This window comes from Astatotilapia calliptera, chromosome 7 (genome assembly GCF_900246225.1).
Source record: "Astatotilapia calliptera chromosome 7, fAstCal1.2, whole genome shotgun sequence".
NCBI lineage: Eukaryota > Metazoa > Chordata > Actinopteri > Cichliformes > Cichlidae > Astatotilapia > Astatotilapia calliptera.
This window is the reverse complement of record NC_039308.1, coordinates 12,615,767-12,725,517: the sequence shown is the minus strand read 5'-3', so window position 1 is coordinate 12,725,517 and position 109,751 is coordinate 12,615,767. Positions and strand designations below refer to the sequence as shown.

General features: G+C 38.6%; 5 protein-coding genes across 10 annotated transcripts; 3 read left to right on the top strand and 2 right to left on the bottom strand.

The window, feature by feature from the left end:
- The first annotated feature begins 2,705 nt into the window (after positions 1 to 2,705).
- otpa (orthopedia homeobox a) lies at positions 2,706 to 7,739 on the top strand. 5 transcript variants are annotated; one of them, XM_026176891.1, is made up of 3 exons: positions 2,706 to 3,029; positions 3,531 to 3,994; positions 6,269 to 7,739. In XM_026176891.1, the coding sequence occupies exons 1-3, from the start codon at positions 2,993 to 2,995 to the stop codon at positions 6,788 to 6,790; spliced, it is 1,023 nt and encodes a 340-aa protein (XP_026032676.1). In that variant the 5' UTR covers positions 2,706 to 2,992; the 3' UTR covers positions 6,791 to 7,739. The 5 variants fall into 5 exon arrangements, with proteins under 5 accessions (XP_026032676.1, XP_026032677.1, XP_026032678.1 ...); XM_026176892.1 differs by having other exon boundaries at positions 2,706 to 3,068; positions 3,579 to 3,994; XM_026176893.1 differs by having other exon boundaries at positions 2,707 to 3,029; positions 3,579 to 3,994.
- A 9,712-nt stretch (positions 7,740 to 17,451) lies between these two features.
- On the top strand, positions 17,452 to 27,766 carry wdr41 (WD repeat domain 41). The gene is made up of 13 exons (XM_026173153.1): positions 17,452 to 17,833; positions 19,887 to 20,002; positions 20,887 to 20,935; positions 21,044 to 21,172; positions 21,271 to 21,333; positions 21,830 to 21,941; positions 22,043 to 22,105; positions 22,192 to 22,296; positions 22,839 to 23,023; positions 23,122 to 23,243; positions 25,009 to 25,094; positions 25,512 to 25,645; positions 25,727 to 27,766. Exons 1-13 carry the CDS (start codon positions 17,786 to 17,788, stop codon positions 25,865 to 25,867), a joined length of 1,353 nt encoding a protein of 450 aa, XP_026028938.1. The 5' UTR covers positions 17,452 to 17,785; the 3' UTR covers positions 25,868 to 27,766.
- A 721-nt stretch (positions 27,767 to 28,487) lies between these two features.
- Positions 28,488 to 74,600, bottom strand: pde8b (phosphodiesterase 8B). Of its 2 annotated transcripts, none has more exons than XM_026173151.1 (22): positions 73,498 to 74,600; positions 61,052 to 61,108; positions 54,762 to 54,952; positions 53,216 to 53,275; positions 52,159 to 52,216; positions 51,786 to 51,874; positions 51,576 to 51,654; positions 51,001 to 51,141; positions 50,825 to 50,913; positions 50,690 to 50,744; positions 47,031 to 47,082; positions 45,916 to 45,993; positions 45,147 to 45,223; positions 44,386 to 44,550; positions 42,877 to 42,922; positions 42,022 to 42,151; positions 41,641 to 41,839; positions 40,740 to 40,957; positions 40,470 to 40,608; positions 39,654 to 39,821; positions 39,330 to 39,459; positions 28,488 to 32,383 (listed from the first exon to the last, which is right to left on the bottom strand). In XM_026173151.1, the coding sequence occupies exons 1-22, from the start codon at positions 73,777 to 73,779 to the stop codon at positions 32,274 to 32,276; spliced, it is 2,613 nt and encodes an 870-aa protein (XP_026028936.1). In that variant the 5' UTR covers positions 73,780 to 74,600; the 3' UTR covers positions 28,488 to 32,273. The 2 variants fall into 2 exon arrangements, with proteins under 2 accessions (XP_026028936.1, XP_026028937.1); XM_026173152.1 differs by lacking the exon at positions 73,498 to 74,600 and adding an exon at positions 61,200 to 61,642.
- A 15,348-nt stretch (positions 74,601 to 89,948) lies between these two features.
- On the top strand, positions 89,949 to 93,372 carry crhbp (corticotropin releasing hormone binding protein). Its single transcript, XM_026176889.1, has 7 exons — positions 89,949 to 90,086; positions 90,173 to 90,266; positions 90,676 to 90,833; positions 91,295 to 91,505; positions 92,111 to 92,256; positions 92,801 to 92,918; positions 93,005 to 93,372. The coding sequence occupies exons 1-7, from the start codon at positions 89,997 to 89,999 to the stop codon at positions 93,157 to 93,159; spliced, it is 972 nt and encodes a 323-aa protein (XP_026032674.1). The 5' UTR covers positions 89,949 to 89,996; the 3' UTR covers positions 93,160 to 93,372.
- Positions 93,373 to 100,618: 7,246 nt separating this feature from the next.
- s100z (S100 calcium binding protein Z) lies at positions 100,619 to 102,642 on the bottom strand. Its single transcript, XM_026176888.1, has 3 exons — positions 102,613 to 102,642; positions 102,334 to 102,509; positions 100,619 to 100,852 (listed from the first exon to the last, which is right to left on the bottom strand). Exons 2-3 carry the CDS (start codon positions 102,472 to 102,474, stop codon positions 100,697 to 100,699), a joined length of 297 nt encoding a protein of 98 aa, XP_026032673.1. The 5' UTR covers positions 102,475 to 102,509; positions 102,613 to 102,642; the 3' UTR covers positions 100,619 to 100,696.
- Between the last annotated feature and the right edge of the window lie 7,109 nt (positions 102,643 to 109,751).

Below are 109,751 nucleotides of genomic sequence, written 5' to 3'. Positions count from 1 at the left end.
GGTTGCAGCCGAGTTGCAGCATCAGCTGCAGCCGTTTCTCAGCTCCCTCGCCTCTGTATAACTTATTACTCCAAATACCCCAGACAGCCACCAAATCAGCTGCGTGAAACAAGAATCTCATTTGTTAAACCGGGAGCTCGTGCAGATGGAAGATCAATTGTTTTGCTCCTCAGAAATCTCGAACTGAGTGAATCCAGACTGCAAAGGCAAAGCAGGGGGAGCGAAAGAGAGAGAGAAGTTGCAAACAGTGGCCTGGGCCATGGTTTGGAGAGCCTGCACTGTGAACCAGAAGGTCACGGGTTCAAGTCTGGCCTGTTATCAAAAGTGCCTCCACCAGCAGCAATAACACATGGGTTTGACTACACCACATCGAGCAGTGTTACATTTTTATTTTCAGATATTTTTTTTTTACTCTCAGTTTTATTAAAAGTCCTCAGTTCTCATCTCCACAATGCGTGAAAATGTCTACTTTCCACTCAGATGCGCCGCATTAACTTTCGCGGGGGCGGGGGGATTTGTTTGTTTGTCTATTTTTATTTATATGACGGAAAAGATTGATGCGAGCATGTTAGAAGAATTTACAGGAGGATAAACGCAGTAATAGCTGTGCCTAGGTCATTTGCTTACCCTAATTAGCCAACAGCAGCAACACACACACATAAAATCTATTCACGCTGTAAGGTGAAAGGTTGCATTTAATGAAATACACTGTTATATAAAAGTAAACACTAACAGTAATAATATTAAGAAGGAATTCAAGATGTATGTCTGAGTCTCCATTGCACTGAAAACATGAAATATTTTTGATTTCATATTCTCGGTAATGGCTAAATCATTATATACAATCTAAAACAATTAAACCAGTTAAATAAACATGGGGGCCAATATTCCCAGCACTGATATTTAATAATAAATACATTAAAATAAACTTTGCATCCATAAAATAACTATCTCCTCTCCTTTATGTTTGTGCATAAAATTTTTAGGATTCGTTTTTTTTTTCCCTTTTCGTTTTGTATCTCAGGCCCACATTCAGCACAAATATCTCACGCTGCTTGACATGTCATCATCACCTCTCACGTTGTGTCGACCTGCCGCAACGAGAGGAGTCATTCGCTCGTGTTTGTACAGCTATAAAAGCGTGCAGCTCTGGACAAGTCGTAAAACGAAGCGCACGATCCATCATCGGGGATTGTGAGGATTTGAAATGATCCTCACAGCTTTGGGGGCGTCAGGAAAACTTCCTCAAACACGATGCCAGAGGAAGAATATATTTCACTTCTGCATTCGAGTATTAATGCGATCAGTAATGACATAGACCCTTTTTGGTTTGTAAAATTTGGATTTAAAACGGTTAGCTCCGGCTTAAAAAAAATCTTCACAGCTACCTCAAGTCCGGCTTTCAAATGGAGCCTTGGAGAGAAAAAAATAGAGACGAGAAATATCTCCAAGTCCCCCCCCTCCCCCCTTTGTTAAAAAATCTCCTCCACATCCCAAACAGACCCCCGAGCACGACTCCTCTCCGTCCGTCCATCCACCCATCCCTCCCAGTGTGTCACTTGTGCCACCAGATTGCATGCAAATAAAAGCTGCGCGGAGGCAACTGAAGCCCGGACGGACGAAGAAAAGAGACCCAATCGAGCCCCGGGTTCACGCTCGGACGCCTCCTTTGTGTCTCTATTTGTTCCCCCAGCACACAATAAATAAACCGGTTCTCTCAAAACGTTCCGACATCTGTCTTAAGTTTTTTTTCTTTTTAAATATATAATGTAGCAGACTGTTGTGTGCATGTGTGTGTAGGCTAGCAAAATAAAAATAAAAAAGCAGGCGTGCTAATTGAGTCTAATGGTGGTTTACTGACAAAGAGAGTTTTCAGTTAATTTTTAAAAGCTTTTTCTTGTTTCTTCAACATAATTTAGACAGATGATTTTTTTAAAAACAACTGATGCCTCCCCCCATCCCCACCTGAAAGTGTTGGAAACATGATTACGTGGTTGCCCGTGTTGTCAGACTATCTGTTCAGGTGTCAGACTTTCGGGTATATTAGGCTGACTGTGTCCCTTTATCAAAGGCGAGCATCCTCACTTTACTGTTCGCTGAATTAATTTGCTCACACATCATTTAGACCGAGTCCCTCCCTGCCTGACAGTTGGAACTATACAGGAGATCACATCCACTTTATACTGCTTTTATTTCAAAGTGCTCAGATATGACGAATCTTATATAAACCTGCTGGCCTTGAACATTAGCCTGGTCACAAATAAAGTTAGTTGATTCCAGTAACGGGAAAGAAAAAAAAAAAGAAAAAAAAGTCTGACCTCCAAGAGGTATTTAATGTCGTAAATAGGTGGATGATATCGTCAAGCTGACTAAAAAGGGAAAAAAAATGAACAAGAACAAGCAGTATTAAAAGATGCAGACTCGTAGCTGTCATGTGGTATCTCTTTATGTGGTTCTTCCTAATACGAGTAATAATAATTCTTGTCCGAGTGGCTTGCTGTAAAAGCACACGCAGAGCAGCGTGCGCAATTAAACAAATATTGTGGTGATCCAACATTTCTTGAGCGGGTCGAAGCTTTCGCTCAGATATTAAATCAGGTTATTTTATTGGATGTAATTTGGGGGGAGAAATCAAAGCCAATTACAGGAATGAGGAGGAATGAACTTGTGGATGGAGAGGATGGAGAAGGAGGAGGAGGAGCAGGTGGAGTGGGTGCTCGGGTCTCGGGCTAAAGCTGACATACCTCAGGCTTCAACTCTGATTGGTCCTCGTTTGGAGAAGCTCATGGGTTCATTCCGTTGTTAAGCGCCTCCCCATTTCGCTAAACTACATTATAATGCAACGAACCTCCCTTTTAACCACAAACCGAATTTGCTTTCATTTAGGCTATATATTTTTCTTAAATAGGTTAAAGTCATAGAGATTTTTTTCTTTTTTTCGTTTCCTTTTTTTTTTTTTTGGGAATAGCATTTCGCCCTGGAGCGGTGCGCAATGCTATCTCATGCCGACCTCCTGGATGCTCGCCTCGGTGAGTTAACATCACCAAACTCCGGTCTTCAACTCTACTGTAAGCTGGAGGAACTTCTAATCTTAAATCAAGCTCAGAAATGGTCAATTTGCTTCTTATGTGATCTTAATGGGGCTGAAGTGAGCTAAACTCGCTTAATTCATTGGAAAAGTAATTATTATTATTATATTACTGCGTAATTTGATTTAACAATTTTCCAAGATACCAGTGTGATCAAATTGAATGAAGAGTATTTAAGGAGCAGATTGCAATGTGCATGCTGTCTCTTGAAAATAGCTGCAGTGGCTGTTTCTGTTCTTTTTTTTTTTTTCTTTTTTTAAATGTCTGTATTTGTGTTGAGGCGTTTAAAGCATGCACAACAACTGCTTCATCCTCTACTGCAGCCTAAACAATGCTTCAGCGGCTCCTAAATTCGCCTTTTCGCATGTAAGGCATGCTTGTTGTGTGCACTTGAATATGTCACTGCATTTGCCTAACGTGTTCCTTTTCCTTCCTGTATAGACCAAGTGTTTAATGTGCAGCTCTCACCTGCTGCGGTTGTCTGTGCAGGGATGAAGGATGCCGCGGAGCTCCTGGGCCACAGGGAGGCTTTGAAATGCAGGCTCGGCGGTGGGGGACCTGACCCGGGACACTCCGGGGAGCTCGGCCCGGGCCCGGACGGCGTGGAAGGGACTACGATGCTCCCGGGTGACGATATCACCAGCGGCGGGGGATCCAACCCGGTGCAGGTGAACAGCAAAGAGCAGGACAAACAACAGCAGCAACAGCAGCAGAACAACAACAGCAACAACAACCCCAACCAGTCTGGAGGGCAGCAGCCCCAGAAACAGAAGCGACACCGGACCCGCTTCACGCCGGCGCAGCTCAACGAGCTGGAGAGGAGCTTCGCCAAAACACACTACCCTGACATCTTCATGCGGGAGGAACTGGCTCTGAGGATCGGCCTGACGGAGTCCAGAGTGCAGGTGGGAGGCGGCTGGGAGTGTGATGTTGATAAGAAATGAAAATGAAGAAAATGAACTTTTGAAAGCCCAGATTTGAAACATACAGGCGTTAAAAATAAAATCTCCCGGAGTACCGAAAATGCAACAAAAATAATACCTGCACATTAAAGTGATTAAATATTGAACTATTAAAAAAAAAGCCCAAATGCTTTCATTTGGAGCTCAATAGTTACTGCAACATAACACAATTAAGTTACTCTGCAGACGCTACAACGGCTCTTTAGAGGAAGCTTACCGAAACACTTTATTAGGATGCAAAACAAAAACAAAAAACAAAAAACAAAAAAAGCAGTCAGGGTTAAGATTTTAGATTCTTTTGTTTAATTTACTCTTTTATTTTTTCTCACAAAAACCAAATTCTAAGCTAGAGGAATGTGTTATATCAATTTGTGCAAATAATCAAGCTTATTGCTTGGTTGACATATCAAAAATATTGCCTAAGAAGGAATGCAAAAAACAAGTTTTAGTATTTCACAGAATTGTAGTCACTGTAAAAAATAAAATAAAATAAACGACGTTTTATGGCATCCGCCTATTATTAATATTATTAGGTTTTTATAGTTTAATTATTTTTAATGTTAAACACACACTGCGGTTTATCTTCGCATTGAACATAACGAGTGCAGGTGTTATTAAAAAAGCTTGATACTAACATGCCATTCTTTCGTTATAAAAAAAGGTGCATTAATTGGGTTGTTTGTAGTATTTTATTTGATTTTATTCAAACTTTATAAAATATCACTTTTCTTTTAAAAACCGAGGTTGCTTTATTTTAATGTTTACTTATTAAAATGGCCCAAATTCCAGTGTCTGCCGCATGTAATCCATCTACAGGGAACCAAATGCTGACGGCAGCTTTATTATACTCGATTAATCGCCTCGTATCAACCTTTTAACAGTCCTGAACTAACAGTGATGGTCAGTCTACAACTTCATCAGACTGCATTTCATTCTCGCTGTAATGCTGCCACTTCAGTGGCTCACTCTTGCGCCTTATTGGATGAGAACGGAAATTGCGCTTGGATCGCTCGCATGTGAAATAATACCCCATAATAATCATTACTATTATTGCAAGAGTCCATTCAGTCCCTCCGCCATTTACATAAAATCAAAATTAGCGAAATGACGCTCATCTGCTATTATGACAGCGCTGAAAATAAGAAGCAAGATCCAGATTCGATTTAGCGATGGGCCTGTCACCGCTGTCTGCGTCTTAATGCCGGACGCGCTGAAGATGCACCCTGTCTCATTTTTATTTCTGTTTTTTAAGGGGGGATGAGAAATTGCGTTTTCTTTCCTTTGAAGTGTAATGCATTTCAGGCCGGATTTCACGGCTGGGTTACTCCGGGGAAAGAGAGTGCGATTGTCCCGTTCTTATTACTGCGCCCCACTTTCTCAACCAAATCTTCACATTAATCATAGACGCCCGCTTACAGCCAGACCCACAGAAGCACGGGGACTCCGGGACTAACAGAGCAAACCACCGCTCTACAGCAGCAATAACATTGCCTTTTTTATCCCAGGCCGGATGTAGCACAGGAATCTGAAAAAATGTGGCTCAAACTATACGACCACTGCTACTACTACTGCTACAAATAATAATAATAATAATAATAATAATAATAATAATAATAATAATAATAATAATAATAATAATAATAATAATAATAATAAATAGCCCACAAAATAACTTTAAAGTAGAAAATATTTAACATAAAAATCTGGTTGAACCTTAAAAAAATAAATAGGTCTCTCTCTCTCTTTCTTAAAAGAAATTAAAAAAAATAAATAAAAATCGGCACCACGATGTCAACGGCAATGAATAATTAAAATAATATAAAAATAAAACCTGGTACTCTTTAGTGTCATTTCAACATTAATGTGAATGTTCACTCATTACTGCAAACAGCTGTTATTTGAGAATTTAACCAAAATTCATAAATCTGTGTATTTCTGCTGTGATTTATTGCTGGTGCATTTCCATGATCACACATTGATATCATGACCTTTTAAAAAAAAAAAAATATATATATATATATATATATATATATATATATATATATATATATATATATATATATATATATATATATATATATATATATATAATTATTATTATTATTATTATTATTATTATTATTATTATTATTATTGGTGCTCCCAGCGTTGGTAACGTGACCTGTCACTAAAGTCACTGACTCAGCTCCCCCTGACTCCTCCCGTCTTTGTCTGCAGGTCTGGTTCCAGAACCGACGGGCTAAGTGGAAGAAGCGCAAGAAGACCACCAACGTGTTCCGGGCTCCGGGGACTCTGCTGCCGACGCACCACGGTTTGCCTCAGTTCCCATCCGCAGCTGCGGCAGCAGCGGCTATGGGCGACAGCCTCTGCTCCTTCCACGCCAACGACACCCGCTGGGCCACGGCAGGTATGCCTGGCGTGTCTCAGCTGCAGCTCCCGCCCGCTCTGGGCCGCCAGCAGGCCATGGCGCAGTCCCTGTCTCAGTGCAGCCTTGGAGCCGGACCACCGCCCAACTCCATGGGTCTATCCAACATGTCGTCGAACGGCTCCGGGCTGCAGTCGCACCTCTACCAGCCCACTTTCCCCGGAATGGTCCCCGCGTCTCTATCTGGCCCGACGAACGTGACCGGGTCGCCTCAGCTGTGTAGCTCCCCGGACAGTGACGTCTGGAGAGGGACAAGCATCGCCTCTCTGCGCCGCAAAGCGCTGGAGCACACAGTATCCATGAGCTTCACCTAGTGACGACAGTCAGCGCAACGAGCTTTTCTTTCACCAACTACAGAGATCTTGTGCATTTTGTTCTTACCCACCCAGTCCACCCAAAGAGGCACAGTGGGACAAATACACCCGGGATATTTGTTCAGATAACATTTTTTCTTCTTCTTCTACCCAGTTCACGAGAAAGAGGGGGAGAACTGACATTATTCATTGGGCCCTTTGGCCTTTATTAACCATAGGACTGGTTCTGTTTTAGGCTATAATTTATTATTTCGCATGTAGCCTCGATCAGCTATTTATTTCTCTATTTAAACGAACCGATGCGTGAGTTCGGTATTTATTCACTTATTTATTTATTTATTGGGCACATCCAGCCCTGGCCATGATTGCCGCGGGGCACTCGGTTATATTTGCTCGGTGACTGAAGGTTTTTGAAGACAAATTCTGTGGATACTTTTAACTACAAAAACTAGATCACAGATTCAATCTCCCCCTTTCCCCCCCTCCTGCTGCACAGCATGCAACTCTATAAGACCAAAGGGATGCACACTGGCCACGCAAAAGCCACACACCTGGAGATTTAAAAGAAGGAAAACATGGACGATTCACCAGGAGGGAGACTGATTTGACAGGAACGGGGGTAAAAAAATAAATAAATTAAAGACTTGACTGCATGTGCTGTCCAAAGCAAAAATAAAAAGGGGGGAAATACTCTGAATTAAGACATTGAAAGTGACTTAACTATAATCTGTTATATAGGATGTTTTGTGTAGCGGAAGCACTCTTGTTCCCATTTGGTCAGTTTGTGATAACTTATGTTTCCAAAATTATGTCTGTGCTTATTCTCAGCTATGACTTTCTTAAATGTTTGAACCGTTTTGTTTCATGGACATGTTTATATCAATTCAGTGTAAATGATCAAATAAAAACCATTTTCAATTATGCCACAACACGAATTAACCCTCGTTTCTTTACAAGCTCAGTCCAAAAGGTATTTAGATTTTAAATGATTGTAGTGATGAATCTGAAATTTTTGTTTAGCGTTAACTGTATCAAATTCTCTATCTGGTATAAACTTATTTAAGTAAAAAAAAAAAAAAAAGAGGCAGCAATGAACATTGAAGTTAGGCTTAAGTAGCAAATAATTATTCTACAAAAAAGTAAGTTTGCGTTATTTGTGATGCTGTTAACTTCTTTGCCTTACATCCATCTATCTATCTATCTATCTATCTATCTACCTACCTACCTACCTACCTACCTACCTACCTACCTACCTATCTATCTATCTATCTATCTATCTATCTATCTATCTATCTATCTATCTATATATATATATATATATATATATATATATATATATATATATATATATATATGTACACACACACATAGATATATATATAGATATATATCTATATGAGCACTTCCACACTGAATGCTCAAAATCCAGAATCCACATTAGTAATTTAGGAGAGATCAAGCGTGTCAAACTCAATCTCAGTAAAGACCAAACTGACAAATTAGAGTCAAAGGTGTGTTTCTTCATTTTGTTATTTTTGTTATACAAATAGCACAAATAATGACCTCCAAAGCCCCAAACGTTATGGCTGCATCACAGAATGGCATTTACAAGCAACATGTAAGCATTTAATAAAATGTTTATGATACATTATGAATAATAAAGACACTTTTATTGGTGTACAGTATTTATCATCAATATAACATTTTCACATATTTTTATATGACTGCATTTTATTGACTAATCTCTCATTCTGCTTCTATGCCAGCCTCCAAATGTGAGTGCTTTAATACACTAATAAGCACTTCTGTCTGTTTCCAGCTAAATTATAGATTTAGTTGTAAGCAGACAGAATTAAATTACAGACTAAATTCAATTATATTTATTAGGTAAATTGATAATACTTATAAAACAGGCTTTATAAAGTAATACCCATCATTTATCTCACCTGGAACATCAATTAGACAAGGTTTATAAATCTCACGGACTCTTTCCAACTTGCTCCAGTGACCTAAATGTGACAACAGACCTGATGGCACTATCTAAAAGGTCTGCTTTCTGTAATAAAAGAATAAAACAGTGAGAAACAGGCTGAACTTGAATGCAGCATTTGTGCAACCAGCTGTGAGATCCTGCTTTTTGTATGGAGTCTATGCCGTACACATTTCAGTGCACTTCACAGTGTTGTATTAATTCATTACCGAATTCTACTTTTTAGGCCTGATCTAAGGCAGCTGGTTTTTTGTTGTCTTAAATTTTCTATCAGGAAGCAAATACACAGTGATAAGTTCAGGAATTTTGAAAACAAAACAAAGCGCTAGCTTAATTTAAAGCATCAGTTAGTAATGGCCTTTGAAATCCCTTAAACTACATATATACAGATATTTATATGTTCCAGTGTTTAGTTTCTCTGATTGTATTCCAGTGTGGAAACGAGACACGAAGCTGCCACTGAGGTGCATCACAAAATGTGTGTTGGAGTGTTTGTGCTCCACACAGCAAGTGCATCATTTTACTTTACGTTGTTAGGAATAACACATCATGTTTAAGTTTATTTATAATCAGTAAATAATGCACTGCCTCTGCAAGAAAAGGCTATGGTCAGAAAAAATTTAAATAAAATAAAAGTCATTTTGCCCACAGTTGGCAATTGAAGTCAATGTTTCTTGGTTGGCTTTAGAGCTTCTCCTGTGCAGCACCTGTTTGTGTAACAGTCAAGTTTAGGGAAAGCCTTTTTATTAATTTTATGTTAAAGCCTTTTATTAATATAGTTCCTTTGTAAACCATCCATCCATCTTGTGCTCACTCAGTTCAGATTTGCAGGCGGTTTGAATCTACCTGTGATGAGGTAGAACCACTGGACAGGTCACAAATTTTTACAGGGCTAACACAGAGAGACAGATAACCATCCACACTCCCATTCACACCTACGGCCAACTCAGAATCACCACTTCTTCACCATGTTGCTAGATGTAGGAGGAAGCTAATGTCCTCAGACTGAGCCCACGCAGTTACAGCGAGAACATGAAATCTCCAAACAGAGAGCCCCAACCAGCAGGCAGATTTGAATCCAGGACATTCCCAGAGTGAGGCGAGAGTCCTAACCATCACACCTCTATTCCACTTCTGAAATGTAATCTTCAAATGGAACATAGACATTAAAGGCGGACCTTTGAGTTGCAGTTCAGGTTTTAATCAAGGGAGCCTAGTGACGCAATGTTTGCTGATGAAGCTGCAAATCTCCAAACAAAGTGAGTGGAAAGTGCAGTGGAAAAGGCCCTTTAAGCACTCTAATGAGAGAATTAATCAATTACATTTAGAGTTCCCATGATTATAAAAAACTAGAGCAGTAACAGTAGATATCTCAAATGTGAGTGCCTGCCAGCGAGTATCTGATACAACTGTACTTTTAGATTAGACAAGCATTTTGGTCAGCATTTTGGCAACAGAGATTTCCAAGGTATCCATTCACCTTTAAACGAGGAGTATGGATGCACTCATGTCTGAAGTGCAAGCTGCTCTTACACTTTTTTTTTCATTACTGTGTTAGAGATACATTTATATTATATTGAAAACAATACAATATTTTCTCTATTGTGAAATCCAAGCTAAGTAATTCCTCTTCCCCGACATCATATTGGCAAGTCCCTAACCCATATTCTGGAGAAAGGCAAAATGATTATGTGAACAGATTTCTGTGTATGTCAGTCAGAACTTCCCTGAAAGCCAAGATTTTGGAAAAAAATATAATAATAATTTAAAAAAACATACAGAGGACTGTTTGTACATGGATTTAGGATTTATGGAAAATGGCCCTGCCAGTCTTCCGGATGTGTTATGCTAAATGTATTCTTTAACACTTTTATTTTATTTTACACAAGTCTGGATTCAAGTGTTCCTATACTTTTATAATCATACAGAAAGTTCATTCACCTACATGAAGAAAAAGTGTTAGCTATATTACATCCAATTACTGTTAATCACAGGCTAACTTTAGACAGCATGCTGTAATTAATGTATCCAGTTTTATACCATTCTCCTTTAGACAACTGAATACTTATGTCACCCCCGTGAAACAAACTCTCATCACCTAGAAATATAACACAGAACATAGCAGGTTATCATCTAAAGGATATCACAATACAGTGAGGCCTGCTGGGATGATTGACCCGTGTGTGTGTTTGATTGTATAATCATCAATGACTAAACCTCTACTTGCTTTATTGTGTATCAATTTTCACAGAAATGTTCTGACTTACTTCTTCTATTTGTAGAATACTACTACTTAATTAGCCAGCAGGTACTGTTCTATAAATTATTGTGAATCTTTTTATTTTGATGTAATTCCATGTCATAGACTTTGGCTTTCATTCGTGAGCCCCTCGGGATAAAGATTTTTGCAGTCTAGCAACAGATGTGAAATAATATTACATAAATGTAATAATTTGTTTCACTATCAGCCAGGTTAATTAGTTTGTGGAAATGGGTAACCTGTTTCTCATTGGGTAATTTGTCACACACTGACGCGGTAGCCAATCAGTGACCCTGCTGTTGGTGGGATCATTTCTCCCAGAATGCTGTGCAGCGAGGGTGTCGCAGAAAATGCGAGCGCGAGCCAATGTTTACCTCCTATTTATTCCACACAAATAAATGAAATCAGTCAATAAACCATCCAAGGGTGAATATGGCTCTCTCTATCCTGGATTATGAATGAGAGCTCATTAATTTTCTTGTGTGTGTGTGTGTGTGTGTGTGTGTGTGTGTGTGTGTGTGTGTGTGTGTGTGTGTGTGTGTGTGTGTGAGAGAGAGTTTAACAGTTTAAATGTGTGTGTTTGCATGCATTTTCAGGTATGCACGTGTGGTTATTTTCTTTCTGCACATATGTTTATGATGTGCACAAGAAGGATGTCAGAGGGACATTATGCACAAATACTAAAGAGCAATTAGAAATCAGAATGGTAACACACAAATATTCACACGTTTGTAATTATGTTTACAAAACAACAGCAGTAGACTGACATTTCAGTAATTCTGATATGATGATTAGCGGATCAATACAATACTCATACAAACTTGTCCACTGACAACAATGAAAACAGAGGGAAAGTGCTAACCTCTGAAGCTAGAAATTGGCCTATCAGTACCAATAAAGCTTAATAAATAGGTTTAATGTCTCTGTTTTTAATACTTCTTGGAATCTTTGTCAAAGCCACTCGGCCTAGTCATGAAACACAGAATAACTTCAAGTAGAAAAATAAAATAAGGTACAAATATTAAACTTCAGATGTGCACAAAAGTTCTTTTTTCATGCTATCTACACTAAGTTAATCTAAGTTAAACAGTATGTATGAGAGGTGTATCCATAATACACACAGATGCTAATGAGGTCAGAAAAATTATTGGCCTGACTGAAAAAAGCAGGTTCAGCTCCTCCCTCTTTATGCCAGCAATCTTACTGACAATAAGATGAAATTAGTCTGCTATCAGTCTGCCATTGGTTTGCTACTGAATGGGGTCAAGTCCTCTGATGCAAAGAGACCTGTCACAGATGTGTTGCATTCATCAGTGCAGACTGACTGTTTAAGGAATCTGTCTATATTTATTTATTAGACAGCAATTATTTGCAAACCTTCGCCAATATCTTTGAGAGTGATTGCAATCAGTCTGATTCCCATTGCTGCTGTCTGTAGACTGGTTACTTTGCGCCAGGTGATTGATGAAATCATCCAGAAACAAGCAGTTTTTACTATATTGTGACTGAGCGACACTGACTCTCTTCTTCTCCCTTGTATTGATCTCTCCTCGACTAATTGCATCCACTGAGGTTGACCTGTTCACCATGCTTGCAGTGCTGGTGTCTTTTGGGGGCATTTTTAATAGAATTATGAAAGGCTCCAGCCTTTCACCCAAATATGAATGTATCTATCAATGCGATCATATCAAATCAGACTTTATTTAACATGAGCATAATAAGTGCTCTTTGAAGTTTACATTGCTTAGTTATAGTCTAATATAGATATCAAGCTGACACTATCTACCATTAAAACCAATTGACCAATACTTAAATAGCAGTGTAAAAATTATATTAAAATTATAATGCAATATATCTCATAAAACAAGCTACAGAGAAAAAAGAAATTTATGTCTGAAGTCAGTTCAGGCCACACGTCCCAAAAATCTTATCCTCTTAGTTTTAAGGGGTACGGATACATTGGTGGCTTCAGATCCATGCTATGAATCCAAATTCATGGGAGCTTTAATGTTATTTGACAGGCAGAGTCTCGTAGTGTCTCGGTGATCGTTATTCCAGATGGTGGCAAGAAAATTCCATTTGAAGGTTTTATTAATTTTCGTTAAAATGGGGAGGTTCGCTGATGCTGTCTTTGCTCACTCGCTGACGAGGCTGACTGACATCTCGCTGCTCCCTCCATTTGTCTTTGTTTGAAAAGGTCTTAATTGTATTACATGCAAATGAAGAGATTTGATTTTTGTCCATTATCTATTCATAAGAGAAAATGAACAGAACATTAGAGGGTCACCAAATGAGGGAGGGGGGAGGAGGAGGGACGAGAGACTGAGACAGTGATGATCAGTTAGGCAGAGAGGAAGATAATACAGAATAAAGGAGAACTGGCAGCTTTATATTGTATTGGTGTAATATCTCCCAAGTTTTGGTGCTGTGTAAAAATAATCTTTCCACCCTCATGTGTAATCTGTACGTATGTAATACTGCAGGTCAAGGCTGATAATTAACCCATGATGACTGAAACACAGCAATTAGAGTCATGCTCATGTGACAAATCACAATGACAGATGCTTAAATGCATTCCTCCGTCCTGGTCAGCCCCAGACCACCATTACCTGCAATGTAGATTAAAGTCAAGTGCACATCCTGTTTCTGTTTAAATTAGGCGCAGGAGGAACCTACGAATTTAAAGGATCAGCACAGGATAACGAAGAAAAGACAATTTTGATGTCAAGAGAAAGCTCAAGATGCTGCTGACAGTCACTTCTGTGGGTTTTTAATCATGACAGCAGCAACACAAATAGACACAGACGTCTCAAACAGCTCCAAAGGTTACTTGTAATATGGAGAAATGTTAACAGTTACAAATAATTATGTGTTTCTAAGGTTTGACTGTGATTAGCTTATTTAATAAACCTAAACTTGTTAGCTAGAGCTATTTTGCTAACTTTCTTACTATGAGCCTGAACACATCTTACACAAAGGCCTAAATTGCTACTTGCACATCCACTGCATCTACAAGAAAGGAAGGGTACTCTGGGATCATCCTGAAGTAAAATTCATAATAATTCCAAAATAATTCCAAAGACCAATTGAGCATTCAGAGGTATGCATCAACATCAACGACTGGGTGACCATTTTTGATCACAAGACAATTGCACAACCTGTCTCCAAATTGCTATAGTGTTATATCACCGTCACCAAAGTCAGCCTGAAACTAGCAACTGACTGCAATGGTTGGCTACCTGACGCCTGACTTCAAAACAACCATTTCAAAGGCAACAAAATTGCATGTTCACTGCACATTGTGGCAAAATATTTGACAATGCTCTGATCTCCATCCACGACTTTACCAAGTGTGTCTGTTGCATATAAGAAGGAAGTAGACTCAAAGGTCTGTAAAGTAAATCAAAATGGGAAGTGCCTTAAACATGCTTATCTTCTAATAGCCAGTAAAGGGTGAATCTTCTGGTTTCAAAGGGAACTCTGTACATAGGTCTGTAAGAAAATTACCAAACCTTTCACCATACTCTTCTTTCTTAATTTATGATGGTAGTAAAAATCTTTCGATGAGTTTACAGTCTCAGTCATTTATTTATTTTTGGTGGTATTTAGGTCATTATACTCCCATTTAGAGTGAAATAATGCTAAATGTTACCTTGGTTACCTTTCTTTCGGACAAGTGACTACTATCACATTAAAATGGAGCATCCTCAGCATCCCCAAAAAGAAAAGACGAAACAAATAAACAATTTCAAAGATTTTTATGCAATGAATGTACATAAAGCTGAGTGTCCCCAAACAATTCAGAGAAGCAGAATATATTAATTAAAGTAGCTTTATAAAGAAATTTACAAAATAGGTTTATGTTACATTTTATTTATTGATTTATTGATTTATTTATTTTTTCAATTTTACGTGTGATTTTCTATTTGGCTCTGCAAAGAACTCTGTAATTATGTTTTGCCCTACAAATAAAAGAATATTATTATTATTATCATTAGCTGCGAACTTATAAAGGTGCTGCCCTGTGTGTTCAGGTCTAAGTGGAGCAGGTCCTCAGTAGATAAAGCAGAACACAGTGAACGCCTGATGAAGAGGGACAGTGAAGTGTGTTGGTCAGGAATGAGCCTATCTCTCTACAAGACCCCTCTGAACAGCAAGGGAGGGAGTGTGTTATTGAATACTGTTGTTGGCCCTTTGTTAAATTACTACTTAATTTCTTTTCCATCATCATAACCATTTGTTTTCCTTACAGGCTGGAGATAGGGGGTGAAATCAGGCACTATGGTGGAGAAAGAGGGAGCACACAGACTTCTTTTCTTTCTCACCCTGAATCTGTTGGTCTTTAGTGCTTCAGTGACAATCACATCAGGGCTTTCACATCTTAGATGATTTCTACCATTGGTCATATTTGACACCTCGTCCTCCTCGGCTACTGCACTCAACAAACCCTCTTTTCCACATTTCTTCCCACTGCGCACCTGAATCTGTTCTTTAACTTCTGTTCTCTCTATCAACCTTATTTCCTGTATTTTTCAAAAATCTTGGATTGTCTACATTGTTTACATAATAATATCTGCCACTTGATCCAATTCATTCAATCCTGAAACACTAACAAGTGCTACCATCATGGCCACATGTTCTTCTGATTTTTCTCATTCTCTGACTTTTCATCTAGCACAATTTATTCAGTAACAGTAGACTCTCAGTAACAGGATCACGAGTCACAACTTTTCTAATAATTATATATTGATTCAAAACAGTGCTCTGCAATCTAAATTTTTGACCCATCCATTCAGATATCTAACAGATACTGTAGTAAAACAAACATTCTCACATCTAAAACCCATTCACTCCACCTCAACCGATCCCTTGCCCTAACCCTCCTCCTTTCTCTAGCTGCCCTTGAGCTTTTCTATTACCGCATGGAAAGCACCTCGCAGCCCCTGACAAGCGCAGCGGATCGACACTAAATCAGAAATCAGTGCCAGCCACAGATCTGAGCCACCATGAAGGTCACAGGCCCTACACTGCGTGTCGTCTCAATTGGGGGAGCAGGAGCAGACTCAGCTAGGGGTGCGCGTGTGTGTGTGTGTATGTGTGTGTTAACAGGGAATACACTCAAAGAAAGAGATTGTAAAGCTGAGGAAGAAGGTTTGGTTGAAGAGAAGGTCAGCATTATTGCAGAAGTCGATGAAGGAAAAAAAAATAAACAAGAGGAAGAGAGGAAACTGTGGGCAGAAAATGCTGAACTGACCCATCTGTATATAAAAAAAAAGAATTACATCATAATTTTTTTATACAAAAGGAAACAACTGATTAAAAAAAAGGATTTTCCTCACTAGTAGAGTTTTGAGACTTCTTCTGATCTTGTGTTATTGTTACACACTGCCATCTAGTTGTACGAAGAGGAATGACGCTCATTTAAAGATCTGACCTGATTCCAAAATGTGTTTTAGCAATCTTGAATGTTTGAGCTTCATTGTGCAGACTGATGAATGTAAATAATTTGATAGTACTAGGCTGTTTTCATGTATATCTGCAGAATATTTCTTAAAGTGGAGCATAAAAAGCTTCATTTTTGAGTAATAACTGTTTAAAATATTAAAAAAAAATACATCCAGCTTTCCCAGATTAGACTGTTTCCCTCATTTTCTCAACAGCAAGTAATTTTTGCTGTGGATTTGCAGGCCTTGCATCTGACTCGCCTATGTACCAAAAAGGCAACCTGGGTTTTATTGGTTATATTTAACTAAATCTGCTTATATCGCTACTGAGCTTAAAAGTGCACTGAGACCCAGGTTTGGTGTGACCAACATAAAAAAGTGATTTCACTTTTGACTGAAATTCAACATGTGTTACCTTTGTAACAGGATTCATTGAGGTTGTTCCAAAGACTGACCTTGCTCAAGACCAGATTTCTGTCAGTCCCTGTTCGAGACGGAAATTCATAAATGAGAATCTCAAAGTAAAAAACAAAACAACAACAACAACAACAAAACAACCCCTCCGGATTAAGTTGTTTTTGGTTTCTACAGGTCCACTGCTATTTCTATCAAGATCTATGCTTTCAACGTGTGTAGCTTATTATTTTATCATTAATTGCATTTATGTCGTTATTTATTTATATCGCCCAATTGTTAATTCAGTATTTTTATTATTATTATTAATACATTTCAAGCTTTAATGTAACATTATGCTGAAAAGTAAAGCAATTTCGGAGTGCAGATTTATTAGTTTTAAATAGGCATGGGCAGATTATTTTAAGCAAAACACACAAACGAATACAAACACTGCCTGAGTGGATGCTGGGTTCAGTTTTCCAAGTGTCGCAAAAGTCCATGAAATCATTAAAATGCGCAGCGGTCTAAATATATTTACTTCCCAATTATCATTCGACTTCAGTGAATCGTGTCCATGCAAAGCTTCCGTAGTGCGAGTCACATGAATGGTTTGTTGTGGTCGTGACTGAAAACCTTTTGAAACATGTAGCTGAAAACTGCAGTATTAACGTGACTCTCTCAGTTCTGGCGAAATTAAATTATCTGTCCAACAAACCGAAGCGTTACCCGCCGAAGCTTCCTCACAGTGAAAACGGCGAGAGGCTGTTTCTGTGTGACGCTGGGGACTTTTCAGATAGAGAAGCTTGTAACGTTAGCTAGCTGCTTTGTTGTGCTTTGAGTTTTGGGTTCGTGTTCAGAGAAGCGTTTGTAAAAACTGGCTTTACTGTGTTTGACCGGCTGACGTCATGCTCCGGTGGATTCTCGGTGGTCGGGAAGCTCAGAGCTCAGCGGAGGTAAGCTGAGCCTGGGAGCTCGTGTTTGCAGCATACCTTGTTTGGAAATGTATGTGATGATTTTATGAGTCTACCTGTGTAACTTATGGAAATATGCTGTAATTTGTCCCATAAACGCTCCTCTCCTCCAAAGACTCATGTATTCCAAAGCAGATTGTACCTCCATGTTCAGGAAGCCTGTCTCAGTATGTGATATAAATATCCACTAAATACAGGCATAAACACTCACCGGTCACTTTGCTAGTTACACATTGCTAGTACTGGGTTGGACACCCTTTTACCTTTGTAGTGGTCACACACAGTTGCTGCCATCTTCCATTCCTTCACATCCCAATCCCATGGTAGACTGGGATTTGGTGACTGGAGACCATATGAGCACAGGAGCTCATTGTCATGTAAAAGAGACCATCTTAATGTGATCTGAGCTTTGTAACATGTTGTGTTCTGATGGAAGCAATCATCGGAAGATGTGTTCACTGGGGCCATGAAAAGATGGACATGGTCAGCAACAATACTCTGATAGGATTTGATGTTTAACTGTTGATCACTTGATACTGAGGAACCCAAAGTGTGCCAAAAAACTATCCCCGACACCGCATCTCTGTGAAGGTTCACAGTCATCCAGGTCATCCAGGCTCTTTTGACTATCCCCAGACCATTTTATCACCACCAGACAGAACTATTCCATGCTTTCAAGTTTTGTTTTGTTTTTTAACTCCCAAATTCTGACTTTACGATCCAAATTTTAAAGCAGAAATGGAGACTTATCAGACTGGGCAACATTTCATATCTGCTTCAAGGTTTGGTGTGTTGTGTCTTCAGAGGTGCTCTTCTACACGCCTTGGCTGTAATAAATGGTTGTTGGATTTGCTTTTATCCCCATTTTAGGTCAAAGCAGTCTGGCTGTTCTCCTTTGATCTCTGACTTTTTCACTGCTGTTCACTAGAAATTTTCTCATTGGACATTTCTCTGTAAACCCTAAAGATGGCTGTGCAGGAAAATCCCAGTAGATCAGCAGTTTCTGAAATAGTCAGACCAGCATGTCCGGCACTCCACGTTCACTCACTTAAATCACTTTTCTTCATCCTTCGCATGCTGAGTTCGAACTTCAGCAGGTTGTTTTTACCAAGTCCACCTGCTAATGAATGCACTGAACTGCTGCCATGTCAATGATTTATTCTGTATTTACTTTAACAATCCGTTAAAAAAGCAGTTAATAATAATAATAATAATAATAATAATAAAGTGATAAAGTGTTTTTTTGTTATTTTCAGTTTGATAAAAGACAGATAATTTCCTTGTTACTAAACTCAATGCTCAAAATATTTTATGCTGGCTTTATTCTCAAAGTAAGGCCAATATCAGAGATGTAGTATTTTAACATGGTGGTGTCAGACCATGCTTATACTTTGTGGACAGGACATAGACTGAAATGTATGATGGTTGCTGAGAAGCCCACTTACATTATGAAGTAGAACATGAATTACCTATATAATATGTATATCGCTAGCTATTCCAAAACAGTTTAGCCTATAAAACATAGGCCTTATCAGCTGTGTCAAAAAGGTATTTCAGGATAACAATGCAAAGTGCTTCCATAAGAAACCTGTAACAGGCACTAAATGTTAAGCACGTTCATGAGTAGTAACAATATCAGGGAAGTAATGAAACCCTCCACCCATCTTATTGTACATATGACAAAAAACTCCAACATATTGCCAGTTGGGATTTAAGTATGAGAAGCAAAACAACTCACTCTACAGAAAAAGTAACAATTGAACAGCTGGTATATTTGTCATGTTTTTGATATAAAATCAGAATGCAGCGATGGCTATTCTTTTTTTGTAAGATGGGTAAAGTAACAAAAACAAAAGTGAATAAAAATATAAATGCCAATTTGTATCCCTTAAAAATATATTTGCTTAGAAGTACAAGTTTGCTTTCCACTTCTTTCTTCCCGTACTCTTGTCTTCCCTATCTACTCTCAGCCTCAGGGCTGGGTGTACAGCACCGCGGCCTGTTTGTCTCACTGCTTTCCCTCTTGTGTCTGCAGAAAAGCCCTGTGCTGTGCATTGGAGAGGAACAGCCCAAAAACTGCTTCACTGAGCTGCAGGTGCTGAAAGGACATTTTGACATTGTTCGATTTCTGGTGCAGATTGATGACTTCAGGTAAGCCGACCGCAAACGGCCCCCTCTCCCCTTCCCCAACCCTCCCTCTCGCCTCTCCTGCCCTCTCTTATCTCTCTTTCCCTCTATAACCTCTCTCCTCTCTACCCTTGGCTGGCCTCCATCCCACTATGATTGACAGGAGATCCTCACCTACAACAAACTTACAGAGCATGACAGGAGCCCAATCATCACCACTATGTGATGGTGTGTGCATGGTACAGTATAACCAAAGCCTTTTAATACTGTCCGTACACACACACACACACACACACACACACATATAAAGGTTTGCACCTGCTCTCCTCGTTTGCGCTGTATTGTGGAAGCATGCTACACACTGGGATGGCAGAGTGGACCTGCATAAGTGTAAGATTGGGATTTATACCCGACCTAAGTGTGTGTGTATGTCAGGGTGGAGGGGGGGTTGCTTTACGCCTGGTCTCCTCCAGTAATCACCTCCTCCTTTGGGTCTCGTCCTCTCTGCTCACAGGTCCACAGTTGGGGGCAAAGGCCAGAAAATTCTCTCCAGATTGCTTTTGAAGTCTGAAAATGTATCCTCAACACTTCCTCTCTTCTCATTTTGTCTCTGTTTTATCCGCTCATCCTGTCTGTTGGTTTTGGGAACAGGCAGTTTGGATGGTTCAGGGTCAGAAAGCAAGTAACGCGATAAGCCCCAGGACAGATGTATTTTTTTTTTAACATTTCTCGGTGGAGATGAAGCTGCAGGAAATGATTCCTTGTATGAATAGGTTGTATCTGCAATTGACTAGTCGACCTGCTAAAGCAGAGTCCTGCCAGTCCTACAATTCTCAGCTGAGGGGCCAGTGTGACACAGGAGTCTAAATTCAAGAAATAACTCTTACCTTTCTTCTCATGTTACCCAGATGTGCCTCAGCAGGGGATGATGGCCTTGTTTTGGTGTGGAATGTTGAGGTAATATGCTGCCAGTTTTTTTTCTTTCTTTCTGCGTCTTGCGAAATTGCACACAGCACAGTGGGACTAATTGCTAATTGCTTTTATTTTTGCTTGTCCGATTGCTAGACTGGGGAGAGGCTGCAGGAGCTGAGAGGCCATTCTCAGCAGATAACAGCCATAACCACCATCACCTGCAAAAATGAAGTCACACTGAACACCTCGCTTATCACTGCCTCTTCAGACCGAAGCCTCAGTGTATCCTGAAACAATGCACACAAATGTACAGCAAGTGTTTCATGAGTAATTCATGACTTTGTGATTCAGGCTTGATTCTCCTTAATCCTGCATGTCAGCTGTGGGACCCTGATACAGGCAACAGGGTCCAGACCATTTCAGATCTTCATTCTTCTGTAAAGGTAGCAAAAAACACCTTTGAAATCCCTAAAAACACACACACACACACACATCTTGCATCTGTATTATCAGCTATTTATTTTTGGAAGTGAAAATGGAAAACTGTGTATACACAGTTTTAAAATGCGCTCCAATCCTGGATATACAAATAGTAAAATAATACCAAACTGCCCCACTGACATCTTCAACAGTGTTGTACAAATGTACTCATGATACAGCTTCAATTGCTGGATCAAACCATCCAATTGTCTCTGTCGCTGCCTTCTTGTGAGAATTGGATGAATCCAGAATCTCAGTTTCTTCCTTTTCTTCATTAGAAACGTCAGGATCTGCTCATCATCTCTTGATGTTGGCATTTTTTTCCTTAGTGCCTTTCTTAAGGATGAATTTTCCACCAAATTATTTTGGTGTATATAGAAATTAAAAATCTAAAACAATTAAAAAAAAAAAATCTAAAATGATATTTCACATCCTGATCCAGCTGTGTGTCTGTCTCAGTGTTTGCTGGTGCTCGAGCGACTGTGTGTGTGGCTCTCTGGTGGGGAAGAACTATGCGTGTGGAATAGAGACTTTCAGCTGCAGTGTCAGCGACCCAACCACAGTGATACTGGTGAGAAAAAAATGTCCGTCGCACAACCACATTTTTACTGTTACACCAACCGTGCTGGCCGCTGACGCTGATCAATGTTTTTGTGTTTTGACGTGTCGAAGGAATCACTGCTTTGATTGAACTGCCGAAGAACTACATAGCAGCTGCCATGGATAAAAAAATAAGTAAGAGCACAAAATATGGTGCGGATGAACAGATCAGTAGATTAAAAGTGTGTTATTTGAAACAAAATATTCCTTTGTCTTTGCAGTGATCTACAGCTTGACAGTTTCTGCTGATTCCTCTCTGTCAGTGGCTGAGATCCGCTGCCTCTCCGACCACCAGGATCAGATCCGAGCTCTTATCAACGTCAATGGTCAGTCTGAAACTCGGTGTGTCTGTTTGATTTTTAAGCTGCAAAGAGACTGCATTTTGAACCCACAGACCGTGTAAAAGGTGGATGTAGCTACTGAAGATCTGTTTCAAAGGCTTGAGATTAGCGTTTTCACCCTTTGTTATCTTGATTTAAAAACTAAAAAAACTAAAACGGGTCTGACAAAGATGTGCGTGTCTCACTGTTAAACTGCTTTCTCACTGGCTGTCGACTTTCCAATCACCAGCCGTTAGCTAATTAGTGGCCACAGATAATCCTCCTTGGTGAAACATAGTCCAAGATTTACAAAATAGACTTCACTTTTTATCCGAGATGGCCCAAAATGAGGAGCTGAGACCGTGAACTCATTTTTACAGAGTATTTAAATCGGTAAGCTCTTTTCCTGTAGAGTCTCTAGGACTGTTTGCAGCCACAGCCGCCATCACCTGGTCACCAGGTTTGATACATTTAGAAGCTATGTCAACACTTTATTCTCACTGTGTTTGTAGCCCTGGACTCATGCCTTTTCCTCTTGTGTTCTTCAGACGGGCTCTTCGCCAGCGGGTCCCATATGGGTGAGTTGATCTTATGGAATGCGACTGAGTGGAACCTCCTGGCCTATGAACACATTCTCTGGGAGGAGTCTCAAGACTACAATCAGACTGAAATACGAATGGGGGCTCCTAAACCCAGCGAGATGTCCATTCAGCACCTGACCACCAATGGAAATGTGAGGACAGGAAAGGGCAGGATGGGCTTGTATACTGGGAATACTCTGTTGTTTTATTGTCATTTAAAATGAGAACTTTCTGTTTGTGTGTTTTGTAGCTCATCCTTGCTGCTGTGGGCAGCGGTCTCTACGTCTACAGTGTTCAGACCAGAAGCGTGGTGGCCTACAGAAAGGTTGCCCACGACTCTAATGTGTTACACACCATGCTGCTGTCTGACTGGTAAGATCTTACACCTTTTCTAAGACTTCTTTTTTTTACCCTCTAGAACACACACGGGCAAAATACTTTCTGAAAGGAAAACTAAACAACCCACCTAAAAATCAATAGCTGTAGCTTGGGCAGTTTGCACATGCACTCCACGGTGATCTATGCTTACTTGAATACATTCATAAAAAAGAAACCCTCAGAGCTCACTCTCTGGTTAGTATTAACTTTTAAAGGAATACTTTTGTATTTTGTATGTATTCATTTGGTTTTTCTTTGTTCTTTTGAAAAGTACTTGAGCGGTTTGTAGTGTAGTAAAAATCAGATAAGGGTAGCATGATGGAGTTTCTTTCAACTTGAAAGAAAGGCAGATATGAAATGAGGTCAAATGTAAAAAATGAAAAATCTTTATGTGGTACTTCCTACATGCTGACCATAGACACTACAGTTGTAAGAATCATAGTGTCTAAGTTATACCTGCTGTTGGTTGTGGTTGGGGTGACCCTCCAACTCACAGCTCATCTTCATAACCGAACAACTGCAGATCAAGATGGTTGAGTTGGAGTTTGTCCAACTGAAGGATGAGAGTCTGGTGATTGCTATGACGGCAACGTGATTAGATTACTTGTGGGGAAACGTTAGACACAAAGGATCAGTGAAAGCTTAGTACAATTTACTCAACTTTCAAGAGGGAGTGAGACTGACTCTATAGTAACATGTTCATGTTAGAGTAACATGTTCATGAGCAGTGACTGTTAGCCAAATTAATTCAGAGAAGCAGGTCAGCACTGTAATGTTATTAAAGTCTGAGTTAGCCGCAAAATTAAAAACAGTCTCAGTCAGGTTCATAGGTCAGGACATATTTTACTTAATTCTTAAGAGCATGTACAGTACCAGTCAAAAGTTACTTTTATCTTACCAAAGTTTGCTGATTTTACTTCTTGTTTTTTGTCCATGGTTTTATACAGGGCACCAACCAATTCAATAAGTCTTATTGTATAAAGGATCTAAATGTGCAAAATAAGTAGTAACTACAACTTTGAAATAAATGCGGTGGAGTAAATCTCTGAAAGCTGCAGGTATGAAAGACTGGGCTTGTAGACAGTTTAAAAAGATATCTTCCAAATATAAAGATTATGGAAAACTAAACAAGCAGTCATACAGTCAGCTGATGTTTTATCTTGTTCTTAACATATTGTCTTGCTGTGTGAAACAAACTTGTGGTGGAGCTGAAATAATTGCTTTTCCTCTGAAGTTGTTGAACAGGTGTTTTGATAAAGGACACTTTAATGGAGTTACAGGTGCTCAAATCAACTCCAGGCTGAAATATTTTCTCTCTTTCACTGAGTCAACCCTCATGTAGTTCAGCTGTAGCGCCAATACTGCCTTCCTGCTGTTTTCATCCATAACACTAAGGGAAGCCTCATTATTCCTGGTTTATGTAATGTTGAACCCTCATAGACTGAATCTTAAGGCTTTGTTGGCTTCTGTGCCTTCTCTACTGTGAATCAAGCTTCTGTTTATTATCTAAACATTAGTAGATTTATGCCTACAAGACAAGACGGCCACATGATAAATATGTAGGGAGTCATATCTTTCACTGATAAAAGATTTTTTTGGACAGCCATGAACCAGTGCATTTTTAATCAAATTTAATAATTAATAGTTTTGTTTTCAATATAATTATCTAGCAGTAAATCAGCCTGCGACTATTATTCAAATAGCTGTTGCTATGCAGACAATCTGTGTGTGTATGTGTGTGACACTGCCTCTGTTTTAGTGAGCTGATGTCCTGCTCTGAAGATGGCAGTGTGAGGATGTGGGAGATCCAAGACTTGCCTTTGCCGGCTGAACCAGCTTCTTCAGGTGAGACACACACACACACACACACACACACACACACACACTGCTAAAACTAGATTCCCCATGATCTATTACTTACTTATGAATAATTATGACTGGAAACTTTAAAGACTGAGGAATGTGTGTGTGGAGGTGGGAGTGCTGTAATGTTGGCCAGACGTGGTATTGTGTATATGAAATAAAAGTGGTGTGTAGCAGGTTAGCACAAGTCAGTGTTCCTGTCACATCATTATTATGACATTTAGAGCAGACCTATTAGTTACTATTCTGACAGTCATGGTAATGCTGTTTTTAGCCTATCCTGTCATCTGTCATCTCTACCCGTAAACACAGAAAATACATTTTTAACAGCAATATCATCAGCAACAAGTACAGTTTCCTTGGGTATCCTGTAACAGTAATTTTCTGTCCACGCGACAGGGTTCTTTGGGATGTGGAGTTTTGGCCGTTCAAACAAACAATCTGGGCCTCCTTCAAAGAAGGTTATAGACATTCCCAACATTAGGATGCTAGAGTTGACTGGAGATCTGATTGGACACTCAGGAGCAGTCCAGGTACATAAGGCTTAAACTAAAGTTCTTTCTTATAATTATGTAATGCCAGGGCTGCAGTAATGTCTTTTGGACTTATTTCAGATGTTCGTAAGTTTCACGGAGAAAGGTTTGGTTACATGCTCGGCGGACCACCTGCTCATTCTGTGGAAGAACGGAGAAAGACAGTCTCGTCTCCGCAGCCTGGCCCTTTTCCAGAAATTGGAGGAGAGGGGAGGACTTTGACATTTATGTCACTCGCTTTAAAAAAAAGTTGGGAGGTTGATGCTTAATGGTGTTCACAAATGATTTAAATGTTAGTGTAATGGTTGGTGTTTACATTTATTCACTTTGCCTTTGGACTGAAGATGTGTATTACCTTAAATTCTATAAACTGTCTGTAAATACCTCATCTTCCAAATGTAACAGTACTTTTGTTTCCACACTGGAGTGTTTGAGCACTGTGATGCTGACATAAGTCATTTTGTACCAAACACAGTCTGTTATGGTTTTACATTAGTACAGCCCAATTCAATTCCTGCTCAGGCTTTACTGTAGATATACATTTGTGCCTCTTCATGTTGTGTAGGTCTGCTTCCATGTGCCAAGAAGCACTGTTGTGATCATCTAGCAGTGCAATGAGAGGAAGGTTCAGCAGCTTATACGTGTAATCATTTGCACTATTGCTGTTTTTGTGTGTTTGTTTGGTTTTTTAATATAGTTTGACAATATGCTTTGTGTTTTTGAGAGTTATGAGAATGACAGTGCTTTAGCAGTGGCATCATTCGATAATGCTTGTATTTTTCAAAAATATTTTCCACACTATACATTATCACTTTTTAATTATTGCCATGATTATACAGTGTGTCTGGAAAGTATTTGCAGAACAGGTTCCACATGTTTTTCCTGTTACAGCCTTATTCCAGAATAAATTGAATTAATTTTTACTTAAAATTCCACACATACTACCCCATAATGAGTGAAAAGAGTTGAAATTCTTGTGAATCTATGGAAACCAAAAAATGAAAATATAAGATTTATATAAGTATTCATGGCCTTTACCTCAGAAACTGGTATCGATGAAGAGATTGGGGGAAAAAAGAAACATATCTGCAGCATTAAAGGTCACAGTGAGCTCAGTGGCCTCCATCAACCATGAATGGAAGACATTTGGAACCACCAGAACTCTTCCAAGAGTTGGCTGCCTGGCCAGTCTCAGCAATAGTCAGGGAGTTCACCAACAACCCAATGGCCACTGACAGAAATCCAGCGTTGCTCTATGGAGAGAGGAAAACTTTCCGGAAGGACAAGTATTTTTGCTGCACTCTACCCAGGCCTGTATGATACAGTGACCAGTGGAAGTGATTGCTTAGTAAAAGCCACATGATAGTTCAGCTGGAGTTTGCCAAAAGGTACCTGAAGTGCTATCAGATGGGAGCCCTTCCTTTTTATCAGATGAGAAACAAAATTCTCCGGTCTGATGAAACACAGATTGCACTCTTTGGCCTGAATGCTAAGCATCATGTCTGGAGCATCAGGTCTTTTAGTTGCCCAACCAGAGTCCAGACCGGAACCCAAACATCTCTGGAGAGATCTGAAAATATCTGTGCGCCAACGCTCCCAACCAACATGATGGAGCTGCAGAGGTGCTGCAAAGAAGAAAAAAGAATGACAGAAACTTCCCCCAAAAAGGTGTGCCAAGCCTGTAAGGTCACACTCAGAAATACTTGTGGGTGTCAAAGACTTTTAAGCATTTTTTTCATTTGTCATTAAGGGGTGTTGTGTGTTAAATTATGTATGAAAATTAATATTATCCATGTTGGAATATGGCTGTTTCATGTGGAACAGATTAAGATGCTATTATTACTTTCCAGATGGACTGTAATATATATAAAATACAGAACTGGCACATTATTGCACTGATGGACTGATGGACATCAGTTTTATTGATGAGAGGAAAATTTGCAATTGATGAAGGATTTTCTTAAAATATAACAAGCTGTTATACAATCTGCTTCTGGCTCAGTAGATTCAAAGCAAAGTGTTCTGTCACTGGCTGTAGTCGAATGTAACTGAGCTCATCATATTCTGCTTCTTACTGCTCATGGAAAAGACTGTCTGACATTTAAATCTGAAATATTTAAATTGTCTGTGTGAATAGAAATCTTTATCGTATACTAGCAAAAATATCTTCTCATAGTCAGTGATAGCAGCTATGAAACATTCAGAGGTGGAACTGCTTTTCAAGTCACCTTGAAAAACAGCAGGAGCACATAACATCCACAATAACATCCACAATAAAAATGTATGAAAGCAAAATATGTAGAAAGCTAAAGCAAAAATAATATTGGCTTTAAAAATCTCGTAGTTGTACAAAACATAGGAAAAAGTCTTGGGAGCATCATCACCGACTCAGAACTGTAGCATAAAAGTGTGTATCACCTCTAGAACACCACTAGATGGAAGTCAAAACATAGAAATCCCCCCCACTGGAAAAAAGAGGCCAAATGTCTTCAGCGTGAATTTTGGTTGCAGAATTCAAGCCGAAGTAAAACTGCTTAATCAAAAACCACGAACGAGAGAGAGATGCTGACTCTGCAGCTCCTTCACACCTTTGTCAGCCCAATGTGGGCTTTATTTAATCAACACGTCAACTAAAGGACTTGATGCACTGCATCCTGATCACAACATGTTTTGTACAACATTATATTATATTATAAAAATACATCCCAGCTGTAGTTTATGTCAATTAATGTCTCACAGATCGGAGATGGTGGACAGTTTTAGTTAATTTTGGAATCTTTTCCAACAATTTTTAAAAAACATTAGTAAATACCTTTAAACAAAATACACATAACTTATTCAGTTAGATTTCAGGATGCTGGTAAGTGACTCCTTTTATTTTGTAAAGATGTATCGTTTAGATTTTGTCCTCCAACTTTTGGGAAGAAGGCAAACATTTCAGCTTGAAAGGATTCCTGTAAAACATCTTTGTGCCAAAAACGTAACAACTTTATATTGAAAGAACTTTTTAATTGTCTCTCACAATACAACTTTGTGTTTGACAGAAAACATCAAAATAAGACCAGAGAGAGCAAAATACATTAAACCTTTTCAACAAACATGGCGGCTCTTACGGAAAGCTTTTGTAACTACTATGCTTGAGGCAGTAACATCTTTGAAAACATCACAGTTCTCATGGCCAATGACCCTCATATTTTTCAAAAAATATTTTTCCGCACTCTATACTATCTATCAATCACTTTCTAATTATTGTCATGGTTGTAAATGATAGAAAAGATAGAACTGGCACGTTCTTGCAGTCACGGCCAACAGTTTTATTGATGAGAGGGAAATCGAAATCTTTGTAAGTGATGAAAGCTTCTCTTTATATAACAAGCTGTTATACAATCTGCTTCTGGCTCAGTAGATTCAAAGCAAAGCGTTATGTCACCAGCTGTAATCGAATGTAACTGAGCTCATCATATTCTGCTTTTTACTGCTCATGGAAAAGACTGTCTGACATTTAAATCTGAAGTATTGTCTGTGTGAATAGAAATCTTCATCGTATACTAGCAAAAATATCTTCTCATAGTCAACGATAGCAGCTATGAAACATTCAGAGGTGGAGCCGCTTTTCAAGTCACCCTAAAAAAACCCGAACAAACATAACTTTGGAAATTAACAGCAACACATAACATCCACAATAAAAAGGTATGAAAGCAAAATATGTAAAAAGCAAAGCGAAAATAATATTGGCCGAGTATTTACAAGAACAGCAGATACATTAGGTAGTTTACAGTGTATTGCAACAATAGCAGAGCTACACAGTGAGACGTAACAGGATTAAGGCGTTGATTAAGACCTTCATCGTCAGCATAATGACAACATCAGTGTGAATACATCGAACATGGAGGTGAACAAACAAGGAACGTGCGTTTTATCCAACTGCACCTGGTTCAGCTTCTGTCGTTAAAAATCTCGTAGTTGTACAAAATACATGGAAAAAGCTTCGGGGGCCGTCAACACTGACTAACTCAGAACTGTAGCACAGACCGTGATGCATCAGGCCAAATATCCTAGTTTTAAAAACATCTAAAACACATATGGCTTTTCTTCTTTTTGTGTTTTTTTTTAATTTTTAGTTTGTTTTTGTTTTTATGTCTAGAGGAGGAAATGTTTCAACAAAAATACTTGTGTTCTGTAAAGATGACCAAAGAATAAGGCACCCTAAAGAGCTCTCTGTGCCTTTGGTTAATACTGCTTGATGTGCGTCTCCTGGATTACCACGCACATACTTGCACATGTAGACCAGCAGCTGAGCTGGAGAGTTGGGACAAGAACTGGTAATCACAGAAGTTCACCACATTAGTAGCCTATAGATATCTGGATATCGCCATTTTGATTTTTTGAATTTGTAAAATAATTTATTATGAAAGTCTTTTAAAGATTCTGCTGCTGGCAGTAGTGGATTCCAGTGCTGTTTTCACCTTCTGATATTAAAGCTTAACAGAGGTGATCTTAAATATCCAAGTCTAGTGACTAGTATTATTATAGTAGTATTCCATCCTCAGTCATAGTAGGATGAAATATAATACTAAACCAATTCCAGTCCAGCCACCTACACCCTTTCACTTTGTTTGCACTTTGTGGAGGCCACATTAAGTGCTGTTCCAACAAGCATTATGTGGTGGTGGGCTCTAGAGTCCGCAAAACACCAAGTGTGCACCTGTGCTGACTTACTCGCTACATGGAGGAAACACACTTACAGATAAGAAGGACTGTTTGAAGACTATCTCAGTATGAAAAACACTTTTGTGGAAGTTTTCTACATTTGTACATGTTTTTAAAAGTGCATCTGAATTTATTTGTTCTTATTTTTGTTGCAACAAATTCTAATAACAGAGAGCAGTATGTAAAATCACCATAACGACCTGGAGCATGTTAAAAATACCTGAATCAAACTGAAACACAACACGGCGTATTTTCCAATATGTCATGGACATATTAATACATTCATCTCATAGCGGCGCACATCTCCAAAGGAGCTGTTTGGAAGTACCTGTTTTCACCTGAGAAAGGTGAGGGCATCCCAGACTTTTTCCGCTTTATTTCTGCCCTCCTTCATAATTAACAGACTCTTCCACACAGTGGAAGTGCCAGATTGAAATTGGGCCTTTGTGTTGGTTTGATTTGATTCACGGACAACATGACAAATTTAGAGTCTACCACCTGTAGATGGAAGCCATATCATTCAAATGACACCCACCCCACCGAAAAAGGGGCCAAATGTCTTCAGTGTGAATTTTGGTTGCAGGATTCAAGCCTAAGTAAAACTGCTTAAGCAAAAAACACAAACGAGAGAGAGATGCTGGCTTTGCAGCCGTGCTTTTACAATCTAAACACGGTTTAGCAGCTCCTTCATCTGTTTGTCAGGTCAATGTGGGCTTCATTTCATCACTAAAAACATGTCAACTACAAAACCTGACACACTGTACCCCGACCAATTGCCAAGCATAGGCTCAAATAGAAAGCCAGTAACTATGTTGTTCAAATACTCGCAAGTCAATCATTTTTGGGGGGAGTGAAAATGTCTACAGTTAGTGTCACAAAGCTATGAGTGTAACATCTGGTAACTAAATAGCTCTGATACAGTGCAATTCTGTTCCTCCATTTGTTCGGACATGCAGGTTTGACAAGGATCTTCATTATCCTCACTAGCTGCTTTCACAGTGCACGTAAGATGGTGATGTAGAAGAAATGACAGTAGGTTATCAGGTGGCATTTTACAAGGTATTCTGCAGCTATATGATCTCAGGATCCAGCATTTGTCACGAAAATAGCCCTACAATCGGCAATCTGTGGACTGCACCCTGGTACATAGGTAAGTACTCCTGGAAGTGCCCTTTCTTTTAGATTTTGTCTGAACTGGGCAAATGGACAGGGATTGAAGGGAATTTGGTCCCAGACACAAGTCTCTACGTTGTTTCACAGCTAATGCAAAGATTAATTCCAGCTAAGCACCTTTTACTAGCTGGAACTGTGAAAAAGGAAGTATGGAGATTTGCACTCGCTTGTACTAAAATGCATGCCCAGATCACTTCAGATTCTTGTTTTCAGTCAGTGCCTCTGGCAATTGTCACGTTTTACTTTCCATATTTCTTTTATAGCAGTATACAGATACAGAAAGAAAATATTTGCTTTAAAGAAAACTTCCAAAAGCAAAGTCAACAAAAAGGGAGTTCAAAATGTAAGATGTCATGATTAGCTAAAGTGCAGGTTTCTGTTGTATTACACTGTATGGTACAGATTGTCAGGTGACCTATCAGGTCCACACTGTACCATGGAGGTGCTATCAAGATATACTTTAGGGGGCCATAAAGTGGCAACAGGGAGACAGCCTCCAGTGACCACCTGTTCTCTACTGGTACCACCTCCAGCTAGAACCATACAAGAGGCTGTGATTTGAGATGGAAACGGCATATCTGTGTTCTTCCGATTATAAAATTTTCAGGCCGTATCCAGGAACCCCTGAGAGGTCACGGACTTCTGTCAAATCCCAGCTGAAAAGAGTAACTGTTCCACCGCAGGGCTTCATTCACTGTCCTACCCTGCTTGGAGTGATATATGTAAGGAGGGGATGTGGACTCGGTCACGAAGGAGGCGGAGGACGTAGACTCTTACAGTTCATCTCATCCAAGGTCTTCCAGTATTTGTAGTTCTCTGACAGGTGCTCCATTAAGCCAGGAAGAGTGGCAAAGGCTGCAAGGAGACACATTGAAGTTGGTAGAATTAAAAACAAACATGGCTACACAGATGTGTGTTGTTAGGCAGATTTCAGTCATAGTTAGTAACTAATTATAAATTCAAACCATTAAATCATTGAAATAATATTGCACAGATCCTCTTGGTTTCACCAAAATAGCTCAGACAAAAGACAGTGGACGATATCCTGTGATATCTGGCACCAAAGTGTGAAAGGCAGGAGATAAAACCGTCCATGGTTTGGACTTGATTTTCCATTACATCCCACAATTTCTCAATCAGAACATTTGTAGGCCAAATCATCATCTTGACTTCTTTGTAATCTTCCTCAAACCACTTTTGGACAGATTTGGTGTGTGTAATAGGTAATGTGCGCAGTGCCTTTTTCTCATAGTCCCATGGTTTTCCAGGTAAGCAGTTCATCTAGCTGTCCATGTGACGAAAAAGAAACATCACATTTCTCATACACGGCCATTACTTTATGATCCAGTTCGGACATTGATGGCATATTTGGTGATTGATTAGGTAAGCATGAGCACTCTGACTGGTCTGCACTTATATAGCCCCACACACATTACTCTGACACCTTTGTCATACAAGCAGAATTAAGAAATGACCAGACAGACCAGCCTTCACTCCCCACAAGCATGAGTTAGTGTTTGCCGCCAGTGACCACGTCACTGATTCACTGGTTTTTTGTCCATGGTTTGTTTTTTGGCACTGGGATCTAAACAATAAATACCAGGGACACAACAAAGGAACTGCTGTTTCGAAACCTTCTGCCTTCCAGCCTTCACAAATCAGCCCTTGTCACAGACTCTTGGATACTTCACACAAGCTGAGAGACTATTTATTGACACCCCTTCAAGATTCAAGATTTACTTTATTGTCATTCAGCACTACCTCAAAGACGCAATGCAGAATGAAATTACGTAGCACAAGCTTACATAAAGACATATAAAAATGTCAATAGAGTTAAAAAAAAAAGGCAAATTTAATAATTAAATAAATAAATACATATAAAGTCAGTGGTACATATTTAAAAAGCACAAATAAAAAAACAATTCAATTACTGCAAAAGAGAAATGCTGATTGTTGACCGATTGGTAGAGTATAATAATCTAGAGAACAGAAGCTGTTTTTGTGCTGTTCAGCAGTTCGATGGCTGGTGGAAAGCGCCTGAGGTGCGACCTGCACCTCAGGCTATGATACCGTCTGCCTGAGGGCAGAAGTGAGAACAGGCTGGGGTTGGGGCGGAAGGTGTCCCTGATGATGTTTTTTGCTCTGGATAAGGAGTGTTGTTTGGCTGGACCCTCAATAGATGGCAGTGTGACCCTAATAGTCCTCTCAGCTGATCTCACCACTCTTCTCAGGGCCTTTTTGTCTGAAGCACTGCTGTTCCTGTGCCAGAGAGAGATGCTGCTTGTCAACACACTCTCAATGGTGCCTCTGTAAAAGGTGGTGAGAACCCTGGCAACCTCCGGTCACTTAGGAAAAATGTCTACTCTCTGACTAGTTGGCAAATAGTTGTTGGAGGTTGTTGTCAGTTACTGGAAATGGACAACATCAGCCTTCAGCATTAAAAGCTTCAACCAAAGGTGCAAAGGGTGCAACTAGAAGGCATTCTGGTTGTCCTCAAAACTCTTTACAGTATGATTAGTGTCTTTGTAGTGTTTGCAGACAAATCCATGTCAATCAAAGCATTATCAGAGTGCTTTTTATAGCTATGTGCAATTTCTTGCTAGCACCTGGCAATAACCTTCAGCAGCCGGTTGTGGAATACGCACTTTTCCTAGCCATTTCTGGTTACCAGTGGGTCACTGAATGGTCTCTTGGCCTGCACAGCTGGGGCATTAGCAATCGCTTTCACAGCTACTGCCAGCAACCGCACGCAACTGGTCTCGGTATATGTTTTTTTTCCCCAAGTGACTGGCCTCTAGGCCCCTATCCCTGTGTGACTGAAGCCTAAGACTGCAACTAAAAAACTTACTGTTCCCGTTGACACTGTAGTTTTTATTCATTTCACCTGATAGTGGTTTTAAAAAATGTGAAACATATATGGTGACAGATGACAGCTGGCAAAAGATTAAAGGGACACCTGCAGACATAGCCTGGTTGGTCATATGTCTCATATCTATACAAGTAATTTTAATGTATCAAGTCTCAAAATATCAGATTATTCAAAGAACCATGAATAATCCCAGTAGAGAGAATGCAACAAACACATATGTAAATTATATTTTCAAAAAACAAAACAAAAAACAAAGTAACAAACAAACACACACACACAGACACACAAAAACAGGAAATCAGGGATAAACACCTACATTTGCCACTGACTTCCTGTTATCATTCCACACGGACTGTTAACATTTGTAAGCAGGCTATGTGCAGTCAGTTTGTGTACAGTTGCTAATGCTACATAGACTCTACAATGGTTCTCCCACATTAAAGGTCAGCTGGGGCTCAAAGGTCTCTCTGCCTCTCTCTCTCTCACACACACCCACAGCCTGAGGCACCACAGCTTCGGCTTGTGTTGTTTACATCCTTGTTTCCGGCCTTGTTGATGAGCCACACTGCATCTGTGGAACTAACAATGACCCCTGCCTTGTCCTGACAGTGACCCTGGTGAATTGAAAGAGGCTGCATGTGTGTTTTAGTGTTTATGTGCAAGTGAAGTTCTGCTCGGCTGCTTGTCGAGTGATTGTAGCCAACCCCTCCACCCTCATCCCTGCCACTATTTCCCTGACTTCCACTCCCCTGATACTCTTGTAATTTCTCCTGATCCCACTGGCGTTTGGAATCTTTCCGTGACATCAGAGCTGACAGTAAACAAGCTGCCTCTCGGGGAGACTATGCTAAGAGGGGAATTCAGTGGGAATGGGGAACTAGTACAAGCAGCATACTATCCCGTTCCACTCATCATCACTTTCTCTCACTATCTCTTTCCTGTCATTTTCTCTCTTGCAATCTACTAAGAAAAAAATCACTGACGGCAATAAAAGAGGCCAGGAGTCAAGATGGCACTGTCAGAGGTTTTGTTTTAGTTGGACTGAAATGCCTAATTGTTTCAATTATTGCATTTGAGTTATGGAACAAACTGGAAATGTGGGAAGTGATTCAGAGGTCTTAACCCAGACTGGTTTAATGTCCCCAAAGAAAGGTTACACTGAGCAGACACAACATTGCAGTAAGTAACATTAATCATGTTACAATGCAATTTCCTGTTGGGACAGGGTAGGTCCTGGCATTCATGCGGATGTTACTTATCCCCCTATCCAAAATCAAGTGGGATAATGCGCCCCACCACATGCACAAATACAGCTTGAGGAACATTAGAGCTGACCATAAGGCTGTAGCAGGAAGCAAGATTAATAGGTTAGTGAGCTACGACGAGCTTGGAGGTAGAGTCTTCTGTGTCATGAAAGTGGCTCCCTTTCTACCTGGCTAAATCACTATGGTAACTTATGCTGAACAGACAGCTGGAAGAGTCACGTTTTCATTAATGCTTTTATTTTCAGCATATTTTCTCTGGTAGGTGAATAAGTTTTACATGTGCAAGCTGTTAAGCTCTACCTTACTAATGCAACAAATGAAGCCCAGCTGTAAAGTTAGAGGAGAGCAAACTGTTCAGTGATGATAACAAACTGGAGCAAACTGCACTCATAGTAATGATTTTGTGCAGCAGAAGAGTTATATGTGAATGCGCTCAGATCCTGAAAACTAAAACCTGGCTTAACAGAGAAAGAAACCATTAATACATAAATCAGCAGCCATTTGAAGATATTAATGGAGGAGCTTCTTTAAACTGAAATCAAAGCAAGTAGGGATGGGTATCGTTTAGGTTTTATCCGATACCGGTGCCAAATCGGTACTTTTGAAACGGTGCCGGTGCTCAAACGGTGCTCGAACCGGTGCTTAAAGAATGGAGAACACAAACTTTGTCCAAAAACCTCTCATGTTCAGCTGGTTTTTTTTGTAAAAAGATAACAATGTTAGCCTTTTCTGCAGCTATGTGGCATATATGGCATCACTCTTGGCTGGAAGCAGTGCTTAAACAATGGAAAAAACACAAACTTTGTCCAAAAACCTCTCATGTTTAGCTGTTTTCCACTTTTTCTTTGGTCATTTTAGCCTTTTTGGCCAGGGTGAAGGGAGTATCTGCCATCAAACAAGAAGACAGCCGCATGTAGCTATGATGATGTTTGCTAGTTCACCTTACATGCATTAATGTAATAACGTGGTTAGCCTACTCAACGTAAATTACACACGAACAACATGAAGCTACTCATGCAGAGAAGAACGGCTGCTGCTGCCATCATCATCCGTCATCATTTCTGCTACACTGGCAGGGCTAGGGGCCAGGACTCTATTCTTCGGGTTTTTGGTGTTGCTCCGGGTCCGATAACTGGCAACCCACCCAACGTGCACGGTGTGAGGTCTCGCAGCAAGCTATCAAATACGGCGCATTTCTTGGCTTTTAAAAAAAACGCTATGCGTCGCCAGCTGTTTAATCGGATTCTTGGTGTTACCTCCTTTGACAGTATCACAGTATCAGCTTAAAGCACTTGTTGCAGGCTGCTGAGTTTGCATATTTTGCTGTGAAGTACAGCCAGACTTTTGACCCCTTCGACTTGGACATTTTTAATCTGTAGCTCTGCTCTAACAGAACATACGTACCTAGCCCCGCCTACTATCCTCGGAAACGTAAAATGATTGGCTAGAAGTGTATAACAGCTCAGGAAAAAAAAGCACCGAAATAAAGCACCGAAATGTGCGCTGCTTTTCGGTCTGGTTACTACCGTTTATGTCAGAACCGGTGCCATCATGGCACCGGACACCGGTACCCATCCCTAAAAGCAAGGTTTATGGTTCAAACAGAAATCATCATCTAGGCTGATGAGCCGAGCCACTGCAGTCTTGCTGTTTTGGAAAAGGATAACTGCAGGACCCTGCACACTCACTGGCTATCAATTTGTGATTGATCCGTTGTTAGCATAACCTGGATAATTCTCCTTTTTCTGATCCAGAAAAATTAAAATTTTCCTGTTTTAGAATCCTGAGCCACAGTATTTCCTAATAATAATCATATTTAAGAAAATGTATATGTTTTATTTCAACATGACCTGACACTTGTGACTGACCACACAAAGTTATTAGGAAAGTGTCTACTGAGATCACAGCACACGAGAGCAGAGGGCTGTTTTCCCATGGACCTCTATGTTACCAGAAGTTGTTTTGCGGAGGCGTTGCATCCTATTGACCACGGACCGGTTTATGTCCGACAGTATTTTCACGGACCGGCCTTTAAGGTGTCGCGGATAAATACAACAAAATAAAACCAGTACCGGTACAAAAAAAATAAGATTTATTCATAACACACGGGAAAAGACCCAGGGAAACCGAGTTAACGATAACGCTGTCAAGTCGAAGCCTTGCAGGCTCAAAGTTTTGTATTATTATTTGATTCATTCAAAGCACCTTCAGGCAACTGTTGTTGTGATTTATTGCAAGTTATTAGGGGCTTGGCTTTGAGTGACAGGTGGTTGCTGTTTTGTCTTGTTTGGTATATAAATTTACAGTTTAGGATTTTCAGTCGCCAAATTTAGTGTTCCAGTTAATATCAAGCTGATTTATGGATGCAGCTTTCTATTCTTTCACTCAAATCTGGCCTTTTCTGGCATCCCAAAAACGAACAAACAAAAGAAAAAAAACCCTTTTATGTCATGGTCTGGGTGTGTGGCTGTAAAATTCCTGAAGGTCTGGACCTCCCTGGTATCCACCCATGGGCAGGGCCTACAGCCTCCCTCACCTGAAGCTGATTGAGGCAATCAGGTTGGAGATTTAAGCTGCTTGCTGACACTGCTTCCTCACTAGTTCGTCAACTACCCTATTTACTCCAGGAAATTCCAGCACACTGAACCACTCATCTTGGAAATCTGGTTAACCCGCCTGCTTTCAGAATCATCTCCTTGCCTCACCTGCCTGCCCTCCTGCCCTTGCACCACCTCGGGACCTTCACCGCTCAGGACAGCTGCCACACACCACCAAACCCACCTGGACCGCACCACCTCTCCTTCAACGCTTCCATCTCCCACCTGCACATACGTACCTAATCACCAGCCAGCTGCTGTTGCTTTCTTGGACCTGTCCCCTTGCTTATCCCTCTCCCCTGACCAAGACCCTCACGCCCCATGTGTCAAGCCTTAAGTCAGGTACTATCGTAAATGTCATTTTTGTGCTAGTTGATAAACCTTTGTTAAACCCTTTCCTCAGCCTCCGCTTTGGGTTTTCTGCACGTGGGTTTGATTTTTGGTACTCGGCCTCCGGCTGTTTTGTGACATTTTAAATGGTGGTCTATGAACCAGTCAGCAACTGTCCAGCTTATATTACTAGTTTTTGACTTTGTCACAGTCTTTATTTTGCAATCTGAGCAAATCTCACCAGTTTCTGTTGATGACAGTGTTGTCGGGAATGCATTTTCTTTTTATCAATCTCACATCCACAGATGTATTTAGAAACAAGAGAACAAGACTGCTTGGACTAACAGAAGCAGGCTGGTAACTTTAGGACATTTAGTAAAGATTGCAGTCACATGTAGAATGTGAAACAATTATCACTTCAAGAGAAAAGATGTGAAAGATCATTTGGGAAATGGTCTGAGTGAAAGCATTAGAGGAATCCTTAGCAAGCAAATGGCTTCTTATAGAACAACAGTTACTTTTGTTCTGTGAAAGTAAACATTTAAACTTGTTAAGCAGCAAGTCCCAATCTATGATTTATGATCCTGACCTTTTAGCTGCACAGTCAGACTTAATATGTGTGTAAATATAATACTCCACTCTATTGAAATGGAAACAAAGAAGAAAATGACTAAGAAGACTGTGTGGAAAACCACCCCTGAGAGAGAAACACAGAACACAGTTGAATTTTTTGCTCTTACCATCCCAGGCGTCAAACATATCAGTGATGAAGTAGTCTATGAAGGAAATCTGAGATTTGGGGACACTGCAGGTGTTCCTGTCGAAAACGGGCATCACCACTGGCAGCCCTTGTCTCTTCTCCTCATCTGTCTGCAGGGAAACACACATAATTCAATAAACAGGGAGCTTAGACGGCAGGAGGCCATTTATCTAATAAAGTATGCAAAGTGATTAAGCAAAAACAAATAAAATTAAATGAACAGTTAACTATCTTCACAGTAATGATTCTGTTCTAAGCTTTAAACCCGCTATTAAACTAAGCTGTTTTACTGATGCTCCCACACCTGTGCAAAGTACTCCTCAGAGATCCGTCCAGCCCACTCGATGCAGAGCTCGAGTGGTCTGCAGGGGTTTGCCACATCTGCACACTTGATCAGCATCCTCTTTATCAGCAGACGATTCTCTGGAGAGTTTCTGATGTTGGCCTGACCCTCACAGTCACTGTTCACGCTCTGTGGGAAAGACACAGCAGATATAACCATCTGGGACATCCAGAAAAATGAAGGACATAAGACACACAAACACATATACTGAGACATATAGTCTCATCACATATCTGTTTTGTAACTCTGATTTCTAATAACTTCCTGGAACGTTTCCTGGAAAGAGCTAATGTGGAACCATTTGTATTGTTTGCAAAAAAAAAAAAGAAAAAGAAAAGTAAACCAAACAGGAAGTGTTGCTCTTTTTCTCCCCAGGCCTTCATCCTTCGGCAGACTAAGCAAACTACTGCTGAGCAGTTAATCAAATTTTAATCTCAGTCACAGTTTCCCCCTCCAGTATTCAATGCATGAGGTTTTGGGAGTTTTTGCAGCAAAAGAATGATACAAATTAAAACTAATCAAATTTAAAATTGATATTTCATTTCTTGTCCTTCAATAAACACTCCAGTTTCAAAGATTAGAACATTCTGGCTACAATGAGTTCATATTTCAGGCTTTATGGGGTTAACACATATATAATAGTCGAGATAAAACAATTAATTACAACAATTAATAATTCTTTCTTTTAAAAAGTTTATTACATTCAGTATTTTTCCAAAATGTATACACCTTATTATTTGCTCTTACTGAGTGTCTCTGAAGCTATCTGACACTTACACTCGTGCTGGTCTCCTCTATGGCAGCCATTGGCTTGTTGATACTATTCACAAATTTGCTGACGTGTTCAAAGTGTCTGGTCATCTCTGTGGCCAGCACCATGTCTATGATGGCCTGTCGCAGCGTTCGGAACTGAGTCCTGTATGCAAAGGGTAAAATAAAATCAGCATCTATTCACATTCTGCATTGTTGCTGCATGCTAATGTAAATCAGCTGTGACTAAGAAGAAAACAAAAAGAAAAAAAAAGCAGGTGTGCTGCTTCTACTGACCTGTCGATGTTCTTGAAAATGTTGCTCTTGCTGTCACGGACAGTGAGCTGGAAGGCGAGGGCTGCGTGGTGGCTCTCCAGAACGGCCGTGTCATTGTAGAGTATGGCCAGTTCACTACCTGCATTACACAAGAAGGAGTTGGTCCTGCCTGGGTGGTCCACATCGTGGACTGCTGCTGCTATCAGTGCTGCCACCTCATCCAGCTGGTCCAGACTGCTCTGAAGAAAACAGTGGAAACAAAAGGCCACATCAGTACTGGACTGCTCTGCATATATGGATGCAAGAACTTGCTGGAATAGGTCCTGGCATCTCTGTTTAGATTGCTCCCCTCGTGTTCCAAAGCCAGTAGCAGAAAATGATGGATGGATGGATTTTATTTAATCTTCATAATGAATACTATATCTGTATTGCACGATGCTATATGAGGCTTTTTTCAGTTGCAATTGCAAATAAAATAAAAAAGTGAATTTAAATCCATCCACCATCATTTTCTGCTGCTTATCTGGTTTTAGAACACAAGGGGTGCCGTGAACAGAGACGCCCAGTCCTATTCCAGTTAATCTGTATGTGTATCCCAGCTTTTTTGGAATTGGGATTGTACAATGAATCGTATTCAGATCTTTTGCTTGTGTTCCTTTTAATAAATGCTGGTATGCAAACATATCTAGAGTTTTTTTTTAAATAATCTGCACAAGCAAACAACATCTTCTATCAACAGTATCATTACATTTTTTTGTTATTAGCATAACATGTTTTTTTGGGTATATTTTTGGTATATTTTCCTTAATAAACCAAAATATACAATTCATTAAATGTGTATATATTATTTAGTATCTCCTGTTTTAGATTTATCATTCTCATGTTCCGCTCACTCAGTTTATATGTGTGCTTTTCTTCTAACCTTGACTCTCTCTTTGCGTAGGAAGTAGGCTGTAGCGTGCAGCACATCTGCAGCGTGTGTGGAATTGTGGTAGGAGTTAGAGGAGTGGTAGCTGGCCTCAATGAGCTGCAGCCAGGAGCGCAGTGTAGCCTCCGAGCAGTTTAAGAACTCACACACTCCAAAACTTGTGCAAATCTTCAGGCCTAGGTATGTCAGTGGTCTGCAGGGGATCACACAAAGGACTGGATGAATATGCGTGGAACAGGTTAAAGTAAGAAAAATGCAGCAAAACAGATCACTACTGGATAACGAAATGAATTGAAGCCAATAAGCATACGTAGCTTTTTCGAATCCAAGGAATTTGATATTGTTTGGACTCTCTGGATTAAATCATCTTTGTACCTTTTGTGTGTAGCTGCCTCCAGCTCCAGGATGTTGAATTCCCAGCACTCCTCATCATTCAGCATCTCAGCGATGTTTGGAGGAACATCATTCAAAGTGACTGGGATAGCCAGCTGGCTCTGACTCATGTCTAATAGACACACACACATAAAAATGTCACCATAAAAAGACCAACGAACTATTGTACCTGTGTTGGCTCTGTAATATTTATACCAATAGTTGTTCTGAAAATGTAAAGACTGTGGTAGCAATACAGTGTGCAATAAAATTATTTAGAGAAGTGAAGGAGCACCGGTGGTGTTGCAGTTACACTTACAAAGACACAGCTTTCAACATAATGACAAATTAGACCATATCTCAGAAAATTGACTCTTGCTTTGGGTCATCTCTCAGTTAAGTGCTCTTGTGACTGTAGTCATTATAATGGGGTTATGTAATAAACTGAGATGGAAAAATACACACTCTACAATGTTACAAGAACATTGCGACTCTTTCATCCTGCCAACAACAACTTCAAACTTAATATTTATTCAAGAGATTCCATCAAGACAACAGACCACATTCAACACCCAAAAGGCAACACCCAAACATATCTCTAGTCCCACATGTTTTTAACCTAATGCTTCATTAACAGCTAGCTACTATGAAGTTATTGCCCCGGTGTTGCCAATATATTTATACATACATTGAAATATTTACATAATGCACAGGATTATTGTGCAATATATATTGATTTTTCACCCCCTTGTTGTGGATATTCACTCATGAAAACACACCAGTGTGCAATAGTACCCACTGTATTCCTCTGTTTCTTTTTCTTTGTTGCCATTGATATTACAGTGCATTAAAACTTACTTTTGCAGAAAACATATTCATTCCCAGAGAGTCTGCGCAGCCCATCCTGGAGGGGAAAAAAATGAAGAAAATGATTTTTTGAAAATGATTTTGTTTCTTGAGACAGACAGTGAGCCTATTATTCTTAACATCTGACTATTCCATTAGAACCCCAAAACAAATAATGTGGCAGCCTTGCTCAATATTTCAACTTGCACACACAGTGCAACAAACTGGAGTGAAAGATGCATTTATTGGGGAGAGTTGGTGGATTAACTAAGCATCAAAATAAACCCAACATGGAAGACAAGAAAACTGCCGTTCTCTAACTGACCACTCGAGTCTGCTTCCAAAAGTGAGCCACTCCCCACAGAGATGGTGAAACAAGTAAAACTTCCAAGGAGAGAAAGCTTTTTAAAACTTTATTTTGCAGAGTTTCTTTTGTAGTTGTGCCTCTGTATACCATTAAAAGTGTGTTTCAATTATTGTAATTCAGTGCAGCGCTTTAACCAATGGAGTTTAAAAGTACTGCATTAACTGTTTAGTTTAGATATTTTTATATACAGTACCCCATCATCAGAAAGGCACTTTCTGAAGCTGATTTTGAGTGTTGAACTTGCATTTGGTGTCTTTGCACTGGAACTCTTAACTATAAGGTCCACAGAGATATTGATGCAAGTGAAGGAGGCCATAATTAAGCAGTGGAACTAAAATAAACCCATCAGAGAGATTTTGATGTGGCCAAATCAACAATCTGGTATATTTTTTAAAAGAATGAATGCACAGCAACACTGAAAGACAACTAAAGGGGATAATTAAAGAATTATGTTCTTGGTTAAGACAAACCTCTTGACAAGAAGACTTTTGTCAAGACTCAAAGTCTTTAAGCAAGAGACGCCTTCATAAACGGACATACAGTGTTTACAACAAGGTGCAAACCATTGGTTACTTTCAAGAACATGAAGGCCAGATAAGACTTTGTCAGAAAGAGCCTGTTTTGAAAAAACTTCTTTGGAGAGATGAATACAAGATGAGCCTGAAGGATGAGCCTGAACCATAACAATAGGAGGAGAAAAGTAGAGCTGGTATCTCCTTTACCATCACATTGTCACTGAATTGATGTACTTTTGGTAGTTACTAGAAAACACAGCAGATCTATACTGCGGAGAAAAATCATACATTAAACAATTTGACTGATAGACTGCATCAGCGGTCTATAATATTGCTGCTGGAACCTAAAACTTGCTTTCAAAACAGAAATGTATGCGTGCAGTGACTCACCTCATAGTTGGGCTTATTCAACAAATTCAAATTAAATAAAAACTGTTGGCAGTACAAAAACACAAGCGTGATTGCTGAAGGCAAACATTTCTCGGCTGAATGAAAATACCTTTTTATATTTTATATGCATGAGGTAACAGTTTTACACTGTGATTAAAAACAGCCTGTTTCTTATGTCTCCTTATAAAGTGTTTCAGGCATCTCAACTTACGAACCAATGTTTAAGTACGTATACTAACTAATTCTTACACTCATAAGCCCGCCAACCAGGTCGCTTGTGTGTGGGTCATCTTCTTTGGAGGCAAGCTGAGGGGAGTAGAGCTCAGTGGTCCTCAGGATCTCCAACACACGGTCCAGAGCTTCGGCTACCGTTACTGGACTGCTCTCCTGAGCTGCATTGATGATGTTTATTACCTGGGAATGAGGGAAAAGAGTAGCCAGTTAGCAGTTAGCACTTCCTGTTATTGCTGTGAAAGGTGGTCCCTCAAGCTACTAAATGCTTGATATGTTAGATATTATAAATGTGTCCAAACACTTCCAGTTTGTTCCTGAGTTACTTGGACAACAGCCACAACAGTGAAAAACATTATGAAGTCACAATAAAGCTGACTTTGGAAATAAAATGCCACTATTTTACTTTTTCACAAATGGATGTTTCATTTTATTTGTGTACAATGCTGTCATCAAAAGAGTATGAAATTTAAAGAGTTATAACCAAGAAAAAAAAGTGTTTTCGGAGCTTCAGTGACCTTTAACAGGTTAATTCTTCTAAGTTCTTTGTTGAGTCATTGTGACTTCTTGTAATGAAAAAAAAAAAAACCCAAAACAGATGGATGAACGTACATGCTGAGGGCTGGACAGACAACCCACAAACATATTGTCTCTGGCATCGAAGGATAAAAACACAGTGCAAGTTGTGACTTCTGGTCATTTTTACATAGCATTTGCTTTGGTACATTTAAGGTTTATTTTACTGTAAATGATTAACTCCACTGCTTAAAGCAGCATACCTTTGTTATTGGAGCCTCAATGGTCATAGAATGAATCCTGGCCACAGAAGAGTATCTTCGATTTTGTAAACTGGGAGCTGCAATGTAGAAAACATTATGGTATTGGTATTGTGATCACTATATTATGGCTTGTGGATTATCAGTAATAATAACACGATTTTGGCTTTCATCAAAATGCTCATGAATGAAAGACATAAAAAAAGAGCAAGAGAAAATATTTTGAGGGTGAGCAGAGGAGAAGCAGCATGCAGCTGAGATAACTTAAAATAGCAGCTGCGTCAAAGTGAGTGGAAGAGGGAGGTATGCATGTTATCAGCCCTCAACATCTCTCTGTACGATCTCTTTAGTTCAAGCACCTACCATAACACAGTCTGACTCACTCTCTCATTCGCTATCTCCAATCATTCCTTCATTCTTTCTTTACCCACTCCTATTTTGTGTTCTCCTTTGCTTTATTCACATTTTTTTTATTATGTTCAATCTACTACGGTTGTTTTGTGTTCAAACATCTTCTTCAGATATTTAGCTGTAGACCATGGCTCCCGTTACATTGTGTTGTTTAGTTAGCGCTCCACACTTGCCGTACATCAGGATTGGGGCCTGTTTTGTTTATCTTCTCCTCATTATAATCTTAACTGTTATCAGCTTTAGCCAAGCCAATTGAAAATATGTTTAGATGTCTGGTTGTGCTTTTGGAGTGGCGCAAACTAGAGTTGTACCAATTTAAACAGAGGCTCAAAAACGTAAAACACATTTTAAATATCCTTACCGTCACTACTACGGGAGCTCACCGATCGGTCGTCCATCGAATCTTTTCTTCTGTCTCGGTGTCGTAGAGAATAGCACTCTGCGGATGGAAGTAATGCATGTAATACGATCAAGTAATTTCATCTTTGAGAATAATAACAAACGTGGACTTGTTTACTTTGGTGACCCCCTTACAATATCCACTGACATTTAAAGAGAGCATGGATAGGACAGCGGAATTTAACAAAGTAGATTTACTCAAGGACTTAGCTCGAGTACAGTTTTAATGTACTTGTAGCTTGTTTAAAGTTCACTGTTATTCAGCATTCTGCTTCAACTCCATTGCATTTACAGTGTTTTACTTTATACTCCATCACATTTATTTTAAAGCTAAAGCTACGTAACAGTCTGCAGTCTTAAATACTGGAAATAAGGTTACCCAGCAGTTAATAAGTCATCTACATGTGCAACATTAAAATGAAATACACATTAATGAACCAAAAATTATTAAACCAACAGTGTCATTTATATATTCTGCATAGATAATACTTTTGCTTTAGCTGCTTGATTTGATTTAATTTAATTTAATACACTTAACAGCCACTTTACTAGATACACTTTACTAGTACTGGGTAGGATCCCCTTTTTCCTTCAGAACTGCTTTAATTCTTTGTGACAAAGATTCGACAAGGTGCAGAAAACAGTCCTCAAAAATTCTGCTCCACATGCATTTGCTTTATGTTTGTTGGCTACACATCCATGATGTAAAACGGTTGGTTACAGAACACCTTTGGGATGCGGTGAAACGGGAGTTCTCTATCATATCGAGACTATCTCTCCACTCAGAATATGTGACATTCTCTCACTCAGAGAACCAAGGTTACAATGCCTTATGCATTTGAGTACAGCCCGCTGTCATATTCAAGAAACCAGTTTGAGATGATCCATCCTATTTTCTCATTGTCAGACCATTGTGGATGAACTCTATAATTTACCTTCTCCAAATGGAGCCTATCCGAAAATAATTCCATATCATTCTATATTTATCTATTAGTTCTACTTGCGAGAACCATAAAATACACCTCTGCAATTAAGAGATAAAGGAACTGTGAAAGAAAAAAAAATGTTGTAAGATACCTGAGTGAGAATTTTCCCCGCTGTATCTCTCCTCCTTGTTGAACTTGTGGAGCTGGTGGACAGAGAGCAAGAGATGATTAAAATTTAGGTGTGCACTGTGGATATGCATTTACTGTGATGGATATAATCAGACGCATTTGGGGCTAAAGCAAAATGCTGGATTTATTTTAACATTCTGTATATTTTAAGAATTTGTTCCAATCTTATTTCAGCCTTCTGTATCATTGTTAAGATATAGCAGTCTATAAAAATGATTGATTTAGGCAAAGGAACTGCAAGGAATATACAGGTTTGTATTACTATAACAGAGCATTGTGAATACAACCTATGTATGACTGGAGAATTCAGTATGACTATGAATACAGTATTAAAGTCGTTAAGTAAGTAAAGTGGATAGCCTGCAAAGTGATCCAGTGTGTTACCAACGTGTTTGATCAGAATGGATTTATGTAGTATAAAAATGGCATATCATAAAATGTATGTCTGCAGGACAAGATCTTAATAAATATAAACCCACCCTGTCTCTGTATCAGTGCCATAGCACTTCTTAATTCAAAGACTAAAAACTAGTAACTACTTAGCATGTTAACACACACTATAGGCTCAAGCGCAGTGACACCAGCAGTATGCTAATTGCGTTTGATTCTTTATATAGTGATATTTATACAATTCTTATGAGTCAAGCTAATGGTAACATACATTTCAATGCACTAAATCATAGATTCATTTATTTTTTAAAAAGTTAAGAAATTTGTGTTTGGTGGATTATGTCTTTATTGTAAGAGTGCTTCTTGGGAATAAATTTTATTTCCTTGTAAGTAAAACACATCTGTGGGTGGAGCAACAGAGTTGATTACGTGGGTTGTGCCCATTAAGAACTTGCAAAATGTCCTCTGCCAATGCTAAGCAGCTTATTCTGTTATTTTCTTTTTTGTGCTAAGGTCACGTGTGGGAGTTCCCTGCTCATGCCCTGAAGCTCTTGGTACACGGTTTTCATGCTGATGTTAAAGGAGTCTGAAGTCTGCACACCGATGGAAAACTTTTTTTCGCTGTGCACTTCTTTGCACTCAGCAACTTTACATGGTCTGCTACTTTGTGGCTCAGGTGCTGTGGTTCCCAAATGTTTCCACTTTGCAATAATGTCTCTTAAGGTTGATTATGGAATATCTAGGAAGGAAGGAATTTCAAGAACTGACCCAGTACCATTGTCACATTCTATTACAGTAACTACTACACGTGATTCAGTGAACCTTTTAGAATGCCCCATTCTTTCACAAATGTTTGGAAAGGCAGAACTCATGGCTATGAGCTTTTGTGTATTTTAAACTTGTTTGCTGTGTCTGCCTCTCTCTCAATATATATGTGTGTTTGCATGCATATATTTAATACAGCATATTTATATAGGTAACAATTTGCATGGTACATCCTGTTAGTCACACTCAGGTTCTTCGGATGGGTAGAGCCTCTAATCAGGTTAAGAAGATTTTCCTTACCCAGTGACTCACTGCACCTATGCAACTTGCTGACAGCGCAACCTGCATGTTTATGCAATCATTTATGCATGTATACAAACACTGTCTATAACTGTAAATCATTTTTACATATTTAGGAACGTGTAATTTCGCTATGGAGCAATGAAAACTATCCCTTGAACACTTCAGCTACATGTCATTTTTAAAATCCATTTCAATCTCATAGAATTGGCTAGTTGGTCTTTCTTTATACCCCCTTTGCTTAAAACTTTAAGCAAAGGGGGTATAAAGTATTAGGCATTGAGTGTGTCTCATACTGAGTAAATAGGATTAAGACAGTGTAAACATGTCTAATGACATGCAAAGTTTCCAGATTTAACTGGCTACAATTTAATGTTCTTCTTGGGCTGCAAAGCACAAGCAGACATCTAAACATCTTTTAAATTGGCTTGGCTAAAGCTTGTAATAGTTGAGATTATAATGAGGGGAAAGACAAACAAAACTGACCCAAAACCTGCTGTAAGTCTGGAGTGCTAACTAAACAACACAATGAAACGGAAACCATGGTCTACAGCCAAACATCTGGGTGGGAAAAGATGAGGAGTAATGTGGGGCTTTAAGTGCTCAGAGGAAAAGATCTTAAGCGGGTATCCAATGTCACATAAATGGTATCCTGAAATGGCCTTTGTGGCCTTGGGTTGTCAAATAGATAATCTCAGTGAAGATGTACTACATGCCTCGGGTCATGATTTAGTTCTAGAGAGCCATCAAATGCTAAAACTTTGTTGCTTCTTTGCATCAATTCTCTATGGTAATTTGTGGTAAAAAATGAATAAAATCTAGAAATGACACTGTGATAATACCATCCAGTTTGACACTGCACATCTTAGGTTGTGGGGGATGACTAGAATCGGATCAGTCGCTGCCATGCCTAAGGATTCCCAGCCCCGACAAGCAGGAATGAGTGCCATTTGGCTTTGGCAGTCAAATGTCAGTGGCTGACTCACCTTATGCACACACGATGAAAGAGAGCAATGAGCTAAACCTAGTGCCTGTGCAGCTTTGCCCAGGGTATAAATAGTCTTGGTGCCTGGCTGCTCGCCTTCCTTAGGCCTTAGTGGGAGATCCTGGTGCTTAGCTGTAGCTTAGCATAGTATGACGTTATTGGCTGGGAACCCAGCTGAGCGTAGCGGCACCTGCTTCAGAGTAGCTGTGCATGGTGCTCAATAGTGCTGGAAGCCTGTGAGCCCACATGTTTTGTTGAGGTATTGAAGTAAATCTGACACTTTAGCCTACAGATCATTTGACGCATTTATATAGATGTAACTGCCAGCAGAGTTTGCAATCAGTGACTAAGTGCAGTTTGGACTCAGTGGTATATTTCATCACCAGACTTGATTGGGCCAAAAAGCACTGCAGCATTAGCGCTGCTGATAGTTTGACATTTGTTTAAGCTCCACAACACAAATAATATTTTGTAGCTGCCCGTTTTCTTCTTCTTCTTCTTCTTCTTCTTCTTCTTTTTTCAACTACAAGCACCTGCACGTAGGAGCTGAATATTTTTCATTTAGGGATGGGTAATAACCAAACACAAGAATATGATTTTTTTTTTTCAACAATATGACTTTGTTGTTGAAATTGTTCTTGTCTCCTCACCCCCAACTTGGTTGCGGCAGATAGCTGCCGCTTTCTGAGTCTGGTTCTGTTGGGAGGTTTCTTCCTGTTACAAGGGAGTTTTTCTTCCCACTGTTGCCAATTGCTTGCTCATAGGTGGTTGTTATTGTGATTTGGCACTACATAAATATATTAGAACCGAATCATTTAAAGATGTGGCTATAGCAAAACCCAACCAAAACCCCAAGTAAGCAAAGAAAGAGAGTCCCACATTAGAATCCTTAAGTACCTGAATGAGTAAATATTTGATTAAAACCTTTAACTTCTAGTTGTTATTGCCGAAGCTCCTGTTTCACTCCTTGTATAATGACCTCTCCTTTGCCAAGGTTTGTACAATTAGCTTCTACACTAGGTACAGTATTATTAAAGAATTAGCCATGCCTCACTCATACTAAAATTCAGATTGGTATTTCTTTTTTGCAGTGTTAGTGACAAACTGATGGAAATGATTGTCCCTCCCTTGGGTGGAAGGAAACTTTTCAGAGTAAACGATCAGATGATCATTTCACCAACCTGATTGTTGTTGTCAATATGCGGTCTCTTGATGGCTACAAAATGTCGAATTTTCCTGTGGGAAGAGGACAGGAATCAGAGATTTCTTTCTAGGAGCTGTACACTAACAACGTTCGCTTGTTTAACTTGGCTTACCCTCCTTGGCCGATGACTGGTGTTATCCTCACATGCTGTTGTATACTGTCCCCTGATTTCTTTCTGGCATAATAAATGCCCTGCCATTCCTTCAGAGACGACAGGCCAGTCAGGGTATGAAATGCTGTCAGATCTCACAGATAGGTTGGATGGAGATGAATGGGTACAGGACTGACCTTTCCTTTTTTGATACAGTTGTTGATGGTGTCCAGCAGATCAGCTCTGTTCTTGTCACTCTTGGGAAGTTCAGTCAGTTCTTTCCCGATCAATTCCCCTTTGTGATAGCCCATCATCCGTTCAAATGCTGGATTCACGTACTGTGAAATAACCACAAAACTATTAGATTAAAGGAAAAAGTTGTATATTTTTCTTATTGTCCTCTTATGTCTAAATTTCCCTGATCACCTCTTCCCCATACAGAGGGGGAAAGGATAATCTGTCTATAAGGAGGTACATGCTGTTTTGCGGTGACTCGACTTCGACTTTTTTATGTAGCACATTGTTGTTAATGTATGTAAAATCTGTAAATGTGATGCTTTGTTGTGTTTCTATTTATTTCACAATTGCCGCGACCAAGACAAAAACTAAGAGAGACACAGTTTATATGTAAAGGTATTAAAGTCATACACAGTTTTTTTGGATTAACTACTTGAGGATGAAAGCCACAGATATTACACAAATACTGACTATCACTAGCTTTGTGATTTAAAGAAAAGCTTTTGCTGCGTTGGAAGGTGTGTAATATGTTTACCTGTATTATGTGGTCCTCACTGGTGATCTCCACAGCTTCTTGGCAGTGCTCCAAGGCAGTGAAGATGGAATTACAAGCCCTGTGGATGAATAAAGCCACCAGACTAAGAATTAGGAAAGTCAGTACCAAAGAACACTTACACAGTATATGTCTGTGCATGTTCACATAATTGCATGATATGATCTATGTGTCTTTGCCCTCCACTTGTACCTGAGTTTGAACTGGCAGCGCACCTCTCCATGCTCCATCTGTATGAGCTCATTATAGCATGCTGACACACTGTTGTTCTCCACAAACCTCTGGAGGCCAAACAAGGTTAAGTGACATTTGAAGGAGAGAAAGGGGGTGGAAAGATTGAATGAGTCAGTAGCAAATCGTATTGAAACCTCCAACGTCATTTTCACACCATTAAAAAACATGGACAATAAGTGCCTCTTTCAAAACTGGCAACACGCTGCTGTTTAAGTGTTTAAAACCTTTAGATGATCAATGAAACGCCTCAAGGAGAAACAAGCATAACACATTGAGGGCTGCATCTGATATAAACAAAGTCACAAGCACAGGCAAAAGTTGTTGGACGTACTCTGCTAAATCCAGCGCAGAGGAGAGGAAGAACAGATGGCTCTTCTTGGTCAGACGGTCTATACAGTGACAGAAAAGAATGATTACCATCTGCAACCACAATCATTTTTCAAAATCATGCTTGGAGTGGTCTGCTCAAACAATGAATGGAAAACTGTGCAGTTTAAACTCTCAAAAGTCAGTCAACTTTTTTTTAATATGAGTGATTGCATCCAAAATGAACAGCACCAATTGAAAATAACAATTGTTTCAATGGAGTTTGCAATGTAAGGTAAAGACTCTACAATAATATAGAGAAAATCCCCAAAATCTGACAACCCCCTATGAGCAAGCACTTGGCAACAGTGGTAAAAAAAACTCCCTTTTAACAGGAAGAAGCCTCCGGCTGAACCAGGCTCAGGGGGGCGGAGCCATCTGCCGTGACTGGGTTGAGGGTGAGGAGACAAGAAGATTTTCAACAGCAAAGTCATATTATTGAAAAAAAAAAAGTTCTTGCATTTGGTTGATACCCATCCTTTTTTAATAGACATTTCTTCTATTTTGAACAAACAATCTTAAAATCAAAAAGTAATACTAAATTATAACATCATCTCGCAACTGAAAATTTGTCTGTTTACCATGTGACTAAAATAAAATCCACCATCCAACCATAACCGTAGACAGGTTGCTGTTGACCTTGCAGATTTTAAGAGAATTATATAAAAATATATGAAAATATTTTGAGGAATAACTTTTTTTTTGGAAAGTGTTGGAATAATCGGTTGATGTGCTGATTTTCAAATTAAAAGTCTAGTTAAAAAATGAACCTGATAGAGTTCATGGTTGCTTAATATGGTTAAAAAAAAGTGTAATGCTGTACATGAACCCAACATAGTAAGATAAAATGCCTTTGAAAGACTACCCCATTCAAAGGCATCCATACTAATGGGATACTGTAAACATCTGAAGTTTGTTTTGAAGTTGAGCCTTAAAGACCTTAAAGTCTTATGTGAATAATTTTCTAATTAATTATTAACACAGAATATTAAAATTTACAAAGAAGATTAACTCAGACTTACTTTTGTGGCACAACAGCTAGAATAACTGTGTTTTCAGAGGGCTTTGTGGCACGGATCATCCTGAAAATAACACAAATACAGATACAAAGTCAGCAGGAGTTCAGGAAAAGTGGCTTGGACTCATGTACAGGACAAACATGTGGACAGATTTGGGGGTTGATGTCATTGCCTCAAAAGGAGGACAGAACATTTCTGCGTTTTACACAGAAACACCAAACCAAACATGTACCTCAGAGGATTGGCCACAAAGCCACAAGGCCACTGGCAAAGCGTAAGGGAAAGGGGCCAGGAGGTGGAGGAGGAATGAGTATGCAGTGTTAGAGAATGAAAGCAGGAACAGAAGGAATGGATTATGGAAGAGATCCTCATGGTGGATAAGGACGGGAGGTGGAAAAGGCAAAAAAAAAAAAAAAAAAACACATTGAGGAAAGGAGCGAAGGAGGAAACAGGGAGGAGTTGCCAAACTGTGGTATTCTGGAGACAGGGGAGATAAATGGATCTGTTCCCTTACTTGAGGAAATAACGAAGCACTTAAAATAAATCACAAGAAAATATATGGGCACAGTTTTTTACTATAGGCCAATAACTAAAAGGTCTGGAGGAAAACTAAATCAAACACATAAGTAGTAGTCACTTGTCTTGGCTAAAAATAATATGGAATAAAGTTTTTCTTTAAATAGATGCCAAAAAATCGAAGGAACATCCAGCTTCGATTTATTTATTAAAACAAAGAATAAGCTGACTTGAAAACCTGAAAGTCATGTTATTTATGTATCCAGAACACAGGACTACAGGTCGTTCTCAGTAAATAAATAAGTAAATGAATAAACAAATGCACACAACTCTATGAGCAGTAAGGATTTAACATCTGGCACAGGACTGGGAGTGAACGGGATCATTTCGCAGGCGCATATACTTTTGAAAAGCTGCCAGCACAGCCACGGCCACTTTGGACAAATGGGCAAAAAAAGCTTTTTCAGGCTTTTGGCTGATTTCATGTCAGCAAAGTGCAGACTCACTTTAGTGCCTGCTCAACTATGGCTTCCTATAACTTGGGAAGTCAAATATCTTGTACTTCCTTTTGGAGAAAAACTGAATAAAGAAATCTGTAAATATAACTTGGAGCATCAGGTTTCAAGTTGTAGACTTCTGTGTTGCTTTCAGTGAACACCAGATGGCACCAACCAGTTCTTCACAACAGAGTCCCAAAGCTATAGGAGCTTCAGTACTCACTGCTCCTTGCTATAACTTTTGACTGATGTAGTTTGATCTATATATTGCACATGATTACGTGCAAAAAGATATGGATTTGGTTAAATCATTTCTTTGCTAGTATTTTTTTCTTTTTCAGTTTAAGGAGATGGTTTCCAAACATTAAAGAAGTATCAATATACTCTTAAATATGTAATACAACACCAAATTACTTCCTAAAATGTCTTCTCCCAGCTGCTGGGAGGAAACACTCTCAAAACATTCACTGAAGTGAAAATAGAGAAATTACAGAAAATATAGAACCAGTGACTCTGGTCAGAAAGACTTCACTCACCGGCAAACAGCTTCAGGCTCAAAATAGCGTGAGTGACGTCCATCAATGATTATTATCTCATGGTGCTTGTCTAGGAAACATTCAACAGCAGACTCAGGCGTCCGTGCAATGTTGCACCTGAAACCAGCGCGGTCACAGGCCCACCAGAAGGCATCACTTTGGCTGTCCTCCTTTGCAAACACGAGCAAGACCTGGAGAGAGACAAGGAAATGGGCATGGGGGTAAGAGAGTACTTCTATTGCTGGGATAATTATAAAATAGATATTTCACTTTGTCTACTACTCAGACAGGACACTATTCAGGACAGCAAACCAAGAACATTTTATGTGCCGGTTACATTTTTCACAAGGTTACAGGACAAATGAGGCTACTGACATATATCAGTGAATAGCAACAGGTACAAATTCTGGCTTAAATTATATCCACTCCTCCCTTTTTGTAGATTAACATAATGCACTGTTTATGGAGTAAGTAAGTAACTGGCTGCATGAAAGAAAAATTAAACAGCCTTATGTTGACGTAATGCAAAATTATTACGCTCAAATCCACCGTTTTAAATCCAAATCACCACTTAATCTACCATGCATATCTTTGGACTGTGGGAAGAAACATGTAGAACATGCAAATGGCAAACAGAGAGGCCCCACCCTAATGAAGAAACCAAAAAGCACGAAATACTGCTCGCATCAGGATCGCTGCCTAATGTTATTCTTACTGGAACCAAAAACAGCTCCTTCCTTTGCCTGTGCTTAAAATGTCAACAAATTTTATGAAATCAAGCCTGGTTGTTTCTTGTCTTTTGCTAAGAACAATCTATATCTTATTATCATTATATTACAAGGCTACGAAACATGACAGTACATAGAGAAACGGCTAAAAAAACAGAAACAATTTATTACCTTCAACATGCATTACTCATAAAATAAGTGTGTTATTGTACCTTTAGGGATAGCCTTAGTGATGGCATGTCATGGGGGCAGTAACCTCTTAAGTCTTACCACTGTACCCTCTTTCAGGGTATTTATAATCTGGTGGTTTGCACACTGCAGGGGCTGGTCTTGGACTTCTGGTGTCAATTTTGTATCTTAATCTTGGGGTCTATCTCAGGAGCCTTTTACAGGTGACATGCAACAAAATGTACGGTACAGTCCACAGAGGTCGGCAGTTCATCACAGGACGAAAACATGGAGGCTGCCTTTTCACATCCACACCTACATCTAATTTTAGAACCACCAATTACCCTAACATGCATGTTTTTGCCTCTCGGCACGGGAAGAACAAAGATCCTAGAGAGACTTTGCTTGGGAACATCTATCTGTTTGGCCCCTGAAATGGTTGTTCCCTTGAGGTCTAATAATGAGCCCTAAGGAGTATATTCATAGATGCACAGAAATCGAATTTTAACATTTCTGAGAAAGTAATATATAAGAATGTATCGGGCATTTGTCTCTAGTGATGGTTTTCATTTTGAAATGAGCACATAATGTTCCCTTAGTGTTCGTGTAGGCTTGACAAAACAGGAAGTTTATCTGGATGTAACGAAAAGCTAAAAAACCCTACTTCATTTGTAAAGCTTGCATAACTGGGTAAAGTAAAACATAGTATTACCACCTTTATTTGTTTTGTTAGTATAGCGATGTGAGTAAAATCAAAAACTGAGAAAAATAAACAGCGGGAAAATGGTCAACTGTGTCATCATCAGTCTTGATTTTCAGTCTCAGCTCTGTTGCTTTTTCTGGGTTGAGTTTTAATTTTCTCTCTGGCGATTTGTGGATTTCCTCCCAGAGTCCCAAGACACGCATGCAGCTTGGGAGAAATATTGGAAATTGTGTGTGCTCATCCGTGTGCTTGACTTTCCTTAGATAAGCTGGCAAACTGTGCATGGTGCCTCTCTATCTTTTGTTAAAAGCATGCTAGGAGAGTCTCCACCTGCCTGTCCCCCCGATTCTGACTGGGGAAATTTAAAATGGATGAAATGAATAGCTGAATAACCGCCATCATGTAAACGTCATGGTAATGCCTTCTCCAAGAGGTGAATTACTGCTTTGACTGAAACTGAGCAGCGCAGAATCATGACAGACATGAAACCTGCAGAGTGAGGACATGTTTTAGATCCCACACTGTGTTTTGACCATGAACACACCAACCACCTTTGGTACAGTGGTGAGGAAACACAACATATACACGCAGGCAGCTGGACTGCAGCCAGAATCAACAGTACTCAGCTCTGCCTCGCAGCAGCATCACCTCCTGACTCCCTCTAAGGACAACAAAGGATAGAGTGACAGATAGAGTGCATGGAAGCACAGCAGAGAGAGGGGAAAGCTAATGAGTGAGTGGGTGAAATAAGCAGAAGGGAGTCCAAGTCATGATTCTCCACAGTAAAATCAGGCAGAGAGCATTTCAGAGTGTTCATATGTTGTCCTTCACAGGCGGCGACAGAAACAATAGAAAATGAAAAAGAAGAGGTGAGACTGCCAAAAGACGATGTCAGAAGGAGAGGACAGGAGGAGAAAATGGGCTCCCATTTTCGAGTGCCTGTGAAAGATCTACAGTCTTTGATCCTGTGCTGGCTTGTGTAACCATGGTGCTAACATGTGAAATTCCACACACACAGTACCTAGCGTACCCTGGGACAACACAGACCGCACACATCTCTGACCTGCCACCCAAATATGTCACCAATGACAAGCCTGATAGGAGGCGCCGTTGGTCTTAATACCACCATCTAATATACACACAGTCAAACATATTTAAACACATGGTTGCACTCCATCACACCAACATCGTATCTGTCAGAGCTAGACGCCTCTCTAAATGCAACTCACTGTTAATGGTAGGCAAATGGATGTGTGTTTATGCAATTAATTGGTTACAATACCCTTAAAATACAATTTAAGTTTTTAAACCTATCAAGCCACCCAAATGACACAGTTAAGTCACAGCCTTCAAAGTTTACATGAAAACACTGTTCAGCTAGCACAAAGGCTTATCCTCCTGGGCTGCTGCTGTTTTCAGAGTTCAGAGGTTAATCTGCCATGTTTGCACACCCAAGTCAGATGCCATTTAACACTGGGAGACTTCCAAACAGATGTGTCACTGGGATAACTACCTTTGAGCCATTTAACTGTATATCAGGTCAAAGGCTGGCCAATGAAATCTTTTCTTTCAGCTTTCCAGCATTTTATTTTAACAATCAACTTTTTTGGGATTGCACAGCATTATCATCCCTTGTTCCCCTGTCCCGACTCTTGTATGCAAAAGCACACACTGCAGGATGTGCATTTTTCTGGATTTTAGCCAATGGATATGGAGAAAGTAGGGGAGGTTTTTATCATGTTCTCAAGCAGGTTAAGTCTTTGCTGGCAATGCTTTGCTCAATGGGGGAAGTTGCAAGACACTACAAGGTCATAAGCTCTGTAGAATTTGGATGAATATGATGGAAACTGCCCCAAAGATTAGAAAATGAAGTGATAAAAAACTGCAGAACAGGGAAACTGTAGTGTGCAGTGATACAGTATTTAAATGTGGGATAAAAATTAGAATTGCCAGGTGTGGCTCAAAAGAAACTCCACATGTGCACGCCTATTGAGATCCAAGGTAATTACAAGACAGAACAGCAGCTCAAATAGCGGTTAACAACAGTTTTGACTGAGCTAGATATTACTGGGATAAAAAGAGAGTACAAGAGTGTAAGATGACTCTCACGTAAGACTATAACAAAAGCAACTTTCCTCACTATAGCTGGGGAGTTGGGAAAGTTAGTTAAAAAAGTTTTTTCCTTCATATGAATGATGTCAAAACTATAACCTGCATAGTTTATCATGTATATTTTGGAGTACCTCCCAGCTTAGCATATTCTACGTACACATTACACACACATCCCAGAATTAGTTTGAAAATTGTAGACAGTGTTTAGGTCAGGCTGTTAATGAAACACTGATTTCATGCTTTTTAAATATAATTATAAAGTAATGAATTCATTAAAAATTACCTTTCAGTCAGCATTCCAGTCTAAACCTTTTTTCTTTCTTTTTTTTTACTTTGGCATATTTTAGCTCTGCTACTTATGTTGAGATATTACAAATTACTTTAAAGTCCCATTTTAAGATGACTTAATGATGATAATTGCACTACTGCAGTTTAAACAGTTTAAAACAAACTCATTACATTTTGCATTGTACAATTTTATGCGCTCCAATAAGCATGTTTTAAAAATTTATCAATAAATTAAAGAAAAACAAAAAATAAGAAGCACAAAATCCTAACACCGCTTACCTAACTAGTTGTGGTAGGATTTGGTTAATGGCCATCAATTTTAACTGGATTTTTATCATTTTCTGAATATCCACATGGAAAATCTTTTAAAAAGAAAAGAATTGCAATAAATAAATAAATGTCTGAGGACTTATTTCAGATAAATAAATAACCAAGTAAATCTGTGTCAAAGTTAGAGGACACAAAGTCTGTATGAGTGAGTTGTTTTTCAACATATTATATCACGATAAACTAGATGCAAATCAAAGGTGTGATGCCTTTAACTTACATATAAAATTGTCAAGGATTAATTAGACACAGAAACATTGCTTTTACATTTAACAAGCTCTTATTTTTAGTAAACCAATGATAAAACTTCCTTCCATTAAGGATTCTGCTGATGAACACATGAATTATTTGAGCAACAGCTTCAACTGCAATTGCAGTTGTTTATATAGTTGAGCTTACACACAAAAAGGCATTAAAAGTTTAAAGATACAAAATGACAAAAGTTTTCAACAACAGAATTACCTTTCTTTACATGAATCTGCAATATAATTACAATGCACTTTAGATTATTAATTATGTGTGTAACAAGTGAAACCACATGAAGCATTAGATAAGCTGATGGAGGAGGTATGTAGCAAATCTGAAACTCTCCAGGACCACTAGGCAGTAATAGTAAATGTCAAGGAAAACCCACAATATATAACTCTCTGCTGCAGAACATTTTATCTCTCTTTTCATCTCTCTGTTCCTGTGGAAGGAGTGAAGTAGAGGAGGAGCGACTCAGGTCATGGATCCAGCAGAAGGTTGGACGTAAAACTAAAAGAGCAGTTTTAGGGTTTTATGGGCCATGAGATGAAGTCAAAAAAGGCTTTTTAATAAAGCCCTCGGTCCCACCACCTGCTTGCATGCTGCCAGAGATTTCAAGCTATAGTGCTTTTGGGTTTGGTAAATAAGGAGGAGGGTGAAGGGATAGAGTGGGATTCTTTAGCTCAGCATGAACACGAGTGGCATGCCAGGCCTCTCACATCACCACACTGGAGTGGGAGCTGAACTGAACTCAAAAACCCCCGGAGATGGGTCAAAGCAGCACAGCTCAAACCAAAGCAAATCAAATAAAAGCAATAAACGAGCAGCTAATAAAGTAGCAGAACTGCTGGAATAAGGAATGCTTTGTAATCTAACCAGCTAGTCACCTCCGAGAGCTCTTACTTTCTCTGTTACATAAGGATAAATCTTGTTAGCACATGTCCTAATCCCTAACCAGAAGATGAGTACAGACAGTCCCTGACTCAACCCTGCCTAACCTCACAATATTACTCGAGTTCTTGATAGGCAAGATGAAATCTTAGCTAGACCGAAATTACAGAGGACAGACAAGGTGTCTACAGGTATTTAAGATGCATAAAATTAATCTAAAATGGCAAACTATATCCAGAAAACATCACAGCAAATATGTCTTAGAGCACTGATTCAAGAATGAATGCAACGCAAGGGATAGAAGATATTATTTCGGGGACATACAAAAGAACATTTTGGACTACAAAGGCAAACAGGGTTTATGTGGCTAAGATCATATTTTACTTTAAATCAAAAAAGTAAATTTATCTTCAACAACTTTAGTCAGGTAAATCATTATCACAGCAAATACTGTTAACCACACTGTGGATAAAGTCACTTTACGAATAAAAATCAATCTGCAAAAGTATTCTCGTCCTTTAGTAGAGATGGAAGGATTTTTTTCTGGGATAAAATCTGAAGAAGTCCTAATGTGATATAAACTATAAGCAGTATAAATGGTATAAGTAGCATAGGCAGTGTATTTGTTTTTCCCTGTTTTAAATGAAGTTGCATATAGAAATTCCAACTGGACACAAACAGGGAATTCATAGTACATTTTGAATCCGTTTTGTTTATCTAGGAGACTAAATTACACTTATGGGGGTGGAAATTTGGTGCCATAAACTGCACTCATCAGTTGTTCTTAAACATTAGATATGAACATGACCCAACTTACTTACTCTTACCTGAATTGGCTCTTGAGACAATCTCATGGGTCCTACATATTCTTCTGTAGCTGAAACCTGTTGAAGAAACATGACAGCACTGAGAATGGAAAAATCACTCACTTAAAAAAAAATACAGACAGAGCAAAAAGCTGTGAATATTTCTTACCATTTTACCATTAATGTCCAGCAGCATATTAGCATATTGCTTTTCCTTCCACAACCTGTCTGCCCCCGCTGCACTTCACAAACTTTAATCGTCTTCCTTACCACCCACGTTCAGTCCCCAGTGCAACAAGCCAAGTACTTCCTCTTACAAGCCAGATGCGTGAAGTCAAACAGGATAACAAATAGCCTTTTAAATCTACAACAAATATCTGTATGTCTGGAGCCTTAACTACAGATTTTGTGATGACTCTTCTATGCTGCAGACACGCATATTTTCATGCCACAACACCAATCCAGAATGGAGCCGCCCGCTACAAACTTCTTTAGAAGGTATTAACCACCAGCCGCAGATTGAACTCACAGGTTTACCTGATAATCCCACTGCAGGAGCATCACATTCTGCGCTCTATATGTGTGTGCGTGTGTTTTTGCAGCTTGTCTGGACAGCTTCAGCAGGCTCCTTAAGCACATGCGTCACTCTGATGTGAATAAGCAACTCAGCTACATGTGCATCTCTTGAGCATATGCATGCACACACATGCTTACACCACACTTCAAAATACACATTGAGTCAGCAGTGCACCATATCATACTGTATCATAGTGGCCAACATGTGTGCAATACCCAGTTATTTATTTATTTCTTTGTATTAGTGGCTTTTTTTCTCATTAAAAATGGAACTTGTTATTGAATGCCTTTTGCTGCTAAAGTGTTCATAAACACAGACTTTTAAACACTCAGTATTAAAATTCCCCTCCCCATGGAGAGAAGCTTGTACTCTTTCTACACGTAAACAGAGAGAGAGATGGAGAAAGAGTGGGAGGAGGATGTCTGTTAATTCCACAAGAAGCACCAGTGCCATAATAACGCATGCTATACACAAACTCTACTCGCAGTCATACAAATTGTATGACTAAAGCAGTGAGGCGGGCAGCAGTCGATGACTTAACCACCCATCATTACAGCATTATTTGTCAGTGGTGCTTAGGCTTGAAGCTGAACATATTTCTGCCCACATTTCAAGAAGCCACTATCACAAACATCAAGACTTCTGGTACAGCACTTGAAATATAAGAAGCTTAATTTTATTAAAGCAAACAGCGACTTCCAGGACTGAAAACTGAAACTAATGGGGAAGTGGCAAAAATGATAATTTGTCAAATAGCCACTTGAGGTTTTAACATCTATGTTAAAATGCAGCAAAATTAGCATCTCTGACTAATATCATAGGCTGCTGTGTGAAGTTTACACTCTAGTTTTTCTAGTCTGTTGCTCAGCACCAACCAACAGATAACTGTGTCTTTACATTACATCTGAGTTGGTCACTTCCACACTGGCTGGATGCTACATCCATTGCATATTCTTCTATCTCTTTTCTTTTAAATGCAGTCTATTGGGCACACATTAACCCATCTTTGCATATTTCCATTTAGTGCCCCTGAACCTTTTCAGCCTCATATGTATAAAGTCCAGCACTGTTTCACCTCTGAGCCACGTAGGCTGAAAACCCCCCCCCATAAAAGCACACACAGAAAAACACCCATTGTCCCATGTTGTCTTGCAAATGACAAAGTACCACAGTTTACTCATGCACAAGAGCATGTGCATTTTCAACTAAAGCAAAACTACTAACTTGAAAAAATAATAAAGCATGTGCACAGAAAGAGAGAGAGGGAGACAGAGTTATATATGGAATGCCTGATTGTAATATAGTGGAGACAATATGTTTAATTTTTTCTCAGTAATAACTTGGTGAAGTTCTGTCATTTTCCAGCAAATGCAAAGCAGGTGTGCAAAGTGCTTTGTGATTTTTCTGCTTCACAGTAAGAAGAGAACTAGTCGCTGTTACTGTAAAGCACCTGTAAAAAGTAATACGTGGATTAAACTTAACATTGCAGACATGCAGGACTGTGTTGTCTCACACTTGTGGTCCTTACATCAGAGATGTTTGTGTCTAAGCACAAAGACATTCCTGGAAAGCTGAGCAGGGATCACTATCTACATAGTGTGGTCTAACAGGACAAAGAAACAAGGTCAACCAAGTAAGAAATGACCCAACAGAGTTGGTAGGAAAGACTCAGAGCATCTGGTGGCTCGGTGTTAAAAGCATAAACGTAGTTATAAGAAGACTGCGGGGAATGAGTCATTGTTTAGTGCTTCAGTGACAACAAGAAGCCCAGTTTCAAAATATATAATTGGGTTTGAGTGTTGGTTTCTTGAGTATACGAGCAATTTTGTTTTACTTGAGGACGATACAGCCAGATGTGAAACAGAACAGGAAGGAAGGCAGTAGAAATGGGACTGTTAACCAGTGCTGAGAGATCAATTTGGAGAAGGATGAGTCAGCTAAGTTAGTTAGAAGATGATGGAAGAAGTGTTAAGGAAAGCCATCATTGGGGACCATCTCTTCTTAGAATAGCTGACAGAGTCCTCACGAATAGACATTAAGAGGAAGTAAGTGAAAGAAGACTTTGGATCGAGTGCAGAGACAGATGCTTCTTCGTGTTAAAATAACAGGTATAAATGAGACTATGAAAGCTTTCTTGTATATCCACAGCAGCTGAAAACCAACAACCTAGCTAACAGAAAATGAAAAAAATAAATAAAGTTGATGCCGATGGCTTATAAATTAAACTTGGTTGAAAGACTGACTGACCTAATGCTTTATGGAGTATTAAAAGAGGCCCATTAACCATGACATGAGACAAAATTTGTTTTCAAAGAACATAATTTGTATCATCTGTTTTTTGTTTGAATCCAACACCAGCAGATATGTAGAATGACAGAGAGGGAACAGAGGATTCTCAAAGTCACTGAACCGAAAAGCAACTACAGCATAATATGTTTATTTAAGCTCAGTCTCAATGTAATGCAGCTGTAATACAAGTTGAATTATATCGTGCAGCCAGTGTCCTGGCAGAAAGGTAAGGTAAAAGTTTTTTCACTCTTCTTTATAAAGTATTCAGTTGTCATGTCCAGGTTTGTGAAACAAGCCATATAAGCCTTTTCTCAAGAACAAGATAAAATAAATTATTGGTTTTAATTAAATGTCCCATACTACCAGCAGCTGTCAGAAATCAGGCAGGTCGTTTTAGGACAATCTTCTTGTATAGCTCCTGTACAGAACTTTTGCTCTGTTAAAACCTTTAAAAAAAATCATAATCTACTTTTACACACTACACTGTTACAGCAACAAGTCGCAAAATATACTGCAAAGATGCACTTTAACAAAATGGCACAAAAATACACTAAATTACAGTAATATGTTCTTTGTAAACAGAGCTAAACACTGTAAAAGGATGCTGCTGCTGTACAACGTCCAGTACAACACAAATTAACAAAAAAAATAATCAAGTCATTTCTGTTTATTGATTCAGGCCATAATTAATTGCCAAATTATGCTGCATGTCCCACTACCTCATGCGATGTAAAGAAATTAAGAAACAATGTTTGTTGATTACACAAATGAATAATAGGGGTTTAAAGATTTATTGATCTACAGTATTTAAACACATATCACATTTTCATAACATCTTATTATGGCGATTACAGTGGAAACAATAGTGTAATAGCAAAAATTAGCAATATTAAACAGTCACTCAATGACCTCGCTCTGTAACTTTCTGTGTTCTGACACTTGGCAGTTGCTGTGGTTCCAAAATACCATTTACACTTAATTGCAGGATATCTAGGAGTGAAGAAACTTGATTTCTTGAAGAACTTGAAGAAACTGATTTGTTGCAATGGTGGAATCCTATTATAGCACCACACTCAAATTCAGCGAGCTCTTTAGAACAAACCATTCTTTCAAAATGTTTTGAAAGGCAGACTGCACGGACAGGTCTTTGACTAACTGTAGCAATGGGACTAAAAACACATGAATTCAAAGATTAAGACGTGTGGCCCATATAGTGTATGCTAGTATCTATGATCACAATGGACAAATAAGCTACTTTGCTGTACTGAATTGCTGGTTACGTTTTAAGTGAGCTTTCAAGGATATCTGTAACTCTGGAAAACGAACAAACAAAAAACTACAGAGTATAACTTATTATAATTGTATATGTACATGTAGTATATGTACCCTATCTCCTCCTTAATGGGCGAGCCAATCTGAACAACACTTTGCACAAACATCGTCACACACAAAGTGACTATTATTTTTTATGTGCTTTTAAAAATCCAATCTCTTTTGATTTTCATGAAAATGTACATTGAGTGATTCTTATATAGCGTTTTTCTACTCTCCCGGAGTACTCAAAGTGCTCTACACAACATACCACATTCACCCACCTATGCTTTTAAGCGCTTACTAACTACCCAAGGATATTTGGCATGCAGACAAGTGGGAGACAGGGATCAAACCACCAACCTTCCAATCAGTAGATGACCTGCTCCACCTCCTGAGCTACAGCCACCCCAAAATGTGATGTTATACTCTCCAGTTGACAGTCAATATGCAGTGGTTCTGTATATAGTGTTTGATTTGGCATTTTAAAACATGACACCAGTGTTCACAAAATTCAGAACAACTCAGCAGTAGATAGATAAGTATACAAATAGTTAATATGAATAATCATTTGAGTCTCTTTTCTTCCAAGCAAAAATGGGAAACAAAACAAAACAAAAATCCCCTGAAAAGGGACGGTTTATTGGTTTTTGTTTTATTTTTGTTTTTTCACACATTTTGCTAAATTAATTATACCACAAAGTAACATACAACACACAAACCTAATATTTCACGTCACACAGCCCTTCCTTCCCACCCCCCTTAAAAATGGCTTCGGTTATTAAGCCTATGACTTAGATCTTCGACTAATTACAAACTTCTGAACGTTGGAGCTGCCTTCATCTTGGAGTAATTTCAGTCTTTGTTTTTGTGAAGCAATTTGTAATGTTGGCTTTGAAAGGTGCTGTATAAATAACCCCTTAATTGTTTCCTGAGGCCAGGTATATAATGTCATTGCATATACTGTACACACATTGTTATGATACAGATCAAACATTGCTTTCATTGTGAAGGACCATCAAACATTTCGCAGCACATTTAATTGAACAGTTTATTCCCCAGAATGCAATAAACGTAACAAACTTAGTGTATGTTTGATGTGGTCCTTTGAAGGTGTTTTCTCTGTTGATGTTAGATTATGAAGATGACTAGCTAGTTTACAGCATGGCTAGAGAACAGAAACGCCTTACGGGCCAGAGTGTAATTGTTTTGAGTAATGACAAAGCGGGGGAATTTCTCGTGTAGATTCGACCTTATGAGTGGCTCTTTTGTTGAAAGTCAGACTGTTTAGAAATCAGAAGTGATACAGAATGACGTTACTGTGTCCTTCAGAGCAGGGATAAATCTTTTTTTCTGCTTCTATGCATTATGTCACTTTCAAGTTTATCGAAACCAATAAAGAAATGTTTTGGATTTTCATTTTGTATATTGCCAGATAAATACCAAACACTTGGTGCTTATCGAATTAGGTTCCTCATCATTGTTAACACCAGGCCTTGGTGTCTGCATGAATCACAGTCCTTGCAACAAGGCCTCACCTTATCTGCACTGAAGTGGCCTTCTTAGAATGTCTACATGGACTTGAGGTCGGCCTCTGTCTTATCTGTTAGACTTCTGTCCACAGCATGAAGTCAATGATAAGCTTACAGTGAGAGTCTGATATTTTGACGTGGCTTAAAGCTGTCGTCTGAACAAACTTCTTGACTGCTACCTTTAGGTGTTAGGTTCATCCTACAAGTAACAGCAAACTGTAGAACTGTAGAGAATAACAGCTCTTGATCACGTTTCTGGATTTATCATGTTTGGTTTGCATAATTTAGCATTTTGAAAACATGCTAAGATATTTTTATTAGAATTGTCAATGTTATTAGTTAATGTCAGGGAATAAGTTAAACATTACATGTTAATCTAGTCATTGTTAGGAAGCAGGTTGGCACTCAAAGAGCTGCCACACAGAACAGCATTTGAAGAAATCGGTCAAAATCAAAGCTTCTCAGTATGCCTCTATGTAACGATCTAGGTATTTGCCTTAAGGTTGAGTCGGGTTGAGTCCAACACTTTGCACGCCATGTTGACTGAGGAGTCCAATTTGACTGGAGCTGTAAATATTAACAGTATCAACATTCACCCTGTTTCAGCTGCAATGTAACTGCGAACTGTTTAGTTTATTCTGTTCCTATTTATATGCTGGGACTTAAGGAGGTTGCTATTGTAGTGTTACTCTCCAACTTACATGAGTGGATTGGGAACCCAACCTAAGTCCTGCATCATCCTGTAGGTCTCAAGCAGGAGGAGCTTTCAGTCAACTTTATGTGGAGTAAAAAATACAGTCGTTTACCATTTGGCGAGGGAAACTCAATTTCAGTATTTAAGCATGATTGTTCCTGGTACTGCTCAGTCACCATAGAAAAAAACTAAATAAATAACACAGAAAAGCTAAGTACACCCTCACTGCTTCATCTTGCAATTAAATGCACTTGATTAACTGATCATCAGCAAGGGTGAGCTCCTCTACAAAAACAGAAGTATAGGTAGTTTACTGGCCTGAAGCATTCAGGTGTGTGTTAACACAGTGCCAAGGAGAAGATAAATTACCGATGAACTTAAAAAAGGAATGTATGCTGCCCATCAGTCTGATAAGGATTAAAAGTAATTTCCAAACAATTTGAAGTCCATGATTCTAGACAAAGAAAGATTCTTCACAAGTGGAACACATTCAAGTTCCTAATAATCCGCTGACTGGATGTACCAGCAAATTGATCCCAATGCTCAGAAATCCTGAGAGCTACATGTCAGACTCTACAGGCCTCAGTTAACATGTGAAATGTTAAAGTTCAGTACAAATAAGCCAGACAGTACAATTAGAAAAACACTTGACAAGTATGGCTTGTTTTGGAGGGTTGCCAGAAGAAAGCCTCTTCCCTCTTAAAAATAACATGGCAGCACATGATTGGTGAAAACCAAACACAGCATATTAGCACAAACAGTGTTAATTATGATGATGGTGTGGGCTTGTTTTGCATTCACAGGTCCCGTGCACCTTGCAGTCATTGAGTTGACCATAAACTCCTCTAGAGGCATTCTAGAGTCAAATGTGAGCCCATCTTTCCAACAGCTAAAGCTCAGCCAAAAAGGCTTCGTGCAATAGGACAATTATCCCAAGAAACACCAGAAAATCTGTAACAGAATAACTGGAAAAGAAAAGAATCACAATGCTGCAATGGCCCAGTCAGAATCTAGAGCTGAGCCTGATCAAAAAAGAAAGCTGTGCATAAATGAAAGTCCATAAACCTCAATGAACTGAAGCAATGTTGTAAATCAGAGTTGGCCAAAATTCCTCCATGGTGATATGAAAGACTGATGAAGTCATACAGAGAAAAACTACTTCAAGTTACTTCAAGCTATTCTGCTAAAGGTGGTTCTACAAGCAAATGAATCACGGGGTGTAGTTAGTTTTCATAGTTTCTACATTTTGGCTCAGCTTTTGTTAAATAAATAATGACACTACAATACTTTGTGACTATTATTTAGTATCTATAAGATTTAAGATGATTTTTATTATATTCTGACATGTAAAACCTTAGAAAACGAAACCCAATATATCAACTTAGGGTTACCTAATCTAGCTACAAGAGCATGCAAATACATAACTACATATGACCACTTACAAACATGATAAGTCTAACTGCAGCAGAGCAGCATATTTTGTAAATAAAGAAAAACTATATTAGAAAAATATGAAGAGATTGATCACATAGTGCAGACCCAGAGCAAGACAGCCACAGCAGTGCTGTGCTAGTGTGTTTGTATGTGTATAATAAAAGTGCTGTATTATTGTGTGATTCTACTCAAATCAACGAAGGAAAGATGAGAAGAACTGGCAAGTAGGCTAACTTCAGGAATGGTGAGACTATGTGCCAGAGAACTGACTGGCCAATTTGAAGTGGTTTTGTATGCGATGATCTCTTATCTCAAGCAAAACCTCTTCACGAGTAGGCTAAACGTGTTACTGTGACGATGAACCCACCTTGGTAACACAGAAAACCCAGGGTTAAAACTGAAGTTGGCTCGCTAAGCCCCTAATCCTGCTTTGTAATGCAGGCTTCTGTTGAATTCTTCTTCTTGAACCTCTGCATTAAGATGTCCATGGGCCTTTCCCATCTGTGACTTTACGATTCACTTGTTCAGTGCTGTCATCCTTACAAACAGCTAAAAAATTCACTGCTGCATCAGTGCTGTGTAAAACACTGACATAGGTTTCCCACCCCCCATCCAAACAAAAAGCTCATTTGAATGTTTTTAATATTATATTTTATATATATATTATATTATATATTTTTATGTTTTTAATCTTATATTTATGGCAAAAAAAAGTTGTTTTTTAGTGTGAAAAACAGGCTTATACCTAAAATAAAAAGAGAACACAGAGCTTGCAGTGGATGTACGAGTTCTCCTTAATAGCAAAATAAATTGTTACATTGTTACTTCTTACTGTTATGCAAGACATCACTGATGTGTTTAAATGAAATCAATAATCTGAGTTAAAGAGTAATTAGAGAGGAGGAGGGACTCTAATGCTTGTAGGGCTCTTGCTTTGGTTTTGATGCATTACAAAGGACGTGAGGTTTGTGTATGCTTAGCTTTGGTTTGGTGTGCATACTTGCACAGTTGTCATGTGTAAATCAAAATTACAATCTGGAAAGCCAATGAAACAAAGTATAATGGATCCAGTCTCACAATTTATATGATAAACATTTTCTTGGTTATTATGTGTTTTGTCTGTTTATTAGATATGCTGACTTTGCAGAATAAATTGCATCTTCACAAATTATATGGTGTATCTTCTCATCATAGCACTGGTCTGTTTGTTGCTGACCTACAACTTTATGTATTACCAGCAGCAACATTCTGTTCCAATCCTGATCTCACTTTTGTTTGTCAAAGAAAAAACTTAAAATAGACCTTCTACAAACTGGCATGAATTTATAAGAATTGTGTTAACTGGGTTTGGTCTGGTTTATTTTATTTTTTAAGAACACAGAACTTTATTATTGCTGAATTTTTGCATGTTTAATCCACGTTGGACTTGTTAAATATGAGTCAATCCCCAGGGACTATCACGTTATAACATGTAAATAATGCATAGCCTGGTACAAAGGTTTTTGGCCTCTAAAGCCGATTTGCTCCAACAATATAGAATTCATTAAATAATATATAATTAACAATTAAGGCCTAGAGTTAGAGGCATGGCCTCTTTTTTAACAGGAGTGCTAATATGGGCAGATCGTATCTGCTATGGCTCATGTCCTCTAATTAAAGTCTCTATAGTTGTGGTTATGATTGTTGTGTTGGTCATTGCGGATGCCAACTGTGACATCAACCTGCAGAAATGCAGTGCTTGAGGTACGTGGGATTTTCTGCAGTTTTCTTCAGAACGTCTCATCTTTTCCAACTGATGCGGCACACTCCCTCTCTGTCATCTGACAATCTCTATTCCCCTACCCTGAAGTGTTATTAAATGCTAGTAAAGACAAACTTATTTGTACATTTGTGTCTCTAACCCAGCCTCTAACACTGGGTTACCGAAACTAAACTAGGTGCCGAAACAACACCAAATGTGTTAGCATCTGCTACTATGCAAGTTGACATTTGCATGAGCAACACTGACAACCATAACGTACTAGTGAACTAGCCGTCTTTAGAGTGTTTGCGCTGATTTGAGCATTTTCAATGAAATTATCTAACAAATAACATGCGTGCTGTCTGAAACAAAGACTGGGATTCCGGTATTTAAGTTTGTTTCTCTGCAGTATAAGCAGAAATGTGAGTCTGTGTAATGCAGATGCACCTTGCTAACCAAGTTTGCTAGCATAAGCTGATAATTTTGCACTTCACCCTATGGTCTGAATATGGTCCCTTGTGACCTTGGAAACCATCAGCACCAACAAAGAGGAGTTGCAGACTCCAGGAACCAGTGGGTCACGTCACAAAAATTACTTCCATCTTTTAAATACAGCCTGTGTTCTAAACAAAATGTGTCTGGTTGATTGTGAGAATCTGCCAATTCATGCTTTTGTTGGTGTATTCCTTTTTTAAATCAGCGCCTTGGCATAAAGCCCTGTGGGGAAACCAGTACCGGTTCTTTACATGTGACTGTTCACACTCCTGATGTACTGACCAGAGGGGTAAACAAATGACTGGTGTATATAAACATGCACACACACACACACACACACACACACACACACACACACACACACACACACACACACACACACACACACACACACACACACACACACACACACACACAGGAGTGTGATCAACACTGTGTCAGATGATCAAGATCCTGCAGGGTAAGGCAGATGGCTTTAATAATAAATGGCATCATTGATCCTGTCTCAGTCATGGAGGGGGGTACTGAGAGAGAGCGGTAAGGAACTGCTGACAAACCAGGACACACACACACTGTCTGAGCTACACTTAACTCATGACACAAATCTATAAAAAGTACTCAACTGCTGAACCTAAATGTTACCAAACTGTTTGCTATAATTCCAGCTCCTGGCAAGAAGTCTAGGTTAAGGTGACTAAATGTTTTCATTCGTGGGAATGACTCATGTCATATCGATGTCTTGTCGTTTCACGCGTGCCAAATTTCTTCCATATTAGGAGCAGACAAGACAAATATCAGGAAAAATGAATGAAAAGTGTTAAAGACTATCCACAAATGTGAAATAAGGACAATTTAAAAGCTTTTTAATATGAACAATCAAAAACAACTGGAACCATGCTAGCCTCAGAGATAAAAGTCTCTGAATCTCATCCAGGCCTGAATGGGTTAATGTATTCTCAGAGTCTGATGACACGATCATCTGCTAGACTACTTCTTAGCAAAACACAGTTATATCCTCTGGGGTTTGATCATAAATATGAAGAAGTATCTGTTCACATGCTTCCTCATGAGAGAAATCCTTCATCAAGTAAAAAGCACACGAACTTCATGAAAAGATTTGAAAACTGCTAAGCAGAGCAGAGCAGCGCTGTGCTCAGTTTTGTCTCAGTTTTCACGTGGTTATCAACGTTTTAAATATCTGCAATATGTTGATTAAGTGAGCCGCTTACCATTTTTTTCAGTATAAAAAATAGTGTTTATTTTTAAAAAACGTGTTCTCTGAAAACTTTGAAATACATTTAATGTACTTATCCACAAAAATGTGGCTGTTTCCGAAAGCTTGACTCCTGCATTACAGATTATTACATTAAATTAATAGCAATTAATTCTTTTTTCCACGATGACTCAAATAATAATCCTCTTCATAATGACTTAATTTATTAGATTAATAGGTTTTTACACATCTTAAAGCAAACAGTGTCATAAATGGGGTTGATATAAAGGATATAAACCAAAGTTATCAAATCTGAGCTGATCCTCTGACTTTAGGCAATCTGAAACACACTTTGCATTTTGTTGCTGCCTGGAGCTTTGGGGCTGTACTCAGAGATAATAAACAAAAGCCTGCAAACAAGCTTTTCTTATAGCACAGATTTAGACTACAAGAGATGGCTGATGGCGAGAAACACGCTAAGTGGGGATTTCAGGGAAAGCTAGACCCGAGTTTGGGTTTTTTTGTAAAGTAAAAACTTCTGGTAACTCTTGCCTTTAAAACTCTGTAGTACTTATATAGAACATGGTTTCATAACACACTGCAGAGTACATATGTAATCATGTATAAGTGCTTAGTAACGCATTTATGAGCAATTATAACTCTCCTGTGGATGCAATGAAGTGGAGTGTGGTGCAAACACGTGTTATAAAGAAATACTAAACACAAATATGGTCCATCTTCTGCAGGTACTCTTCAATAGAAACTTAAAATGCCCTTATCTTCTTACTGTGTTACACACTGCTACAGAGTCCTCAGTCAACGTGTAAGCTCATTCTTAAGATTAACACATTTTGTGCATTAAAATGCAATTATGCAGCATAACACCCTGCCTACACCAGATCCTTTAGTAAGGCCACTGTCATATGTCATACATTCAATTATCATCATTGTTACACACATGGCTGGCTGCAGGCATGGCTTGACACAGGGCGAATTAATGAGGAGGGATTGAATGAACTGCAGCCAGATTTCTAATCCCGGACCCACAGGTTTGGGCCTCATCAACTAACAAACAACAACAACAATGGCCCTCTCGCAAGTGCGCTTTTCACTCACGACTCTGCTGATGCGGTGACCATATGCCAGCACACCCATGTTCGGTTCTGTCACAGCCACTGTACCTTGACGCTGGTGTGGCTGGTCTGCGTCTCGGCCTCGATGCGGATGTGCCCTCCGCTGTTCTCCTTGCGATCCCGGCACGAGTTGTTGCGCGAGTGCCGACTCTGGTAGGTGATGACGGAAGGGATGGTCTCGGCCGCATCGGTCTTGATGAAGAGCCCGTGGAGCGTGGTTGCGTTGCCCTGAGAGATGGTGGTGGTCTGGTGGGGGGAGTTGGATTCGTCTGAGTCTCGGCAGTAGATCACCCCGCTCTGAGAGACGTGGATACTGGGAGCGCAGCCCATACCTCAGCGACGTGCCTCCGGAGTCAGATCCCAGATAATAAACACCGACTCGTGGGTACCACCTTCCTGTTGTCCACAGCTGCCTGCACACAGGCTGCTTTTTTCTCCGGGCATCGGCTGCAGGGTCGAATCGCTCTGTTCTCCACACACCTCCGTTCGAGAACATCAAAGGAGGGAAAACGTGAGATGTAGATAATTATTTAAAACATGCGACCTACGAATTCGGTTTTGTTCCCAAGCTCCCGCTATTGGCGGATTTTGGACTTCGACTTCATATTGAGGACAAAATGTGTTTCAGGCTATGATCTAAAGCTTCCCGATAACCCGTTCTCCCCGCCGGCGCTTCCATCAAATGACCCGGACTAATGAATAAAATGAATAGATGGTCTAAACCACCTGGCGGCTCTTCATCACCTCTTGCTTCATATCCGGCTTTATTTCTCCGATCGTCCTCGGTGACATGGTCGCATTATCGGCCTGTGATGAGTAGCCTTTATGAAATCTCTTCTATCTCTCTACTTTAGCTATTCTGCTTGCTGATCATTGGCCACGGTCCATCTCCCTCTCTTCCTTTCTGCTTCCCAGTCTCTCTCTCTCTATCTCCATCATACCAACATTGTATAATTTTTGACTCTGCAGAAAACGAGCCTTCATAACTCCCAAGAGGCCATGCTGTGACTCCAGGGGTCCTTTAAAGCCCCACGTGAATTATGCATAATGCTATCACAGTAATGGGGACCTGATGAAACACCACTTACTGTTCAAACAACCCCCTGCCTCACCTTTAGGCACGTGGTTAATTTAGAGAACAGGGTATATTTACTCTTCAGCCGAAATGGGGGGGGGGGGGGGGGGGGGGGGGGGGGGAACATAATTGTTTCTTGAAGAAAATGTTTTATAAAATGTGCTTATAGACCATTTTTTATTGCCTTTTGTTACAGTTCTGCTGCAAAAATAAACTAGCGTTTGACATGTAAGCACAATAATCATTATAATATTTCTATTTAAACATTCTACTATTCTTCCACTCAAGATTAGGATAGTTGGTAATAACGTGCTTATTTGTTTATTGAATGTGATGCTAACTGGATCAGAAATTCTGTAAATGCCAGTTATTATTTGATATTTTATAATTTATCCTTAAACATAATTATGTTTTTCAACTGAGTATCTAAGCAGATGTGTCACATAATGCATTTAAACTGTAATAAAACTGCACTCCATTGTATTTTGTATTAAACTATTTGCTTTGATATTTTGGATAAAAAGATATTATTATTTTCCATCACTAAAATTAAATGTGGGCTCTAACAATGTGGGCTTGTTACCGAAGCGTGACCCGGTGATGGGTGTAATCTTAAACCTCTCTGGTCAGTGGTCAGTTCTCCATATATATATATATATATATATATATATATATATATATATATATATATATATATATGTGTGTGTGTGTGTGTGTGTGTGTGTGTGTGTGTGTGTGTTAGGGAACAGGGCATTAGGGAACAGGAAGTGAAGTATAGAGCTGAATAGAATAGAATAGTCACAAAGCAACATAAATTCATATTTGGCACATTTGGCTTTAGAGTAAAAAATTGCAGTCTGTAATAATACAAGAATATGACAACCAAAAAAAGTCTTCAAAATGAAAGCAAAATTAAAATAACCATCTTCCATGACATCTTATTTAAAATATTCACAGCTGTAGGAATAAAAGATGTTTTTGTAAACCCTTTTCTTACCCAACACGACTACATAACACCAGTCTGATGTTAACAACTGAAAGGACTGATGGTGGGGAATTAATCTGACCTGATGTATAACTCAGAAGTTTTCATGATACTACTTGCATATTGCTGGTATTCCATTACTGAGTTCATGATGGCCATAGCGTCCAGGTCTGAAAATCATAGCCATAACTACAATGAACATGCATTTTTTTGTGGCCCCTGGGGGCGTTACCTGTGGTAGCAGAAATACTCCAGTTTCTTTGGGAGAATGATCCTCTGCCCTGACCTCTGCAAATACTTTCCTGATGTATTTATTGTCTTAATTATACTTTTTAAGTCATATTAAATAAAACATTTAGTGCACGTTAGTCCATATATATCAGAAAAATAGATTTTTCAGTTTAAGCTAACTTGTGACTAACAACTGATTAGACAACAAGAATGTGGTTTCACAGTCAGATCCACCTCTAGTTTGTCATACATGCTTTCAAAACACCAAGACGGTGACAGCATGAACACTCAACCCGAGGATTCAAACTGAACCTCACCAGCCAGTTGGTGATGTCATGGTGGCTATATCCATCTTTTATACTTTGCACTTTTTGGTAGGCTACCTATTACTACAGGATGCAGAATGACCATCAAAACAAAATAACAATATTTCAGGAAAGGTACAGTGATGATTTCTACATCATTAATAAATGCCTGATATACAGTCCATGCACAAACTCTTAAACTTACTGTGATGTTTAATATACTCATTCAACATGTGATAAACTTATTTTGCTCTGGACATACAGTCAACTGCATATCATTTACTTAAAATCTAACTGCACAGTTTATTCATATTAACTTATGTTAACTTTGTGCTTTAACTAACTAATTTAACGAGGTACTTTGTCCTGAATTATTTTTTCACACTAGCAATTAAGGACTTAAACCACTAACACACTTTGCTCAATATTCTATTATTATTTTCAAGTTTCAATCATTTTAACCATCAAGCAAAATGAATAAAAATTACATGAACTGCTTAATAATTCCACAAACAAAAGAGTTTTTGTTTTCTTTTCATTGTCACTTTATGCTGTGAATTTGAAAGCACTGGATGACAAAACAAGCAAACTGAAGACATTGCCTTGGGGTCTGGGAAACTGTGTTGCACTTTTTCCCCCCTTTTTTGTGAATTAAACAATAAATTAGTCAATTAAAATGATTTTGAGGCCATACCCTCCATTATAATTTGTAAAACTTTACAAATATGAATGACATAATCTCAGAACATATAACAAACATTTGTTTAAACATATTCTTACTTAGTGCTGCATTTAGCCGTAAGCAAAACAGTCATATTTAGCTTTTTATTTGCAATCACCCACCCTTTATTCATTTAGGCAAGACTCCTAAATGAGGACTGCACATAAATAAAATATTATTTTTCCAATCTATTCTATAATGTTTAAAAAAAATTGCTGGTATATTTCGTCAGTGGAGGGGGTAGTGTTAAAACCTTTCGAAAGTATTCCTGCTGATAGTGCTTTAAAACAGTTATTCATATAACTGTATGAATATAGGGAAAAAAAGGCTAGCCATCAAAACAAAGCAAAAACATATACAGTTACAGAGTGTTTTCTACATGAGAATATATTAAGAGAAGCACTTTAGCAGTGCCTCTAGCAGCAGGTCTGGTTTATGTCCATGTGGGCAAGCAAAGCATATAATTTCAGTGAATGATTCTCTCAGCATCACTTCAGCCATTCCATCCACATGTACCACATAACTATACAACTGATTTGATTTATTGACCTGACAGGTGATCCTTAGAGACAGACACATAGAAATAAGATATGGAAGAAATGGTCCCATACTTTTGGAGGTTTAATATTCAAAGATGAATAGGGAGAAGTGAAAAAGCTGTATTGATAAAGTTTTTGTCCTTTGTCAAAAGTAGCCACGTAGTACAGTTAGTAGTTGTTTTAAGCTGCTTTCCTTCTAATTCACATTCACTATGGGATAGTTTACTTTTGCTCAGCAAAATATGTTTATTTATATATATTTATTTAGGCATTTATAATATATAAATGCAAATAATTAATTTATAAATCTTTATAAATTCCATCCATCCATCCATTCGCTTCCGCTTATCCTTTTCAGCCTATCCCAGCTGTCATAGGACAAAAGGCGGGGTACACCCTGGACAGGTCGCCAGTCTGTCACAGGGCCAACACACAGGACAGACAACCATTCACACTCACATTCACTCGCACATTCACACCTAGTGGCAATTTAGATTATCCAATTAACCTATCCCCACAAGCTGCATGTCTTTGGACGGTGGGAGGAAGCCGGAGTACCCGGAGGGAACCCACGCAAACACGGGGAGAACATGCAAACTCCACACAGAAAGACCCCGGCCTGATGGTGGAATTGAACTCAGGACCTTCTTGCTGTGCGGCAACAGTGCTAACCACCGTGCCACCGTCTTTATAAATTAAGTTAAAAAAACCATATAACATGTAACTACACTAAACATGTGATTTTCTTATAATTTGTGTTACATAAGTAACTCTATTGAACCACTTAACAGTATGTAAAAAACACTGAGCTCTCACAGTTGCAACATTTGAAAGCTGTGTACACATGCTGTCACACATATGTCACTAATACTACAATGTTACATTCAGTTTTTTTGTTATCAGCTGCAACAGCGTAGCACTATTTCCCTGTGTGATACTGTGTGTGGGTGTGTGATCATGACAAAGGCAATTTTGAGCACACTGGCAGGAGTTTATGTGTCTGTCAATGCATTTGTCAGCACACTAGCGTCAAAACACTTCAAGATGCAGTCATAAAACTTTAGTGGTGTCTAGCTGAGCGTAGAATAAAGATTATGTTTATGTGTGTATATGTTTGCACTGATTGCCTTAACAATGTGTGTAATCCGACCCAGTAAAGAATGCCAGAAGTAGGGGCTTAGATAAAAACAACAAACATTCTGGCACAGTTTTTTGTTTTAATCTGGTGTGTAGTTTGTTCAATTTCACACATGTATGTAGTCCAAGAACTCACTGATGTCACTCCTGTGAAGTGATCGAAATATGGTCTCTGGTTTAAGGATCTAAATAAATAATAAATATATGGATACCTAAATGAATACAATTCCTCTAACGCTGTTTTTAAATACAAAATGTCTGGTTACTTGCATATAAGAGCACTGAACCTACAGTGAAACCTAATTTTACTTGCTCAGTATGCAATAGGCTTCTGCTTAGAAGGCCCTCTGGTGGCCGAGCTCATAAACTGCTGGTTTACATGGTAAATAAACAGAAAGAAACACAGTCAGGTGGTTGTACAGGATAAAATATCCTCATACGTGCTGAGGGTTCGTCATCGCAGCTCTTCAGTTATCTAGGCTATATTTTAGGGGAAAATACTTGCTTTTCATTTGCCAGCTTGGCTGACGACAACTACAAACTATGTAGCGATGTTAATGAGCTTTTCTGACGTGGTCTGCTCAGAGTTTTACACATGACGCGTATAAAACAAGACAATCTAATTTATGATTTGATTATTTAAATAAAACAACACAACGTTGTTTTTTTCAAGAACTACACAGAAATAAAATAACGGCTATGTTCCAATTAAGAACAGATACTACCACTTTTCACGGTAGTAAGTGTAATTTATAATCTTAGATTTCAGCCTGTATTATTTCCTATTTTTTAGTTCCTTGCTACTAGCCTTAAGCTATAGGCAGTAAGTCTGGAAGTGTACGGTGACAACTAACATAAAGTTTTTTCACTTTAAGCCCAAAATAAGAGTTGGATTTACTTCGGCAAGCGCCTACCTTTCGTGGTCCATTAGGGGGGAAAGACTCTGGTGACAGTCCGCTCATGTTTCAAAACCAAATATTTTGTCCTTCAGTATATAATGCAAGCAGCGGGGAGTTTAAGTAAGCACTGGATCCGCATCTGAGACCTGTAGGAAGAGCGGCAGAGTTACGTGGAGCTCCACAGGTAGAGAGTGCTGGATGGTTAGTTAGACGCTGGCCTCTGAACTCCATAACCTAGGTTCAGATTGCACCGGGCAGGCCCGGTGTCCGTGCGGCCCTAGTGCCCTTTACACGGCCTGGTGAAAAGCAGTAGTAATGTGATATTCTGTGAAGTTGACACAAAAAGAAAAAATGGAAAAAGTTCAAAATTTTGTATAAAGACATGTAGGAGGCATTCATACTCCACCATCAGGTTATTTAAAAACCAGTATATCTGACAGTTATAGTCAGCACCGCCTGAGCTCACTTTCCAGTATTCAGCAACACATTTTCAATATAACTTTATGTTAGTAATAATACCTGTGCATCCTTGTAATTTTATAATCTGCATTTACCACAAACTGCAGTCTATTTTCAGCCTGTCCCAAGTCTCTGCCTTATGGTATATTATTATACAGCGCACAGCATATTATATGACTATTTGAAATTGAAATCTCAGAAGCTCAGAAGAGTTTATCAAACACCACGATTGCATAATTTGAATCTGGAAAGTCATGTGAATACATTTCTTTCACCAGCTGCCGTGATACTGGCTGTACTTCCTTTTATTTGTTTAACAGCTTTAAAGTGCTCTGCTTCTAAAGAGCTCATTATCATCATAAACTGTGTTCCTATAGATTAAACTACCAAAAGAGATATTAAGTATATTTAACTCCACCCTTAGCATCTACAACAGTACAAGACTACTAATAGTACTATTGGGTTAATCAGATGCAGTATTTGATTTGCATGTTAAGCAAAGTTATTATAACTTTTTAAAAAATCACAATGTAGTAATTTAGTTTATTTTTAGCATGATTTTGCTAATTTCATACTAAGAGGGATTTTCAGGAGGAAGACATGAGAACTTTAGAACAGAAGACAAACTGTAGCACAGAAATGCATAATCAGTTTGTGAAATCCTCAGACTCACAGTCAGGTAGACATTAAAGTCTCAATATGCAACAATGTCTCCTTAGACTAAAGTGACCAACTGTTAAAGAGAATCTACCTGTCCCCCCTTTAATTTTAGTTTCTTTTGTAAGTGCATAATTTTGTTTCAGTACTTTTTGTTTGTGTGTCTTCACACTTGCAATAAGTTAACAATAATAACACTGACAGTAAGACACCAGCTTTTACAGTCAGATAGACAGACTGTTGTTGAGACTGAGTCAAAGTAGTAAAATGATATTCTGATTAAAAGGGACCTTCAGAAGTCAGACTTTCTGTTGAATTATGCATTTAACCTTTCCTGTGAGAAATAAAAGCATATAGCCTACAATAATGACACATTAGTGTCCTGGACATGTATTTGTCTGTGTGAATACAATTATTTTCAAGACATATTTAAAAAAAGAAAGAAAAAAGACAAGAAAAGCAGAATGTTTTGCATGTAATATATAGTATTGCTTCAGGTTTGCTGCTTGTATACTGGCTGGGAGTTTTTATGTGTGGAGTTTGGAGACATGCATTAATTGGTGATTCTAAATTGGCTATGAATCAATGTCATCTCTGTTTTAGCTCTGTAATAGACTTGGGCCCTTTTGATGGTGTACATACCCTGCTTTTTGCTCTGTGACAGCAGAGGATAGGCTCCAGCTCCCCGTAGCTCCTAAATCAAAGAGGAGGATCATAAGATGAATGCTTTTTTATGATAACTGCAGTGGAGATAGACACAAAAATTGCAAGCAGAGAGGTTAAAGAAGAATTCTCCCTGAGAGGGAGTGGAATGGGGGCTCCATGTGACCATGTGGTCTTAACCACTGTGCCTGGAACCTGAAAAATCATTTGAAACTGAAAAATAATGGACGTCATTTTGTTATTCTTTAGGCTTTTATCTCCACACTATCCATATTAAGCTTGCTGAAATCTGATACAGTAAAGTAAAAAAAAAAAAAGCAATATGATCCTTAATAATCTACATATTTACAAGTTTTGCTGTCTTGTTCAGTTTCATCAGTGGACTCTTTAGTGCTATCACTAAACAAGCTGTAGGTCACATACAACTGGAAAGTGGGATGCAAGAAAGCGAGGGCTTAAAATTTTTAAGTCACTGATTAAAATGTTATGAACAATATTTACAAATGAACACAAGAATATTTACTTTCAATTCTGGAGCTTGAAATTTGCTAAATGGTAAATGTGCTTTGTGTGTTTTTTACTCTGTTTGAGCACTCCAACCTACTTCTATGTTTAAGTGCTTCCTAGCAAACATTCACCTCCTGATGAATGCATCAGGAGCAGGTTGGGGTTCAGGATTATGCCCAAAATACTGAACCTGAGAACTGCAGACTGGATGGACCGACCTTCTGAGATGACCTGTTGGATGTCCTGAGCCACAGCCACATCCATTTGCACAAGTCTTCTTCCGCAACATTTCCAGATATGAATTTTATTGAAACATTTTATATCTTAACCACTTATCCAGCTGAGCTTGGATGTTGTTTAGTCAGCAGTCATCACAAGGTTAACCACACACACTCTCGCCAGTTACTCTAATAAGCACGCTTTTGGATTGTTTCCTAGAGAAAACCCACACAAACAGAGGCAGAACATCCAAAGATCACACAGGAGGTGGGAACTCAGAACCCTCTCGCTGTGAGGGTGCCTATCTAATGAAATGTATCTCATTTTGTGAGTCAGCAACACTGCGTGTGCATACAGTTTGAGCAGAAGCTGAAGTTAGAGCCAGCACATGCATTTAAAATATGTCATTTGTAAAGAGTGAAGATGCATGATTAACTTTGCAAATGATAACTTTCAGCTAACTGTTAAACTTCTGTCTTTTGATTTGCACTGAAAATTCACAGAAACATTAATGATCAGTAAAATATGTAAAAGCTGGTGGACAAGCTGAAAAAGGTGGATGTGAGTTACAGGTCCATCATCCAGCCAGCAGAGGGCATGAGAAGTACAGTGGATGACTTCCCATTACTGCAATATATACTGACCATTGAGAAGTTTTTCTTTTTCTTTAATATTATTAAAAATTGTTGACTGTGTGGAAAACAACATATGCAGTAATTATAATAAATATAAACACATGTAAAGGGCTATAAAAAGGCTTGCACCAATTTTGTCTGCTTAAAAAATGAGGAAATACCTTTCTAGGAAGACACCTACAAGCTAAAGATGCTGAATATGCTCTCACCCTGTTTACCAGGAAGCTGGATTTTAGTCTCTTCTGCCTAACGTGCAAGAATGTGTAGCTTAAACTGTTATGACATAAGCAGGCCTTTGTTTCTCTAAATCTGAATTATGCATGGCTGAACTGAATCCTTCTCACACACACACACACACACACACACACACACACACACACACACACACACACACACACACACACACACACACACACACACACACACACACACACAAAAGCCTACTTCATCCATCAAAGTGTACAAAACATAAGCCTTTGTGTAAGTGTGTGTGTGTGTGTGTGTGTGTGTGTGTGTGTGTGTGTGTGTGTGTATGCATGTTTGTCCAAATATGCATGAGTCCATGGATACATACCTTTCGGTTCAATCATCACTTTTCTCTGTGGATGTCACTGTGTAGGACTGTTTCATAGAAAGCAAATGTATTTTAAGATTATTGCATTATTATTATAATATAACATTGCTGATGTAATAATACATATTCTAACAATTTCTCACCCCAGAAATAAATCTGATATGTATGTTCAGTGGTGTAAGAAGTGTAATATTTCTCTGAAATGAAATGTAAGTGTATTAGTATCATGAAAAGTAAACAGGAGGAATACGATACAAACAAATTCGAGTTGTCAGTGGAGCAGGATACAAATGTGTTATTAATATCCCTCCAAAAGTTGTCATGTTTTCTTCACTGTTTATGTTTGTGTCTTCAAATGAGCCTTTAGTGTATTTTTTAGTAACAGGGTAATATCAACAGCTGTCCCAAGGATCCACAGTTCATTGCTTCTCTACACAGAAAGGCCATGACCAGATGGTGGATTTGAACCAAGGACCTTCTTGCTGTGAGGCAACAGTGTACCATCACACTACCCAATATATATAACATTTTTTTCAACAATCTACATCATACAGCTCAAAGACAAGCTATGTTATGCTTGAAATAATATCACATCAAAGCATGTAATAGACACGCCGGTCCACTGTGTCCTTTTCACGCTTTGCCTCTCCAAAACATGAAATGTACACTCATGCAGAAGTTGTACTAAACTGGAATAACAGCAGAGGGAGGTATTTTATTTCAAGCCAACATGAAAATAATCATGAGAAAGTGTTTAAACAGAGTTATTAATGCACTTACATGTAAACATATATTATCCCCATAGCTAATGATCAAGTACTTTGTGGCTTTAAATATATTATCTCCCCCTGCTATTAATGCAACTTCTGCATGCCCGTCCATTTCATGTTTTGGAGAGGCAAAGCATGAAATGGACACGGTGGACCGCTGTTGCCTTAATGCTCTGTGAACTGCAAAGTAAAGAGCCTGCAATATTAATCCAACAGTCTCATTTGCCTCCATGAGCAAGCACTTGGTGAGAGTGGGAAGGAAAAACTCCTTTTTAACAGGAAGAAATCTCTCCAGTGGAAGTAGTAATGACTGAATGAGGGTGAGGGGAAAGAATCGTCAATAGTGATGCTGACTTGCATTCAGTATACTCATCTGTGCATATTTGTTTGCTTACTACTGAATAGCAAACATTTGTTGCAAACTTGTATTCTGTGCATACTGAAACACATTTTTATTATTTGTGAGTGTTATGTATAATTGTGTATTTGTTTGCATGTATCGGCTTTAAAATAACAGTTCATGTAAGTTCCAGGAGCTGCTTTGTGGTTTGGATATCACTTAGGATAATTAGCAAAAAGAAATCCATACAGTAAAGCAGAATTTTTTAAAATCCATTATTAAGTTCTCTATAAAGAGGGTCATTGTTCTCAGTATCTTCCACTGAAAATTCAGTTCAATTAGTGCTAATGAGGCGGACAACACCACAAAGTCACAAAAATATGGATAGAAATTGTAGCAAGATTATACATTAGTGGCAAAGCTTTATCAGTGAGATGAACAGGTACTGGTAGATGTGTCTCTGCATGCCCCCTCAACAGGTGGTGATTGAAGAAGATGGCACTGTGGCTTAACAATAAGCTCAGAATGATATGATCAAACCTGGACCTGTTCAGCTATTTATATTGGTGTGAGCATCAAACTGTAGAATCGGGGGACTATCTGTAAGGTGTGACAATTTATGGTGTGATGAGAAATGCAATTTTTTTATTAATGAAAATATATTAGCGCCAGAAGAACTGCAATTTTGCTAATGATTTAAGTTTTCATTAACTGACTTTCCAATGATTGTGAAGCCATTCATCAGTGTCAGAGAAGAGCAGATACAAGACAGTGTCAGAGTCAAGTCACAGCGTATCAGTCACACTGTTTGGCTCCTGTGAGGCAACATGTTCAGAATTTGTATTGGCACATTGAGTGCTGTTATCTGTACTATGCATTTATCTGTTTTGGCACATCCATCTTCCCAAGAGAATGTGTTATAATGATTTGTCCTTTAGCTCAACCAGCAGGTCATGGTTTCCACTGACCTGCACATTATCTACACACAGTGGATTAACACTTTGTTGTCTGTCAAGGATATTATCGAAAAACCACTGAGCTGGTGTCGTGAAACTTGGAAGAAAAATGGGGACCAAGCAAAAACAGAACCCAGTACATTTTGGTTTGGATCTTTAAAGCTGCCATAGCTCATTTGCTTTGTTTGATGGTGAGGTTTCCAAAAGCCCTTCTAATTATTATTGTTAATAATTTGCCATTTCATTGTGTACACAGCATTCTGCAACATACGTTCTGTGTCAATCTTTTTGGACAGAGTGATGGATGGATAGATGGATGGATGGATGGAACCGATACTAAGTCCGTCTTTTATGTAAATTCGATGGACATCACCTACGCTTAGTGACCCCTGCTACTCAGCAAAAAGTCTTACTGCCAAACGAAAACCTACAGAATCCCTCAGATGGCCAGAATCTTCTCAGATTAATTAGCTCATCAAAAGACTTTTTCCACACATGGCTTAAAAGTGACAGAAGATATATTGCTCGAATGCTAGAACGATAACAATTTGTGTGCTTCGTGCAAAGTGTATTTGCGATTGAAAATATATGTTCTTTGCAAATTATGTGCATGTAGAATTTCTACCATAGAAACGGCCACAGTATATTTACAATAATGAAAAACACTTTGCCTTTGTTAGCAGTTAGGTCCCAGCTACCAGGTGAGATGCATATAGCATTTGACATTTATTACTATTTACAATAATAAACAAAGGATAAAAGCTTGTTTATTACACTCCATTTAAAAAAATGGTGTGTGCCTGTTCAATATGCATAGCAAGAAAAAGATTTAATTTGTTTGCATTTTAGCCTCTATGTTTTTACTTAAGCGTAATACAGCCGACTAGCAACAGCTTGACCACAGCTCTGCCTCACAAGAGAGTAAAGACACAGTAAACTCAGCTCCTTTACTGTTTGAAAGGCACTTAGATTAAACTTTTATTTGGTCAACATGATGATAAGCTTTTATAGACTGATGTCTATCATCTCTGTCAGGAGAAATTAAAATCTCACCGAATAAAACTTAACTTGCATATCTCTATGATGCTCTTTTAAAAAGGCAAAGTTTCTGGTTTCTTCATGAAGTTTGGATGGTAGTCCAAATGTCTTTAATGAAATTTGCCATATAACTAATTCCATTACATAACATTTAACTAATAGTCCATTGACAATCTGTAGTTTGAGCCAACATAGTTGTTTTGTATGGATAACTTTAAAAGCCAAACCATGCTGCTTACAGACTACTTCAAATCACTGAGAAGAATTTAGGAAAAAAACCCAAATGCACAAAACATCTTCTTGAATCTCTTGCAGTAGGAATATCTTATACAGTTACCCATCACTTTATTAGGTAAGCCTGTTCAACTTCAAAGCAACATTAACATAAATATCTAATCAACCAATCCCAAGGCAGTGAACCAATCCTCTTGGGCATCATCAAAGATGATATGAGTGACTTTGAAGGTGGCATTGTTGTTGGTATCAAGCAGGCTGGTCTGAGTATTTCAGAAAACAAAGTATTCCCTCTCATTATTATTAAAATAATATTGTTTATATCAATATATTACTATATTTGCTTTTTAAATAATAACCTTGAACAGTGGGGGGACAGGTATGCAATTACTTTTACAAATGCTATATTGCAAAAACATACATAAAAATTCGATTTGCCTTAAGGGTGTGTGAAAATACGGTAATACATTTTCCAGTTTCTTTAAACATAGTCTTATCTTGGAGAAACAAACATGTTGTTTTGAGTGTGGATTACACCGGCATTAGAATGGATTGACCTTTTCAACAGCCAGAGGCACCTGCAGACCTCAGGGACTGAGCCCAGACAGGTGGGAGACAAGTATTCTGTGTCCTTGACTCTTAATGAGAATGCAACTTGAAACTTTTCACTGCAGTATTGCACTTTACACAAATAATGTGTGAATATGCCTTTTCAGACCCGGAAAATAAGCAAACATTCTTTACAAATGCAATTTGTTTTTCTGTTAAATCATATTAATTAACTATGGTATGAGTTTCTCTTGGATGAAAAATTTTAGGATGACATTTTAAGACACTGTGTGGTGTTTTGTGTTTGGCTCGAGTTTTCTCACCCTAAAAAACAAGTCAGACTACAGTGCTGAAAGCCCCCAGGGCTTGTTATGACTACATAACATGAGGCAGGCGTAGTGAATGAACTCTGGGTGAGAAGTGAATGGTGTGGAAAACATTGAAGGTTGTTACATGAATCAGTGTTTTTTTGGTATAAACTTCCCATTAACCAACTGTGCTGTGAGACAATCATCCTCTGTCTCAGCCTGTGTTAATCTAGTTTCTGTTGTGTTTGACATTCTCTACATTATTATTTGAGTTAAGAGTAAGCTACACTGTTAGTTTAACTATATATTTGTGCTTAATCTACTAAAAAGTACAAACAGTTTTTGCATACATTCAAACAGTCCAGAGTAAGAATGATCTGACTTTTTCATTCATTTTCTTCAGTCCTTATCCAACTTATCCAAAGCTGACACTAAGAAAGCGACAGGGTACATCCTGGACAGGCCACAAGTCTGTTGCAGGGCTAGCACCATGCCTCAACAGCACTATCTGTATTCATAAAGGAATGGAGATGGTTAGCAACAACACTCAGGTAGGTTGTGGTGTCTCAACATTGCTCAGGTGGTATTAAGGGGTCCAGAATATGCAAAAAAAAAAAAAAAAAAAAATCCCTTACACAATTGTACCACTGCCAGCAGTGTGATACAAAGCATGTCACAGTAAAAATCTAGACTCATCAGACCAGCTAATCCAATCTTTTTTTGTGCATTCAGAGATGCTCTTGTGCATATTCTGGTTGTAACAAGTGGCTATTTTAGTTATGCTTTGATTATACTCCATTGCAGAAGCAGACATGGAAACCTGAGAGTTGAGTAATCATTCTTATTATGCTTCTTAGATGTCCACCACCTGGATGCATCAGTAGTTGGTGCATTTTAATGTAAATTCTGCGCAGACAAGTGTGAATGGTCACAAAAAGCAAGCAAGTACATGGATGCCCACATTGAAGGTTCTAGAATATCTTTTACCTTGACAAGACCAAGGCCATGGTTGACTACAACTGGTAGTTTCTCTTTGCCAGGGAAAAAAGGATTTGTTTTAGAGTGCTTATTGTTTTAAACAGTGCCAAGAAAAATGAATTTCAGTGAAGGTCTAAGAAGAATTGTAGATTTATACAAACTGGGAAGGTCTCTTGGAGTCATTTCTAACCAACTGCAGATTCCAAGATCATCAGTTTAAGAACCGCAAGTTCAAGTTATTTGCATTTATGATGGTGTCGACCAAGAAAGAAGGCCCTGCTCCAGGACTGACACTTTCAAACCTATGAACATTGTACAAATGTCAAGCATGGTGTTGGTAGTATTATGCCACCATGGGGTTGTTTTGCTGCTTCATGGTACAGTTACATTACCTCCAGGAAAATGACCAATTTAAATGACTTCCATCCATCCATATTCTAATGCTTGTCCGGGTGTTTTGATAGCATAATCATTTCTTGTTTGCTCCCAAATAAAATTTCAATTAGAATTTATTGACATAGGTCTTAGAAATTGTAAAAGGAAAAAGAATATTCAGTGTGTCATATTATTTTCATAAAAGATAACTGCCATCATTAATATTTTGTCCCACGAAGAAACAGTGCTTTAATTTGTCACTTACAGATGTAACTTCTGATTCATCAATGAAAGTATCCATAAAGCAGAAAGGGGAAATAGGTCATGTTCAGTTAAGCTCAAGTAAGGAATGTGTATTTTGATTAACAACACCATTTAAGAAGTCATGCTTTTAAATTTTTTATATTTCCTATAATGAATGGGCAATGCCTAACATGCATCTAAAGTCATTTAGCCCTGGGGCAGACTGACAGAAGCGAGGCTGCCATATTGCGTCATCGGCCCCTCTGGCCAACACCAGTAGGGTAAAGTGTCTTGCCCAAGGACACAACGACCAGGACAGAGAGCCCGGGGATCGAACCGGCGACCTTCCGGTTACAGATACACGTCCTAACCCCCTGAGCCACGGTCGCCCCAAGTCATGGACATCAAGTCATGGACCATGGATTGGCCTCTGAAGAACCCAGACTATAGCAATATTGAGAACTGAAGAAAAGGTAACCAACATTCAGACAAGAGCTTTGAATGTCCTCTGAGAATCCTCGAGGACTTTTTTTTTTAGCTAATTCTGAAGACTATTTGAAGAAACTGCAAGAAAGCATGAAAGGTGGTCATAACAACGATGCACAACTATGTTTTTGTCTTATATAGTTCATGTTCATGTGTGTTTTCACATTTCTCAATAGATCATTGCACCTGTGTTCAATAATCCTATACAATATTTTAAAAGGTGTGGCTCAATACTTTTGCACAGTACTGAAAGGATTTAATATCCTTTTTGTTACACAGTGTAAAAGGCCCTTGTGCATGCATCACTCGTTTCACTTTTGATTTAGAACAAAGAGAAGAGGGCAAACATGTTCAATGTGAGTTGTTTAATGATCGGTATGAGTCTGGGAGGGCTGCAGCAGCTACCTGAGTCGCTTTGAGGGAAGATGAGTGGGAAGGGAAGATCAGCTTTTCCCTTTCTGTCTTTGTTTTTTCATCCATTCGTCCCTTGCTCTCGTCACAGCTACGCAATTGGCTGCTTAAGGAGTGGATCGTATGGGAGGGGAGGGCGTCCACGGTGGGCGAACATGTCACTTGGTCCTTACAGTATTTGCTCCTATAAAAAGCAGCGCTTGTCGCGGAGGAGCTCAGACTTTCTCCGCTCAGGTGAGCCTTGCAGACAGAGATGCGCGTTATGGAGCGCACTTTCCGGGAGCAGCTCTTCTTTCTGGTGTTGTGCTTGTCCGTCCTCAAGGGAGACTCCAGGTATATTGAGGTAAGTGTCCGGACAGATACAGAAACTTCTTAGAAGATTCAAAGGTACAAACGAGACGCGCCAAACTTCTCTCCCACTCTCTGTAGAACAACGAAATCACAAAAGATGAATTATATTCATTTTTCAACTCGGAACTCAAGAGAGAAATGCCCGAAGAGTTGATGTATCGCCGACCTTTACGTAAGTCACGTGACATCTATCTATAATATTTTAAATAAACATATAATTGATGGTTTATGCTGGTTTTCCTTGTTTTTGTTTTTTAATTTTTGCAACTTATGCGTTTGAAGAACAGATAAAAGGGGAGGTAGCGTTTTTGTATACTTTTGGTAAATTAGACTTGTTTTCTGTCTCTTAATTTTGGTTTTACCAAAATTGCTCTCGATAAACACCTAAGTATAATCAATAGGCTAAAAGAGCTGGAATGTAGAGAATGAATGAAAACGCAGCAGAAAAAGATATTTATATTAAAAAAGGATAATAAATATAATAAATAGTAATTAGAGTAGATCAATGTGTTTTCATTTATTTATAATTTTTCATATTTGGTTGGCAAAGTTTTCACATTCTTTCCTGGAATGCCTTTCAGGTTGTCTGGACATGGTTGCAGTGGAGGGCCAGTTCACCTTCACAGCAGAGCGCCCTCAGCTCAGCTGTGCCGCTTTCTTCATGGCAGAGCCCAATGAAGTGATCAGTGTGGATTATGACAGCGTTGACATTGACTGCACGGGAGGAGACTTCATCACTGTAAGCTAACAGCGCTTCTCGTGAAACACCTTCCCCCTCCTCTTATATTGAGCAAAATATCACAAGATGGGTAGATGCATCTGGTCACGTTGAGCTTGAAGGGCTTAAAACGTTATTTTATTGCATAATTTTTGTATAATTACAGGAAATGACATAGACTTTTTTGTGCTTTTGTGATAAAGCTTTTTCTCTGTGTTTCCATGTCACCAAATACTGGGGTCTGTTATCTTGGTTCCTAATTAGACAAAATGCTCTTTAAACATAAAGTAATTGGGCACAAACCTGCTTCCTTTAGATGAGCTACCTGAAAATCACTTCCCTATTGTTTGCATACTGGTTAAGTTTCGGCCTAAAGAGTTTAATATTCTTTCTCATCATTAGTAAAACCATCAAGAAATAATTTGCGATTAAATATAAAATTCTACTTAAAGCTTCTGTCTTTTAATATATATCCCATCAAGGTGTTCGACGGCTGGGTGATGAAAGGGGAAAAGTTTCCCAGCACCCACGATCACCCACTGCCTTTGTTCGAGCGCTATGTGGATTACTGCGACTCTGGATCGCTGAGGAAAAGTGTGCGCTCTTCTCAGAACGTGGCCATGGTCTTCTTCCGCATTCACAGTGCCGGCAGCAGCTTCACCCTGACAGTCAGGAAACACACCAACCCCTTTCGTATGTAGACGGTCATTTTCAGAAGTAAACTCTAAAATTCCCTGCATGCACATAAACATAACCATTTGAGCTTTCAGCCCATTTACACTGCAATTAATGTGTAATTCAGTGGTGATACTGGCAGCCTGACATGGTGCTTTAGTCATCACTTGCACCATTAGTAGACAGTTTGCCACCACTGTGTTCCTGGATGAGGACCAAGGACAGGCTGCAAATGCTCTCCCACAGTAACATGAAAGGAAAGGGCAACTTAGATGATGAACCTGCTTTTTAAGTGTTTTTGAGATTGACCTCAGTGAAGGCATTAAAGTTTTCTTCATTTTCTTTGAAACTACCTGATCTTTACTAATTAGATATAATAATAATAGTGAAATAGTGCTTTGAAAAATGCTTGTGTAACAGACCACAAGCATAGAATTATTTTTGACCTTTTGACATTTGTCATTCAATGCAACAAATTGAAGAGGTACTTTAACACCATGTATATATGAATCATGCATGTACAACCCCAGCCTTTAGGTTATGTGTACATTCCTATGCTTCTATCTGAACATCCATCAAAGTGATCATGTTTGCAACATCCACCCTTGTCTATTGTTTTGCAGCCTGCAATGTCATGTCACAGTCACCAGAGGGCAGTTACACAATGGCGATCCCACAGCAGCACAGAAACTGCAGCTTCTCCATCATATATCCAGTAGAGATCAGCATCTCAGAGTTCAGCCTGGGCCACTACAACCACCTCCCCAAGGTAAAGAAAGTCACTAAACACCCTTGAATATTGCCGCAGTGCTTTTAATTCATCTTCAGTGTTACAGGGTTTCTCAGTTTATATAGCAACTGAAACCTTAAGTAAAAAGTGATTTTTGCATTGAGAATATTAGTGATTTTAAGTGACCAGACCCCTAAAATTATAACAAATTCAGATCTCATACTAAGGTATAAGGTATATAAGGAATAAGATTCAAATCAGTTATGGAGTGATTTAAATGAGAGTCACAACAAGGTGTAGCTCCAAGAGATGAAATGGCACCAGCCTGTGCTTTCTCTTAGCTCTAAACAGAATAACATCAGCATAAAAAAAGGTAAAAAGCTTTTAAAGTGTGCTTGGTAGGACATTTTCTTTTTTTACAAACTTAAAATAATTTATCTTAGGATATTTTTTATTAAAAAACACATATTATCATAATATATGTTGTCCTTAAAAATTCACTATATGTACCTTTATTTTGCACAATAAGTATTTAGTATTTGTTAGTTAGTATTTGTATCACACTCTATGTTGATTTCCATAGAGATCCATGCCCGGATGTGCAGAATCAGGAGACTTTGTACAGCTGCTGGGGGGAAACAGCATTGATACATCAAAGCTGCTTCCCATTACTGACCTCTGCATCGCTTTCACTGGACCAAGTAAGTGCACACCATCTCTCTGCCTCCTCTTCTCTTTAAATAAAACACCAGTCAAGACTTAAGATTTCCTTTTGCTCTACCTGCAGCTCACATGAAGATTGGCTGTGATAACACTGTGGTGAGGATGGTGTCCAGCGGGAAGTTTGTCAACCGCGTGTCTTTCAGCTACAGGCTATTAGACAGCCAGGAGCTACAGACGATCAAACTCAACAACGTGGAAGATTTCTGTTTCAATAACTGATCCTAACAGGATCTTATGTGACAAATGTAGCATTTGACTGCAAATGTTTTTAAAATGGCTTTAAGTGAAAGTAACAGTCAGTCCCTCTGATTAGATAAAATGTCTGAGGACATTGAAATAAAAGTGTATGAAAAATAAAAGACAAGTGTCATAGGACTATTATGATATTACACACTCGACTTTACATTTATTAAAATAGATTTTTCTTTTAAATTTCATTCATCTTATTGTAAATAAATTTAATTAAGTGTCCTTTTGTGTTTGGTGGAACCACACTTGTTTTTATATGCTGTGAGCGCCCTGTGTGCATTTATCAGAATTAGACTTATAATGTTGTTTTGGGAGTTTGTCATCAACATTCTTGATAAGGAATGGTGCTAAAATGAATGTCACCTTCTGTTTGTGTGAGTACTGGTGATGTGCTGAATCATGGACATGGAGGGTGAACGTAAAGTGAGGGAGTATGCCATCGCCATTATGAGGGGATTTGATTAAAAAAAAGACCAAAAATGTTTTTTGTAATAAAATGATATTGCATGACAAAACACTCAACCGGGGTTTTCTTATTATAAAAAAAAAAGAAAGAAAAAAATGGACTCTCTTTTAATTCATTCATAAAAAAGCAGTCAGATCTCAGGTTTTAAGATATTACCTTTATTTGACCTTTTGACCTCTACTTTGACCTTGGATTTGATCTCCTAGTACCAGAAAAATTTTTAAGCATATTAAAATATCCCAAAGATAATATAAGCTATTAACGTGGGTCAGATCTATCTATCTATCTATCTATCTATCTATCTATCTATCTATCTATCTATCTATCTATCTATCTATCTATCTATCTATCTATCTATCTATCTATCTATATATATATATATATATATATATATATATATATATATATATATATATCTGACCCATGTTAAAGTAATGGACTGAACATACACACACCCACTAGCACTTTATATAGCCTCTGTAGAAATTAGCCACATATTTAACTTATCTTAACTGCACTACTGTATAATTCTGTATAAACAATCATTCTGTACAATATGATAATTATAATTCTACAACTGTTTATAACTTGCATATTTCTGTATAGTTTCATATTTATATCCTCTTCATAGACTGTACATAGCTTGTATACCCACTACAGCCTGTACATACTTATAGTTATAGCATATTCATAACATACTTTCATACCGTGTACATTGTAACATACCCATAATAGACACATTTTTGTACCTTCATACCTATAACAGACCCATTTCTGTAATATATCTATATCATGGCTAAAGCACTTCTGGATGGATGCAAACTGTATTTCGTTGCCTTGTACTTGTGACATGTGCAATGACAATAAAGTTGAATTCTATTCTATCCTATTCTATTCTATTCTAGTTTACATCGACTGGTTATTTTGCTAAATGCTTCCTAAATCTTTTTTTTTTTTTTTTTTAACTCATGTTCACCCTCTAGCATGCTTAAATAATCCAGTTTTTGGCTCCATGCTAACATTTGGTGCTTTTAATCTATATACACAACATAGAAATTTTCATGGTAAATGTAGATTGCCAAAAAACTAAAACAGAGGTGGAGTAGGGTCTGCAAATCTTAATAAAATGTGTCTGTCATCTCTGTCACAACTACAGTTATGAATGAGTTATTTGCAAAGATATAAGAAGAAACATGGATTCACTGTTGAAAGTAATTACGTGTCACCAGTTAAATGCAGGAGATTTAGGGCATATCAGGTGAAGTCAGACATTGTGGGCTCCTGTCTTAGCAAACCCATGTCTGCAAAACCATCATGTGTTCAGTGGAGTACGTGTTTCTTCATCATTACCTCATATGTGGAATGATGTCACTGCCTTTGATGACTGTCCTGGGTACATAACGAACTCTTGTTGTCACTACAGAGAAAACAGCAGGCGGTATCTCTAAAATATTAATGCCTGAATCACACAAACCAATGGGGCGACCTGTGATTAAAGGCCTGAAGGTGTATTATCATTGAGAGACATGTGCAGGCACAAGCTGGTGATGAACGACTGCCCAAGACTTTATAGCCAACAACTGTAGGTCTGTATGCGTGTGTGTATGTGTGACAGTGTCCTGAAGCCACATTGGTGGTCTTTATCTTTTTTGAATAGTGTGGACAAAGTTGGATACAAAACATATGCTGCTGCTATTGACGCTAAATAATAACCTTGTATTTATATTTTGTGAATATCAATGAAGAAAACTGTCACCTGTGCAACAGTGTGCTTCACAAAGGTGTTGTTCTTAATAGTTTGTGGATACAAAAGCAATGAGTGGCAAGACCATTAGGATCTCAGATGCTTTACAGCAGAAAATCCTTTTTGTTAAAGCCTATGTGTTACATGTTTTTCTAATTGCACGAGTGTACATTACACCGACTGTACCATCATTCTCAATTATGTTTATATGTTTGAAAATGTGTTCTGTTGCACTGTGTTACTAAATCAAGCAGCTTCCTATGTATTCTCTCTGTGCTCAGTGATGTAGTTAATGAACAAGCCAGATGACGCATTTACTCCATGACACAAAGAATCTAAGACATTATTGGCTTTTTCCTGTCCTGTGCGTACAGTATGATAGACGTTGAATCGTCAACCAAAGCTTTGCAGCAGCCACATCACATTCTTTGTATAAAGCCGTAGTTTAGTTCAAATGTTCCTCACGTGTGTATTTTGGACTCACAGCTTGCTTTTGATGCTGTCAGTTATACCGAACTACTCTGTTATTCTACAGAAAATTATGTTTGACATTTGAATCTGGCCTTTCTCAGCGAAGATGATTAATTATTTGTCGATCACTCAACAGGAGATTAGAGCAGATACAGGCACTCAATATTTTGAGTGCAGTGCATCTCAAAATATCACAGTTGCATAATCACGACGCCACTTTTCAGCAATATTTTTTGCTTTTATAATATCCTGTATTGCATTAAATCTTTACAAGAAATTCAAGACTTTTGTACCCTATACATACACACATTTAGGTTACACACATTGTGGATCTTGAACCACAATGTCACATGATGAGGTACTAAAAGTGTTTCTTACATTTCCATACAGGTTTGAAATTGAACATTATACATTTAACAGACCCACAATTCCTGTTATAGATGAACAATTTATGGAAACATGAGCACTGTCTTGAAGTCCAGAGTACTTCTCCTGGTCGTGTAGTTTCTTTAAACCACAGTAATATTGGAGTTCAGGAAGTGTCCTCTTATTTAACAAATGACCCCAAATACATTGTAGCTCAGTGACACAGAACATGCTCAGTTTCTTGCCAAAGGTCACTACTTACTGAAAGCCGTAAAGTAATAAGACAGGCAGGTGCCAGCAGTCGTCTTTGGTCACATATCAAATCCTATTTAAAAATGATCTTTGATATTAAATATCCTTTATACTGAAAATCATATTTGCTGATCTTCACTGACAAAACTCCAAAGAGTCCATATGTCTGTTTTGACAAATAACATTAATGATTAATTGATGTCCTTAATTAATCATTAATGACCTTACTGTAATTAGAAAGGCCTCCTGGGAAGTTTAGCTCAAACCCAGATTTCGTCTTGAAGCAGCTTCAGTTTAAAATCTCGGCATCAATTTAGTAAATCTTTGAGTAGAACAATTTTCAGTGAAGAACTGCACCAGTAAGTGATACAAAGGCTGGACTATCAATGAGAGACAGATCAGGCCATACATGTTCCAGCAGGGGCAGCAGGAAAGTGTTTTTTCTCTTGTCCTCTTGTCATCCTCTGATGAGCACACCACTTTCCCAGATAAGGCAATCTGTTGTAGAAAGTCTGCCCCCCTTATTTGTTACTAAGCAACACCAATATGTGTTTAAAATAAATATTAATTTGTTCTTTACAAAAACAAAAACAAAAAAACCCCTGTCATTTTCATTTTCTGGCTGAGTCACAGGGGAGGCTGACCAAGCAAACATGACCAGACTTCATAAATGAAGCTAACTATACCATTTTAATCAAAATACATTATCATCATACATTAAGTACAAGGTTAGTACACAAAGACAACATGCTTTATTCCCCTAAATACAATCTAATAATCTGTTAGGCTGCTTACCCCTCATGTGTGGTGTTGTTTCCACAACTGAGTTCTCATTTTCTTGATTCACCTAGTTATATGAGAACCAAAAAACCAAATACAAAAAACAAGCGTCTAGTCCTTTTTATAAATCGGTGGTAGTGGGAAATAAAACTTCATGAATTTTTAACAGAAAACAACTTGGACCTTCTTTATATTTACAAAAAAAAGAAAAGAAAAGAAAAGAGCCACAGTTTGCAGGTGAGTCAGAAGTGGATGGGAATACACAAACCACACGCTTGTGTATTCCCACTGATATTCCCAAGCCCTAACCCTAACCCAGACAGTGTCTGATGTAATACCCTGTGCCAAACCACATATTTTATTGTTAACCTCAAAGAAAATCTATTGAATAATGTTGCCTTGACATTTTCTTAGACTTTGAATTTAGTTTGTGTGATATATAAATAAAACGTTGCTACTAATAGCACTCAGTCAGTATTGGAAAATAAAAAGAAATCTCTAATAGGGGATTTTATATTATATTTAAATTATCTTCTCTTATTAGTTTATGTCTTATTATTACAATATTTCTTTACAGATGTAAACAACAAATGATTTCAAATTTAAATGCTCTCTTCACAAAGTTTTAAATGCTTATCAGAAAATTAAGAAACCAAAAGCATTACACACACACTCACAAACACAGCTCACTCCTAATGAGGAGTTCTGGCACGAACGGTGACGCACAGAGTGACGAAAAGGGGGAGCGGACAGCATGTGGGAGATAAGGGCTCGAGGCATATTTTAAAGACGTCACAGGTAGCAGCTACATTTGGATGGCTGACACTTGGAGTGAGGAGAAACTGTCCCAAAAAGCTACAACTGTGCTCAACTCAGTCAATTGAAATCACAATTTTTGTGCCATATTTGGTAAAACTGAAAATACTAATCTGAGGCACATTTCCTGGATTGATTTCCTGATGCAGTTTTATCTAGAGTTTTATAAACAACAACAAAATGTGTTCAGGGAATGAGTCTTGTACTTTGCCAAGTGCTAGAGATCAATAATACTAATAATATTTCATCAGTTGTCTCTTATGTCCTCTTTAATATCCCGTTATCTCTCTTTGAAGTGTCAAAAACACTCTTCTTTTTTTTAAACAATTGTTTAATATTTAATATTATTTGTTTTCTCCATCCTCTTACATTATATTAGGTATAGATTAAATTATGCTTTTTGGAATTATAGTTTTTTTTTTAACAAATAAGAAAATTACTACATTATATAAAATTTCTGCTTTAAAAATCTCTCTCTAGTAATGTCTTTGTGCTAGAAAGATGCAATTGTGCTTTAGGTGCAACCACTTTTATGTTAACAATTTCTTAGCTGCCCCATATAATTTGGATGCATTTCCCCCCACAATAGCTGAATGAATACACTGACACAGGACATGAAGATCTGATCACGGCTGATGACTCAAACTTTGTGTGATGGGTAGGGTTTTTTTTTTTTTGCTCTGCTAGAAGCCAGTTCCTGAACATGACGCTCACAGGAAATAAAGAGACAATCACATGAACATTCGGAAGAGGTTTGTGAAAGTGGAGGGCAATCACACGAGTGAGAATATAAATATCCACATTTCAAAATTATCAAATGACACTTAGAATTGATTGCAACCTTTTAAAAATTGAACAAAATGCACAATTATGGCATGGCATCTTCCCATGGGGTGATTATCCTGCTCGATTACAGCCAATCACAGACAAATTGCATTGTCGTGGTGAGGGTTTGTGCAAGCACCATCTGCTCACATAAAAGCATCAGACTTGCCTCTGGATTTTGTTTCAGTAATTTTGTCCACGTCACAGCTGAGAATATCACTGCAAATGAACTGTCTAGTTTGGTATTTTGGGAAATGGGCTGAGAGCAAGAGAAAAAGAGAGAGAGAAAGGGAGGAAAACCCTTAGAAAATACAGCTTCAGTGTACACTTTTGTCCTTCCCAAGGTGAGAAAAATCTGCATTTCTGCTTGAGGGGATGTTGTATCTGTGTGTTTGGCTGATCCAGCTGGACCCAACTTGGGATCACCATGCGTCATAAAGACATAGTACACAGTCATTTCCCAAAAGGGAAACTCAGGTAGAAACTCGTGCTGAGTATTTCAGTTTTATGCTCATCTAAACTCATTTGCTTTACCTGATTCAGTTTGTATGCATATTATATATAACTGCACTGCAATAAACTGCACTCCATCTGTGTAGTCTTCCTATATGTCCTTAACGGGCCTGAACAGCTCTTTCAATTCAAAATTGGATAGAAATCGAAACAAATTAATCCAGTTGTGCCACAATAAAGAGTTAATAACTCCACAGCTGTGTATTGTGAGCCTTTGGAGAGGTGTGGGTTCCTTGCAACCTTTAAAATTGTATATTAAGTATTTAACTTGAACAGCTATCATTAAATGCCTGATGCTTTTCACATATTTTAATTAAATCTATTACCTGTTTTCTTATGATACAGTTTTTGGTACAATGTTGCATTTACTATAATAGTAATTTTATATTGTAACAATTTACTGTTTTACTGGAGTTTGAATGCACTGTAAGCTTTACAGGATAATACAGTCGTGCAAGACAGTGGATCAGCATAAAATAAGTCACACAGGATAGATTTACATTTATTAAGTGCATTTACTTTTAACATGATGTCTTCAAGAATCTTTAGTAGGTTTCATTTGTGGCCATATAAGAAATTATTGAAAGACAACGCTGAAGTCAAATCTTGTTCAAAAGTGCACAAAATACCACACATGGCATATAGCAGTGAGACATTTATTCCTTTTACAGGGGAACGCTTGGCTAAATCACTGTGGGCCTGCGTATTTTTCCACGACTCTAATTTTGTGCCAGGAAAAGGTAATTCCCCTTCGGGAACGGAGGCTAAGAGTAAATGCGAAACTGTTCATTGCATCCTTAACATATTAAATGAACATATGACCTTTAAAACTTCCAGACATCTGTTGGAACAAAATCTTGTAAGGATTTAGGAAAGGTTTTTAGATGACCACATTATCATTTTTAAGGAAAATACCTCTGAATTAATCAACAGTAAGCTATTCTATTCTTTCTTTTGCAGACTAAACTAAAAGAAAACCAATTACACATTTATGCACAAAGGTTTGGATGAAACACTTCCATACACAAAAAAATCAACAATAACAACACCATGGAGGGCTTAAGGAAAGGGTTTTTCTAGTTATATTTATAACAAAAATAATAAAATAATTTGTAAAAGACAAGGTCGATGTGAGATCAAGTGATTGTTTAACAGCTCCAGTCTGTACATTGTTACATTTACATCCACAAATGACAATCCTATGCTCTGGGAAAACTACGACACAATTCAGCTACAGCTTAAAATGTGGATGGACATTGGGTTTTTTTGGACACCTATTTCTTTTTCTTCTGTTGCTCTTGGAAGAAGTCGTTGCAGGCAACAGTCAGAGCTGCCACCAACACAACAAACTCATTGAAATCCACCTCGTTGTCCTTGTTAGAGTCCAGGTCATTCATGATTTTCTCCACCAGCATGGGATCTTTCTGAGACTGAAAACAAAACACAAACAGATAGTGATTCAACAAATATGCAACTGGAATGATTATGTCTTTGTGACTCTTGTAATGCCTTGTAATGATTTTTCCATAAAACAAACTTGTTACCAATATTATCAACTTCTTAGCCAAATACCTTCAACGCTTCTAAGCTTCCGGTAATAATGCATAAAATGTGACTGTTACTGGTGGTTGATATTGACTCAAGGCAAAGCCCCATGTCCGGTGGTGAGCAGAGTGATGCTGCCACTAAATGACCCGTGAGCCTCAGCTAATCAAATGCGACATTTATTACTTTGCTCATTTCCTCCATGACTGGGAAACAAGACGTTTTTTTATTCGTCCTCTAACCTCCAAGGCACCAGTGATCTTTCTGTTGTGGCACTAAAGTCAGCATTTCTCAGAAGGTTAAAATTAAAATCCACACTGGGGGTTAATTTAAATTAGAAAAAATATCACCACAGCAGTTTTGCATTTTCTAATGTAGTTTCAATTTAAATTTGGTCTGAAAAGCTCAAAGCTACGTTAAAATACAAAGTCACCTTGAGTGAGTCGACAGTAGACATAAACATGAAAAATGCAAGACTACCATTTTATCAGTAAATAAATCTAACAATCTTAATCAAGAGCACACTTAATTTGAATTTTGCATTACTTTTTTAAAATTCTTTCAATTCTATCAAGACAGAACATGTAGTAGTAAGTACTGTATCATGCTTTGGTTGTCAAGTGTCAAAGTTTCCTGTTGGCAGAAACTCAGGGTGAACGCCACTGTGTCTATTCTCAGAGGTGACTACAGCCCACAGGGATGTGATGACATCACGAGGGTGTCTATATTTGGAGGTGATATGGGTCACTGATGATGATGATGATGATGATGTGTGAGCACCTGAGGCCTCCCACCCACATGACGGGGGACGGACAGTAACAAGAAAGATATCTGAAGGCATCAGGTTTTAGACCTTGGCTGTTTTGTTGATGCTGTGGTCTCAATCATTTGAAATTGCAGGCTTGTACGCGCTGCTATCACACAGACTCAGGGGCAGGGATTTATCTCAAATGACCTTATCTATCTCTCTCCCCGCATCATTTATTTGCCATGGTGGTCATGCGAGAGCCACAAGCAGTTACACTTTGACAGCAAGAAAGCAATCAATGAAAAAACAATTTCCTCCAACAAGGTCAGGATGTTACATCATTTGAACACATCACTCTTAAGATTGACTTTTAAGTGAATAAGACTTCAAAGTGTTCAAGATCCATAAGCAAATTAATGCAATTACTATTGGTCATTATAGTTCAGTTAATGAAATGCATAGTCATACTTCAGTACACCAGCATGTTCCCATTAATTTAAATCCATACAGGGATTGTGCTTCCTGTTGAAAATTCTGCATGACATCAAATCTTTGTCTAAATGCCAAACAGATAAAACAAACAACAAAATAATCATTGCATTTAAACATCAGCCTTACCGTGAGGAAGTCAGTGAGCTCACTGTTCAAGAGTTCCTTCAGCTCACCCTTGTTGAGCTTGTATTTATCTCCATCATGTCCCGAGTAATTGTAGAAAACTGTCATCAGTGCATCCATTGCACTCTCAAGCTGGCTTGGCATTTTGCTGGAGAGATTAAAGGTGCGCTTGCAGTTTCCTGAAAAATAATGTAAAACAAATAATACAAAAATACACATGCACACACACACATATGAAAAAGCATTACAACAACTATTAGCTCATAACAGTGGTGTTCCTACCTGGTTAGAGTCCTGCAAAAATGAGATCACAGACTCTTCTGAATGGCTTGTTTATCAGGAAGTCAGAGGATGCAACGTGGGATAATTAATTCCACAGGTGAGACCCCCATGGCAACAGTTCTTTCCAGGTTTTAATCAGTGTAGCTAAGTGAAAAACAAACCATGTATCATGGGTATTCATCAAATCCTGAGCCAGACGTGAGCCTTGACGCATGTGTAACTTAATATATCCCTGAAGTGAGTTCAGTACTGTGCAATATACTTCATTAGAGATAGAATAGGTTAAAACTTGCCTACCTGCTCTGATGTGTTACTCATAAAAGGGCAGCATGGAGATACTACTTAGAGCAGGTGCTTTCTGATCATAACAATGACAAATGAACACGAAGCATCTCATGGCTTTTATGCCTATCCTTTAAATATTCATTCATTCCTTTTATTTATGCATTTGCATTTTCTAAGGCATTAGGCATGGGCCTTTCAGCTGGATTAGCTATGAATGTTTACGCAATGAAAGATACAACTTCTGCCCAGTTGCAACTAGACACACTTTGTTGTAAAATTTGCTAAAGTTTCTCAGCCTTTCTGGACATTGGTGTTTTTTTCATTCACTTTTAGTCTAGTCCTTGTGCTGACTGTCAGGACTAACCAAAAAACCCAGCTCAAGAGCAGAGACCAAGACAGGATTATAGCCGTAATAAATACTTTTATTGGCTAGAATGGTTTGAGGCTCCATTTCAGTCAGTGGTGTTTGAGATTTTGTCAAAATTGATAGAATTCTGAAGACATAAAAATAATCTCAGATTGTGTTCTACCATGCAATACCATCTGAAAAAATTCAGAAGCAAGAGCTTAATTTTGCAGCATATCAGTCATACCAAATACACTGCCAATGCAGTAAAAGCATACCTGGATAGAAAAACACAAACTGGAAAACTATCCGTTATGGACTGATAGCAGTGTGGGAACATCTTGAAACCAAATGCATATTGACGTGGAAAAAAAGGTTTGAGTGTCCTTCAAGAAGGCTATTCCTGAAGACTGCTTAAAGAAGAGTGTTAAAGAATAAAGTTGGCTATACCAGATATTGACTTCCAAGCTTTCAAGAACTGCAGAAATTTCTTTTTTTGCCTTATATACTGAATTTCCATGTGTGGAGAAGTTTATAAAATGAAAGTTGCATTGAGTGACTTTGCTGCTTTTCTTCTTGTTCTCTCAGGCTGACCTTGCGATTCAAATGTTTTGATGTTCTCGTTCTTGGGTTTATTTTTAGTAACTGCAGCTTTCATCCTTTGTCATTCTGTGTCCCTCTCATACACAGTCGCCCCTCCTTTGTCACCGTGTCATAACTGAGAGAGGAGAATAACACTCTATTCAGCTCCGAGCCCTCGTGACAACACCTGAGAGATGTTCGTTGTCAGGTGTCCCTGCAACTTCTCTCCCACTTGCAGCCACTGTCACAAAGAAAATGACTTTCCATTTGTTAAGGTGATGAAATTGTTTCCTTCACAGCTGCTGTTAGTAATGATTGTGCAGAAGGTGCCCTGTAAAACCATAAACTGGCATTACAGCAAACACTGCAATGTGTCTCATTACACAATTATCTTTCAATAAATACAAAATTCTTGTATTTTCCGCAAGATGATCCATGTCTATCATGTACAACTTAACAGATGTAGAGTGAAATTCTAAGCAACAGGCACTTTGATGAAATGATGCACATGATCACAATACTCATCACTATAGGCCATTAAATGATCATTTTTTTTACCCTATGATAAACCAGGAATCTTGTTGCTATTTGAAAATGAATTTAAAGACACGCTTGTCTCCTGCTCACTTGGCAGATGCTCTTCCACTTTAGATCCCCTCATGTTCTCTCTCGTCATTTGCAGCAGCTTTAAGATCACTACAAAGAGAAAAGATGATGTGTCCATTTTGTTTACAGGTAAAATTTGACCTTTTTCATTGCAATAAAGAAAACATGGCTTCAATGTAATAACTGTTTTTAACACTAATAATGTCCAAAATTATGCATTTAAATAAAAGGCTATCATTAACATTCCCATTGAAGAGCGCCTAATATCTTTAATTGAGGAGATAGGAATTGAACTATGAATAGCTAAGATAAGAAGAAAGTGTGTTCAACATCTTGTGGATCAATTCAGAATACATAAATTCGTTTAAATATGTTATTAAATATTACTATATGCATTTTTTGTTTTTGCACTGTATTTGTATTTGCATTTCAGCCAAAGCTATCACCCCCAAGTAACCATCAAAAATAATGTAGGTTTAAGATACAAAGTACTTACTGTAATTGCAGACATGCCAGTGGAGTTATTCTATTTTATCGTCAGAAAGTATATGTAGTGTTATGTACTGTCAGTGTACCTGGGTCATTGACCCAGTGTGTTCAGTTTGGACTTTTGTCAGTTTAGTTCTATTTCCTGTGTCAGTGGTGTTCTCGCCTGTTTCCAGTCATTATCATTATCCAGTCTATTTAAAGACTGGAAGAAAAAATATGTGGAAAAAGAAAAAAAAAAGAAAAAATATGTGGACTATGTACAAAAGTTAGAAAAAAAATAAAACAGAAGGAAAGGCCCATCATCACTGACTAACATGTATGGAGTTATGACTCCATGACTCCATAACTGTGAATTGAGGTTGCGTTTAGAAGTTCGATTAAAAAAAAAAAAAAAACTGATAAGGAATGAAGCAGAAATGCAGAAGAAAAATTGTTTAATTCTTGAAAAGCAGATAAAAAGTAGGAAGAGCTGAAGCAAAGTATGGCATGGCTGGTGTCTCCAGAGAGATTAAAAGAGATCTCAAAATGCTAGTGGAAAAAAATATTGTTGATCATTTTGAGAATAAAGTTGTAATTTTGAGATGAAAGTCGAAACAGTATTTTGGGAAAGAAGCTGAATTATGGTTTTGAGAAATAGTTTTTTAGAATTTTTGAGATCACCATTGTTTCAAGAAACACTGCCATGTTTGCAATATCCTCTACAAAATGCCCTGTTTAGATGAGTGGCTGCATTGTAATCAGTTGTTGGGAAAATTACATCATGATTTTACTGTATACTTACAGAACTTTAAATATGTTAAATTCCTTTAAGCATCAAAGCAATCTGGGAACTTTCAGTAGTTTAAAAAAAAAACTTTGGAAGAATTTCCAAAAGCCTGAAGTTCAACAAGAATTTGTTCAAGATCATCCGTCCATGCATTTTCATCAGCTTATTCAATTCGGCATCACAGGGGTGAAGGATCTGTGCCAGCTATCACAGGGTGGGAGAACAGGCCGCCTATCTGTCACAGGAGCACTCAGCACTTTAGACCACTCAGCAGAAAGACGTAAACTCAAAAACACTGCTTTAATAGCTGTGATTAAATTTGAAGTAAACAAAACAATAAAAATACAAGACAGAAAGAAACTAATTGGTAAATGGAGATTCCTTAAGCTGGAAGCAGATTCCAGCTCACCCCTCCTGTGGAGCATCTGTAGTGCCTCCTGCACAAACTGATTCATCCTAGTTCTGGATCCTAAGTCCATTATCTTCACATCACAACCTGCCTGCCACGCTCCAGCATTGCCACTAACCTGTTCCCTGGAAAGGAAATATTGCACCCTTCTTGGAAGCCCCCATGGAAAAAGTAAGACTGTCATCCAATATAAATTCTGTTAATCAACGGCCTGGAACCAATTAACCTTCTCTCCTTCGCTTTAAGATCAGCCCTTGAATTGCCTTGTTTTTCTCCCCTCACTGTCACTTTCTTAAAGGTGATGACAGCACGGGAGCCCTTACTGAATGAAGCTGTGTCAGACTGGGAATAGGACCTTGCGTTGCTTCAGGATCTTTTTGGGAACCTGGTCATTTACACTAGTCTGTTTCTTTCAGCTCCGTGCCACAATTCTTCACCCGCTCTGTCTTCTTGAAATGGCTGGAGACTGTCTTCCATCATAAATTCTATTAATTTATGGCCTGGAAACCTGATTAACCCCCACTGTCAATTTCTTAAATAAAATTTCTGTAAACCGCTCATTGGTTGACAGAAATTTTCATCTTTTGAATTTTGGGTCCTGACTTCCTAAAATTATAACAGCATCCTACTGCAAGTATTTCCTCTGCATTCCCATTAGAAATTGGTTCTCAATTAAAATAATTCTACCATAGCTGTAATGTACAAATTATTGTAATAATTTATTGTGTGAAGAAAGAATGACAAGCAACAGAAAAATTGAAATTAAACAACAAAAACGCTGTTTACGTGCTATTAAAGATTCACTCCCACTAATTGTTGCATTTTGGCAAACATTTCAGTGTTGTTTAGTACAGATATGTTGGAAGAGAAGAAAATACAAATTATATGAAAGTGATCCATGGTGTTTTGTGTAAAGCTGGAAGACTTCACTTGTTCTTTACTGACTGATTTCTGACCAAAAATCTATCAGCTCACCATAAAATGCATGTTGAAATATGGTGTTTGTAGGAAACTCCTACAAATACTTATGAATTGCAACAATAACATCTAGGATCTAAATTTAGATACTAGTGTAAAACAATTCTTTAAAGTTGTAAAAGTTCAAGTACATCACCTTCTTTACTCAATGAAAGAACCTAATTCAGACTTGCAGGGGACTGGAGCCTATTGTCATGGTTCGGGGTCCTTTTGACTTGATTTTGTGTTTCTTGTGTTTTTATGACCTGTTGTGAAATGAAACTAGTTCATGCATTTATTATTTCTAGGCTGGACTACTGTAATTACTACTGTATTATCAGGAAGTGCTAAAAACTCCCCGAAAAGCCTTCAATTAATCCAAAATGCTGCAGCAAGAGTCCTGACAGGGACTAGAAAGAGAGAGCATATTTCTCCTGTTTTGGCTTCCCTTCATTGGCTCCCTGTTAAATCCAGAATTGAATTCAAAATCCTGCTCCTCACATACAAGGTCTTAAATAATCAGGCCCCATCTTATCTTAATGACCTTGTAGTACCATATCACCCTATTAGAGCACTTCGCTCTCGCACTGCAGGCCTACTTGTTGTTCCTAGAGTATTTAAAAGTAGAATGGGAGGGAGAGCCTTCAGTTTTCAGGCCCCTCTTCTGTGGAATCAGCTTCCAGTTTGGATTTTGGCTTTTTGCTAAAGCATGTAGTTTGGGCAGGATCAGGTGACCCTGAATCCTCCCTTAGTTATGCTGCAATAGGAATAGGCCATCCTGTTCATCTCCCCAAGTGTCTCTCCAGCTACATTTCCATGTTTCAGGTTGTTTAGTTTTATGTTTCTAGTTTCATGTTTAGCTGTCCCCAGTTTAGGTTTTTGTTAGTGGTTTTGTGGTAATTCTTACAGCCACAGTAAAGGCTCATTTTCAGTTTGAAACAGTCTCTCCTGCATCATTTTCTGTGCCTGGGTCCACACCTCTCAATCTCCACACGGTTTGCCTCACAAACCGTTACAGCTATTCCACCTGTCATAAGGCGAGACACCCAATCTATTCAATTCAATTCATCCATCCATCCATCCATATCCGCTTTGTCCGGGGCCGGGTCGCGGGGGCAGCAGCCTAAGCAATTCAATTCAATTCAATTTTATTTATATAGCGCCAAATCACAACATAAGTCGCCTCAAGGCGCTTCATAGATACAGAGAAAAACCCAACAATCATATGGCCCCCTATGAGCAAGCACTTTGGCAACAGTGGGAAGGAAAAACTCCCTTTTAACAGGAAGAAACCTCCGGCAGAACCAGGCTCAGGGAGGGGCGGGGCCATCTGCTGCGACCGGTTGGGGTGAGAGAAGGAAGACAGGATAAAGACATGCTGTGGAAGACATGCTGTCTCTTGGCCTATTGCAGGCCAAGAGACAGAAAAGACATTATTTGTCTTCAGATCCTAAGACCATTTGTGTGCACAGCAGGGGTGATTCGAGGATCAAACCGTTAGGGTGGCTCAGCCCCCAATAATAATTTCCTGTGTACAGTACCATATAAACATACTCAATCCTTTTCATCTTTGCAAACATCAGTTCAGCTGGCTACACATTCAAATGTTACCTTCAACAGCAATCTAATTAGTTGGATGACTTATTATAGTGTCTAAGAGTGACACTACAATAGGTTTTGATTAGCACCACAGGGACATTCTGCAGTCCAGCCTCCAAAGTTATGCATCGATATCGATAATTGAGAATCACGGATCTCAAGAAGACAATCAATAACTGAGCAAAGCATTGACATCTTGGCAACAAATAATAATGTATAACGCAATAACGAAGAACAAACTGAACTGGCGAGACAGATGAATCACTGTAGACACTGGTATCATCATACTTAAACATAAACATTTAGCAGCTAACGTGATTTTTTTCTCAGGAGTTGAGTTGCTGAAAGGTTAAATATATAAAAGTCATGTTCTTCAAGCTGTATGTTTATGCCATCTCCATCTTGGATTTTAGAAGCCAGCCATCAATTGCATGAGGAAACTGAGGAGAATCACTCCAAATCTTTTCTGCCTTCAGGGCCGCCCTCCCTCTATACAGGAGGACAAGATCATTTAGCTTTATACCTGCCAGTTTGCTACACACTTTAATACTTTGATCCAACCTTTTCTCATTCTTCCAGCTAAGAGACCCGGACCAGCAGAACACAAACAGGGGGCAGGGATGACATTTTTTGTTTAAGATAAGATAAGATAACCTTTATTAGTCCCACACGTGGGAAATTTGTTTTGTCACAGCAGGAAGTGGACAGTGCAAAAGTTATGAGGCAAAAATTAGAATACAATAAGAATAAATACAGTACACAACTGTACAGAATAGAATAAAATAAAATACTATATACAGTAGAATAAAATAAAATAAATATACAATAAGATAAAAATAGAATACAAATACTATATACAACTGAGTAAAAATACAACGATGACAGAAAGGATTATTGCACTTAGTATTATTGCATATGTATGGATGTGTGTGCTTGATCAGTTAAAGTCTTTATTATGGAGTCTGACAGCAGTGGGGAGGAAAGACCTGCGAAATCTCTCCGTCCCACACCGTGGGTGCCGCAGTCTCCCACTGAAGGAGCTGCTCAGTGCTGTCACAGTCTGCTGCATGGGGTGGGAGGTGTTGTCCAACAGGGATGAC

Coding starts and splice junctions, on each gene's coding strand:
- s100z (XM_026176888.1), bottom strand. CDS start 102,474: ATGCCAAGCCAGCTTGAGAGTGCAATGGATGCACTGATGACAGTTTTC. Junction 100,853..102,333: donor AGCTCACTGACTTCCTCACG/GTAAGGCTGATG, acceptor TTTTGTTTTCAG/TCTCAGAAAGATCCCATGCT.
- pde8b (XM_026173151.1), bottom strand. CDS start 73,779: ATGGGCTGCGCTCCCAGTATCCACGTCTCTCAGAGCGGGGTGATCTAC. Junction 51,142..51,575: donor GTGAGGACCACATAATACAG/GTAAACATATTA, acceptor GTTATTTCACAG/TACGTGAATCCAGCATTTGA. Junction 47,083..50,689: donor ATATTGACAACAACAATCAG/GTTGGTGAAATG, acceptor TCTGTCCACCAG/CTCCACAAGTTCAACAAGGA.
- crhbp (XM_026176889.1), top strand. CDS start 89,997: ATGCGCGTTATGGAGCGCACTTTCCGGGAGCAGCTCTTCTTTCTGGTG. Junction 92,257..92,800: donor ACTACAACCACCTCCCCAAG/GTAAAGAAAGTC, acceptor TGATTTCCATAG/AGATCCATGCCCGGATGTGC. Junction 92,919..93,004: donor CATCGCTTTCACTGGACCAA/GTAAGTGCACAC, acceptor CTCTACCTGCAG/CTCACATGAAGATTGGCTGT.
- otpa (XM_026176891.1), top strand. CDS start 2,993: ATGCTATCTCATGCCGACCTCCTGGATGCTCGCCTCG. Junction 3,030..3,530: donor CCTCCTGGATGCTCGCCTCG/GTGAGTTAACAT, acceptor CTTCCTGTATAG/ACCAAGTGTTTAATGTGCAG. Junction 3,995..6,268: donor TGACGGAGTCCAGAGTGCAG/GTGGGAGGCGGC, acceptor CTTTGTCTGCAG/GTCTGGTTCCAGAACCGACG.
- wdr41 (XM_026173153.1), top strand. CDS start 17,786: ATGCTCCGGTGGATTCTCGGTGGTCGGGAAGCTCAGAGCTCAGCGGAG. Junction 21,942..22,042: donor ACCCAACCACAGTGATACTG/GTGAGAAAAAAA, acceptor GACGTGTCGAAG/GAATCACTGCTTTGATTGAA. Junction 23,024..23,121: donor ACCTGACCACCAATGGAAAT/GTGAGGACAGGA, acceptor TGTGTTTTGTAG/CTCATCCTTGCTGCTGTGGG.